At 40.7% G+C, this 144,179-nt stretch overlaps 2 protein-coding genes across 13 annotated transcripts; both read left to right on the top strand.

Moving 5' to 3' along the window:
* Positions 1 to 8,136: 8,136 nt before the first annotated feature.
* LOC128702091 (zinc finger protein 69 homolog) lies at positions 8,137 to 33,288 on the top strand. 3 transcript variants are annotated; one of them, XM_070102836.1, is made up of 9 exons: positions 8,564 to 8,703; positions 9,251 to 9,457; positions 9,718 to 10,655; positions 11,512 to 11,633; positions 11,764 to 11,913; positions 15,403 to 15,524; positions 28,592 to 28,837; positions 29,075 to 29,604; positions 32,758 to 33,288. In XM_070102836.1, exons 3-9 carry the CDS (start codon positions 9,736 to 9,738, stop codon positions 32,972 to 32,974), a joined length of 2,307 nt encoding a protein of 768 aa, XP_069958937.1. In that variant the 5' UTR covers positions 8,564 to 8,703; positions 9,251 to 9,457; positions 9,718 to 9,735; the 3' UTR covers positions 32,975 to 33,288. The 3 variants fall into 3 exon arrangements, with proteins under 3 accessions (XP_069958935.1, XP_069958936.1, XP_069958937.1); XM_070102834.1 differs by lacking the exon at positions 9,251 to 9,457 and having other exon boundaries at positions 8,137 to 8,703; XM_070102835.1 differs by lacking the exon at positions 9,251 to 9,457 and having other exon boundaries at positions 8,137 to 8,703; positions 29,075 to 32,901.
* Positions 33,289 to 74,618: 41,330 nt separating this feature from the next.
* Positions 74,619 to 140,321, top strand: LOC128702089 (cysteine protease ATG4B). Of its 10 annotated transcripts, none has more exons than XM_070102826.1 (12): positions 74,733 to 74,784; positions 81,582 to 81,688; positions 89,561 to 89,690; positions 90,222 to 90,320; positions 90,569 to 90,733; positions 98,439 to 98,616; positions 104,454 to 104,533; positions 108,758 to 108,867; positions 117,822 to 117,900; positions 121,292 to 121,446; positions 131,232 to 131,388; positions 136,757 to 140,321. In XM_070102826.1, exons 3-12 carry the CDS (start codon positions 89,564 to 89,566, stop codon positions 136,819 to 136,821), a joined length of 1,215 nt encoding a protein of 404 aa, XP_069958927.1. In that variant the 5' UTR covers positions 74,733 to 74,784; positions 81,582 to 81,688; positions 89,561 to 89,563; the 3' UTR covers positions 136,822 to 140,321. The 10 variants fall into 10 exon arrangements, with proteins under 10 accessions (XP_069958931.1, XP_069958926.1, XP_069958927.1 ...); XM_070102827.1 differs by lacking the exon at positions 74,733 to 74,784 and adding an exon at positions 74,836 to 74,885; XM_070102828.1 differs by lacking the exon at positions 74,733 to 74,784 and adding an exon at positions 74,856 to 74,873.
* Positions 140,322 to 144,179: the final 3,858 nt, after the last annotated feature.

The raw sequence follows: 144,179 nt of genomic DNA, 5'->3' as shown, positions 1-144,179 counted from the left end.
GTAAACACATACCTACGACCCAGCAGTAAACACATACCTAGGACCCAGCAGTAAACACATACCTAGGACCCAGCAGTAAACACATGCCTAGGACCAAGCAGTAAACACATGCCTAGGACCCAGCAGTAAACACATGCCTAGGACCCAGCAGTAAACACATACCTAGGACCAAGCAGTAAACACATGCCTAGGACCAAGCAGTAAACACATGCCTAGGACCCAGCAGTAAACACATGCCTAGGACCCAGCAGTAAACACATACCTAGGACCAAGCAGTAAACACATGCCTAGGACCAAGCAGTAAACACATGCCTAGGACCCAGCAGTAAACACATGCCTAGGACCCAGCAGTAAACACATACCTAGGACCCAGCAGTAAACACATGCCTAGGACCAAGCAGTAAACACATGCCTAGGACCCAACAGTAAACACATGCCTAGGACCCAGCAGTAAACACATACCTAGGACCCAGCAGTAAACACATGCCTAGGACCCAGCAGTAAACACATGCCTAGGACCCAGCAGTAAACACATACCTAGGACCCAGCAGTAAACACATACCTAGGACCCAGCAGTAAACACATACCTAGGACCCAGCAGTAAACACATGCCTAGGACCCAGCAGTAAACACATACCTAGGACCCAGCAGTAAACACATGCCTAGGACCCAGCAGTAAACACATGCCTAGGACCCAGCAGTAAACACATACCTAGGACCCAGCAGTAAACACATACCTAGGACCCAGCAGTAAACACATGCCTAGGACCCAGCAGTAAACACATGCCTAGGACCCAGCAGTAAACACATACCTAGGACCCAGCAGTAAACACATGCCTAGGACCCAGCAGTAAACACATGCCTAGGACCCAGCAGTAAACACATACCTAGGACCCAGCAGTAAACACATGCCTAGGACCCAGCAGTAAACACATGCCTAGGATGTTATAACCTTTATAAGTAATACAGACAAGTGGTCTAAGAATGACACGTGAGCAAAAACTAGGACATATCTATTGGAATACAGTAAGATCACAGTAAACAGGTGATATCACAATATGCAGAACAACCACTGTGAAAAAATAGTGAAATTCTAAGCGCTTTCGCGACTTCTCACATTATCAAGGAATTATAGTTCCGTGAGAAGTCACAAAAGCTCTTGGAATTTCACTATTTTTTCACAGTGGTTGTTCTGCATCTATTGGAATATTTAAATACTTATTAAGATATTACAGTATTAAAAAACGTCCTAGTAAGTGTTGTCCCCGGTATCTTTGTAAAGTAAACACCTAGAATTTTGGCGACTTGTTATGAGTTGCACCCTGGGGAAGGACTATGGTACCCAGCTGATTAAAATAACGTAGTTAATAATCGATGTAACTTATTAAGACATTTCGGTCCGACTTGGACCAGGTTATTTGCGTATTGTTCCAGTCACGGTATTGTCTATTATTCTTTAACGGCCTTTTTTTCCCTTGTCTCTTTCCTTGCTTCTCTCTCTATACATGCGTCATTACCTGTTTCTCTTTCTGTGTATGCTTCATTTCTTCCTTGTATTCCCGTATATCTCCCTCCAACCTTCACCTACTCATCACCATCTCCACCACTTTGGACTTTATCTCAATGGCACAAAGCACACACTCACATACACAGTGAAGAGGCGGGGCCAAGAGATATGAATCGACCCATGCAACCATAATTAGGTGAGTACACACACACGCATACGCACGCACACTTACCACAACTCACAATCACAACACAAAAAAACTTATCATTCTGTTTGCCGACCTTCTGCCTTTTCTCGGGGTAGAGGGAGCAGTTTAAAAATTATAATTGCATTCGCTCAGCCTTTGCAAAAAAAAAATTAATCGTTTTTTTTTTTGCGTCAGCAGTATAATGTTTTTGTTGTTACACCAGAGACTCCTTTTATCTAATTTTACAGTATTTTTTATATGGTATGATTTTTTTCATTCTCTTCTGCTGGTAATTAATTCTTGTTTTACTAACATTCTCTCTCTCTCTCTCTCTCTCTCTCTCTCTCTCTCTCTCTCTCTCTCTCTCTCTCTCTCTCTCTCTCTCTCTGTCTCTCTCTCTCCTCTCTCTGCTCTCTCTCTCTCTCTCTTTTTTTACACAGGGTTTGACAAGGTTAAGGATCCCTAGCTTTATTGACAAGCTATTTACAGGTTAAGGATTCCTAACTTTATTGGCAAGCTAAGAGCTGTTACCTACATCAGCTCATTTGAAAGCATTTTTATTGTTATGAGACATACAAGTAGGGAACAGGATGAAGTTGAGCCATCTGTGGGCCAGCATTTTCATTTGATCAACTGACTTTATCTCGTTGACATCATTATGCTGTACGAATGTGTTCCATACTCGAGTCATCCTGGGTATGTATGATCTCAGATGGAGTGATGTTCTGGAGAAGGGTACAGCCAGAGTGAAGTTGCTGCTTTCTGCCCGTCTTGTGGGATAAAAGCTTGTTTCACGCTGTCCTCGAAGTGGATCCAAGTGTGGTATTTTGACAATACTGGCCTTGTACATAACAGTAAGGCCACCCATATCCCCCCTATGTTGAAGGCTCTGCTGAAATGACAGATCTATCCAGGATGGGTGCAGGCGAGAGATGAGACGTCCTGCTCTGTTCTCTACTTTGTCAAGCAGTCGCAGATGAGAGGGGGGGGGCAGGCAAACCAAGAAAGTGGAGCATACTCAAGGTGTGAGCGTACTTGTGCCTCGTACAGGATCTTGCAACCCCTACTGTCAAGCAGATGCGAGATACGGCGAAGTGCTGTAAGCTTCCTGGCTGCCTTGTTTGCAAGATTTACAACATGGTTCTTCATGGTTAGTTTCTCTCTCTCTCTCTCTCTCTCTCTCTCTCTCTCTCTCTCTCTCCCTCTCTCCCTCTCTCCCTCTCTCTCTCTCTTCTCTCTTCTCTCTTTTCCTCTTCTCTTCTCTCTCTCTCTCTCTCTCTCTCTCTCTCTCTCTCTCTCTCTCTCTCTCTCTCTCTCTCTCTCTCTCTCTCACGCGCGCACAGAAGAAGAATTCACTCGATCGAAGACCAGGCAGAACTACAAAGGGATCTGGACAGGCTGCAGACCTGGTCCAGCAATTGGCTCCTGGAGTTCAATCCCACCAAGTGCAAAGTCATGAAGATTGGGGAGGGCAAAGAAGACCGCAGACGGAGTACAGTCTAGGGGGCCAGAGTCTACAAACCTCACTCAAGGAAAAAGATCTTGGGGTGAGTATAACACCAGGCACATCTCCTGAAGCGCACATCAACCAAATAACTCCTGCAGCATATGGGCGCCTAGCAAACCTCAGAACAGCATTCCGACATCTTAATAAGGAATCATTCAGGACCCTGTACACCGTGTACGTTAGGCCCATATTGGAGTATGCGGCACCAGTTTGGAACCCACACCTAGCCAAGCACGTAAAGAAACTAGAGAAAGTGCAAAGGTTTGCAACAAGACTAGTCCCAGAGCTAAGAGGTATGTCCTACGAGGAGAGGTTAAGGGAAATCAACCTGACGACACTGGAGGACAGGAGAGATAGGGGGGACATGATAACGACATACAAAATACTGAGAGGGATTGACAAGGTTTACAAAGACAGGATGTTCCAGAGATTGGACACAGTAACAAGGGGACACAGTTGGAAGCTGAAGACACAGATGAATCACAGGGATGTTAGGAAGTATTTCTTCAGCCACAGAGTAGTCAGTAAGTGGAATAGTTTGAGAAGCGATGTAGTGGAGGCAGGATCCATACATAGCTTTAAGCAGAGGTATGATAAAGCTCACGGCTCAGGAGAGTGACCTAGTAGCGATCAGTGAAGAGGCGGGGCCAGGAGCTCGGACTCGACCCCGCACCTCAACTAGGTGAGTACAACTAGGTGAGTTCACACACACACACACACACACACACACACACACACACACACACACACACACACACACACACACATACACACCTGGTCAAGCACGTCAAGAAATTAGAGAACGTGCAAAGGTTTGCGACAAGGTTAGGTGGGATACAGAAACAAGAGGTCACAATTGGAAGCTGAAGACTCAGATGAGTCAAGGGTATGTTAGGAAGTATTTCTTAAGTCATAGAGTAGTCAGGAAGTGGAATAGTCTAGCAAGTGATGTACTGGAGGCAGGAACCATACATAGCTTTAAGACGAGGTATGATAAAGCTCATGGAGCAGGGAGAGAGAGGACCTAGTAGCGTTCAGTGAAGAGGCGGGGCCAGAAACTGAGTCTCGACCCCTGCAACCACAATTAGGTGAGTGCACTTAGGTTAGTACACACACACACGCATGGTACGTGGCGAGGTGTCAGAGTGGGCACCTGTGACCAGCGGGGTCCCGCAGGGGTCAGTCCTAGGACCAGTGCTGTTTCTGGTATTTGTGAACGACATGACGGAAGGAATAGACTCTGAGGTGTCCCTGTTTGCAGATGACGTGAAGTTGATGAGAAGAATTCACTCGATCGAAGACCAGGCAGAACTACAAAGGGATCTGGACAGGCTGCAGACCTGGTCCAGCAATTGGCTCCTGGAGTTCAATCCCACCAAGTGCAAAGTCATGAAGATTGGGGAAGGGCAAAGAAGGCCGCAGACGGAGTACAGTCTAGGGGTCAGAGACTACAAACCTCACTCAAGGAAAAGATCTTGGGGTGAGTATAACACCAGGCACATCTCCTGAAGCGCACATCAACCAAATAACTGCTGCAGCATATGGGCGCCTAGCAAACCTCAGAACACCATTCCGACATCTTAATAAGGAATCATTCAGGACCCTGTACACCGTGTATGTTAGGCCCATATTGGAGTATGCGGCACCATTTTGGAACCCACACCTAGCCAAGCACGTGAAGAAACTAGAGAAAGTGCAAAGGTTTGCAACAAGACTAGTCCCAGAGCTAAGAGGTATGTCCTACGAGGAGAGGTTAAGGGAAATCAACCTGACGGCACTGGAGGACAGGAGAGATAGGGGACATGATAACGACATACAAAATACTGAGAGGAATTGACAAGGTGGACAAAGACAGGATGTTCCAGAGATTGGACACAGTAACAAGGGGACACAGTTGGAAGCTGAAGACACAGATGAATCACAGGGATATTAGGAAGTATTTCTTCAGCCACAGAGTAGTCAGTAAGTGGAATAGTTTGGGAAGCGATGTAGTGGAGGCAGGATCCATACATAGCTTTAAGCAGAGGTATGATAAAGCTCACGGCTCAGGGAGAGTGACCTAGTAGCGATCAGTGAAGAGGCGGGGCCAGGAGCTCGGACTCGACCCCCGCAACCTCAACTAGGTGAGTACAACTAGGTGAATACACACACACACAGTAGCGATTATTGAAGAGGCGGGGCCAGGAGCTGAGTCTCGACCCCTGCAACCACAATTAGGTGAGCAGTTAGGTGAGTACACACACACACACACACACACACACACACACACACACAAGGGAGAGTGACCTAGTAGTGACCAGTGAAGAGGCGGGGCCAGGAGCTTGGATTCGACCCCTGCAACCTCAACTAGGTGAGTACACACACACACACACACATACATGCACGTATATACAACAGGCCTAGTGTCTAATCGACATGTGCCTAGGACAGGCCCATACTGGAGTATGCAGCACCAGTTTGGAATCCACACCTAGTCAAGCACGTCAAGAAATTAGAGAAAGTGCAAAGGTTTGCAACAAGACTAGTCCCAGAGCTACGGGGATTGTCCTATGAAGAAAGGTTGAGGGAAATCGGCCTGACGACACTGGAGGCCAGGAGGGTCAGGGGAGACATGATAACGACATATAAAATACTGCGCGGAATAGACGAGGTGGACAAAGACGGGATGTTCCAGAGATGGGACACAGACACAAGAGGTCACAATTGGAAGTTGAAGACTCAGATGAATCAAAGGGATGTTAGGAAGTATTTCTTCAGTCATAGAGTAGTCAAGCCGTGGAATAGCCTAGAAAGTGAAGTAGTGGAGGCGGGAACCATACATAGTTTTAAGGCGAAGTATGATAGAGCTCATGGGGCAGGGAGAGAGAGGACCTAGTAGCAATCAGCGAAGAGGCGGGGCCAGGAGCTGTGAATCGACCCCTGCAACCACAAATAGGTGAGTACACGCACGCGCGCGCGCGCACGTGCGCAATCTGGAGAGTGAAGTAGTGGAGGCTGGATACAAACAGAGCTTTAAGAAGAGTTAACGCACTCAGCTCACACACTGAGGTCCGGAGTTCGAATCTCCGGTACGGCTGGAAAACATCAGGGGCGTGTTTCCATAAGACATCTGCTGTCCCTGTTCATCCATCAGTAAAATGGATACCTGGGTGTTAGTCGGCTGGTGTGGGTCGCATCCTGGGACATAAGTGACCTAATTTGCCCGAAATGCTCACCATAACAAGCGGCTTTCTATATAGTAGAATGTCATTAATATCAGCTAGGCCTGTATACCTTGTACATGTACAAATAAAGATATTATTATTATTACTATTTGTAGCAAGGCGAGAGTGAACTTAGTAGCGACTAGTGAAGAGGCGGGGCCAGGAGCTAAGACACAACCCCTGCCATCACAAATAGGTGGGTACACACACCAACGTCTTGTAATCTACTGACCTTGTTACTTCTGTAAACATTTTTGCTTGACACATTATCAAGGACTGTCTGTCTCATTTCCATTAGAGTCCTTTTAATCTTGTACCAGAAGATGCTGCCTACAGTAGTCTACTAACACCCAGGTACCTACTTGCTGTTAGGTAAACAGGGACAGCACGTGTAAGGAAACATGGCCAACGTTTCCACGCACGCCGGGGATTGAATCAGGGACACTGTGAGGCAAGAGCGTTGCCAAGTGACCCACGGGAGGATCCTTGTAGCCTGTGAGGGGCTTTTGATCAAATGAATGAAACCTGCTCTCCTCTTCCTTAGATCTAACCTAAGTGCTTGCTATTTCCCCTGGGTTTAGCGCTCCTCTCCTAAATATAATAATAAGTCGTCGACTTTATCATGCTCCCAAAGGCCTATGTGAGAGGGAATCCACAAGAAGCTTAACTCTGATCCCTTTTTTAATATGTATATATTTGTGTCTGGCTTCATCAGCAAGCATGTTACATTCAGATCTCAGGCTATTTGCAACGTGTAATAAAGACAGGGAGTCGGACACAAACTGTTTTATAAGCTCTGCAATCAACAACTATGGCAAACAATTCAGTTAGTAAGGTGGAAGGCCAGTTGTTAATTAATTCTAATGCATCTCTGCCTTATAGTACCATCAGGCTTATTTACGATAACAGCACTTCCCGCCCTCCCACTGTCACAGTTAAAGGAGCCATCTGCGTAGATGCTCTGTGTGATATTAAAGTCTGCAGGTTACGTAAGTGTTCCAGATCGCTGAGTTCAGAAATTTGTTGCACTGCTAGCTACCAACACGGGTGGGCTGTTGTCCGTCAGGCAAACTGTTAGAAGTGGCAAGAACAGCTGGCAGCTTCCTGGCTGTGTTAGACCTCTGGAATCATGGTCTTTTGCACTACCGCTCATAGGATGAGCTGCTGGTGCACAATAAACTAGCCGCTCACGTGGCACAAAGTTGAGGAAAGAGATGATGGACCAATCAGTGTCACTCAGTAAACCAGCCGCTAAGACGGCACCAAGTAGATCGAGGTAATAAGTTGTGGACCAGTCAGTCAGTCAGTCAGTAAACCAGCCGCTCAGACTGCACCAAGTAGGTCGAGGAGATAGATGATGGACCAGTCATTAAGTCGGTAAACCAGCCGCTCAGACGTCACCAGGTTGGTCGAGGAGATAGATGATGGACCACTTCTTGCTTCGCTGTCTTTGCTTCTGTATCCCTGGGACGCACCTACTTCATGTTCTCTTCTTTCTCAGTGTTAGATCGTTGCCCCCCCCCCTCTCTCTCTCTCTCTCCAGCTTAATGGAAAGAGCTTTGACCAGGAGGTTCGTCATATCATCTTAGAACATACGTTCACATTTCTGCACGCCATAGCCCGGGTGAGTGCAGTTTGACACGTACTAAAGAATCCGGCTCCGGAATCCCGGCTGGTAAAGTTGATGCGGCTCTCCCAAACTGTCACCACCCTTAAAACCCAACAACAACAGCCAGCTGATTTTGACAGCGTCACCAGGCTGCTCAGTCCCAGATCAGGCCTTCCGGTTGATCTGATCCACTAGGCTGTTGGTGCTAACCGCATACAGCCTAGCTTAGTAACTAACTTGAGGAACTCTAGTGACAACACACTAGAACTCGTGCAGTTACGGGAGAAAAAACCTTTAACAATGCACGTATTCTGAAAGAAATGCTGTGTTCACTGTGATGTTTATACATCATTGTGTATATACACTGAGTTTAGTTTAATCCCTGTCTTAGGGATATAGTGTACAGGCCCGAACTGCAGTCTTAATGACCTTCATGTAGTAGATAATCCCCAACAAATTATGGCCATTGTCTTGGTGAAGGATCAGGATATACATGATGACCATGGACCCAAAAATAAGGATGTACACACGGTGGAGGTGCAAGCTGGAGACATCCTGGAGGATTTGTGTCGACTTTGTGGTGCTCAAGATAGTAGATTGCTGCATCTGGCAGATACTTTCTCAATCCTTGGAGCTACCTCAAATATACTGCACTTGCTAGAGAGCATATCAGTCTTCCTTAAAGTTCAGGTATGACATTGATGTTAATTATATTGGTGGTTACAAGGAAATTTTCATTTAAAGGACATAACCCGATATTTATAGTTTTTGAGAAAAACTGTATGACCCTTGTAGGGTTAGAACTTCTTTTTTATTATAATAATTGAGGGGAAAATCACAAGACAGTTGTACAATAGTAAGAGCATAGGAATAAAGTAATATTTATTTGCTTTATTTCCAGGGCTCGGCGAGTTGAATAATGATCAATTTATAGGTTAGGTTAAAAAATGTATAAGCACACATAAGTAACATGAAAATGGGCAAATGCAGCATATCTGTCAATAAAGTTTAATCATTTTTACGTTTGGGCCCCTGGCTGCTGGTCACATACCTTCGGCATAAAAATAAAAATACAGAGATCCTGTTTGCCAGCATTTAAAGGACATGGATATCTAACTTTGCTTTAAGCATTGAGTCATAATTCCTCAGTATTTTTGAGGGATGTTAGTTCTCCCTTACATGTCAATTTGGCAGTCTGATTGGACCCCAAACACCATTTCCATTTTCCTTGTTACAGATTTTGTTTGGTACTTGGAAGAGCCTGCTCACTGGCCCTGATGAGTTTTAGGCATGTGACTCACCCCAGGTCCTTTACTTTCGGGAATGCTTGTTCCCTTATGTGCTGAGATTGGGCAGTACTTCAAACCCAGACTCTGCGAGGATGAGCTCAGTACTGCTCATGCTTTCATAGCCCTTAACTAAATCAAGAAAAAAAAACATTGCAGTAGGTTTTTGTTTATACCCAACAATTTTTATTTCTGTATTTTTATGAACCTGTTATAATATTTTTAGATCAGTAACTATTTTATGTGTTTCACTCATTTACGACAGTCTCCAAGACATTTCTTACCTATATCCTAGTTGAATTTAATTAATTCGTTTAATTATTTGCTTTTGATATCAATATTTTATATATACAGTACCTGTTATATTTAAAAAATCATAACTAATTAAAATATTTAAAGTTTTTTATACTTTTTCCAGGATGATTGTGAAGAGTTAATGCCCAAACACCTCTGCTTGTCCTGCTTTAATACTGCTATTGATATTCAAGCATTCATTGACTCCGGTGTTAACTTTCAGAAAACCACAATTAGTCAGTTGTTTCCTAATGCAACAGTAGAAGAGGTCTATGAGGTGCCATTTTCTGGACCTTATCAGAATTCACAAGCAACAAACAGAACTCTTTCAGAATGTGTCGAAAGTGGAGGATCAGTACAGGAAAGACCACATAATTTTTTTAGTTACAGTTCATATGAAACCTCAGGTGAACTCTCAAAGCAAAATTATGATCAAGGCCAAGAACTGACAATTGAACAGCATGTGAATAATCGTAGGCATATCATAGATAGTTACCAAGAGTCACAAGGAATATTTGAGTATAGTGAACCTGTAAACAGGCATAGTGTTCTTACCTATAAAGAAAGTAATATTGTTCCAAATGCTTCTAGTCATCTCTCAGGGACACCTCAAAAATTGTCCAAATCTTCAGAAGGAGAATCTCAGATTGATTACCAAAAATCTTCCCCAGGTAAAAATACCTCCTTAAAAAATAATGTACATGATAAAAAAATACAGGGTTTACTTTTACATAGTTCAAAACACACTAGCACCATTAGTACTGACAATGTTAGTACAAATATAAAGCATAATACAGAGACACATGTCTCAGTTTGCACTGATGCAGCATCAGTTGGTGATAATAAATTAAGAAAATGTCCTACTTGCAATAAAACATTTCCTAGGCAGAGTCAGTTAAAGAGTCACCTTGCTACTCATAGTGAACTTCGGCCATTTGAGTGTAACAGATGCTTTCTGAAGTTCAAGTACCGCAGAAATCTTGTGGAACATTTTAGTGTTCATGACGAAATTCCATCCTTCATCTGCTCAGTGTGTGGCCTGACATTTAAACAAAAAAGCAAGTAAGTGGTAATTCACCCGTAAGTTATTTGTTTTATAGTCATTCAGATTTTGATCTACACATTTTTGCAGTAATTTTAGATTTAACTTTTAATTCCTGTCAAATGGAATTATGGAAGTATACAGGTAACATGATATTTTTTTTTTTTTTTTTTTTTTTTTTTTTTGTGATCATTCAGATATTTCTGTGCATAAAGCTCCTGGCCAACTTCCATGCAAATCTGCTACATTTTTGTTTTTAAACTGGATAGGCTGTCTTTCACCAAGGCAATGTGACCAAAGGAAAAAAAATGAAACATTCACCATGATTTATTCAGTAGCTCTCTTGCCAGAAGTGCACAGATATCATAATTCAAATACCTCTCCAAACTGCAACATCCCTACCTCTGGCTAGTGTAGCAGTAATGTGAAGGACATGTAAGGTATGTACTAGTTATTGAAGTAGTGGTATGAACGATGTTCAGTGTTGAGACATGCACTTGCGATTGAAGAAATAGTAAGAGTGCTTGGCTCATAATTGAAGGAACCCATGTTTGATTCCTAGACAGAGACAAATGAGCAAGTCTCCTTACAAGTGCTTCTGTTCACCTAACAGAAAAAGGTAGCTGAACATAAGTCAACTTTTGTGGGTAACATCCTTCAGGGGTGGTAGAATACACTTAGATATGACCTGGCTTTGAAATGAACTGAGGTAGGATAACAGCTCTTAGTCTGTAAAATTAACTACTAAAAAAGCTACTCTGTGAAAGATATTCAAGTATAAAGCATTAATCAGATCCATAGGCTTATATGTAAATGACATTAAGAGTATAGGTTTCATTTTTACATATCTTTTAATAAAAAATTTTCCTACACAAGCTTGCTAAAGCATGAGCGAACCCATCGAGAAGCAAACAAGTTAAATTTCAAGTGCACTTTTTGCAGTAAGGAATACACACAATCTTCACATTTGAAGACACACATAAGAAATATCCATAAAGGTGAGTTAAGTGTGAAATTAAAAGTGATGATATTATATATAATAGTTTTTTATTTGCTGCACAAATATTGTCTTATTATTTTGTATTTTAAAAATTATACCACTTTTGATGCAAAACTTAACACTTCCAGATAACTGTGGTTTCACTTGTAGTGAGTGTAATGTAGTAGTACTAAGCCAGTCCTCTTTACGACGCCATATGTCCTCTGTCCATGCAACATCTGTTAAATTTACATGTCAGCACTGCAATAAAGGCTTTAATAACTACCAGAACTATCAAGGTAATACAATGTATATGCTTAATTTTTTAAACAATACTCATGTTTTCATGTACAGTACAATAGTAGTAGTAATAGTAATATTAATAATAATATTTTTCATATTTATGTACAAACATACACAATAATTTGAAAGCCCATTTTGCCACAGCATTTTTGGCAAACATGCTTTGCAGATTTAAATATCATTGTTCTCAAAAGATGGGATTACATAGGTGCTTAAAAGAATGTTACATCAGAAGCTTCTTGTATGCATGGCAGTTTGGGCAAGACTTCAATAAGGAGCTTAAGGTATACGATTGATACAGTTTAATTTAGATACTCTAGTAGCTGTGTAACTAATTTAATGAATGATTGCAAGTAAAACATTAGGGATAGCTATCACACAGCAAAAATCTTCCCTAAGAACCATGTCAAACTGCCTTTACACAAGACTTGCCTCTTATTTTTAAATTGCCAGTCCTTCTGAACATGCATGCCATTCACACTTACTGCTCTTCACACTGCAGCTACAGGACCCTGAATAGGAATGCTTATCTAGATTAATAACTACTGGAGAGTTGAAACAGATCCCACAGAACAAAAGAAATGTGCCAGTATATTTCATTCATATCCCACTTATTAGTCAGTCTAGGAAGAAAAATCATGTAAATGAAAGATACAAAATATGCAATAATCTTCCTGAAAGAACTAAAAGCCCTATTGTAATAATCAACATCAAAAAAAAAAAGTCATGAAGTATTGTTATAAGAAACTAAATCACACATTTTTCTACATGCCAAGAGACAAAAGTACATTATCATATCCTTTAGTTATTGCTCTATATGTGTCCAGTTATTTTTTAGAAATGCTGTCTATGTCAAACAGCAATATTTTTAGCAGTGTATGATACACATTATCCTATTCTAAAGTTTTGTAAACTTGGCAGTTAAATAATACAAATAAAAGGCCCCAAAATTTGGAACTCTCTGCCTAATATTGACACATGTTCTCCATCTGTCAGCATCTTTGCTTATATAGTTAAAAAATGCCTATTAAATTCCATATAAATGTTATATCCATGCTTTAGATTTAGATAAAGAGAAATTGGATATCAAATTGGGGAGGAGGAGTATGGAAGAAGTGAATGTTTTCAGATACTTGGGAGTTGACGTGTCGGCGGACGGATTTATGAAGGATGAGGTTAATCATAGAATTGATGAGGGAAAAAAGGTGAGTGCTGCGTTGAGGTATATGTGGAGTCAAAAAACGTTATCTATGGAGGCAAAGAAGGGAATGTATGAAAGTATAGTAGTACCAACACTCTTATATGGGTGTGAAGCTTGGGTTGTGAATGCAGCAGCGAGGAGGCGGTTGCAGGCAGTGGAGATGTCCTGTCTAAGGGCAATGTGTGGTGTAAATATTATGCAGAAAATTTGGAGTGTGGAGATTAGGAGAAAGTGTGGAGTTTATAAAAGTATTAGTCAGAGGGCTGAAGAGGGGTTGTTGAGGTGGTTTGGTCATTTAGAGAGAATGGATCAAAGTAGAATGACATGGAGAGCATTTAAATCTGTAGGAGAAGGAAGGAGGGGTAGGGGTCATCCTCGAAAAGGTTGGAAGGAAGGGGTAAGGGAGGTTTTGTGGGTGAGGGGCTTGGACTTCCAGGAGGCGTGCATGAGCGTGCTCGATAGGAGTGAATGGAGATGAATGGTATTTGGGACCTGATGATCTGTTGGAGTGTGAGCAGGGTAATATTTAGTGAAGGGATTCAGGGAAACTGGTTATTTTTATATAGCTGGACTTGAGTCCTGGAAATGGGAAGTACAATGCCTGCACTCTAAAGGAGGGGTTTTGGGATATTAGCAGTTTGGAGGGATATGTTGTGCATCTTTATATGTACATGCTTCTAAACTGTTGTGTTCTGAGTGCCTCTGCAAAGACAGTGATTGTGTGTGAGTAAAGTGAAAGTGTTGAATGATGATGGGAGTATTTGCTTTTTGGGGATTTTCTTTCTTTTTGGGTCACCCTGCCTCAATGGGAGACGGCCGACTTGTTAAAAAAAAAAAAAAAATCCATGCTTTAATATCTCCACCTTGTAATGAAACAAATCAGCCCCTCGAGTCATACCTATGTTAAAGTGTGATAAATATTAATTGTGAATATTTATCTTAACTGACTTTAATGTATATCTCTTACCTATATCTACCCTTATCCTTCCCTACTGAATATGTACATAGCTTTTTGTAACTTAGGTATAGAGAACACTCAGTATAGTGAAGGAATAAGAGCATTACGTCATACACCATCATTATTGAAATGTAATTCAGAACAGTTGCAAATGCTTCATTAATTGGTAAATTATTATTATTATTGTTATTATTATTATTATTATTATTATTGTCGTCGTCGTCGTCGTCATCATCGTCATCATCATCATCATCATCATCATCATCATCATCATCATCATCACTACTACTACTACTATTATTATGTATTTATTGAGTGTGAAATAATGAATATAAATTTTAACAGCTTGTACAGTACATATTTATATTACAGTGCTACCCTGAGTTTCGTACAGCTCCCAACTTGAACAATTATGTAAGTGTATTTTTGGGGGTCTGAAATGGACTCATCTAATTTACATTATTCCTTATGGGAACAAATTCGTTTGGTAACGACACTCGAACAGCCTTCTGGAACGAATTGCGGCCGAAACTCAGGGTACCACTGTATTGTAAAAGGTGTCAGTTAAACTTGTCTAAATATGCTAAACTATAACTTCTTAATTATTGTATTGTAACTAACTCATAACACACATGAACCTCATTGTAATGTTTTCATGGCTGAATTCATGACTATGTAAATAACCTCTTAATATTGCTAACAGTTTGTAAATTCATAAAGTATCATTTATTACATTGTTGTCTTATGTACTTTTGGTAATTAAAAGTTGGTGGGTAGACCTCTTGATGTATATGTGTAGAGAGTAGTAACCAATATTTTTTTATTATTAACACATCAGCCATTTCCCACCAAGGCAGGGTGGCCCTAAAAAGAAAAACTTTCATCATCATTCACTCCATCACTGTCTTGCCAGAGGTGTGCTTCCACTACAATTATAAAACTGCAACATTAACACCCTTCCTTCAGAGTGACTGATATGTCTGATAATATTTAGTGGTAGCAACAGTAAGATAAAGGCAAAGTACAAGGAGAATACTGTTAGTGAGTAAAATAAAAGTGAAAGGAAATGAATTAAAGAGAAATAATGAAGGATATAAGCACCTTTTTGGAAAAAAGTAGCCTACCATGCAAAATTATGATGAGGAAGACGGTGTGGATTTAATTACGCAGTGCTTGTGTAAAACAGATGTTTGGAATTTTAAGAAGGTGAGTGTGGGTGAAAAGAAAAATAATGAGATAAAAATAAATGATAGTGTCAGGCAATAGTTAAATTTTTCTCTGCCTGTTTGTGCACTGCAGCTAGTCTTCTAACACATTTTCATACAGGTCATATACGTCGGCACACTGGAGAGCGTCCTTACTGTTGTGAAACTTGCAATAAGACATTCACCACCACTAAGGCTCTTAGTAGGCACCGTCTCATTCATCAGGGCACCAAAACCCACAAAGTATGTAAGTTATTTCAGCCATTAGGTTTAAGACCAATTTTTAAAAGTATTTAATGATATTTGATTTAATTTTAGTTTCTCCATAACACCTATTTCATATATTTAAATACATCACCTTGTGTTTCTTTTGCTGGGGTCTCCCCACCTTGGTGGGAGACAGCCATTGTGTTAAGAAAAATTTAAATGCCTTGCATACTGAGTGATGTCAACTAAGATCCATTCCCATCCCTCCATAATCTTAGAAAGAAATAGAGTTCACCTGTGTCTTGCACACGCATCATTAAAACTTCTTTTTTTTTTTTTAACAAACTGGCCATATCCCACTATGGCTGTGTGACTTAAAAAAGGAAAACCGAATTTTTCCTTTTATTTTAATTTAGTAATTTATACAGGAGAAGGGGTTACTAGCCCCTTGCTCCCAGCATTTTAGTCGCCTCTTACAATACACATGGCTTACGGAGGAAGAGTTCTTTCCCACTTCCCCATGGAGATTAAAACTTAAGTATCATCTCAGATTTGAAGTTTTCACTTATACATGTCTGTTTCCAGGGAACAAAATTGGGTACTCATGTTTCTAACCGTGTCCTATGTTTATCGTTCAGTGCTGGTAGTCTTTGTGCTGTCTCATACCCCTTAATATTAATTGTAAAACGTTTGCTGTTCAATTCTTTCTGCTGAATTCTTATACCCCTGGTTATGCAGAGCATTTCAATGATAACCACAACATTTAGCTAACACCCAGGTACCTACTGACTGCTAGGTGAACATGGACCGCAGGTGTAAGGAAATATTCCCAACATTTCGGTCCTTAGACCCTCAGTTTGTGAGCTTGCATGTTGCCAGAACTCTTTCCTCCATAATTAAATATGCCATTTTTACAAACCTTGTTCCATCAATGCCAAGGAACCACTAAAGTCATTTTGACTTCTCTCTATACATTATCCCATCCAATTTTTTTGAACTTGGTGATCTTGTTAATTGGTACAGTAATATTTTCAGTTCACTATGCAATATTATTTTTATTTATTTTATTAGCACACTGGCCGATTCCCACCAAGGCAGGGTGGCCCGAAAAAGAAAAACTTTCACCATCATTCACTCCATCACTGTCTTGCCAGAAGGGTGCTTTTCACTACGGTTTTTAAACTGCAACATTAGCACCTCTCCTTCAGAATACAGGCACTGTACTTCCCATCTCCAGGACTCAAGTCCGGCCTGCCAGTTTCCCTGAATCCCTTCATAAATGTTACTTTGCTCACACTCCAACAGCACGTCAAGTATTAAAAACCATTTGTCTCCATTCACTCCTATCAAACATGCTCACGCATGCCCGCTGGAAGTCCAAGCCCCTCGCACACAAAACCTCCTTTACCCCCTCCCTCCAACCTTTCCTAGGCCGACCCCTACCCCGCCTTCCTTCCACTACAGACTGATACACTCATGAAGTCATTCTGTTTCGCTCCATTCTCTCTACATGTCCGAACCACCTCAACAACCCTTCCTCAGCCCTCTGGTCAACAGTTTTGGCAATCCCGCACCTCCTCCTAACTTCCAAACTACGAATTCTCTGCATTATATTCACACCACACATTGCCCTCAGACATGACATCTCCACTGCCTCCAACCTTCTCCTCGCTGCAACATTCATCACCCATGCGTCACACCCATATAAGAGCGTTGGTAAAACTATGCTCTCTTACATTCCCCTCTTTGCCTCCAAGGAAAAAGTTCTTTGTCTCCACAGACTCCTAAGTGCACCACTCACCCTTTCCCCCTCATCAATTCTGTGATTCACCTCATCTTTCATAGAACCATCCGCTGACACGTCCACTCCCAAATATCTGAATACATTCACCTCCTCCATACCCTCTCCCTCCAATCTGATATCCAATCTTTCATCACCTAATCTTTTTGTTATCCTCATAAACTTACTCTTTCCTGTATTCACTTTTAATTTTCTTCTTTTACATACCCTACCAAATTCATCCACCAACCTCTGCAGCTTCTCTTCAGAATCTCCCAAGATGAGTGTCATCAGCAAAGAGCAACTGTGACAACTCCCACTTTATGTGTGATTCTTTATCTTTTAACTCCACGCCTCTTGCCAAGACCCTCGCATTTACTTCTCTTACAATCCCATCTATAAATATATTAAACAACCACGGTGACATCACACATCCTTGCCTAAGGCCTACTTTTACTGGGAAATAATCTCCCTCTTTCCTACATACTCTAATTTGAGCCTCACTATCCTTGTAAGAGTATGTAGGGAAGAGGGAGATTATTTCCAATATTATATTCTTTCCAATACTTAATTGAGAAATTTTTGACTCCCATTCAATCCTATTCACAATAAATGAACTGCAAAAAATATGAATTACATAGCTCCTCTTAAAGACAGCAATTATTCCTTGATATAATGGAAGTATACCAGTGGTGTGCGTAGGCAAAAACACTTATCTTAGTGTTTGAGTTCAAATCACTGAGATCAAATTGGTGAGCAGGAATGTTGTTCACTGGGAGGAGGACTTTAACAAGCACCATCTTGGATTTTGGATACACATTGACTTGGGCATTATATGAGCACCACACATTTAGTGCCTTATGAAAATAATAATTTTCATACTGTACAAGGCATTTATTAAATCCTCTAGAAATGGCTTTTATGATCACTCACACCTTTTGTTGAGAAAGGTTGGTGGGCTGGACATGAAAAATGGCAATGGATATTTGGATCCCTAACAGTGATTCACAAGACTGCAGGAGCTTCACAAATTTCCCTTGCACTAAACATGGGTACAATGAATAATGTAAATCTAACATGTTTGACTCGTGACTTACCTTTGTGCAAGTAGTGGAGCAGTCCAAATGTAAGTCCAGCATATTTCATTGAGAATTAAACATAATATGATTGTATATCCTGAATATTGTGCCATGCAAATATTAATCTTTATTCAGGTATTTAATAGATCCATAATTTTGTTGGAATGAGAAATATTTTCAGCTCTTACGTCTATGTTCTATCACACCCCTCTACGGTAAACTACCAGGCTTTTACATATGGCCCACTTCAGGGCAAAAATATTGATAAAAAATATATATTGGTAAGCTAAAACATTTTTCTCATTCTGCTAGTCCCCAGTCTTACCTTTTCACAAAATATTTGTCCTTGCCTTTTACAAGGAAAAGCTTCAGAAGAGATAATTATTGTTATATTTAAATACAGTTGAATCCAGGATTTACATTTTACAATCCACATGATTTATTCATATTATGCAACATATTTTACCGGTTATTTAGCAGATATTTTCTACTATTCAATTTATTGTTTCTGCTTAGCGTACAACCATAAAATTGAAAAAATAACCATAGGATTTCATTAAAAATTGGCTCAGTCTTCTTTATAAATGTCAGTATTAAGTAGACTGGAGCACTATTTAAAGATAGTATATAGCAAAATCAACAGTTAAATAATTCAGATGTGTGAAATTTCCTATTATCTGTGGCTTCAAGGTAGCCTTCACCACCAGGAGCTTAATTCTCCCCACAAATTATGAGGTTCATCTGAATTGTATAACTGTATAGGGTACAGTACAGTGGACCCCCGCATAGCGACCTTAATCCGTGCAAGAGGGCTGGCTGTTATGCGAAATGTTCGCTATGCGAATGAATTTTCCCCATAAGAAATAATGGAAATAAAATTAATCCGTGCAAGACACCCAAAAGTATGAAAAAAAAATTTTTTTACCACAAAAAAATGTTAGTTTTAGTACACACAAACTGAAAAAGGCATGCACAATTACATGACACTTACTTTTATTGAAGATCTGGTGATGATTGATGGGATGGGAGGAGGGGAGAGAGAGTGTTAGTGTTTAGAAGGGGAATCCCCTTCCATTAGGACTTGAGGTAGCAAGTCCTTTTCTGGGGTTACTTCCCTTCTTCTTTTAATGCCACTAGGACCAGCTTCAGAGTCACTGGACTTCTTTCGCACAACATATCTGTCCATGTTGAAGAATTGAGACACTTATGCAACACATGGGAATCTTTATTGAAGAAACGTTTCGCCACACAGTGGCTTCATCAGTCCAATACAAAGTAGAAATGGGTAAGGAGAGTAGAAGTATGAGGTAATCAGTCCCTCAACCTGGATTCGATGTGTTCAGTCCATCACTCTTGTAGTAAGTGCAGCATAGGGCCAGAGAGGTGGCTTATATACTGCGGTGAGATGAGTTGAAGCAGGAGGAGGCGGGATCTTAGTGGGACCTGCCACTAATGTAAGTAGGTCATCGTCCAAAGGTTTGGGCAAGCGTTGAAGTCTTTGTACCAAGATTCCATGATGTTGCAGTGTCTGACAGATGTGATGAATGGTTTTGAAAACCGACAAGTTGAAGAATTGAGACACTTATGCAACACATGGGAATCTTTATTGAAGAAACGTTTCGCCACACAGTGGCTTCATCAGTCCAATACAAAGTAGAAATGGGTAAGGAGAGTAGAAGTATGAGGTAATCAGTCCCTCAACCTGGATTCGATGTGTTCAGTCCATCACTCTTGTAGTAAGTGCAGCATAGGGCCAGAGAGGTGGCTTATATACTGCGGTGAGATGAGTTGAAGCAGGAGGAGGCGGGATCTTAGTGGGACCTGCCACTAATGTAAGTAGGTCATCGTCCAAAGGTTTGGGCAAGCGTTGAAGTCTTTGTACCAAGATTCCATGATGTTGCAGTGTCTGACAGATGTGATGAATGGTTTTGAAAACCGACAAGTTGAAGAATTGAGACACTTATGCAACACATGGGAATCTTTATTGAAGAAACGTTTCGCCACACAGTGGCTTCATCAGTCCAATACAAAGTAGAAATGGGTAAGGAGAGTAGAAGTATGAGGTAATCAGTCCCTCAACCTGGATTCGATGTGTTCAGTCCATCACTCTTGTAGTAAGTGCAGCATAGGGCCAGAGAGGTGGCTTATATACTGCGGTGAGATGAGTTGAAGCAGGAGGAGGCGGGATCTTAGTGGGACCTGCCACTAATGTAAGTAGGTCATCGTCCAAAGGTTTGGGCAAGCGTTGAAGTCTTTGTACCAAGATTCCATGATGTTGCAGTGTCTGACAGATGTGATGAATGGTTTTGAAAACCGACAAGTTGAAGAATTGAGACACTTATGCAACACATGGGAATCTTTATTGAAGAAACGTTTCGCCACACAGTGGCTTCATCAGTCCAATACAAAGTAGAAATGGGTAAGGAGAGTAGAAGTATGAGGTAATCAGTCCCTCAACCTGGATTCGATGTGTTCAGTCCATCACTCTTGTAGTAAGTGCAGCATAGGGCCAGAGAGGTGGCTTATATACTGCGGTGAGATGAGTTGAAGCAGGAGGAGGCGGGATCTTAGTGGGACCTGCCACTAATGTAAGTAGGTCATCGTCCAAAGGTTTGGGCAAGCGTTGAAGTCTTTGTACCAAGATTCCATGATGTTGCAGTGTCTGACAGATGTGATGAATGGTTTTGAAAACCGACAAGTTGAAGAATTGAGACACTTATGCAACACATGGGAATCTTTATTGAAGAAACGTTTCGCCACACAGTGGCTTCATCAGTCCAATACAAAGTAGAAATGGGTAAGGAGAGTAGAAGTATGAGGTAATCAGTCCCTCAACCTGGATTCGATGTGTTCAGTCCATCACTCTTGTAGTAAGTGCAGCATAGGGCCAGAGAGGTGGCTTATATACTGCGGTGAGATGAGTTGAAGCAGGAGGAGGCGGGATCTTAGTGGGACCTGCCACTAATGTAAGTAGGTCATCGTCCAAAGGTTTGGGCAAGCGTTGAAGTCTTTGTACCAAGATTCCATGATGTTGCAGTGTCTGACAGATGTGATGAATGGTTTTGAAAACCGACAAGTTGAAGAATTGAGACACTTATGCAACACATGGGAATCTTTATTGAAGAAACGTTTCGCCACACAGTGGCTTCATCAGTCCAATACAAAGTAGAAATGGGTAAGGAGAGTAGAAGTATGAGGTAATCAGTCCCTCAACCTGGATTCGATGTGTTCAGTCCATCACTCTTGTAGTAAGTGCAGCACTAAGATCCCGCCTCCTCCTGCTTCAACTCATCTCACCGCAGTATATAAGCCACCTCTCTGGCCCTATGCTGCACTTCCTACAAGAGTGATGGACTGAACACATCGATTCCAGGTTGAGGGACTGATTACCTCAAACTTCTACTCTCCTTACCCATTTCTACTTTGTATTGGACTGATGAAGCCACTGTGTGGCGAAACGTTTCTTCAATAAAGATTCCCATGTGTTGCATAAGTGTCTCAATTCTTCAACTTGTCGGTTTTCTAAACCATTCATCACATCTGTCAGACACTGCAACATCATGGAATCTTGGTACAAAGACTTCAACGCTTGCCCAACCTTTGGACGACGACCTACTTACACTAGTGGCAGGTCCCACTGTGATCTCACCTCATCCTGCTTCAACTCATCTCACCGCAGTATATAAGCCACCTCTCTGGCCCTATGCTGCACTTCCTACAAGAGTGATGGACTGAACACATCGATTCCAGGTTGAGGGACTGATTACCTCAAACTTCTACTCTCCTTACCCATTTCTACTTTGTATTGGACTGATGAAGCCACTGTGTGGCGAAACGTTTCTTCAATAAAGATTCCCATGTGTTGCATAAGTGTCTCAATTCTTCAACTTGTCGGTTTTCTAAACCATTCATCACATCTGTCAGACACTGCAACATCATGGAATCTTGGTACAAAGACTTCAACGCTTGCCCAACCTTTGGACGACGACCTACTTACACTAGTGGCAGGTCCCACTGTGATCTCACCTCATCCTGCTTCAACTCATCTCACCGCAGTATATAAGCCACCTCTCTGGCCCTATGCTGCACTTCCTACAAGAGTGATGGACTGAACACATCGATTCCAGGTTGAGGGACTGATTACCTCAAACTTCTACTCTCCTTACCCATTTCTACTTTGTATTGGACTGATGAAGCCACTGTGTGGCGAAACGTTTCTTCAATAAAGATTCCCATGTGTTGCATAAGTGTCTCAATTCTTCAACTTGTCGGTTTTCTAAACCATTCATCACATCTGTCAGACACTGCAACATCATGGAATCTTGGTACAAAGACTTCAACGCTTGCCCAACCTTTGGACGACGACCTACTTACACTAGTGGCAGGTCCCACTGTGATCTCACCTCATCCTGCTTCAACTCATCTCACCGCAGTATATAAGCCACCTCTCTGGCCCTATGCTGCACTTCCTACAAGAGTGATGGACTGAACACATCGATTCCAGGTTGAGGGACTGATTACCTCAAACTTCTACTCTCCTTACCCATTTCTACTTTGTATTGGACTGATGAAGCCACTGTGTGGCGAAACGTTTCTTCAATAAAGATTCCCATGTGTTGCATAAGTGTCTCAATTCTTCAACTTGTCGGTTTTCTAAACCATTCATCACATCTGTCAGACACTGCAACATCATGGAATCTTGGTACAAAGACTTCAACGCTTGCCCAACCTTTGGACGACGACCTACTTACACTAGTGGCAGGTCCCACTGTGATCTCACCTCATCCTGCTTCAACTCATCTCACCGCAGTATATAAGCCACCTCTCTGGCCCTATGCTGCACTTCCTACAAGAGTGATGGACTGAACACATCGATTCCAGGTTGAGGGACTGATTACCTCAAACTTCTACTCTCCTTACCCATTTCTACTTTGTATTGGACTGATGAAGCCACTGTGTGGCGAAACGTTTCTTCAATAAAGATTCCCATGTGTTGCATAAGTGTCTCAATTCTTCAACTTGTCGGTTTTCTAAACCATTCATCACATCTGTCAGACACTGCAACATCATGGAATCTTGGTACAAAGACTTCAACGCTTGCCCAACCTTTGGACGACGACCTACTTACACTAGTGGCAGGTCCCACTGTGATCTCACCTCATCCTGCTTCAACTCATCTCACCGCAGTATATAAGCCACCTCTCTGGCCCTATGCTGCACTTCCTACAAGAGTGATGGACTGAACACATCGATTCCAGGTTGAGGGACTGATTACCTCAAACTTCTACTCTCCTTACCCATTTCTACTTTGTATTGGACTGATGAAGCCACTGTGTGGCGAAACGTTTCTTCAATAAAGATTCCCATGTGTTGCATAAGTGTCTCAATTCTTCAACTTGTCGGTTTTCTAAACCATTCATCACATCTGTCAGACACTGCAACATCATGGAATCTTGGTACAAAGACTTCAACGCTTGCCCAACCTTTGGACGACGACCTACTTACACTAGTGGCAGGTCCCACTGTGATCTCACCTCATCCTGCTTCAACTCATCTCACCGCAGTATATAAGCCACCTCTCTGGCCCTATGCTGCACTTCCTACAAGAGTGATGGACTGAACACATCGATTCCAGGTTGAGGGACTGATTACCTCAAACTTCTACTCTCCTTACCCATTTCTACTTTGTATTGGACTGATGAAGCCACTGTGTGGCGAAACGTTTCTTCAATAAAGATTCCCATGTGTTGCATAAGTGTCTCAATTCTTCAACTTGTCGGTTTTCTAAACCATTCATCACATCTGTCAGACACTGCAACATCATGGAATCTTGGTACAAAGACTTCAACGCTTGCCCAACCTTTGGACGACGACCTACTTACACTAGTGGCAGGTCCCACTGTGATCTCACCTCATCCTGCTTCAACTCATCTCACCGCAGTATATAAGCCACCTCTCTGGCCCTATGCTGCACTTCCTACAAGAGTGATGGACTGAACACATCGATTCCAGGTTGAGGGACTGATTACCTCAAACTTCTACTCTCCTTACCCATTTCTACTTTGTATTGGACTGATGAAGCCACTGTGTGGCGAAACGTTTCTTCAATAAAGATTCCCATGTGTTGCATAAGTGTCTCAATTCTTCAACTTGTCGGTTTTCTAAACCATTCATCACATTTCAAAGCACTTTTGAAACAGAGCTATTGTGTACAGTTTCTTGAAGTTGGAAATGACCTGCTGGTCCATGGGCTGCAGGAGAGGAGTGGTATTAGGAGGCAAAAACTTCACCTTAATGAAGCTCATGTCCCCATAAAGTCGCTCTGCCACGTCTGTAGGATGACCAGGGGCATTGTCTAACACCAGGAGGCACTTAAGGTCTAATTTCTTTTCAGTTAGGTAATCTTTCACATTGGGGGCAAATGCATGGTGTAACCAGTTATAGAAAAATTCCCTAGTGACCCATGCCTTACTGTTTGCCCTCCACAGCACACACAAATTATCCTTGAGGACATTCTTTTGCCTGAACGCTCTGGGAGTTTCAGAGTGATACACTAATAAAGGCTTAACTTTGCAATCACCACTAGCATTGGCACACATCAACAAAGTAAGCCTGTCTTTCATAGGCTTATGTCCTGGGAGTGCCTTTTCCTCCTGAGTAATGTAGGTCCTGCTTGGCATTTTCTTCCAGAACAGGCCTGTTTCATCACAATTAAACACTTGTTCAGGTTTCAGTCCTTCAGTTTCTATGTACTTCTTGAATTCATGCACATATTTTTCAGCCGCTTTGTGGTCCGAACTGGCAGCCTCACCATGCCGTATCACACTATGGATGCCACTACGCTTCTTAAATCTCTCAAACCAACCTTTGCTGGCCTTAAATTCACTCACATCATCACTAGTTGCAGGCATTTTTTTAATTAAATCGTCATGCAACTTCCTAGCATTTTCACATATGATCGCTTGAGAGACGCTATCTCCTGCTAGCTGTTTTTCATTTATCCACACCAATAAGAGTCTCTCAACATCTTCCATCACTTGCGATCTTTGTTTCGAAAACACAGTTAAACCTTTGGCAACAACAGCTTCCTTGATTGCCGTTTTCTTGCCCACAATAGAAGAGATGGTTGATTTTGGTTTCTTGTACAACCTGACCAGGTCGGTGATACGTACTCCACTTTCATACTTATCAATGATCTCTTTCTTTATTTCAATAGGAATCCTAACCCTTATTGCTGTAGGGTTGGAACTAGAAGCTTTCTTGGGGCCCATGGTCACTTATTTTCCAGAAACACCACCGAAAACACTGTAATAATACGAAATATTCCGAGTGTATGCTTGAATGTTACCGCGGAGGCTGGCTGGTAAACAATGGCACAGGCGGCACATGTGAGGCTGGCTGAGGGCGCACATTGGACGCATCTCGGACGAAGGCCGCTGAGCGGGTTTTTGTCCACTATGCGGGGCAAAATTTTAGCGAACAAAGCGTCCGCTATGCGGATTGTCCGCTATGCAAGGCGTCCGCTATGCGGGGGTCCACTGTACTGTATATCTAGAAGTATAAATGATAGAAGTCCTCAGGTTGTTCTTCAACTCTATATATCCTTGGTTAGGCCTCATTTAGGCCTCAGTTCTGGTCACCGTATTACAGAATGGATAGAAATGCTCTGGAAAACATACAGAGGAGGATGACAAAGATGATCCCATGTATCAGAAATTTTCTCTATGAGGATAGACTGATAGACTGCACTCTCTCAAAAGGCATAGAATTAGGGGGGATATGATCGAGGTGTATAAATGGAAAACAGGAATAAATAAAAGGGATGTAAATAGCGTGCTGAAAATTTCCAGCCAAGACAGGACTCGCAGCAATGGTTTCAAGTTGGAAAAATTCAGATTCAGGAAGGATATAGGAAAGCACTGGTTTGATAATAGAGTTGTGGATGAGTGAAACAAACTCCCGAGTACAGGTATTGAGGCTAAAACGTTATGTAGTTTTAAAAATAGGTTAGATAAATACATGAGAGGGTGTGGGTGAGTGCGAGTTGGACCTGACTAGCTTGTGCTGCTGGGTCTGGTGCCGTGCTCCTTTCTTGAGTGGAGGTGACCAGACTGGGTGGGTCATTGGGCTAATCCGGGGGGGAGACATGGACTTGCTCTGCATGGATCAGTAGGCCTGTTGCAGTGTTCATTATTTCTTATGTTCTTATAACAGTATAGGGTACAGTACTGTATAACAGTATAGGGTACAGTACTGTATAGCTGTATAGGGTACAGTACTATATAACAGTATAGGGTACAGTACTGTATAGCTGTATAGGGTACAGTACTATATAGCAGTATAGGGTACAGCACTATATAGCTGTATAGGGTACAATACAAGTAATCCTCTTTGTTGCTATTATTTCTAATGTTGCTTCAGCCATTTTATCCTCCAGTACCTACATTATTTTTTCACCACATTGAAATATACAGTATTAATGCGGATAAGATAAGATAAGATAAGATTTCGTTCGGATTTTTAACCCCGGAGGGTTAGCCACCCAGGATAACCCAAGAAAGTCAGTGCGTCATCGAGGACTGTCTAACTTATTTCCATTGGGGTCCTTAATCTTGTCCCCCAGGATGCGACCCACACCAGTCGACTAACACCCAGGTAAATATTTGCTGCTAGGTGAACAGGACAACAGGTGTAAGGAAACGTGTCGAAATGTTTCCACCCGCCGGGAATCGAACCCGGGCCCTCCGTGTGTGAAGCGGGAGCTTTAGCCACCAGGCCACCGGGCCACACGGAGATTGGTGGATGAATTTGGTAGGGTGTGCAAAAGAAGAAAATTAAAGGTGAATACAGGAAAGAGTAAGGTTATGAGGATAACAAAAAGATTAGGTGATGAAAGATTGGATATCAGATTGGAGGGAGAGAGTATGGAGGAGTTGAACGTATTCAGATATTTGGGAGTGGACGTGTCAGCGGATGGGTCTATGAAAGATGAGGTGAATCATAGAATTGATGAGGGAAAAAGAGTGAGTGGTGCACTTAGGAGTCTGTGGAGACAAAGAACTTTGTCCTTGGAGGCAAAGAGGGGAATGTATGAGAGTATAGTTTTACCAACGCTCTTATATGGGTGTGAAGCGTGGGTGATGAATGTTGCAGCGAGGAGAAGGCTGGAGGCAGTGGAGATGTCATGTCTGAGGGCAATGTGTGGTGTGAATATAATGCAGAGAATTCGTAGTTTGGAAGTTAGGAGGAGGTGCGGGATTACCAAAACTGTTGTCCAGAGGGCTGAGGAAGGGTTGTTGAGGTGGTTCGGACATGTAGAGAGAATGGAACGAAACAGAATGACTTCAAGAGTGTATCAGTCTGTAGTGGAAGGAAGGCGGGGTAGGGGTCGGCCTAGGAAAGGTTGGAGGGAGGGGGTAAAGGAGGTTTTGTGTGCGAGGGGCTTGGACTTCCAGCAGGCATGCATGAGCGTGTTTGATAGGAGTGAATGGAGACAAATGGTTTTTAATACTTGACGTGCTGTTGGAGTGTGAGCAAAGTAACATTTATGAAGGGATTCAGGGAAACTGGCATGCCGGACTTGAGTCCTGGAGATGGGAAGTACAGTGCCTGCACTCTGAAGGAGGGGTGTTAATGTTGCAGTTTAAAAACTGTAGTGTAAAGCACCCTTCTGGCAAGACAGTGATGGAGTGAATGATGGTGAAAGTTTTTCTTTTTCGGGCCACCCTGCCTTGGTGGGAATCGGCCAGTGTGATAATAAAATAAAATAATAAAATAATGCTCATTATTATCCAGTAACATCATTGTAAAACATTTTAATTCACATTGTAATTCATTGATAAAAGTATTTTAAGATTTTATTTTTTATATACAGTATGCTTGTATTATTGTATTGTAGATGACCATTCTTCTGACCTCCTTTGTCAAGATGGGAAAATCTTTTTAATTGTTTATGATTTGTTTGGGGAGCATAGTACATATGTTGATATTAAAACACTGAAGATACTGTCATCCTTGTTTAATTTGGGGGAGAAAGTTAAAACATAATTACTCAAATTTTTTTTTAATGTACTGTAGTTGTAGTTTCCTATCTGCAAAAACTTTGTTATTGGAAAACATTGAAAATCAGAGAATATTTAAAATATGCTCATTAAATTGTTAGGTAAAATTATTCCTTTAGTAATGATTATTCTAAATGCCAATCTTCCAAAGTAGAAAACTAACAGACCGTAAATATTTTGCAGTGCGCACAATGTGGCAAAACATTTTTGGAATTGTGTGATCTAAAGCGACATGTGAAACGCCATCTGTTGAAACGCGCAAAGAAAGACAACAAAATATCATTGATTAAGTGCCGGGAAAATGCAGTTAACCCTGCAGCTTCCGTGGATCCTGGCATGAATTCCATCAATCTTATGGTGCTCACTGATTCCCTACTTTTCACAGAGTCTCAGCAGATACTGGATAATACTGACTCTAGAGCTGCTAAGGTGCATATTGTATTTCTGTATCAATTTGTTTATTCGATTAAAAATTATTAGTTCCCCAGTTTATAAACCTTATGGCTATTTTTAAAAAACTAAAGGACAAAGTTTTAAATAGGTTTTAGTTTTAAATAATAAATAACTTGCAAATAAAATAAATCGAGTATAATAACTAAATATTAAGACATTTCATAGTGCTGGTATATAAGAACTTTCCATTCTAATTACACTTTCTTTTTACAGGTTATCATACCAAATGAAAAATTAAACACTTCAAAAGCTGTCAGTGGTGAGCCAGGGATGAGGCCTAATGTTATAGAATCTAATGGATCCAGTCTGCAGCAAACATCCATGGAAATGACAAAGGCCTCACATATGTTAAGGACAGAGGAAGAAGTTCTTTCTTCTTCTCAGCTCATGCCAGCTGAACCAGAGATGGATGCAGTTTCCCTCTTGGCCAATACTGCTGTCCTTCAGCCACCAGAAGTTATACATGGAATTACTACACCACTAGAGACTTCACAAGTTTTGCAGCCAACAAATATTGATGTGCAGGATGGAGTAGCTGCGAATGAAAGCAATCAAGTGACTCTCACATCACGTGAATCATCGGAATGTACTGCTTCAGATGCTCCTACTATGGTTATGCTGTCATCTGTTAGAACACCATCTGAATATTTGCCTGTGTCTGCTCCTGAGAGTAATACTGCTAACCCAGTTATTGATGGAGCAAGACATCAACAGAGTGAGAGAGTTCTCAGTCATGCCACTTGGTAATTAATTTGTCAGTGAATTTATTAGATAGTTTTAATGTAATCAGATTTGTATAATAAATACAGTACAATATTGGTAAATATTGAATATTTATTATAATGGAAAATATACCATTTGTTTTATGATACAAAGGTAAAGAAAATTTTTAATTTGGCTGGATGTTTTGTGTCATAATAGTGTCACACTGTCATGCTAAGGCTCTACACATTTTTTTTCTTGAATAGCAGTGTTTAGAAAATGTTAGCTATTCGCAGTCAACTACATAAATATTTTAGGTATACCGTACAGTAAAACAATATAAGATTTTTGCTTGGATCAACTGATACATAATACTTCAAATATATCATTTTTTCTCAGTAATTTTATAAATTTTATCTTTTAAATCTGCTTATTAATCTTGACAGGATTTAGGGAAGGAAAGGTATAAGAGGATTGAATGTATATTCTTATGAGTTAGAGAGTTATATTTGAGGAATTTATTTTGGCAGGTTATCTCTTCTTGCCAGATCTCTGATACAGAACCAGACAACAGGTTCATAACTACAGTATGCCACCAGTGGTAGGATTGAGGCTGTTGCACCTCAATGATCCTCAGGGTTGACATAAAGTGTGGAAAAAATAATTCTCTGTAATTATACTGGACTCCACTCCTATAATGCAATGTTGGTATTCAAATCACCTGCAGAAACCCAGTGTTGTTATACATCACCCTGTACCATGAGATACTCTCACACTCTTTGAAATTGATAAAAAAGTTCTCTCCTACTCACTGCCACCATCTCTTACAGAAGTCCTCATGATAGCCATCTTACTGGTAATCTCTCTTAAGAACATAAAGGAGAACAGCAGCAGGCCTACAAGCCCAAGCCAGTCAGATCAGTGGCCAATTATTTTTACACCAGCAAAGTGTTAATGAGGGCATATTAGATTACAGCATCTCCTCATTTAACGACGGAGTTCCGTTCCTAAGACCACATCTGTAAATGAATTCGTCACTAAGTGAAGAGCATACTGTAATGGTAGTGGGTTTGTGTCAACCATCTTTGATAGTGTTTTAATGTCACCTTTGCACCATTTATAACATTTCTGGTATATTTTTATATGTTTATACAGTAGTGTACTGTATATTGTAATAAACAGAATAGAGGAAATCAGCTCTAATATACATTATTTAGGTATGCATACTGGTTAGAGGGCCCGTTGTAAGTCTGAGGCTTCGGTAAATGAGTACGTCGCTAAGTGAGGAGAGGCTGTACACTGAAATGGTACTTATGCTCAATGCCACATTCCATACATTGTAAGTTATCTTTGTTCATGTGTAAACCATCTCACAAACACCCTGTTCAAGTCACAGGCTGTAGGTGACACCCTCAGGTGATAGTTGCTTATATTCTGAGTGACCAGGACTCTGTAGTCATGTAGGACTCATGATTTTTTAAATCACTGAGATGCAAATTGGGACCACTGGTTAACTTTTAGGAGAATTTTTTAATGTGGATTTATTTATTTTTTAATGGAGGGGCAGGTTCTTAAAGTATTAAGATGCCTGTATTTATTGTTTTAATTGAGTGAGAATGACTTTTTACTTTGTTTTTAAACTTCAAATGTGTTTTACCCTTAAACTGTGATATACCCAGAAATTAAAATTCCTGTGTGTTGCAGTATGTTAAAAAACATAAATTTCTTGCAGATTGGAAAAGCCTATTTTTCTAAATAGAAATATAAAAAGTAAACTGAAATTAAAGAAAACCTTAGTGTTTTGTGTATAGGCAAAACAAGATCCTATGTTGGCAGCATCACTGTAAATGAACATAACAGCATTTATGTTCACCATTTATTTATGCCAAATTATGTTTTTTTTTTTTCTTTAGTGAATAACATATGTATACTCTCTTATGATAACAGGTGTGTTTCAAGGTATTTTAGTACAGTGGACCCCCACCTTACGATATTAATCCGTTCCTGAGAGCTCATCGTAAGCTGAAATTATTGTTAGCCAAATTAATTTTCCCCATAAGAAATGATGGAAATCAAATTAATCCATTCCTGACATCTCAAAGTATGAAAAAAAAATTTTTTTTACCACACGAAATATTAATTTTAATACTCACAAACTGAAGACATGCCCAATTACTACTATACTAAGAATAGAATACATGACACTTACCTTTATTGAAGATCTGGTGATGATTGATGGGATGGGAGGAGGGGAGAGTGTGGAAGTTATTGTTTAGAAGGGGAATCCCCTTCCATTAGGACTTGAGGTAGCAAGTCCTTTTTCTGGGGTTACTTCCCTTCTTCTTTTAATGCCACTAGGACCAGCTTGAGAGTCATTGGACCTCTGTCGCACAACAGATCTGTCCATAGAGCTCTGTACCTCCCGTTCCTTTAAGACTTTCCTAAAATGGGCCATAACATTGTCATTGTACAGGTTGCCAACACAGCTTGCAGTAGCTGTGTCAGGGTGATTTTCATCCATAAAGGTTTGTAGTTCAACCCATTTGCACACATTTCCTTAATCTCTTTTTTCAATTCCATACTAATTCTCACCCTTTTTACCACAGGGATGGCACTAGAAGCTTTCTTGGGGTCCATGGTGACTTATTTTGCAGTTACAAGCACTAAAAACACTGGGATAATGTGAAATGTACCAAATGTATGCGTAGATGCGACCACACTGGCTGGCTTGTAAACACTGGTGCTGAGGCCACACGTGGGACGCATCCCGGAGAAATCATGCAAGGCGAGTTTTTTATTGTGAGGCGAGGCAGAATTTTTGCGTTCAAATGCTTCGTATGGCGGATTTAAAATAACACGATGCGTTCATAAGGCGGGGGTCCACTGTACTAGAAACATGCAAGAGATGCATAGTACATGTTTGCCCTAAATGCAGTATTCACTGTAAAATGATACAAATAATTGTTTTTGTTTTTTTTTGTATCGATTGTTATTGTGTTCTAACACTGTGTACAAGGAAATATGATATTACATTTGTGTAAAGGTGTATTACCCCTTGAAACATAGAAATAAGTCATACTAACTTTATTGAGTTATCTTATGTTAAATATGCATAGTGTGCTTTTTGGCCGAATTCCACTGTTAGTATTATGAAACTGTTTAAAATTGGACCTAATAAGGCATCTTCTTGCCAGTTCCACACATTCTCTGCTGGCAGAGTGGACACAGGATCCATGCATAGCTTTAAGAAGAGGTATGATAAAGCTCACAGAGCAGGAAGAGAGTGACCTAGTAGCAACTAGTGAAGAGGCAGGGCCAGGAGCTATGACTCGACCCCTACAACCACAATTAGGTGAGTACTTAAGTACAATTATCATACATAGTAACATATGTGTAAATTACCAAAGATAACCATGGGGAAGTGGAAAAGAATCTTTCCTCCGTAAGCCATGCGTGTCGTAAGAGGCGACTAAAATGCCGGGAGCAATGGGCTAGTAACCCCTTCTCCTGTATACAATTACTAAAAAAGAGAAGAAGAAAAACTTTATAAAACTGGGTTGCTTAAATGTGCGTGGATGTAGTGCGGATGACAAGAAACAGATGATTGCTGATGTTATGAATGAAAAGAAGTTGGATGTCCTGGCCCTAAGCGAAACAAAGCTGAAGGGGGTAGGAGAGTTTCAGTGGGGGGAAATAAATGGGATTAAATCTGGAGTATCTGAGAGAGTTTAGCAGTAATGTTAAATGATCAGTTATGGAAGGAGAAAAGAGAATATGAATGTGTAAATTCAAGAATTATGTGGATTAAAGTAAAGGTTGGATGCGAGAAGTGGGTCATAATAAGCGTGTATGCACCTTGCAGAGGAGAGAGAGAGATTTTGGGAGATGTTAAGTGAATGTATAGGAGCCTTTGAACCAAGTGAGAGAGTAATTGTGGTAGGGGACTTGAATGCTAAAGTAGGAGAAACTTTTAGGGTGTGGTAGGTGTTTGGGGTGCCAGGTGTAAATGATAAAGCCCTTTGATTGAACTTTGTATAGAAAGGGGTTTAGTTATGTACATATTTTAAGAAAAAGAGGATAAATAAGTATACACGATATGATGTAGGGCGAAATGACAGTAGTTTGTTGGATTATGTATTGGTAGATAAAAGACTGTTGAGTAGACTTCAGGATGTACATGTTTATAGAGGGGCCACAGATATATCAGATCACTTTCTAGTTGTAGCTACACTGAGAGTAAAAGGTAGATGGGATACAAGGAGAATAGAAGCATCAGGGAAGAGAGAGGTGAAGGTTTATAAACTAAAAGAGGAGGCAGTTAGGGTAAGATATAAACAGCTATTGGAGGATAGATGGGCTAATGAGAGCATAGGCAATGGGGTCGAAGAGGTATGGGGTAGGTTTAAAAATGTAGTGTTAGAGTGTTCAGCAGAATAGCATATGAGAAGTTTTTACAAAGTAGAAGTGATGCAAGGAGGGAAGAGTATATGGAGAAAAAGAGAGAAGTTAAGAGAGTGGTGAAGCAATGTAAAAAGAGAGCAAATGAGAGAGTGGGTGAGATGTTATCAACAAATTTTGTTGAAAATAAGAAAAAGTTTTGGAGTGAGATTAACAAGTTAAGAAAGCCTAGAGAACAAATGGATTTGTCAGTTAAAAATAGGAGAGGAGAGTTATTAAATGGAGAGTTAGAGGTATTGGGAAGATGGAAGGAATATTTTGAGGAATTGTTAAATGTTGATGAAGATAGGGAAGCTGTGATTTCGTGTATAGGGCAAGGAGGAATAACATCTTGTAGGAGTGAGGAAGAGTCAGTTGTGAGTGTGGGGGAAGTTCGTGAGGCAGTAGGTAAAATTAAGGCAGCCGGGATTGATGGGATAAAGATAGAAATGTTAAAAGCAGGTGGGGATATAGTTTTGGAGTGGTTGGTGCAATTATTTAATAAATGTATGGAAGAAGGTAAGGTACCTAGGGATTGGCAGAGAGCATGCATAGTTCCTTTGTATAAAGGCAAAGGGGATAAAAGAGAGTGCAAAAATTATAGGGGGAGAAGTCTGTTGAGTGTACCTGGTAAAGTGTATGGTAGAGTTATAATTGAAAGAATTAAGAGTAAGACGGAGAATAGGATAGCAGATGAACAAGGAGGCTTTAGGAAAGGTAGGGGGTGTGTGGACCAGGTGTTTACAGTGAAACATATAAATGAACAGTATTTAGATAAGGCTAAAGAGGTCTTTGTGGCATTTATGGATTTGGAAAAGGCGTATGACAGGGTGGATAGGGGGGCAATGTGGCAGATGTTGCAAGTGTATGGTGTAGGAGGTAGGTTACTGAAAGCAGTGAAGAGTTTTTACGAGGATAGTGAGGCTCAAGTTAGAGTATGTAGGAAAGAGGGAAATTTTTTCCCAGTAAAAGTTTAGACAAGGATGTTGATGTCACCGTGGTTGTTTAATATATTTATAGATGGGGTTGTAAGAGAAGTAAATGCAGGGTCTTGGCAAGAGGCGTGGAGTTAAAAGATAAAGAATCACACACAAAGTGGGAGTTGTCACAGCTGCTCTTTGCATGACACTTGCTCTTGGGAGATTCTGAAGAGAAGTTGCAGAGATTGGTGGATGAATTTGGTAGGGTGTGCTCTGCTGGCAGAGTGGACACAGGATCCATGCATAGCTTTAAGAAGAGGTATGATAAAGCTCACAGAGCAGGAAGAGAGTGACCTAGTAGCAACTAGTGAAGAGGCAGGGCCAGGAGCTATGACTCGACCCCTACAACCACAATTAGGTGAGTACTTAAGTACAATTATCATACATAGTAACATATGTGTAAATTACCAAAGATAACCTAAAAAATAAAATCAGAAAAAGTGACTTAATTTTATATGCTACTGGTCATGTTGCCCAGAGCATTATGCCCCAGGCCCACCCATGTGATGTGCAGTTTTTCCTTTGGTATCGTGAAATGGTAAAATTACCCAAACAGTTGAGCCTAAGCTTAAGATGGCAGCACATAACAAATCTGAAGGCACCCAAAAATTTGCATATGGTGTACATCAGACTCAGTCTGGCCCCATGATGTATGACATACATCAGTTTCAGGTTAAGTGTGCAAGCTGGTGTGCTTATATTTATTATATTGCTCAATGATATTCGCTTTTGACCCACATTCTTCAGTTAATACAATTTCCTCCTTTAACTGTGGTTAAGTAACCAAAGCCAGTTTTCAGTAGTTTAGATTTCACATCCCGGAACTTTATTGCAATGTGTTAAGTTTTTAATAAGCCATGATGGAATACACTTTTATGTTTGTATAACAAACATTTGCATATGCTAAAATCTAGTCAAATTGTTACCTGAGTTAATCCTTTACACTGTATATACATACTGTAACTTGATAGTGTAATAAATATTGCCTTTTATTCTAAGGAAAAATTTTAATCTGATCTCTCCTTACCTGAATTGACCTTGAATGTCTCCCATTTCCCCGGACACTGTAGGACCCCTACATGTTTAGCTTTTCCCTGTGAAAGAATAAATATACGAAAGAATAAATATATTTTCCCATGATGAAAATAATAAATTGACTTTATTGGGTCACCCAAGGTTAAATCCACATAGTAAAACATGTATGAGTGATAATATTTGTGCCTTCAGGACCATTGTACAAAAATCCAACTGATACTGGAGTTTGAGACACATTGACACCTTACTCAGTATATGACTCAATTCTCTTTTAGTGAGCTAACACACAGGTAAGGTATGATCAAGTCAGATGTGTTTTATGATTAAAAATCTACAAATGATTTTAGTATTTAGTATTTAGTCACTTAGTATTTAATCACTTAGTATTTAGTCAACTTACTCCACAATTTGTAATAATTTAGGGTTAAGAATTAATCTAAGTTTGCCCGAAATGCCTAGCCATGCTAGGTGTTCTAGTGGCCCCCTCTGTAATTAGTATTTTATTACATGTAAACCACACAATAACCAAAATCTGTGAACCCCACATTGTAATCCTTATAGAGAATAAACTTTGATTTGATTTGATTTGGTATTATAAATTTGTACCATGACTGGAATAGTTATGCAAATGTTATAGAGTCTAGACATTTCCTCTCAAGCCCTTTGAGGGAGATTCCTCAATGCTGGTCAGGGACTTTTCATCCAAGGAGTTGGACTTTATTGCCCCTTTGGATTGAACCTGATTGCTCCCAAGGGAGGTTCATTAATTTCAGTAAGGGGGGGCTCTTCATTCAAGAAATTGGATCTACCCTCCCCTCCCCTTTCTTGAATTGAACCTGTTTACTATCCATTCCCCAAATGCTGTATGACATCTACAGGTTAGTGTTTCCACTGCTGATAGCAATGCTGTATGATCCTTTTGAGTTTAATGCTTAACTTTTTTATATTATATTTATTATCACACTGGCCAATTCCCACCAAGGCAGGGTGGCTATATTATAATAATACCTCACTGATAATTATCCAAATGTCCTCCCCTCGAGGGATGCTGGTGAGGCACTCATGATCCAGGGAACTGGGCTTATCCTCCACTTCCTACGATTGAACCCTAATGCCTCCTGTTCCTGAGGTGCTATGTGTTGTCTCCTATGTATTAGGCATTTCCCATGTTACAAATAAAATGAGGGGCTCTTGATCCAAGAAATTGGATATGTTATCCCTTTCCTTGCATTGACCCCAATTACCTGTCATTCCCTATGCACTGCATCACCTCTGCGGGTTTAGTACCTCCCTTAATAATAATAATAATATGGCACATTTATCCCCATCCAATTTTACAGATCTTTAATAATAAATTCACAGAAAACAAAGTCAATATACCACTATTCCTATATAAGAAAGTTGCATATGTTATTAATGAGAAGTCCCACCAACTGTAAATATTCTTGAATTTGGAATGATTGATAGTTGATTCAAGGCATTTATTTTCATATTTCTCTTTTTTTCTCACAACATAAAAATAGGTCTATTGGGTCACGTTAGCCATGTCTAACTTACACTTAACCATGCTCTTCCTGGGCCGATAAGCAAGTTTATTTAGGTACAGGTTCACATAAGTACAATTATCATACATAGTAACATTGGGATCCAAGTAGTGTATTACACTGTGCTACATTTCCACACTAGTGAAACCTTTTTGATTGCAGGTGGTGTCTGGTATGAATGAAAGACAATAATTAAAGTCATTTTCTTGTTTCTGTCCTTTTGCTCTCTCGGGGTCAGTCCATGTGGTGTTGCATACAAAAGGCTGTAATCCTAAAGCATCAAATCTAGATTATAATAATATCCATGTGTGTTTTAAAGAAAATGAGATTATTAAAATTATAATAATCATTATTTATTATAATTATAATAATCTTTATGTATTATTATAATTTTAATAATCTTTATTTATAGACCAAGCTGATACTATATAGACTGGGTTCAATTCCCAGCAAGGGTAGAAGCATTGGGCATGTTTCCTTACACCAGTTGTCTGAATGACTCATCAGTAGTAGAGTTTACCTGGAGAGGGTTTCGGGGGTCAGTGCCCCTGTGACTCAGTGTCTGATCAACCAGGCTGTTACTGCTGGCTGCACACAAACTGACATACGAACCACAGCCCGGTTGGTCAGGTACTGACTATAATAAGTTGATTCAGGTACAGGTACACAAATTCACTTAAATAAATGATCATTAATAGCAGCATATGTGCAAATTACCCAGGATAACTCAAGAAAACTGGTTATAACTATCACCATAATTTTTAAAGGGGTGGAGGGGTAAGCCAGTGGAAGGCCTCAGTTAGATGACCAAAAGCTCCAACGGTGGGTCATCATATCAAATCGAATCAAATTTTATTTCTTTGCAAGAATACATTGAGGTTATGAAATTACAATAATGAGTTGCAGTGCAAAGGAGCCACTATCATGCCTAGGCATTATGGGCAGACTTAATTTAATGGCTTACAGACTACTTATTACTGATGAAATTGATCATAGTTTAAGTTGTACATCTGTTTTTATGTATAGTAGACAGTAATTTTATTCTACAATAGCTTCATTAATGAATATTGAAATTATATTATGGGAATATAACATTGTGAGCTGTTGAAAGTAGTTTACAGTATGAGAATGCTACAATTGGGTGCAAGGCAGTAGTATTGTTTTGGGTAGGTATTTATGGTATTTATTATACAATGTAGTAGTAGTAATAATGTATGAACTTTGGGCATCTAGATTTTAAGTTTTAAGATTTAGGTAATAGGGATATTTTTTGTAAAGTTAAATATTGAATATTTAGTATTTAGTTTAGGGTGAGTAGGTGGTTTTTGAAAAGAGCCTTAAACTGGTAATTTTAGTATTTACTGGTAATGAATTCCAAATTTTGGGGCCCTTTATATGCATAGAGTTTTTACACAGTGAGATATGGACACAGTACATCAAAAAGAGATATGTGTCTTGTGCTGTGGTCGTGTGTCCTGTTAAGGTTGGTGAGGAGAAGTTTGAGAGGAGGGCTTAGGTTTAAGACTCGCTTCAGGAAACAATTGTCCTGTTTCCTGGCAAATCTTGCCTAACCATAACCCAAGAAAGTTAAAGTGACATTTCCATTATCTTATTATTTCAACCTTAAAAGCAGAAACAGCTAAGTACAACTGTGTGAGAAGCAGTTGCAATACCATACCTCTTCTCTCACATTTTTATTATATTTAGCGAAAATAGTAAAAGTATAGAGATCATGCAGCACTTTTGGTAATTGGATGTAATAGTGTTTGATCCAAGGAAGGGAAGGGTAACTTCAGTAAAGTAGGCACATGGGTGTTAGTTGGCAGGTGTGGGTCACATCCTGGGGACAAAATTGACCTAATTTTCCAGAAATGCTCTGCATAACAAGGGACTTTCTATATAGCAGTATGTCACTGATGTCAGCTATGGCCTGTGTACCTTGTACATGTCTTTGTAGAAATTATTACACCAGCATGCAGGCACCCCTTCCCAACCCTTCCTTGACGGAAGCTCAGACTAGAACTTGTATATGTACTTTATGTATTTTTACATATTTTTTGCATTGGGGGGGGGGGGCAAGATTAAAGGACCACAGTGAAAGTAAGAGTCCTTGATGACACACTGACTTGGGTTATCATGGGCAATTAACCCTCCCCCAGGTTATCATGAATGGTTAATCCTCCCCTGGGTTATCCTGGGTGGGTAACCCTCTCGGGTTAAAAATCCCAACAAAATCTTATCTTAATACTTTGTTTTATACCCGTAAGCTAAAACAACTCGTCCATGTAGATTTTTTATTGGCATTTGTTTTAATTCTTGATTAAATCTGCCTAAAATGCTGTGCATTATTATCCATGGGGGAAGCGCTAAACCCCCAGGGGTCACAGCGCCTGGGAAAAATGGGTATTATATCACTTGTGCGCTTTTCTTTTCGACAATATCATGATTTACATACTTGTGTCCTCAAAATAATCACTTAAAACAGTAATATTAGGTAGCTCTTAACCCCACGGGTCATAAAGAGGCTGGGAAATGGGAGAATCAGGTTTAAGAGGGAAATTTATTCAATTCCTTGAATCAAGAGCCCTTCCCAGGCATCAAGGCACCCCTTGTTTGATGGGCAACATTACTTTATCAAAATAGCATCAATATTTAATGTAAATTTTGTACTCTGTACTGTGTTATAGCTCTCATTTATTAACTGTAACAGTATTAAACACTGATACTGTTTTCAGTTGAATTTTTGAGTTTGGATGAATGATAAACAGGTAACAGCCAAAGTTTATTCAATCTCCTGGTTAGTGAAGGATGACTTGTGGGGTCCAGGCTTTATCACTGGCTGGAACACTAGGCTGCATCGTTACCTGGAACACGGTATCATTAGTTGAAACACTGATTCAGTATTGAATGCAACATTCATCACATCAACCAACATTGTTTTTATGATAAAAATAAAATTTTACCACTAAATTATTTTAATGACATGTACTCTCAGCTCAGGCTAATAGACTTCAAAACCTATAGGGTAAGATTTGTTGGGATTTTTAACCCGGAGAGTTAGCCGCTCAGGATAACCCAAGTCAGTACGTCTGCGAGGGCTGGTTAAACAACAAGGCTTTGCTCGTAAACAAGGCATCACTGGCAAGAAACGAGGCATCGCTGGCAAGAAACAAGGCATCACTGGCATGAAACAAGGCATCGCTGGCAAGAAACAAGGCATCACTGGCATGAAACAAGGCATCACTGGCAAGAAACAAGGCATCGCTGGCTGGATGAGACATTTGCTCTGGGTTATTTTTGTTTATTATGGTTGTTAGTTTTAGTATTGTTAGTATTGGTATTGCTATAATTACTACTACTTTAATAAACTATCGATGACCAACCTCTTATACAGATTACATCAACATGTATAATTAATGATTATACTAACGTATTAAATATTAATCCACGATCAATATATTTGGTATTAGAGCATATATTATAGGTGGCCTAGGTAGGTTATGTGGACCATACTGAAGTCTGCCAGCCTCATCTGGCAGATGTCATTATCTGTAGGATGGAGTATTAAGGATGTGAAAATATGACAAACTATGAACATAGGAGCAGGTGTAGCTAGCAGGTACAGACATTGGTGGCAGGAACACAAGCATCTTCAGCTGGTGGTAGCATCCCTGGCTGGAAGAAATGTCACTTAGTTCAATAGCTTTGTCATGCACCCTCCACTCATCATGTGGGTTGTAGTCACAAGACTTTAAAGATACATAATAGGTCAGGAACTGGGCGAGAGGTAAACAGGTAAGTGGTAATGAATATTTTGCAAGTTAATCTGCTGAAAATAACATAAGTTTATATACACATGAATTAAGTCATGAAAAACATCACAATATAGCTTGTATATTGTCAGGAATTATTTCAAATACCCATTTTTTTAGCAAAGTATAGTTGAATTTTAACATGTTTAAGTAGTTAGGTTTTTATTTACAGTAGTAAAAGGTGGTACTGACCAGAGGGTATTGCTGGTTGGAGAGGGTAATCACTGGCAGGAACAGTCCCCACCAGCGTGAAGCGTAATCACTGGCTGGAAAAGGCATTGCTGTTAGTTTAATAACGTTGTTATGCACCGCATACCCACCCTATGGGCAGTAGTCAAAAGATTACACACCTAATGAGTTCGAAATCTTGGTCATAGTTAAGCAAGTTACTAGGGTAAAGAAGTACTTGAAAATTATTTGAAAACTGTAGAGAGTTATTTATACAGACTTAAGTGAGTTTAAAAATATATATAATGTGGATTATATACTGCTATGAGTTATTTAGGATAGCCAATATATTAGCCAAGTATGTTTGAATTAAAACAAATTTAAGTGCTTATCAGTTATTTACAATAGGCAGAGGCATCAATGGCTGGACAAAGAATTGCTGGCTGAAGAGGCATCAGAGGCAGGAACACTGCTGTTTACCTGAAACTCTTCTCTGCATTGCTAGGTATAGTACTTTTATTATGGTTAACCTTGCACTATTAGTAATTATTACAATTATATATTATCCATAATGAACCTATTACATTGATACAGTCATTAGTAAACTAAAATATAAAATAATTCAAGCTGGTTCATATACATCACCTGGTATTTGAGCATATAGGTGATAAGGTGGACCATACTCAAGCCTCACAGAGGAGTATGACACTTCTTCACCTGTTGGAGTACTGAAGGAAACCATCCTGTGGTGGAAGATAGGGAAAACCATCCTGTCATGGAGGATAGGGAAAAAACATCACGTGATGAAATGTCCCATTAAAACCATCATGATGGAATGTAACAGGGAAACCATAACATGATCAAATACAACAATACAACCATTCTGTGTCAGAAAAACCATAGTGTGATACGACATAATACCATCCTGTTAGATGGAATATGTAAAAACTATTGTTTACGATGGAGTAATACACAAACCCGTCCTGTTTAGATCATACAAAAATACCATCCCAATTATAAAATAGGATAAAAACAATTCCATGACCCTGGATGAACTGTGCTGCTGTGTACATACCTGGAACACTGAGGTGTTGACTGGAAATCTCTCACTGACCGAAACCCAAACACAAAACCGAGCAATATAGTAAGCCTAGTGGTCCATACCAGGCAAAATTAGCTGCGAAAAAGGAGTTGCTTGCTAGTCGGAGAAATGGCACCGATTGCTGAAAAAGGCACTGATATCTGGAAAAATAAACTAATGGCTAGAAAAAAAAATTAAGGGTATAATTATTTCTGTTAACTATGGATGACTAGCCTATTAAATAGAGTACATCACTACATATATATTAATGATTATACCTATATACTATACATCAATACATGATCAATATACTTGACATTTGTGATAATGAAAAACTGTACACACATGGTTGAGGCATCACTTTAAGAATAGGAACCACTGGCAAGGAGAGGCATCACTGGCAGGGATATCAAACTTTTCTGCATTACTTAGTATAGTATATAAATTATGTTTGTAATTGTTACTGTCAATATTGCTATAATTACTTTTATGATTATTATACATTGATAATGAACCAGTTACACTGATACACAACTATAATATAATTTTTAAACAGAAAATTAAAATAACGAATATTAGCTGATATACATTACATATAGGTGGTTCAGGTACTATACCTGGTCCATGGACCACATATCCAGGTACTATACCTGGCCCACGGACCACATATCCAGGTAGGATACCTGGTCCATGACCACATATCCAGGTAGGATATGTGGTCTATACTCGCGTCTCCCAGTTGAATCTGACACTTCTTCACCTGTTGGTTGGAGTATTGAGCAAAACCATCCTGTGTGATAAAACATTCAAGGGAAAACTATCTTGCATTACAAAAAAAAAAAAATGCAATGACAGGAAAACCATTCTATGATAGAAAATAACAGTGAAAAACCATCATTTAATGGACTATTCTGTTAAAACCATCACTTGTGATAGAATATATAATGGAATACATAACCATTCACAATATGGCAGTAAAACTATGGTACAACATAATACTATCCTGTGTGATGGTATATAACTATTGTGAATTATGAAGTACACAAGCCCATCCTGCATACAGAGTGATACAAAAACATCATTACCCTCCAACCGGAGGGCCCATAGCAGAAGAAAGAAGATGAACGACACCCCGCACCCGGGGGCCAACGCCGGGTCACCATCTGGAAAAGACCCAGCCGGGACAGGACAGGCGAACCCACATCATCCTGGTTATGAAATACGATGAAACTATCCTGTGACTAGACAAGTCACACCGCTGTGTCGGCTGAAACTCCACCCCTTCACTGAGCAGAACACAACATAGGAAAAATGAGCAATACAGTAGGCATACTGGCCCATACTAGGCATGCCAAACTCACACTCAGACACTGACACTCATGTTGAGCATCACTAGACATGAACATTACTAAGTGGATAGTGCACTTCTTCCTGGACTGTGCCCCTAACTGGAACCTGTGAAGCTGAAAAAAGGCATTATTGACTGAGAAACACATTGATATCACAAAGGTGTTGCTGGCTGGAAGGTATTACTGCCTGGAAAAAATGGAGAAATGACATTACAAGAAAAAAGGCATAGCTGGCTGCAAGGAATTGCTGGCAGGAGACAAAACACTGATGGCTGGAAAAACAGGAACTGATGGCTGGAAAAAAGACATAAGGGTTATTAAGGTTATATTTATTTCTATAGATGACTAACCTATTAAATAGATTACAACACAACATATATACATGTATTAATGTGCGAGATAAATGGTTTGAAAAACCGAGAATTTGAAGATTGACACATTTATGCAACATATGGGAATCTTTATTGAGGAAACATTTCGCCACACAGTGGCTTCATCAGTCAGTAATAGCTTTTATATCCTTTTACTCATGTACAAATTAATTGCTCTACCATATTGTATTACTATTACTACTACAACTTTTGCCACTACTACTATTACTACTACTACCACTAGTATTGCACCTCACTCTGAGCCTTTATATACCCTTTAGTGTCCATATACTGTTTGTATCGGCTTGACAAAGCTCCTGGAGAGCGAAATGTTGCCACAATAAAATGTCACATTAGTTGCACTTGTGGCATCACTGTTGCTGTTGTATCCATTTTGGCTCAGGACTCACGCAAAATAAGGAAAAAAATGGCACCACCGAGACGGACCTCATGCAGCGAAAGTCACAGGTCAACTGAGGTCAGTATCACTCGCTCAGTTTGAATATGCCCTTAGCTCCACCCACTTCCAGGTCTGCCAACTTTCCTCCTACACTTAAGGATTGGTTAGGAGTCTTGCTTTTAGGAATAACTAATTCTGTAAGTGGATGTATTTGACACAAGTGAGTAATTCCTTAGTTAATAATGTATAAATAATGTATTTTACATTTTATGTGTATATTTGGCGATGTTGGTACCCCTGCCATAGCAGGTGACGATTGCCATGTAAACTGCGCACTGAAATGTATTTTTATTTACGTTATGGATGCAAAACACAGTCCCAGAGGCAAAACCTGCGAAAAAATCAGCAAAACACAAGGGGTGCAACAAATAATAGTCCACCCTCCCAGGCACATAGGCAGTGCTCTCGCTGTCACCCGAAGGGGCACACCACCAACAACTGCCTGCGAGATACCAGGTGCAATTACTGCCACAAGAAAGGACATCAGGAGGACCAGTGTCGGAAGAAAAAGGAACTTGATAGACAGGACCACCTGTTTAGAGACCTGTTCTCAGAACAAACCAGCAGAATCTCTGAATTGATGAGCACACACGTCACCCACTCAACTACTCCTATCTCAGCCCAGCAGGTGGTACTGTGCCTTACACAAGACCACAGACCTACGTCCCTGCAGCTGCCTCAGTGCCCTACTTCTCTCGAGGACAGGCACCTTGCATGCCTTACACACCCACCACCTCAAGCTGACCACATCATGAGGACCCAGTCTATCAGCATCCTGTCGGCCAACATTAGAGGTTTCATTACTAATGTTGGAGAGCTCACACACGGTTTTGTGAACACTCGACGTCCTGCCATGATAGCTGTTGTTGAAACATTTTTGAATGACAGGACTCCAGAAAATTTGGCAAGAATTGCTGGCTACACCTCATGGATGAGAAGAGATAGGCAAGGGCAAGGAGGAGGTGTTGCTGTGTGCTTCCCTAAAAGTGTAAATCCCCAGCACATTGATGTTGCCACCCTTACTCATCTTGAAATGATGTTCTTCAAGCTATGCATAAACACTAGTACCTCTGTACTAGCATGAACATAAGAAAGAAGGATCACTGCAGCAGGCCTGTTGGCCCATACTAGGCAGGTCCTTTACAATCCATCCCACTAACAAAACATTTGCCCAACCTAATTTTCAATGCTACCCAAGAAATAAGCTCTGATAACTCTATCCATTCATTTGCAAGTCCCACTCAAATCCAACCCCTCTCACTCATATATTTATCCAACCTAAATTTGAAACTACCCAAAGTCCTAGCCTCAATAACCCAACTAGGTAGACTGTTCCACTCATCAACTACCCTATTTCCAAACCAATACGTTCCTATGTCCTTTCTAAATCTAAACTTGTCTAATTTAAATCCATTACTACAGGTTCTCTCTTGGAGAGATATTCTCAAGACCTTATTAATATCCCCTTTATTAATACCCATCTTCCACTTATACACTTCGATCATGTCTCCCCTCATTCTTCGTTTAACAAGTGAATGTAATTTAAGAGTCTTCAATCTTTCTTCATAAGGAAGATTTCTAATGCTATGTATCCTCTTCAAGGGGGGCTCCTTGGCTTGGTGAAGAGGCTCTTGGTCTGAGGAATTAGACCTGTCGGTCTCCTTCCTCAGACCGAACCTAATTACCCCCCAATCCCCCGTTCCCTATCCCATCCTTCCCATCCTCCCCTTTTTCCTTTCCTCCTCCTCCTCCCCACCCCTCCCTTTTGCCCTTCCTTTTTGGCCTTTGGCTTTTTTTTTTTTTTTTTTTCCACACAGGCACGCTAGTTCCTAGGTAGGGGAAAGGGTACCGGGGTCCATCCCATTCCGTTGAGGTTCTTGGTGGTGGCGTAGTTTGCCGTGGAATCTGGATTGCCTGGGGATGTCCTGATCCCTCTCCGGTATCCCGGAGGGTGGCTTTGGGTGTCTCTCGGGCGACGGGTGTATCTCTGGAAGCCACCTTTCGGATTCCGGGGGTGGTGGCCGAAGGAGGTATGCTTTGTGGCGGATTTCCGGCCGCCCTCTCTTTTGTCCACCGAGGTAGCTCGGCAGATGTGAGGTTGCTATCCCGGATTGCCGGTTTACTGGCATGATGGGTAGGGTATGGCACGGGTTCCATGCTGCATCTGCGCTACTTGTGGTGCTGAGGTCCTCTTGGGCGCGGAGGGAGATTTCTGGCCCTTTCATTCCTCCTAGGAACTATCCCTCCCCGGTCCCCCCTTTTTTTTATTCTTTTTTTTATTTTTATTTTCTTTTCTTCTTTCTTTTTTTTCTTAAAAACAAAAAGAAAGAAGTAACCTAACCATGGCAGCCCTAGTCCATGAACCTGCTACCCCCGGGCCCCTTCTTGATACCGCACCCCATTCTGACCCCGCCTCGTCTTTGGACCACTCTTCGGACACTCCTCATGCCTCTGTACCTCTTGCCGGTGCTGTTTCCTCACCCGCTTCAGGTACTGAGGCCTCGACTGACTCCTTCGATTTATCTGACCTTCGCTCTCCTCTGACTATGTTTCCGGCCTCTCCCTCTACGGTGCGGCAATTTTCGAATCGCCGACCTGTTCCATGTCGGACCAACTCTGGTCCCACGCCTAAACGCCAACGACAATTACCTGCTGATGATACTTCTCCACCTTCTCGTTCTTCTCAGAAAAGATCGACACGTCCTTCACTACCTTTCCACACTCAGTTTCAGACTGCACAATGGACTAAATTCTTCACTTTACGACCGACTTCCTCTACTGCCTATCTTTCTGACCACAGTATTGGCAAGGCACTCCTACGCCATGTTGGTAAAGATATTTCTTTTCATGCTCTTAAGAGCGGTACACGCATCATCACCGTACAGAATGCTACCCAGGCTCATGAGCTTTCTCGTCTTTCCCATATCGATACTGTTCCTGTCACTATTGAAAAACATCATTCCCTCAATTCTTGTAGTGGTACCGTCATTCTGCCCCATACCATAGTTCAACAAAATTTCCAGACATGTGGCACTGACATTCTTGAACAGCTGGAACTCCAAGATCTCCCAATCCTCAAGGTAGACACTTATGTTCTTCCTGCCCGCGGGCGGAGACGATACCCTAGCAATGTGGCTCGTTTAACTTTTGACAGCCGTGAACTCCCATCCTCAGTTTATGTAGCAGGACATCGGTTACAAGTTCGAAAGGTGATCCCTACACCGCAACAGTGTAGAAATTGCTGGCGATTTGGCCATCCAGCGAAATATTGCAGATCTATCGCCGAATGCCCAGTCTGTGGTGCCGATGACCATTCTAATACGTCTTGCAATCGACCTCCCTCTTGCCTTAATTGTCATGAGGCTCACCCTTCGTACTCTCGCCGTTGTCAAGTCTACTTAAACGAGCGGGAAATCCGTTACCTCAAAGAGGCAGAAGGTCTCCCTTATGCCATGGCAGTTTCTCATCTCCGCCTTCAAGGGAGACTACCTCGTGTTTCTTATTCCTGTGTTTCAAAACGTCCCCCCACTTCTGGTATCCCATCTTCTGCACCCACCTCTGTGGTTACCTCTCCCATAGTCACTCCTGTATCTAATTCTTTTGCTGTCCTCGGCTCAGACGTCCCTACTTCAACGCCTCAGTCTGATCTCGCTTCTTCGTGTTCTCTCTCACAAGCCTCAGTAGCGACGAGATCTCGTATGACACCTCCTCCCAATCGTCCCTCTACTTCTCAAAAGTCAAAAAAAGGTCCGTTAACACCTCCTACCCATCTTCCACCTCCTCATTTTACCTTCCCTGTCTCTGTACCTGGTTCTCCCCCTCTCACTGGCTCTGTTACAAGTGTAGAGGTTCACCCTCCTCCTCGTACTGTACCTTCCTCCCCTGTTCCCTCCCAAGTTTCTTCCTCTTCTGCCACCTCCCAGGTTTCTGCCTCTTCTGTCCCCTTCCACGCTTCTCCAGTTCCCTCCACCCTTTCACCCCCCCCCTACCTTGGTAGAGTCCAATACAGTTCCAATCTTTACTCATCCTCCCCCTACCATTTCCAATATTGTCTCCCATACGACGTCTCTGAATTCCGAAACACTTGAAGCAATCTCTGAATATATTGCAGAGACCAAACCATCAATGGACACTGATCCACCCTCCGCTCCTTCTCTCTCCTCTGCTCCATCTGCGCAACTCCTTTCTTCACAGCGCACCGTTCCTTCACTGCTTGAACGTTTTCCACTGCCTCCGCATGTGGACTTTTCTAACCCCTCTAGTCCGTAGGAACCCTTACCTGCGGATTTCAGGTATCTTTATCATTGCCAATCATGGCCTATTTACAGTGGAATATACGCGGCCTCAGGGGTAATCGGGGTGAGCTTCAGATGTTACTCTCCCAGTTTTCCCCTGTTGGTGTTTGCTTACAGGAACCAAAATTACACTCTGCTGTTATCTCTCCCATCTCAGGCTATAATTTATTGTATTCTTCAGATCCTTTTCCTGATGGGACCTTTAATGAAAGTGCCCTTCTTCTACGCACTGATATTCCGTACCATCAGCTATTTGTTCGTACTTCGCTGCATTACACAGCAGCCCGTATCCACTTGCATAGGTGGTATACGCTCTGTTCTTTATATCTCTCTCCTTCTCGGGCATTATCTATTCCGGATATTGCCTTTCTTGTTTCGTCATTACCGCCACCGATTCTGTTACTTGGTGATTTTAATGCCCACCATTTCCTCTGGGGGGGGGGTCTCACTGTGATTCCCGTGGCATTCAGTTAGAGGCTTTTCTTGCCACCCACCCCCTCCATGTTTTAAATACAGGTACTCACACCCATTTTGATCCTCGGACTCACACTCTCTCTTGCATCGATCTCTCAGTCTGCTCTTCCTCCGCCGCATTAGACTTCACTTGGTCTGTTCTCCCGGACTTACATGACAGCGATCATTTCCCAATCATTCTTACTTCCCCTTCATATTCACCACCTCTTCGCATCCCACGCTGGCAATTTGATCAGGCAAATTGGAACCTTTACTCACACCTAACTGTTTTTAGAGAGGTTCCTTCTTCGTCCTCCATCGATGAGCTTTTACACCTCTTCTCGTCCTCCGTTTTAACCGCAGCTTCTCATTCTATACCCCAAACTTCGGGCAGGCATTCTCAGAAATGCGTGCCTTGGTGGTCTCCTGCTTGTGCTCGTGCAGTACGTTTGAAACGCGCTGCATGGGGCAGGTACCGGTACAATAGAACCACAGAGAGACTTCTTGATTTTAAGCAGAAGCGTGCGATCGCTCGCCGTGTCATCCGTGACGCTAAACGCACTTGCTGGCGAGATTATGTCTCCACCATCACCTCTGCTTCCTCTATGAGTGCAGTCTGGAAAAAAGTACGAAAACTGAGTGGTAAATATTCTCCTGACCCGGCTCCTGTTCTGCGGGTTGCCGGTGTTGAAATAGCAAACCCACTAGATGTTGCCAATGAAATTGGCAATCATCTGGTCCGTATTTCTCAGGGACTCCATCTATGCCCCTCATTTCTTTCCTCAAAGTCTGCCAGAGAGTTAGCACCCTTGGACTTTTCTTCTCTCAGAGAAGAACAGTATAATGTGCCTTTTACACTTCAAGAACTGGAGGCAACACTCTCAGCTTGCCGATCATCGGCAGCTGGGCCCGACGACATTCATATTCGTATGCTACAACATTTACATCAGTCAGCCCTTGCAGTCCTATTACGCCTTTACAATCTTATTTGGTCACAAGGAGTTCTTCCACAGCTGTGGAAATCCGCCATTGTTCTCCCTTTCCGCAAACCAGGCACTACGGGACATGAAACCTCCCACTATCGTCCCATTGCTCTTACCAGTGCAGTTTGCAAAGTGATGGAACGCCTAGTAAATAGACGTTTAGTGTGGTATTTAGAGACACACAACAGTCTCTCCACTCGTCAATATGGCTTTCGTAAGGGACGTTCTACCATAGACCCCTTACTACGCTTGGATACGTATGTTCGTAATGCCTTTGCGAATAACCACTCAGTTATTGCCATATTTTTTGACCTTGAGAAGGCATATGACACAACTTGGAGGTATAATATTTTAGCCCAAGCCCACTCCTTAGGCCTTCGAGGCAATCTACCATCCTTCCTTAAGAACTTTTTAACTGACAGGCATTTCCGTGTTCGGGTTAATAATGTGCTCTCCCCGGACTTTATCCAAGCTGAAGGTGTCCCCCAGGGATGTGTTCTGAGCACAACACTTTTTCTCCTTGCTATTAATGATTTGGCCTCTAGTCTTCCATCAAATATTTGGTCATCACTCTATGTTGATGACTTCGCTATTGCCTGTGCAGGCACTGACTGTCACCTCATTACAGTTTCTCTCCAGCATGCAGTCGACCGTGTTTCCAATTGGGCCACCACACGTGGGTTTAAATTTTCCAGCACTAAAACCCACCAAATTACTTTCACTAGATGCTCTGTCATCTCCGATCATCCTTTGTACCTCTATGGCTCCCGTATCCCTGAACGTGATACAGTCAAGTTTCTGGGCCTCCTCTTTGATCGTAGGTTATCCTGGAAACCTCACATTACCTCTCTGAAGGCAACTTGTCACAGCCGGCTGAACCTTCTTAAAACCCTTGCTCATCTTTCATGGGGAGCTGATCGTCGAACCCTCCTTCGCCTACATTCCACCCTTATTTTATCGAAACTTGATTATGGTGACCAGATCTATTCAGCGGCATCTCCTGCTACTCTCTCTAGCCTTAACCCCATTCATCACCAAGGATTACGTTTATGCCTTGGTGCTTTTCGCTCTTCCCCTGTCGAGAGCCTCTATGCAGAAGCGAACGTTCCATCCTTATCCGATCGCCGTGATGCCCATTGCCTTCGCTACTATGTACGCTCTCATGATCTCCGCAATCCTTCCATTTATAGAATGGTCACTGATATTAGTAGACATTCTTTATTTGTTCGCCGCCCCTGTTTACTCCGTCCCTTCTCTCTTCGCCTTCATTCGCTCTTGTCTTCTCTTCAATTACCACCTTTCTATGTTCATGTAGCATCTCACTTTTCCCTACCCCCCTGGGAAGTTCCAGCTGTTCGAGTCTGTTCTTTCTCTCTCCCTTGCTCGAAAGCCCAACTGTCTACGGTCGCTTCCCGCTCTCTTTTTCTTGACCACTTTCACTCTCATTCTCATGCCATTGCTGTGTACACAGATGGCTCTAAGTCTTCTGACGGCGTAGGATTCGCAGCAGTGTTTCCGGACAGCGTCGTACGAGGGCATTTACTATCTTCGGCTAGTATTTTTACTGCTGAATTGTATGCCATCCTTGCAGCACTTATCCGTATTGCATCTATGCCTGTGTCATCATTTGTGGTTGTCTCAGACTCCCTTAGTGCTTTACAGGCTATACAGAAATTTGATACACCTCACCCCTTAGTCCTCCGTATCCAACTTTGGCTACGCCGCATCTTTACCAAGCATAAAGATATTGTTTTTTGTTGGGTCCCTGGTCATGTTGACGTACAGGGCAATGAACAGGCAGACACTGCTGCGCGGTCAGCAGTACATGACCTACCAGTTTCATATAGAGGTATTCCATTTACGGACTATTTTGCTGCAATATCTTCCCACCTTCACACCCGTTGGCAACACCGTTGGTCTACTATGCTCGGCAACAAACTTCAATCTATTAAACCAAGTATAGGTTACTGGCCGTCTTCTTATCACCAGTGTCGAGGTTGGGAGACTACTCTCTCCCGTCTTCGCATTGGCCATACTCGTCTTACTCATGGATATCTCATGGAGAGGCGCCCTGCTCCTCTCTGTGAGAATTGCCAAGCTCCATTATCAGTCAGCCACATTCTGTTGGACTGCCCACTTTATCAACGAGCACGCAGAATTTACCTCCGTCGTCGTCTTCGCTCCGCTGCTCTCTCTTTACCTTCCCTTCTCGCTGATGGACCCACCTTTCATCCGGACTCTCTCATTGACTTTTTGACAACATCTGACTTACTTCACAAATTCTGATACCTTCAGCCCTTTCTACTTCAATCTCTTGCTACCCTCTACCCCCGTACTATCCCCTGCCCCGCTGTTTTCTGTAACCTACTGATCATCCCTCCTCCCTTCTGCCATCCAATACCCTCGCTTCCTTCCCTACCCTGCAGCGCTGTATAGCCCTTGTGGCTTAGCGCTTCTTTTTGATTATAATAATAATAATAATAATAATAATGCTATGTGTTAATTTAGTCATTCTATGCTGAATGTTTTCTAACGAATTTGTCCATTCTGTAATATGGAGACCAGAACTGAGCTGCATAATCTAGGTGAGGCCTTAAGTAAGTAAGTAAGTAAGTAAATTTATTCAGGTATACACAAATACAGTTACATAGAATTATCATACATAGCAGCATATGTGTAGAGAACCTAGGATAACCCAAAAAAGTCAGACAGAGTGATGTATAAAGCTGCAGTATAACCTCTGGACTTCTGTTGCTTACACTTCTTGATATAAATCCAAATAATCCATTTGCCTTATTATGTACGCTTAGGCACTGCTGTCTTGGTTTAAAGTTGCTGCTCACCATAACCCCCAAGTCTTTTTCGCAATCTGTATGGCTTAGTTCTACATTATTTAACTTATAAGTGCTAGGGTTATGGACACTCCCAAGCTTCAGAACCTTGCATTTATCTACATTGAACTGCATCTGCCACTTTTCTGACCAAGAATAGAGATTGTCTAAATCCTCCTGAAGTTCCCTAACATCTATGTTTGAATCAATTATCCTACCTATCTTTGTGTCATAGGCGAATTTGCTCATTTCACTAGTAATACCCTCATCAAGGTCATTGATATATATTATAAACAACAACGGGCCCAAGACTGATCCCTGTGGAACCCCACTTATTACAGATCCCCACTCGGATTTAACCCCATTTATGGACACTCTCTGCTTCCTGTCTGTGAGCCATGACTCGATCCACGAGAGCACTTTTCCCCCAATGCCATGAGCTGCCACTTTCTTTAACAGTCTTTGGTGCAGAACTCTATCAAAAGCCTTACTAAAATCTAAGTAAATAATATCAAATTCTTTATCATGATCAACAGCCTCAAAAGCTTTACTGAAGAAAGTTAATAAATTAGACAAGAACAGCCTCTCGTGAATCCATGCTGAGTGTCATTAATCAAGCTATGCTTATCGAGATGGCAGACCAGCTAGCAGCACCTCTAACTCACATCTTTCAGCACTGCCTAGTACAGTGTAAATGGCCTTCTCTGTGGAAAGAGGCAAATGTAGTCCCTGTTCACAAAAAGATGAGCAGAGTAGAAATCAGCAACTACAGACCAGTGTCACTCCTGTCAATCACTGGCAAGCTCCTTGAGACAATAATCTCAAGACAAATGTGCATGTGCAATGTACAGACCTCAGTGGCAAAATACAGACCCCATCAACTTCCTAATGGAAAATGTGGACTCCCTTCTGCTACAACACAACTGTCAACATGTCATAATTGTTGGTGACCTCAACCAACACCTTATACAGAGGGCCTTTGATGACCTTCTTGCAGTATTTGACATGAGAAACTTTTGTTGATTTCCCTATTCACATCTCTGGCTCCTCCCTTGACCCAGTAGTGAGCGATCTAGCAGAAGGTATAGTCACTTGTCAACCCCTCGGCAACGTTGGATCATCTGACCACAAGACTGTTTTTACGACACTTAAGATCCCAACAGAACAAGGTGAAGAATACACACGCACAACCTGGCTATGGAAAAGAGGTAATTGGCCAGCCCTTTGCTCTGAGCTCGCCACCATTAATTGGAATGCTCTTCTCCAAGGGGATGTTGACAACAAAGTGAAAGTCTTCACTGGACACATCCTTAATCTACAACAAGAACACATTCCTCACCGGCAATATGTGACAAAGCCTACAGATCAGCCTTGGTTTGGCTTTCGTTGTAGAGAGGCTGTTACTGCTAAGTACAAGGCATGGTGAAGGTATAAGAGACATCCTACCACCTATAATAGGAACTTGCACAGACAAGCCTGTAAGCATATGGGTGTCGTTCAAAAGTGGACCATCGCTAAATGGGAGATGGACACAAGAAGAAAGCTAGCATCAGGTAGGATAGGCCCCAAAACCTGGTGGTCCCTGGTCAAGGACAGGCAAGGTTATCTGCCTGATGAACTCATTCCACCTCTAAATCGACAGGATGGGACCACCTCTACTAGCAGGCAAGAGTAAGCGGACCTCTTTGCCGAACACTTTGCTACCAAAATGCAAGTTCCTGATCCAGCAAGGGACCCTCCTTGGCTAGCTGCAAGAACTGTGTCAAAACTGTCAGTGGTGACAGTAAGGCAGGAAGAGGTGCACTTCCTTCTTAAATCGTTTGACCAAGAAAAGGCTGTGGGCCCAGACAAGTTGAGCCCAAGACTGCTGAGAAGATGTGCAGACCAGCTAGCAGCACCTCTAACTCGCATCTTTCAGCACTGCCTAGTACAGTGTAAATGGCCTTCTCTGTGGAAAGAGGCAAATGTAGTCCCTGTTCACAAAAAGAAGAGCAGAGCAGAAATCAGCAACTACAGACCAGTGTCACTCCTGTCAATCACTGGCAAGCTCCTTGAGACAATAATCTCAAGACAAATGACAGAGTTTTTTGACTACCACACACTACTTTGTGACCGTCAATATGGCTTTAGGAAAGGTTACTCTGCTGCTGATCTGTTGTTAAACCTCTCTACTAAGCGGCACCAGTCACTGGATGAATCCAAAGTCAGCTGTGTGGTAGCGCTGGACATTGTTGGTGCTTTAGACCGAGTGTGGCACCAGGGCCTCTTAGCAAAACTGCAAGCTCTGAGAATTGCAGGATCTACGCTATGTCTCCTCAGTGATTACCTTCATGGTAGATCTCTAAGGGTAGTTCTCAATGGAACAGAATCAGCAAGATATCCTATCGGGGCAAGTGTTCCACAAGGAAGTGTCCTGGGACCATTGTTATGGAATGTCTACTTCAATGACCTTCATCTCATCCCAGAATCCCATGCATATGCAGATGACTGTACACTGACATTCACTTATCCAAGAGAAGAAATGCCAGCTGCTCTAAGCTACATCAGTCACCAGCTCAGAGCTATATCAGCTTGGGGAAATAGATGGCAAGTAACATTTGCACCTGAGAAAACACAAATGATGATGATCTCTAGGCACCAAGATGGTAATGCTGGTGCAGTAGTAAGGACGAATGGGAGGGTGTTGGCACCTGGTGATGAAGTTGATGTCCTTGAGGTGAAATTTGACTCCAAACTGACCATGAAAAAACCACGTTGTAAATCTTGCAAACAAGGCAGCCAGGAAGCTTACAGCACTTCGCTGTATCTCGCATCTGCCTGACAGCAGGGGTTGCAAGATTTTGTACGAGGCACAAGTACGCTCACACTTTGATTATGCTCCACTTTCTTGGTTCGCCTGCCCCCCTTCTCTGCGACTACTTGAGAGAGTAGAGAACAGAGCAAGACGTCTCATCTCTCGCCTGGACCAATCCTGGATAGATCTGTCATTTCAGCAGAGCCTTCAACACAGGAGGGATGTGGGTGGCCTTACTGTTATGCACAAGGCCAATATTGTAAAAGTCCCACACTTGGATCCACTTCGAGGACAGCATGAAGCAAGTTTCTATACCACAAGACGGGCAGAAAGCAGCAACTTCACCCTGGCTGTTTACCTGGAGTTTACCTGGAGAGAGTTCTGGGGGTCAACGCCCCTACGGCCCAGTCTGTGACCAGGCCTCCTGGTGGATCAGAGCCTTATCAACCAGGCTGTTACTGCTGGCTGCACGCAATCCAACGTACGAGCCACAGCCCGGCTGGTCAGGTACCAACTTTAGGTGCTTGTCCAGTGCCTGCTTGAAGACAGCCAGGGGTCTATTGGTAATCCCCCTTATGTATGCTGCGAGGCAGTTGAACAGTCTTGGGCCCCTGACACTTATTGTATTGTCTCTTAACATGCTAGTGACACCCCTGCTTTTCATTGGGGGGATGTTGCATCGTCTGCCGAGTCTTTTGCTTTTGTTGTGAGTGATTTTCATGTGCAAGTTCGGTACTAGTCCCTCTAGAATTTTCCAGGTGTATATAATCATGTATCTCTCCCGCCTGAATTCCAGGGAGTACAGGTTCAGGAACTTCAAGCGCTCCCAGTAATTGAGGTGTTTTATCCCCGTTATGCGCGCCGTGAAGGTTCTCTGTACATTTTCTAGGTCAGCAATTACACCTGCCTTGAAAGGTGCTATTAGTGTGCAGCAATATTCCAGCCTAGATAGAACAAGCGACCTGAAGAGTGTCATCATGGGTTTGGCATCCCTAGTTTTGAAGGTTATCATTATCCATCCTGTCATTTTTCTAGCAGATGCGATTGATACAATTTTATGGTCCTCGAAGGTGAGATCCTCTGACATGATCACTCCCAGGTCTTTGACGTTGGTTTTTCGCTCTATTTTCTGGAAGGAATTTGTTTTGTACTCTGATGAAGTTTTAATTTCCTCATGTTTACCATATCGGAGTAATTTAAATTTCTCATCGTTGAACTAAAAGAGGTCAATATATCTGAAATGCGTAGGGAAACACTGGTCAGAGAAATAGCAAGCATCGAACTTAAGCTAAAGGAATCTTATAGGAGTCAGGAATCACGAGAAGAACTAAAAGCCATAAATGAAATCGAAAGAAACCCAAAGTATTTCTTCTCCTATGCCAAATCAAAGTCGAGAACAACGTCCAGTATTGGGCCCCTACTTAAACAAGATGGGTCCTATACAGATGACAGCAAGGAAATGAGTGAGCTACTCAAGTCCCAATATGACTCAGTTTTTAGCAAGCCGCTAACCAGACTGAGAGTCGAAGATCAAAATTAATTTTTTATGAGAGAGCCACAAAATTTGGTTAACACAAGTGTAGTGATACTGCTCCTGTGGGGAGCAGCAGCAGGATAATACTGCACCACCTCTCGGGGCCCTTAACAACAAGAACAGTTTGGTGTGAGTCATGGGCGCCAACACATGGTGTGTGAGTTTAAATATGTGGCCTGTAGTTATAACTTTCCTCTTGACATATGCAAGACATCACCATCCCTGTAGAAGCAGTTATTAGATGTACTAGTCATTATATTTTGTTGTTGCAGAAGTACTATGAAGATTCTATGTTCAATAAAGCCTAGAGATAAGGCCTGTGTTTCTATCACAACAATTTATTGAACATAGAATCCTGGGCTACCTGGTGGTGATCCTGAGCTAGACTACATCACAACATGGAGCGTTTACTGAAACCTGAGAGGCTAGACTGTGACCCCAGCTTATCAACGGCTGCTCAGGAATGGAAGCACTGGTTTAAGACTTTCGAAAACTTCTTGGGAGCCCTTCCTAAAACAGATCTAGATAAACTAAGTCTGCTCATCAATTTTGTGTCACCTAAGATATATGAGGCTATTTCTGAGTGTAATACCTACGAAGATGCTATCAAAACCCTCAAGTCTCAGTATATTAAACCTACAAATGAAATCTTTGCACGCTATCGCCTTGCAACTCGCCGCCAGCAGATTGATGAGTCCTTAGAGGAATACCTTCAAGCACTGAAAATTTTAGGTAAGGACTGTCACTTCCAAGCAGTGACAGCTGCTCAGTATTGTGAAGAGTCCATCAGGGATGCTTTTATCAGTGGCCTGCAATCACCAATAATAAGGCAGCGTTTATTGGAGAATAAAACTCTCGACTTAGCCGCTGCCTTTGACCAGGCAAGAGCTCTAGATTCAGCCCAGAAGAATTCTGAAGTATACAGTACCACTCAGCCTTCTCGAGTGGTAAGTGCTGCAATTCCTGACCAAGACTCTTGCAATGAAGTTACTGTGGAACCTGTCTCAGTGACAGCAGCAGCAGGTACGGTGTGTTTCTTTTGTGGTTTTTCAAGACATCCACGTCCAAAGTGTCCTGCTCGTGAAGCAATGTGCCATAAATGCCACAAGAAAGGTCACTTTGCTAAAGTATGTCGTGCTAATGCATCAACAAGAGCTAGTGCCTCCACACATTCCAGTGATCATGCGACTCTAGCAACAGTGACTTCTGCGGCTACTCCAAATTCACTGTCAAAGGCAGTTGTGAAAGTATTCATCAAAGGAACAGAAGTAGATGGTCTTATTGATAGTGGCAGCTCAGAGAGTTTCATCAACCTTGACTTAGTTAAACGCCACTCCTTGACTGTACATCACTCATCAGGTACCGTTTCCATGGCATCAACATCTCTCTCTATTCAGACCTTAGGGTTTTGTAAGGTAAATCTCAGAGTTAATGGAAAGGATTATCAAGATGTACATTTAGCTCTTCTGCCACAACTGTGCTCTGATGTTATCCTTGGTCAGGACTTTCAGAAGCTGCATGGTAGTGCCACCTTAACATATGGAGGTGAACTGCCTCCTCTTGTTGTCTGTGGACTTAGCACTTTAAGGGTAGACCCACCAAAGCTGTTTGCAAATCTTACCTCGGATTGCCATCCTATATCAGCTAAGTCACGCCGCTATTCTTATGAGGATCGGATGTTCATTGAGAAAGAAACTCAGAGGCTGCTGAAGGAGGGTATTATAGAACCAAGTAATTCCCCTTGGCGTGCACAGGTTGTTGTTGTTAAAGATGATTATAGGAAACGGAGACTGGCTATCGATTACTCTGAGACAATCAACAAATTTACACTTCTTGATGGGTACCCTCTACCTCGAATTGATGATACAGTGAACAAAATTGCTCAGTACTATGTGTTTAGCACAATTGATCTACAGAGTGCCTATCATCAAGTCCCTATAAGGAATGAAGATAAACCATACACAGCATTTCAGGCTAGTGATGGCCTGTATCAGTTTACCAAAGTCTCTTTCGGAGTCACCAATGGGGTAGCCTGCTTCCAACGAATTACGGATTCACTCATTCAGGAAGAGCAACTCATGGGAACTTATGCGTATTTAGATAATGTTACCATTTGTGGCAAGACCCAGGAGGAACATGATGCAAACCTTGATAAGTTTTTGGAAGCCGCCAAGAAGAAAAATATCAGTTACAATGAGGAAAAGTGCACTTTTTCAACTAAAAGGCTTAGCATCCTTGGTTATGTAGTGGAAGGAGGTTCAATATTCCCAGACCCTGAACGACTACGACCTCTACGGGAACTTCCAATGCCTCAAGACAAAAAGTCACTCCGAAGAACTCTTGGTCTCTTTGCTTATTACTCACAATGGATCTACAACTATTCAAGTAAAGTCCGCCCATTGAGTGCTACCGCATTTCCTGTGAGAAAGGAAGCAGAAGCCGCTTTCCATACTCTCAAACAGGACATTGAAAACTCAGTAGTTCAAGCCATTGATGAGTCCCTACCATTCGAAGTGGAAATGGATGCATCTGACATTGCCATTGCTGCAGTCTTATCTCAGGCAGGACGACCAGTAGCCTTCTTTTCGAGAACTTTTCAAGGATCAGAGAAATGTTATGCTGCTGTAGAAAAGGAAGCCCAGGCCATCATAGAAGCAGTTCGCCACTGGAGACATTATTTAACTGGTAGACATTTCACCATAAGGACTGACCAACGGTCCGTGATGTATATGTTCGACAAGAAGCACAAAAGTAGGATAAATAATGACAAGATATTACGCTGGAGGATGGAACTATCATGTTATGACTTTGATATTCTGTACCGACCGGGTCAAGAGAACATCTCACCTGATGCATTCTCTAGGTCCCACTGTGGAGCAGCATGTCATGATTTGCAATCACTCTCAGCTCTCCACAAGGCTTTGTGTCACCCAGGAGTTACACGCCTGTACCATTTTGTCAAAGCAAAGAACATGCCCTACTCAGTGGAAGATGTGCAACAAGTGATCAGAGCATGCAGAGTATGTGCAGAGTGCAAGCCAAACTTTCATCAGCCAGAGAAGACTCATCTCATAAAATCCACCCAGCCTTTCGAGAGACTGAATATAGATTTCAAAGGACCTCACCAAGCACAAATCAGAATAGGTATTTCCTTAATATAGTAGATGAATATTCAAGGTTTCCCTTTGTGTTCCCCTGTGCAAATATGACTGCTTCAACTGTTATTAGTTGTCTTTCACAGTTGTTCTCTATTTTTGGTATGCCAGCTTATATCCATTCAGACTGGGGATCCTCGTTCATGAGTAACGAACTTCAGGATTTTTTGGCTAGCAAAGGTATTGCCTGCAGCAGAACAACAAGCTACAACCCTCAAGGCAATGGTCAAGTGGAGCGGTTCAATGGTACTATATGGAAGGCAGTTACAATGACATTGAAGTCGCGCAACCTACCTGTTCAACACTGGCAAACTGTCCTACCTGATGCTCTTCACTCTATTAGATCATTGCTGTGCACAGCTACTAATGCAACCCCTCATGAAAGACTCCTCAACTATTCACGTCGTTCCTCTATGGGAGCCTCCGTGCCCACTTGGTTATGTCATCCTGGACCCGTTCTCCTGAAGAGTCACCGTAGGATGAACAAGACGGATCCTCTAGTGGAAGAGGTAGAGCTCCTGCAAGCTAATCCACATTACGCCCACATTCGCTACCAAAATGGTGAAGAGACTACAGTATCTACAAGACATTTAGCCCCAGTTGAAATCCCCATTAGTGTGGAATCTCAAGATACACCAATAGATGTGCAAGATGCTTCGTTTTCTCCTGGAAAGCCCCTTGAGACTACCCCTATGGAAATAGAGGATTCTGCTCCAGCAGTTAGTCAAACCCCGCTGGAAAATATTGAACCTGGTGAAGAGGCTCAAAGGCTACGAAGGTCGGGACGTGTACGTCGCCCACCTAACAGTTTGGGAGATTACTGTCTCTCATATTTTAGAAGGGGGAGATTGTAGTGATACTGCTCCTGTGGGGAGCAGCAGCAGGATAATATTGCACCACCTCTTGGGGCCCTTAACAACAACAACAGTTTGGTGTGAGTCATGGGCGCCAACACATGGTGTGTGAGTTTAAATATGTGGCCTGTAGTTATAACTTTCCTCTTGACATATGCAAGACATCACCATCCCTGTAGAAGCAGTTATTAGATGTACTAGTCATTATATTTTGTTGTTGCAGAAGTACTATGAAGATTCTATGTTCAATAAAGCCTAGAGATAAGGCCTGTGTTTCTATCACAACAACAAGCCTATCCGATGTTATCCTGACGCCAAATGACTTCGAACAGGCGATAAATGACATGCCCATGCACTCTGCCCCAGGGCCAGACTCATGGAACTCCGTGTTCATCAAGAACTGCAAGATGCCTCTATCACGAGCCTTTTCCATCCTATGGAGAGGGAGCATGGACACGGGGGTCGTCCCACAGTTACTAAAAACAACAGACATAGCCCCACTCCACAAAGGGGGCAGTAAAGCAACAGCAAAGAACTACAGACCGATAGCACTAACATCCCATATCATAAAAATCTTTGATAGGGTCCTAAGAAGCAAGATCACCACCCATCTAGAAACCCATCAGTTACACAACCCAGGGCAACATGGGTTTAGAACAGGTCGCTCCTGTCTGTCTCAACCATTGGATCACTACGACAAGGTCCTAAATGCACTAGAAGACAAAAAGAATGCAGATGTAATATATACAGACTTTGCAAAAGCCCTCGACAAGTGTGACCATGGCGTAATAGCGCACAAAATACGTGCTAAAGGAATAACAGGAAAAGTCGGTCGATGGATCTATAATTTCCTCACTAACAGAACACAGAGAGTAGTCATCAACAGAGTAAAGTCCGAGGCAGCTACGGTGAAAAGCTCTGTTCCACAAGGCACAGTACTCGCTCCCATCTTGTTCCTCATCCTCATATCCGACATAGACAAGGATGTCAGCCACAGCACCGTGTCTTCCTTTGCAGATGACACCCGAATCTGCATGACAGTGTCTTCCATTGCAGACACTGCAAGGCTCCAGGCGGACATCAACCAAATCTTTCAGTGGGCTGCAGAAAACAATATGAAGTTCAACGATGAGAAATTTCAATTACTCAGATATGGTAAACATGAGGAAATTAAATCTTCATCAGAGTACAAAACAAATTCTGGCCACAAAATAGAGCGAAACACCAACGTCAAAGACCTGGGAGTGATCATGTCGGAGGATCTCACCTTCAAGGACCATAACATTGTATCAATCGCATCTGCTTGAAAAATGACAGGATGGATAATGAGAACCTTCAAAACTAGGGAGGCCAAGCCCATGACACTCTTCAGGCCACTTGTTCTATCTAGGCTGGAATATTGCTGCACACTAACAGCACCTTTCAAGGCAGGTGAAATTGCTGACCTAGAAAATGTACAGAGAACCTTCACGGCACGCATAACGGAGATAAAACACCTCAATTACTGGGAGCGCTTGAGGTTCCTAAACCTGTATTCCCTGGAACGCAGGCGGAAGAGATACATGATTATATACACCTGGAAAATCCTAGAGGGACTAGTACCGAACTTGCACACGAAAATCACTCACTACGAAAGCAAAAGACATGGCAGACGATGCACCATCCCCCCAATGAAAAGCAGGGGTGTCACTAGCACGTTAAGAGACCATACAATAAGTGTCAGGGGCCCGAGACTGTTCAACTGCCTCCCAGCATACATAAGGGGGATTACCAACAGACCCCTGGCAGTCTTCAAGCAGGCACTGGACAAGCACCTAAAGTCGGTTCCTGACCAGCTGGGCTGTGGCTCGTACGTTGGTTTGTGTGCAGCCAGCAGTACAGCAGATACTAATGCCGGAAAAAAAATCCCCCCCCCCAGTACCAACAATACCACCAGTCCGATGACATTCTTCTTTGCAAATATACAGGGTCTAAAGCCAGCAACAAACAACAAAATACCTTTCATCTGTGGACTGCTTGCAGAGGCAAAGGCAATGTTCGCGGCTTTCACTGAGACCCAGTGTTCGCATCGCTATTGGGCCGTGCGGACGTGCTGCGCAGTAGCTCCTGATTGAGTTGGCATTTGCGCAGTGTTGACGTGTACTTGGCTCTGTGAAGACCTGTTTGCGCGCTCTCTAGAATTGAAGCAAGATGCCCTCCATCGAGCAACTTTACCAACAGCTTAAGGAAGAATTGAGGTTGGCGAATTTGGAAATTCGGCGATTGACCGAGGAAAACAAGAAGATTCGTAGTAGTCCTCCTGTGTTGAGTCCTCAGGTCAAGAAGGGAAACTGGTCAGTGGCTGGACAGCAGGGAAAGAAGTTGACGATCAAGAAGACGAATGGAAAGGTAGAAACGATGAAGAAGAAAGGGACTGCCTTGGAAACTGTTGTGGAAACATCCAATACATTCTCAGTGCTACCGGACGAATGTGAGTTGACTACTGGGAACGACACGACGAAAGACATTAAGGAAGGTAAGAATATTGTTGTTGTTGGGGATAGCCAAGTTAGGTATATGGATAGGGCGTTCTGCTTGAAGGACAGGAGTAGGAGACAGAGAGTTTGCTTTCCTGGGGCTGGGATGGAGGATATTGTTAGCCGTCTGGATGACATCATGAGAGGTAATGGGAGCAATCCTATTATCTGTCTCAGTGCTGGAGGCAACGATGTTGGCAGATGTAGGAGTGAGGACCTGATTAGCAGGTATAGGTCAGCAATAGAAATAATAAGAAGTAAGGGTGGGAACCCTCTCATATGTGGTATTTTGCCAAGGAGGGGAGTTGGAAGTGAATGGTTGTCCAGGGCAATTGGTGTCAATTGCTGGCTGGACAAATACTGTAAGGAAAATGCGGTAACATTCATTGACAACTGGGACCTCTTCTATGGCAGAAATGACATGTATGCTAGGGATGGGGTTCACTTATCTAGGTGTGGGGTGGGAGCACTGGCAACTGCAGTGGAGGGAGCAGTTAGGACTTTAAACTAGGAATAGTTAGTGGTATGGGTTTTGGCAGGAAAACAGTGAAGTCCCAGTGTAGTAATATTACGAGTTCTAGGGGAACTAGTAATAATAAGAACGAGATAGATATTGAAAAGCCAGGGACCTTGGGTGATAAGGACAGTAATAGGTTTAGTAGAAAAATAGAAATGAGCAGGAAGGGTAAAGAGAAAGGAGAGTCTTTCAATGTTTATTATGCTAATTGCCGTAGTGCTAGGAATAAGATGGACGAGTTGAGATTAGTTGCTAGTGTAGGTAACATTGATGTATTTGCCTTAACTGAGACGTGGTTTAATTCAAAAAGTCGGGACATGCCTGCGGAATGTCATATTCAGGGTTTTAAATTGTTCCAAGAAGATAGAAGTATTGGGAGGGGGGGTGGGGTGGCATTGTATGTCCGAGATCGCTTGAACTGTTGCATAAAAACGGGTATTAAGTCTGAAGTAACACATACAGAGTCTGTTTGGATAGAATTTTCAGAGGGGCATGAAAAACTAATTTTAGGAGTGATATACGGTCCCCCTAACTTAGATAGGGACCAAGGGAAACTACTATGGGAGGAAATTGTTAAGGCCACAAGGCACGATAATGTAGTAATTCTAGGAGACTTTAACTTTAGTCATGTTGATTGGAATTTCTTGACTGGGAATTTAGAATCGTACGACTTCTTAGAAGTATTTCAGGATTGTTTTTTGAAGCAGTTTGTGACAGAACCTACAAGGGGAAATAACCTGCTTGACTTAGTTATGGCAATCAATGAATCCCTTGTTAATAATTTAGAAATTTCAGAGGAACTGGGTGCTAGCGACCACAAATCAATTACATTTAGCATTGAATGGAAGTACGATAGTAGCGATAACTCAGTAACAGTCCCAGATTTTCGCTTAGCAGATTACGATGGGCTTAGAGAACACTTATCATCTGTTGACTGGGGTAACGAAGAGAGCTATCAATATGACAGTTTTCTGAACACTATACTTGCTGCTCAAAGAGCGTTTATCCCATATAAAGAAATTAGATCAAATAGAAATGACCCAAAATGGATGAATAATAGGCTCAAATATCTACTAGGGCATAAGAAAGGAATTTATAGGCGTATCAAAAGAGGTGAGGGTCATCTTATGAATCAGTATATTGACATTAAGAGGGACATTAAAAAGGGGATAAGAAAAGCTAAAAGGGACTATGAAATTAAAGTTGCTAGGGATTCTAAAACTAACCCAAAAAGTTTTTTCCAGGTCTATAGAACAAAAGTTAGAGATAAGATAGGTCCCCTTAAAAATAACTATGGGCACCTTACTGACAATGAGAATGAAATGTGCTTGATTTTGAATAATTATTTTCTCTCAGTTTTTACACAGGAAGACACTAACAATATTCCAGTAATTAATTTTTACAGTGGGCTAGAAGAAGATAAATTATGTAACATCACAGTCACTAGTGAGATGGTTGTGAGGCAGATAGACAGACTGAAGCAAAATAAGTCGCCGGGTCCTGATGAGGTTTTTTTCAAGAGTTCTTAAGGAATGCAAAATGGAACTCTGTGAACCATTAACTAATATTTTTAATTTATCTCTTCAAACAGGTGTAGTGTCTGATATGTGGAAGATGGCTAATGTAACTCCTATTTTTAAAACAGGGGACAAGTCGTTACCGTCAAATTACCGCCCAATAAGCCTGACCTCAATTGTAGGCAAATTACTAGAGTCAATTATAGCTGAGATTATAAAAAGCCATCTCGATAAGCATAGCTTGATAAATGATACTCAGCATGGATTCACAAGAGGCCGGTCTTGTCTAACTAATTTATTAACTTTCTTCAGTAAAGCTTTTGAGGCTGTTGACCACAATAAAGAATTTGATATTATTTACTTAGATTTTAGTAAGGCCTTTGATAGAGTTCCGCACCATAGACTGTTAAAGAAAGTGGCAGCTCATGGCATTGGGGGAAAAGTGCTCTCGTGGATCGAGTCATGGCTCACTGACAGGAAGCAGAGAGTGTCCATAAATGGGGTTAAATCCGAGTGGGGATCTGTAACAAGTGGCGTTCCACAGGGATCAGTCTTGGGCCCGTTGTTGTTTATAATATATATCAATGATCTTGATGAGGGAATTACTAGTGATATGAGCAAATTCGCCGATGACACAAAGATAGGTAGGATAATTGATTCAAACGTAGATGTTAGGGAACTTCAGGAGGATTTAAACAAACTCTATTCTTGGTCAGAAAAGTGGCAGATGCAGTTCAATGTAGATAAATGCAAGGTTCTGAAGCTTGGGAGTGCCCATAACCCTAGTACTTATAAATTAAATGATGTAGAACTTAGCCATACAGATTGCGAAAAGGACTTGGGGGTTATGGTGAGCAGCAACCTTAAACCAAGACAGCAATGCCTAAGCGTACGTAATAAGGCAAATAGATTACTGGGATTTATATCAAGAAGTGTAAGCAACAGAAGTCCAGAGGTCATACTGCAGCTTTATACATCATTAGTAAGGCCTCACCTTGATTATGCAGCTCAGTTCTGGTCTCCGTATTACAAAATGGACGTAAATTCGTTAGAAAACATTCAGCGTAGGATGACTAAATTAATACATAGCATTAGAAATCTTCCTTATGAAGAAAGATTGAAGACTCTTAAGTTACATTCACTTGTTAGACGAAGAATGAGGGGAGACCTGATCGAAGTGTATAAGTGGAAGATAGGTATTAATAAAGGGGATATTAATAAGGTCTTGAGGATGTCTCTCCAAGAGAGAACGCGCAGTAATGGATTTAAATTAGATAAGTTTAGATTTAGAAAGGACATAGGAAAGTATTGGTTTAGCAGTAAAGGTCGAGAACCAAAACCTAGTCATCGTGGTAGTCTACAAGCCTCCGGATACAACATCCCAGCAATTCCAGGAACAGCTGTTAAAAATTGACCACTGTCTGGAAAACCTTCCAGCTCCTGCACCCAACATCTTGCTCCTGGGGGATTTCAACTTAAGGCACCTAAAATGGAGGAATATAGCAAATAATATTGTTGCAGTAATAACACCAGGAGGCAGCTCTGATGAAAACTCACACTCACGCGAGCTTTTAAATCTCTGCACAAAATTCAATTTAAACCAGCAAATAATAGAGCCTACTAGACTGGAGAATACACTAGACCTCATCTTCACTAACAATGATGATCTGATAAGAAATGTCACCATATCAAAAACAATATACTCAGACCACAACATAATTGAGGTTCAGTCATGTATGCGCGGAGCCCCAGACCGACATAATGAGATTAGTCACGAGGGAGCATTCACCAAATTCAACTTCAATAACAAAAACATAAAGTGGGACCAAGTAAACCAAGTCCTAACCGATATAAGCTGGGAAGATATACTAAGCAACACAGACCCCAACTTATGCCTAGAACAGATTAACTCGGTGGCACTCGATGTATGCACAAGGCTTATTCCTCTAAGAAAAAGGAGGAGTAGATGTAAAACAGAAAGAGACAGGCGCTCCCTTTACAGGCGACGGAAAAGAATAACAGAGCGGCTAAAAGAGGTCAATATATCTGAAATGCGTAGGGAGACACTGGTCAGAGAAATAGCAAGCATCGAACTTAAGCTAAAAGAATCCTTTAGGAGTCAGGAATCGCGGGAAGAACTAAAAGCCATAAATGAAATCGAAAGAAACCCAAAGTATTTCTTCTCCTATGCCAAATCAAAATCGAGAACAACGTCCAGTATTGGGCCCCTTCTTAAACAAGATGGGTCCTACACAGATGACAGCAAGGAATTGAGTGAGCTACTCAAGTCCCAATATGACTCAGTTTTTAGCAAGCCGCTAACCAGACTGAGAGTCGAAGATCAAAATGAATTTTTTATGAGAGAGCCACAAAATTTGATTAACACAAGCCTATCCGATGTTATCCTGACGCCAAATGACTTCGAACAGGCGATAAATGACATGCCCATGCACTCTGCCCCAGGGCCAGACTCATGGAACTCTGTGTTCATCAAGAACTGCAAGAAGCCTCTATCACGAGCCTTTTCCATCCTATGGAGAGGGAGCATGGACACGGGGGTCGTCCCACAGTTACTAAAAACAACGGACATAGCCCCACTCCACAAAGGGGGCAGTAAAGCAACAGCAAAGAACTACAGGCCAATAGCACTAACATCCCATATCATAAAAATCTTTGAAAGGGTCCTAAGAAGCAAGATCACCACCCATCTAGAAACCCATCAGTTACACAACCCAGGGCAACATGGGTTTAGAACAGGTCGCTCCTGTCTGTCTCAACCATTGGATCACTATGACAAGGTCCTAAATGCACTAGAAGACAAAAAGAATGCAGATGTAATATATTCAGACTTTGCAAAAGCCTTCGACAAGTGTGACCATGGCGTAATAGCGCACAAAATGCGTGCTAAAGGAATAACAGGAAAAGTCGGTCGATGGATCTATAATTTCCTCACTAACAGAACACAGAGAGTAGTCGTCAACAGAGTAAAGTCTGAGGCAGCTACGGTGAAAAGCTCTGTTCCACAAGGCACAGTACTCGCTCCCATCTTGTTCCTCATCCTCATATCCGACATAGACAAGGATGTCAGCCACAGCACCGTGTCTTCCTTTGCAGATGACACCCGAATCTGCATGACAGTGTCTTCCATTTGTGACGCTGCAAAGCTCCTGGCGGACATCAACCAAATCTTTCAGTGGGCTGCAGAAAACAATATGAAGTTCAACGATGACAAATTTCAATTACTCAGATATGGTAAACATGAGGAAATTAAATCTTCATCAGAGTACAAAACAAATTCTGGCCACAAAATAGAGCGAAACACCAACGTCAAAGACCTGGGAGTGATCATGTTGGAGGATCTCACCTTCAAGGACCATAACATTGTATCAATCGCATCTGCTAGAAAAATGACAGGATGGATGAGAACTTTCAAAACTAGGGAGGCCAAGCCCATGATGACACTCTTCAGGTCACTTGTTCTATCTAGGCTGGAATATTGCTGCACACTAACAGCACCTTTCAAGGCAGGTGAAATTGCCGACCTAGAAAATGTACAGAGAACTTTCACGGCGCGCATAACGGAGATAAAACACCTCAATTATTGGGAGCGCTTGAGGTTCCTAAACCTGTATTCCCTGGAACGCAGGAGGGAGAGATACATGATTATATACACCTGGAAAATCCTAGAGGGACTAGTACCGAACTTGCACACGAAAATCACTCACTACGAAAGCAAAAGACTTGGCAGACGATGCACCATCCCCCCAATGAAAAGCAGGGGTGTCACTAGGACGTTAAGAGACCATACAATAAGTGTCAGGGGCCCAAGACTGTTCAACTGCCTCCCAGCACACATAAGGGGGATTACCAACAGACCCCTGGCAGTCTTCAAGCTGGCACTGGACAAGCACCTAAAGTCAGTTCCTGATCCACCAGGCTGTGGCTCGTACGTTGGTTTGCGTGCAGCCAGCAGCAAAAGCCTGGTTGATCAGGCTCTGATCCACCAGGAGGCCTGGTCACAGACCAGGCCGCGGGGGCGTTGACCCCCGGAACTCTCTCCAGGTAAACTCCAGGTAAACTCCAGGTAAGCAACACAGACCCCAACTTATGCCTAGAACAGATTAACTCGGTGGCACTCGATGTATGCACAAGGCTTATTCCTCTAAGAAAAAGGAGAAGTAGATGTAAAATAGAAAGAGACAGGCGCTCCCTTTACAGGCGACGGAAAAGAATAACAGAGCGGCTAAAAGAGGTCAATATATCTGAAATGCGTAGGGAGACACTGGTCAGAGAAATAGCAAGCATCGAACTTAAGCTAAAAGAATCCTTTAGGAGTCAGGAATCGCGGGAAGAACTAAAAGCCATAAATGAAATCGAAAGAAACCCAAAGTATTTCTTCTCCTATGCCAAATCAAAATCGAGAACAACGTCCAGTATTGGGCCCCTACTTAAACAAGATGGGTCCTACACAGATGACAGCAAGGAAATGAGTGAGCTACTCAAGTCCCAATATGACTCAGTTTTTAGCAAGCCGCTAACCAGACTGAGAGTCGAAGATCAAAATGAATTTTTTTATGAGAGAGCCACAAAATTTGATTAACACAAGCCTATCCGATGTTATCCTAATGCAAAATGACTTCGAACAGGCGATAAATGACATGCCCATGCACTCTGCCCCAGGGCCAGACTCATGGAACTCTGTGTTCATCAAGAACTGCAAGAAGCCCCTATCACGAGCCTTTTCCATCCTATGGAGAGGGAGCATGGACACGGGGGTCGTCCCTCAGTTACTAAAAACAACAGACATAGCCCCACTCCACAAAGGGGGCAGTAAAGCAACAGCAAAGAACTACAGACCAATAGCACTAACATCCCATATCATAAAAATCTTTGAAAGGGTCCTAAGAAGCAAGATCACCACCCATCTAGAAACCCATCAGTTACACAACCCAGGGCAACATGGGTTTAGAACAGGTCGCTCCTGTCTGTCTCAACTACTGGATCACTACGACAAGGTCCTAAATGCACTAGAAGACAAAAAGAATGCAGATGTAATATATACAGACTTTGCAAAAGCCTTCGACAAGTGTGACCATGGCGTAATAGCGCACAAAATGCGTGCTAAAGGAATAACAGGAAAAGTCGGTCGATGGATCTATAATTTCCTCACTAACAGAACACAGAGAGTAGCCGTCAACAGAGTAAAGTCCGAGGCAGCTACGGTGAAAAGCTCTGTTCCACAAGGCACAGTACTCGCTCCCATCTTGTTCCTCATCCGCATATCCGACATAGACAAGGATGTCAGCCACAGCACCGTGTCTTCCTTTGCAGATGACACCCGAATCTGCATGACAGTGTCTTCCATTGCAGACACTGCAAGGCTCCAGGCGGACATCAACAAATCTTTCAGTGGGCTGCAGAAAACAATATGAAGTTCAACGATGAGAAATTTCAATTACTCAGATATGGTAAACATGAGGAAATTAAAATCTTCATCAGAGTACAAAACAAATTCTGGCCACAAAATAGAGCGAAACACCAACGTCAAAGACCTGGGAGTGATTATGTCGGAGGATCTCACCTTCAAGGACCATAACATTGTATCAATCGCATCTGCTAGAAAAATGACAGGATGGATAATGAGAACCTTCAAAACTAGGGAGGCCAAGCCCATGATGACACTCTTCAGGTCACTTGTTCTATCCAAGCTGGAATATTGCTGCACTCTAACAGCACCTTTCAAGGCAGGTGAAATTGCCGACCTAGAAAATGTACAGAGAACTTTCACGGCACGCATAACGGAGATAAAACACCTCAATTACTGGGAGCGCTTGAGGTTTCTAAACCTGTATTCCCTGGAACGCTGGAGGGAGAGATACATGATTATATACACCTGGAAAATCCTAGAGGGACTAGTACCGAACTTGCACACGAAAATCACTCACCACGAAAGCAAAAGACTTGGCAGACGATGCACCATCCCCCCAATGAAAAGCAGGGGTGTCACTAGCACGTTAAGAGACCATACAGTAAGTGTCAGGGGCCCGAGACTGTTCAACTGCCTCCCAGCACACATAAGGGGGATTACCAACAGACCCCTGGCAGTCTTCAAGCTGGCACTGGACAAGCACCTAAAGTCAGTTCCTGATCAGCCGGGCTGTGGCTCGTACGTTGGTTTGCGTGCAGCCAGCAGCAACAGCCTTGTTGATCAGGCGTTGATCCACTAGGAGGCCTGGTCACAGACCGGGCCGCGGAGGCGTTGACCCCCGAATCTCTCTCCAGGTAAACTCCAGAGCTTGTCAATAAAGCTAGGGATCCTTAACCTAACCTTGTCAAACCCAGCATCCAGGACCGTCATAGTGGTCCAATAGCTGGGACAGGCAGGAGCGACCTGCTCTAAACCCGTATTGCCCTGGGTTGTGTAAATGATGGGTATTAAGGTGGTTGGCGATCTTGCTTCTTAGAACCCTCTCAAAGATTTTTATATGGGATGTTAGTGCTATCGGTCTGTAGTTCTTTGCCCTTGTGGCTTAGCGCTTCTTTTTGATTATAATAATAATAATGTAGTTCTTTGCGATTGCTTCACTGCCACCCTTATGGAATGGGGCTATGTCTGTTGTGTTTAGTGTGTGTGGGATGACCCCTGTGTCCATGCTTGCTCTCCAAAGAATGCTGAAGGCATGCGACAGGGGCTTCTCGCACTTCTTGATGAACACGGAGTTCCATGAGTCTGGGCCTGGGGGCAGAGTGCATGGGCATGTCATTTAACAACAGCCCCTCCCAGCAGACAGAGGTGACAGCTGCTGCACCTTCACCTTTACAAAGGGCCTGGGATCTTCAATCAAATTGGCGTCCACCTGGACGTTGACATTTCCCCAGGGCAGCTCTCCCTCGGGCTGCTAGCAGAGTCGCTGGCCTCTTGGACCTCATGGGGAGGGTCGTTGGTGCTCCTGCAAGCAGCAGATCCTGGCGCAACCTGCTGCTGTTTGCAATGGCTGTTTGGCTGTCCTGCCGAGGAGGGACAGGCACCTAGCAACATCTGTTGGGGCAATGCATGCATTCCCTAGAATGTTTTATAATTTCTCATTACTCTGTAATTTATTCATGATTGTAACCATGTATTAATGTGTTTATGATTCATTACCTTTGAAACTTGTCATGATTGTGACCAGATCTAGTTTATTACCTTTGTAACTTGTTCAGCTATCAAAACTTTGGAGTCCAGTCCCTGGACCAATTATGTGGCCCGGTGGCCTGGTGGCTAAAGCTCCCGCTTCACACACGGAGGGCCCGGGTTCGATTCCCGGCGGGTGGAAACATTTCGACACGTTTCCTTACACCTGTTGTCCTGTTCACCTAGCAGCAAATAGGTACCTGGGTGTTAGTCGACTGGTGTGGGTCGCATCCTGGGGGACAAGATTAAGGACCCCAATGGAAATAAGTTAGACAGTCCTCGATGACGCACTGACTTTCTTGGGTTATCCTGGGTGGCTAATCCTCCGGGGTTAAAAATCCGAACGAAATCTTATCTTATCTTACCTCTGTAATCTTTTGACTACCGCCCACAGGATGGGTAAATGGGGTGCATAATAAAGATATTAAACTAATTAAACTAACAAAGTCTTATGGAGTTTGGATAATATCTGAGATTTTTGAGATGACCAAATTTTGGGTTTCCTTCATAAAGAGTTCATTTGGATTGTCGACCCTTAGTCGTCCTAGAGACAAAATTTACCTAATTTACCCGAAAAGTTCTGCATAACAAGGGGCTTTCTGTATAGTATAACGTCAGATAGGCTTGTGTTTACCAAATTCTGTGGCTTTCTCATAAAAAATTAATTTAGATCTTCGACTCTCAGTCTCGTTAGCCACTTGTTAAAAACTGAGTCATATTGGGACCTGAGTAGCTCACTCATTTCCTTGCTGTCATCTGTGTAGGACCCATCTTGTTTAAGTAGGGGCCCAATACTGGACGTTGTTCTCGACTTTGATTTGGCATAAGAAAAGAAATACTTTGGGTTTCTTTCGATTTCATTTATGGCTTTTAGTTTTTCCCGCGATTCCTGATTCCTATAAGATTCCTTTAGCTTTAGTTCGATGTTTGCTATTTCTCTGACTAGTGTCTACCTACGCTATGCTTTACGCTACTCTATGCTTTACTTTACTGAGTTCCCCTAAGTTAATTTACACAATTTTACTATATATAAGATAACAGTAAATGGTTAAACCTGTGTATTGAACCTGAATAAAAACTGTCACATCGATCAAGCAGCTACCAGCTTGAACCTTACGAAGCTTTTGAACCTCCACTGGCGAAACCCTCTTAAATATTGCTTATAACTTTGCAGAAATTTAAAATAATTTACCAGTCGACTTTGATTTCGAGCAGAGCAGTTTAATATAAATCGTACTTTATCCAGGAGGTTTTTTATAAGGTATTAATGAAGGTATTGGTGAGTTTGAAGCATTGGTGTGAGAGATGTGACGTCACAATGATAACAAACCAGTGACTGACCATGGATGACATCATAGCAGGTGATTATTTTATTCTCTCTCATATCTTTATCTCCAGAAGTTTATTATGCACGGCGTCAAGGATATATTAGCTCCACTTCGGTATCCTCGTGTGTGAAGTTGTAAGTGCTTACTGGACAAGATGTTTTGCCGTAATGAAAATAATTACACTTCAAAATTTTTCAGGACAGGGGACAAATAGTATTTTGTTTGTGATGTATGTAGAGTACATCACTTAAATCGCCTTATAATTATTGCATTGTAATATGTAGAGCTAAACTTAAGTTAATTAAAACTTGGCCATTTTTTTTATCAATGTTAATTACAACCCATTGTGAGGCAGCGTTACCCAGGTCTATTAATGACATTTCACAAGGTTAGTAATAAGTTTGGTCAATATTGAATATAGCTGCTCGGTTGAATTTAGCCATTTATTCGTTTTTAACATTAAAGCTAAGTATCCAAACCCAGACAAGAAATATTTATATCTTGGGCAATTTGTTATTTTGGGAGATTTTAGTTATATAAATGATAATGAAGGAGCACTGCATTAGGCCAAACTAGTACTTCACTATATCCTTTTGAAATCTAAATTTTCTCAGCTTCAACATATTGCTGTGACTTCTGTCTTGGTTAAATACTTTTGTGGCTGAAATACGCCTCCCATTAATCAGCAGCTAGTATTTAGACATGTCATCCAGTAATGTATGTGGTTAAAGAACTACAAACTAATATTGACAGGTCAAAAACTAACTAGGTCATTTTTATGGAGCACAAGCAATATAATCTAACTTTACAAAGCCTCATGTAACCTAACTTTACCCATACTAGGTCGTTGTTGAATTTAGCACATTATTTGCACACTGTACCTAAATATTTGTGTTAATCCCTGATGGGCAAGTATTTTTCATCTCGGAAATATTTGTGTGACTAATAACTCCCAAAATAACAATTTGCACAGGAAGAAATAACTATTTTTGCCTGGGTGTGGATACCTTGCTTTTATGTGGAAGAACAGAAGATTTTGTGGACAAGATGACAGTGCTGTATGACCCATGTGGCCTCTTCAAGGGGGGGAGCTCCTTGATGTGGCAAAGAGGCACTTGGTCTAAGGAATTAGACCCTTTGGTCTCCTTCCTCAGACTGTACCTAATTACCCCCCAGTCTTCCCTTCCTTATCCCATCCTCCCCATCCCCACCTTTTTTTCCCTTTCCTCCCGGCTCCCAACCCTCCCTTTTCCCCGTCCCACTTGTAGCTTCTGGGGGCCCTCCCCTCTGGCATTACAGTTTCCAGGTAGGGGAACTATGGAAATAAATGGTATAAAATACCGACACAATGGAAATATAAACACAAATGCAGTATAATGTGATCCTTTATTGACTACGTTTCGCCCACACAGCGGGCTTTTTCAAGTCACAAACAGAACTACCTGGGGTGGAAGGAACGCGAGTATTTATAGACCGGTTCAGAATGCTGAGGTCAGGTGAAGAATGCTGCATCTGATGATGTACCGAGTGGGGTTATAGAGTCTAAAAACTTGGGTAGCTTGGAAAGGAGATTGGATAAGTTTGTGAGCAGACCTTCTACAGTTCACACTTGAAGAAGAAGTCGACAACACTCTTCCTTTCCTTGATGTCTTGCTCTGCAAAGCTGACCACGAACTTCGTTTTAAAGTCTATCGAAAACCCACCAACCAAAACGATCTTCTCCACTTCTACTCTCACCACGACACCAAAACCAAACGTGGTGTAATTATAGGCTTCTTCCTGCGTGCACTCAGAATCTGCAGCAACAAGTTCCTTGAGGAAGAATGCACTATAATTGAACAAATATTTTCTAAACTCCACTATCCTCGTCACTTCATCAGAGACTGCAGACGGCGGGCATTAAACATCTTCAACACACCCAGAGAAGACACTGCCGAGAAGAGATACATAGTCCTTCCCACCAACTCCATTGTCAAACATGTTTCCAACATCTTTGTCAAAACATCATTCCAAGTATCTACCTCCACAACCACGACCATCAAGGACATCACCAGTAGTAGACAGGACAAGCCTCCATCCTCTGCAGGGGTATACATAATCCCTTGTAATGACTGCAACAAGTTATACGTGGGCGAAACATCAAGGGACCTCCAAACACGTATTTCAGAACACCAATACGCAAGCAGGTCTGACGACACAAGGAATGCCTGCGTACAACACCGTAATTCACACAACCACTTGATAAACTACAGAAACTCAAGACTTATCGCCACAGAAGACAACACTCAATGCCGAAGAATCCTGGAATCATCACTTATTTCTATATCCGACAACTTCAACCAGAATAGTGGCTTCTATAACATAGCTGAACCACTTGCCAAGAAACTTCTTCATCGCTATCCCACATAAGAACACTGTAGAAGGTCTGCTCACAAACTTATCCAATCTCCTTTCCAAGCTACCCAAGTTTTTAGACTCTATAACCCCACTCGGTACATCATCAGATGCAGCATTCTTCACCTGACCTCAGCATTCTGAACTGGTCTATAAATACTCGCGTTCCTTCCACCCCAGGTAGTTCTGTTTGTGACTTGAAAAAGCCCACTGTGTGGGCGAAACGTAGTCAATAAAGGATCACATTACGTATACTGCATTTGTGTTTATATTTCCATAGGGGAACTATGCTGGGGTTTATCCTGCTCCGTGAGGTTCCTCGGGTGGTGTGGTGTTTGCCATGGAATCTGGATTATCTGGAGGCACCCTGCTCCCTTCCTGGATTTCTGAGAAGGGGGTGAGGTGTCCTGACGGGTGCATCTCCGGAGGCTGCCTGTCACTTCTGGGAGGTGGCAGCTGAAGGAGGTATGCTTTGTGGCAGGTTTCCCACCGTCCTCTCTTTTGTCCGCTGAGGTGGCCCAGTAAATGCGAGGTTGCTATCCCAGAATGCTGGTTTACTGGCGTGAAGGATAGGGTATGGCATGGGTTTCACACTGCATCTGCACTGCTTGCGGTCTCAAGGTCCTCTCAGACGAGAGGGAGAACTTACAGCCCTTTCAGGCCTTATAGTGATTGCCCCTCTGCTGTCCCTCTTTTTTTTTTTTCTTTCCTTCTCTATTTTTTTCATTAAAATAATAAGAAAGAGGTACCACTATCATGGAGACTTCATTCCGTGATAACCTTCATTCTTCCAGGCCCCTTTCTGTTACCGCATCCTGTTCTGACCCGGCTTTGTTATCGGACCATTCTCCAGATTCTTCCCATACCCCTGTACTTTCTGCTTCTGGTGCTTTGTCACCTACTCCAGATGCTGAGGCTCTGCCCTTTTCTGCTAGTGCCTCTATCTCTTTCACGCCTTTAACTTTGCATCCGGCTTCCTCGAATAGGGTGCGATGGTTTTTGAATCGCATACCTACTTCAGGTTGGGCTACCCACGGTACTATGCCTAAGCGTTCCAGATCATTTGCTGATGACAGTTCTTCAAAAATGACCTACGCGACACCCACTTTATGCACCTTGTTTACAAGTACACAGTGAACTAAATTGTTTTCCCTACACCCAACATCTCCAGCTGATAATCTTTCTTACCATAGTGTTGGTAAAGATATTTTACGACACATTGGCCAAAATATATTCTCTAACGCTCTTTGAAGCGGTGCACGCATCGTTAGAGTTCAGAATGCAGAACAAGCTCGTGATCTTTCCCATCTTACTTCCATTGATAACGTTCCAATCACAGTTCACAAGCACACTATGTACTCTTAATTCTTGCAGTGGTACGGTAGTTTTACTTCTTACCATTGTACTAAGTGATTTTCTGTCTTGCATTGATGATATTTTGGAGCAATTAGCCCTTCAGGAGCTTCCAATTCTCAAAGTGGATATATACAGTGGACCCCCGCTGAACGATCACCTCCAAATGAGACCAATTATGTAAGTGTATTTATGTAAGTGCGTTTGTACGTGTATGTTTGGGGGTCTGAAATGGACTAATCTACTTCACAATATTCCTTATGGGAAAAAATTCGGTCAGTACTGGCACCTGAACATACTACTGGAATGAAAAAAGTTCGTTAACCGGGGGTCCACTGTATGTCTTGCCTGCTCGCAGGTGGAAGCACTTTCCCAGTAAAATCGTCCGCTTAACCTTTGACTGCCGTGAGCTCCCATCCTTCTTTTATATCATGGGCCATCACCTAGAGGTCCGTAAAGTGGTCCTTACTCCCCAACAGTGTTGAAATTGCTGGCTCTTCAGACACCCCACTAAATACTGCAGATCTATGGCGGAGTGCCCGATCTGCAGTGCCACAGAGCATGCCAATACATTTTGTAGTCTTACCCCCCACTTGTCTCAATTGCAATGAACCTCATCCTTCTTTTTCCCACCGATGTCAGGTCTATCTTAACGAACGCCAAATCCATTGTCTTAAGGAGAGCGAAGGCCTTACTTATGCTATGGCCTTACTTATGCGAAGGCCTTACTTATGCTCTCGGCTCCCCCTTCAAGGGAATCTTCCTCGTGTCCCTTATTCTCGAGTAGCTAGGAGACCTCCAACCTTGGCGTCCTTCCTGCCTTACAGCTCCTCCAGTGTCATGTATTCCAGGGTCACCCCCGTCTCTTAATTCTTTTACGGTTTTACCCTCTGAAACCCCCACCTCCTTACCTATTCCTACCTCTGCTTCTTCTTCTCGCCTGCTAGTTTCTCAGTCTGCATGGCCTCGCATGCCTGCATCTTCTTTGCGCCTATCACCTGCGAAGTTGAACCTGTCTCATAAGCCCAAGTCTCTTCGCATTCCTCCGATGCATACAATTCCCCAACAGTTTTCCTTTTCGGCCTCAGTGCCTAGTTCTTACCCCCTCATGTGGTCCCTTCTTCTCCTGTTCCTCCCCAGACTCTTCCCTAGTTACCTTCCAGTCTCTTACCTCTCCTGTTCCACTGCAGGACTCTTCTGTCCCCGCCGGGGCATATCTCCAGGTTCATACGCCTCTTACCCCTCAGACCTCTTTGGTTCCTCCATAGTATCCTTGATCTCTACTTGCACTACCTCACCTGTCTCAGAAGTCATGGTATTGGCATCTTTCTTATCCACTGAGACACTTGACACTATCTCCAACTATATTGTGGAGACAAAACTCTTAATGGACACTGGCACACCTCCTCCTACTCCTCCTTATTTCTCACGACCCTCGCAGCAATCTTTTCCTTCACGTCATTCCGATTCCTCCTTGTTTACATGCTGTCTGTTGCCTCCACTAATCCTAATCGCTTCTTATTGTTGGCATACCTGTCTTAGTAAATAATGACTTATTTACAATGGGATATTCATGGCTTCAGGGGTAATCAGGGAGAGTTCCAGGTATTGCTCTCCCAATTTTCCCCAGTTTGTATCGGGTTACAAGAGCTTAAAATTCATTCAGGTGTTATTCATCCTGTTTTGGGCTATGTGCTGTTGCATTCTTCTGATCCCTTTCCTGATGAATCATTTAATGAGAGTGCACTTCTTGTGTGCGTTGGTATACCGTATCAACATTTCTTTGTTCATTTTCTGCTGCATTATACTGCAGCTCGTATTTATTTACACAGATAGTATACAGTTTGCTCTCTATATCTCTCCCCTTCCCATGTATTCTGTATCTTGGATATTGTGTTTTTGATCTCTTCTCTGCTCCCGCCCATCTTGTTGTCAGGTGATTTTAATGCTCACCATCATCTTTGGGGAAGGTCCCACTGTGGCACTCTTGGTGATTAGCTGGAGACTCTTCTCACTTCTCATCCTCTTCATGCTTTAAATATGGGTGCTCCCACCCATTTTGACTCTCACACTCAGTCTCTCTCTTGCATTGATCTTTCTGTCTGCTCCTCATCAATTGCACTTGATTATGCTTGATCTGTTCTCCCGGATTTGCACGACAGTGATCACTTTCCTGTTCTTCACACTTCTGCATATTCCTGACTGCCTCGCAGCCCCCGTTGGCATTTTGGGTGAGCAAATTGGGACTTACTTTCATCTTACCGCTTTTTGTGGGGACCCTTCGTCCTATGTTGATGAACTGGTGCACCAGTTTTCGAACTTAGTTTTGACTGCAATGTCACGTTTTATTCCTCAAACCTCCGGCAGGCATTCTCAGAGACATGATTGCCTTGGTGGTCTCCTGTGTGTGCCCGTGTAGTGTGTTGGAAACTTGCTGCATGGGGCAGTTATCGATATAATTGGACCTCAGATCATCATTTGGATTTTAAGCAGGCAAGGGCAGTCACTTGCCACATCATACGCGACACTAAACACACTTGTTGGTAAGACTACGTGTCTACCGTTACCTCGACTTCCACTATGTGTGCAGTTTGGAAGAAGGAACGGAAGTTGTGTGGCAAGTACACTCCAGACCCAGCTCCCGTTTTGCGAGTAGCTGGTGTTAGTGTTGTGGAACCTCCTGAAGTAACCATGGAAATCGGAAACTATTTTGTCCGTGTCTCCCAAATAATAATGTGCAGTTTTATTTATATATTTAAAGAGCCTTCAATACCCCCAAGGTTTTCATTTTTAGCCAATTTAGAGTAATTTACCCTGGTTCCCAAACCTCTGCAGTGTAAAGGTTCAAGAAGGCAGCTGATATATTTAAAGAAAGGGGTAGTGCACTTGTGGTATGGGTATTGTCAGGAAAGAGGGTAGATAATGAGTGGCTATCCAGGGTTATTAGGGTGAATAGCTGGATCATTAAGTACTCTTTTAAGTGTTCCAAGGTAAATTTTGACTGCCTGTATGGATTTTACAATAAAAGTTACCATATTTTGCAGCATATAAAACAAACTTTTTTTCAAAATCTGACCCCTCAGAATCACCCTGCATCCAGCACAGTGAAGGTCAGGCTTGGGGTCACGCTTGGGATCTATGAATTACCCAGCTATTCACTGGCTCTAGAAAATTTCTTGCTAAATTTAGGGTACGTACATCCTACATGCCAGTGCATTTTATGTGTCGCAAAATACAGTATTTATTTGTAAGAGATGACATTCATCTTTTGTGGTTGGTAGTTAAAGACTTAGCTGTGTCAGTAAAGAGGGCAGTCAGTGGTTGATCAAGGTGTTTAAACGAGTTTCTGACAGTGATCTGGGAAATTATTATGATTTAGAAACCATGGATGAGTTTTCTGCAAATATAATGACTGAAATAGAAAGTACTGGTAGTTAATTTTCAAGTTGAGATAATCTGTTAATAATAAATAATGTATTTGCAGTAATAGCAAATGTGAAGGTAATGATTAAAATTACTGTGTATCATTTACTGTATATGCAGTGTATAGAAAATCTTAACACAATGACATCAACATTTACAAGAGGTAACCCACTTCATAAGCTTTAGCAGTTACTCTACTTAATACAAATGAAGCTTGAGTTATCTGTTACTGAAATAGACTGAAAAAAAATATTGTCAAACGTTTCCTCTTCTAATTGTGAGTTAGTTAAAGTATTACGATTTTTTATTCTTCTATACTACATAACTATGGTGATAGCCTATCGGTCTTCTTCCTCAGACCGAACCTAATTACCCCCCAATCTCCCCTCCCCTATCCCATCCTCCCCATCCTCCCCTTTTTCCTTTCCTCCTCCTCCTCCCCACTCCTCCCTTTTGCCCTTCCTCTTTTTGTCCTTTGGGATTTCTCCCACAGGCGCGCTAGTTCCTGGGTAGGGGAAAGGACACCGGGGTCCATCCCATTCCGTTGAGGTTTCTTGGCGGTGGCGTAGTTTGCCGTGGAATCTGGATTGCCTAGGGATGTCCCGATCCCTCTCCGGTATCCCGGAGTAGCTTTGGGTGTCTTTTGGGCGACGGGTGTATCTCTGGAAGCCACCTTTCGGATTCCGGGGGTGGTGGCTGAAGGAGGTATGCTTTGTGGCGGATATCCGGGCGCCCTCTCTTTTGTCCACCGAGGTAGCTCGGCAGATGTGAGGTTGCTATCAAAGATTGCTGGTTTACTGGCATGAAGGGTAGGGTATGGCACGGGTTCCATGCTGCATCTGCGCTACTAGCGGTGTCGAGTCCTCTTGGGCGCGGAGGGAGATTTCTGGCCCTTTCATTCCTCCTAGGAACTATCCCTCCCCGGTCCCCCCTTTTTTTTTTTTTTTTTTTATTTTTATTTTCTTTTCTTTTTTTTTCTTAAAAACAAAAAGAAAGAAGTAACCTAACCATGGCAGCCCTAGTCCATGAACCTGGTACCCCCGGGCCCCTTCTTGATACCGCACCCCGTTCTGACCCCGCCTCGTCTTTGGACCACCCTTCAGACATTCCTCATGCCTCTGTACCTATTGCCGGTGCTGTTTCCTCACCCGCTTCAGGTACTGAGGCCTCGACTGACTCCTTCGATTTATCAGACCTTCGCTCTCCTCTGACTATGCTTCCGGCCTCTCCCTCTACGGTGCGGCAATTTTCAAATCGCCGACCCGTTCCACGTCGGACCAACTCTGGTCCCACGCCTAAACGTCAACGACAATTACCTGCTGATGATATTTCTCCACCTTCACCTTCTCGTTCTTCTCAGAAACGATCGACACGTCCTTCACTACCTTTCCACGCTCAGTTTCAGACTGAACAGTGGACTAAATTCTTCACTTTACGACCAACTTCCTCTACTGCCTATCTTTCTGACCATAGTATTGGCAAGGCACTCCTACGCCATGTTGGTAAAGATATTTCTTTTCATGCTCTTAAGAGCGGTACGCGCATCATTACCGTACAGAATGCTACCCAGGCTCGTGAGCTCTCTCGTCTTTCCCATATAGATACTGTTCCTGTCACCCTTGAAAAACATCATTCCCTCAATTCTTGTAGTGGTACCGTTATTCTGCCCCATACCATAGTTCAACAAAATTTCCAGACATGTGGCACCGACATTCTAGAACAGCTGGAACTCCAAGATCTCCCAATCCTTAAGGTAGACACTTACGTTCTTCCTGCCCGTGGGCGGAGACGATACCCTAGCAATGTGGCTCGTTTAACTTTTGACAGCCGAGAACTCCCATCCTCAGTTTATATAGCAGGACATCGGTTACAAGTTCGAAAGGTGATCCCTACACCACAACAGTGTAGAAATTGCTGGCGATTTGGCCATCCAGTGAAATATTGCAGATCTATCGCCGAATGCCCAGTCTGTGGTGCCGATGACCATTCTAATACGTCTTGCAATCGATCTCCCTCTTGCCTTAACTGTCATGAGGCTCACCCTTCGTACTCTCGCCGTTGTCAGGTCTATTTAAACGAGCGGGAAATCCGTTACCTCAAAGAGACAGAAGGTCTCCCTTATGCCATGGCAGTTTCTCATCTCCGCCTCCAAGGGAGACTCCCACGTGTTTCTTATTCCCGTGTTTCAAAACGTCCCCCCACTTCTGGTATCCCATCTTCTACACCCACCTCTGTGGTTACCTCTCCCATAATCACTCCTGTATCTAATCCTTTTGCTGTCCTCGGCTCAGACGTCCCTACTTCAACGCCTCAGTCTAATCTCGCTTCTTCGAGTTCTCTCTTACAAGCCTCTGTATCGACGAGACCTCGTACGACACCTCTTCCCAATCGTCCCTCTACTTCTCAAAAGTCAAAAAAAGGTCCGGTAACACCTCCTACCCATCTTCCACCTCCTCATTTTACCCTCCCTGTCTCTGTCCCTAGTTCTTCCCCTCTCACTGGCTCAGTTACAAGTGCAGAGGTTCACCCTCCTCCTCGTAATGTACCTTCCTCCCCTGTTCCCTCCCAAGTTTCTTCCTCTTCTGCCACCTCCCAGGTTCCTGTCTCTTCTGTCCCCTGCCACGCTTCTCCAGTTCCCTCCACCCTTTCGCCCCCCCCTACCTTGGTACAGTCCAATACAGTTCCAATCTTTACTCATCCTCCCCCTACCATTCCCAATATTGTCTCCCATACGACATCTCTGAATTCCGAAACACTTGAAGCAATCTCTGAATATATTGCAGAGACCAAACCATCAATGGACACTGATCCACCTTCCGCTCTTTCTCTCTCCTCTGCTCCATCTGCGCAACTCCTTTCTTCACAGCGCACCGTTCCTTCGCTGCTTGAACATTTTCCACTGCCTCCGCATGTGGACTTTTCTAACCCTTCTAGTCCGTAGGAACCCTTACCTGCGGATTTCAAGTATCTTTATCATTGCCAATCATGGCCTTTTTACAGTGGAATATACGCGGCCTCAGGGGTAATCGGGGTGAGCTTCAGATGTTACTCTCCCAGTTTGCCCCTGTTGGTGTTTGCTTACAGGAACCAAAATTACACTCTGCTGTTATTTCTCACATCTCAGGCTATAATTTATTGTATTCTTCAGATCCTTTTCCTGATGGGACCTTTAATGAAAGTGCCCTTCTTCTCCGCACTGATATTCCGTACCATCAGCTATTTGTTCATACTTCGCTGCATTACACAGCAGCCCGTATCCACTTACATAGGTGGTATACGCTCTGTTCTTTATATCTCTCTCCTTCTCGGGCATTATCTATTCCGGATTTTGCCTTCCTTGTTTCGTCATTACCGCCACCGATTCTGTTACTTGGTGATTTTAATGCCCACCATTTCCTCAGGGGAGGGTCTCACTGTGATTCCCGAGGAATTCAGTTAGAGGCTTTTCTTGCCACCCACCCCCTCCATGTTTTAAATACAGGTACTCACACCCATTTTGATCCTCGGACTCATACTCTCTCTTGCATCGATCTCTCAGTTTGCTCTTCCTCCGCCGCATTAGACTTTACTTGGTCTGTTCTCCCGGACTTACATGACAGTGATCATTTCCCAATCATTCTTACTTCCCCTTCATATTCGCCACCTCTTCGCACCCCACGCTGGCAATTTAATCGGGCAAATTGGAACCTTTACTCACACCTGACTGTTTTTAAAGAGGTTCCTTCTTCGTCCTCCATCGATGAGCTTTTACACCTCTTCTCGTCCTCCGTTCTCACCGCAGCTTCTCATTCTATACCCCAAACTTCGGGCAGGCATTCTCATAAATGCGTGCCTTGGTGGTCTCCTGCTTGTGCTCGTGCAGTACGTTTGAAACGGGCTGCATGGGGCAAGTACCGGTACAATAGAACCACAGAGCGACTCCTTGATTTTAAACAGAAGCGTGCGATCGCTCGCCGTGTCATCCGTGACGCTAAACGCACTTGCTGGCGAGATTATGTCTCCACCATCACCTCTGCTTCCTCTATGAGTGCAGTCTGGAAAAAAGTACGAAAACTGAGTGGTAAATATTCTCCTGACCCGGCTCCTGTTCTGCGGGTTGCCGGTGTTGATATAGCAAACCCACTAGATGTTGCCAATGAAATTGGCAATCATCTGGTCCGTATTTCTCAGGGACTCCATCTATGCCCCTCATTTCTTTCCTCAAAGTCTGCCAGAGAGTTAGCACCCTTGGACTTTTCTTGTCTCAGCGAAGAACAGTATAATGTGCCTTTTACACTTCAAGAACTGGAGGCAACACTCTCAGCTTGTCGATCATCGGCAGCTGGGCCCGACGACATTCATATTCGTATGCTACAACATTTACATCAGTCAGCCCTTGCAGTCCTATTACGCCTTTACAATCTTATTTGGTCACAAGGAGTTCTTCCACAGCTGTGGAAATCCGCCATTGTTCTTCCTTTCCGCAAACCAGGCACTACGGGACATGAAGCCTCCCACTATCGTCCCATTGCTCTTACCAGTGCAGTTTGCAAAGTAATGGAACGTCTAGTAAATAGACGTTTAGTGTGGTATTTAGAGACACACAACAGTCTCTCCACTCGTCAATATGGCTTTCGTAAGGGACGTTCTACCATAGACCCCTTACTGCGCTTGGATACGTATGTTCGTAATGCCTTTGCGAATAACCACTCAGTTATTGCCATATTTTTTGACCTTGAGAAGGCATATGACACAACTTGGAGGTATAATATTTTAGCCCAAGCCCACTCCTTAGGCCTTCGAGGCAATCTACCATCCTTCCTTAAGAACTTCTTAACTGACAGGCATTTCCCTGTTCGGGTTAATAATGTGCTCTCCCCGGACTTTATCCAAGCTGAAGGTGTCCCCCAGGGATGTGTTCTGAGCACAACACTTTTTCTCCTTGCTATTAATGATTTGGCCTCTAGTCTTCCATCAAATATTTGGTCATCACTCTATGTTGATGACTTCGCTATTGCCTGTGCAGGCGCTGACTGTCATCTCCTTACAGTTTCTCTCCAGCATGCAGTCGACCGTGTTTCCAATTGGGCCACCACACATGGGTTTAAATTTTCCAGCACTAAAACCCACCAAATCACTTTCACTAGATGCTCTGTCATCTCCGATCATCCTTTGTACCTCTATGGCTCACGTATCCCTGAACGTGATACAGTCAAGTTTCTGGGCCTCCTCTTTGATCGTAGGTTATCCTGGAAACCTCACATTACCTCTCTGAAGGCAACTTGTCACAGCCGGCTGAACCTTCTTAAAACCCTTGCTCATCTTTCGTGGGGAGCTGATCGTCGAACCCTCCTTCACCTACATTCCACCCTTATTTTATCGAAACTTGATTATGGTGACCAGATCTATTCAGCGGCATCTCCTGCTACTCTCTCTAGCCTTAACCCCATTCATCACCAAGGATTACGTTTATGCCTTGGTGCTTTTCGCTCTTCCCCTGTCGAAAGCCTCTATGCAGAAGCGAACGTTCCATCCTTATCCGATCGCCGTGATGCCCATTGCCTGCGCTACTATGTACGCTCTCATGATCTCCGCAATCCTTCCATTTATAGAATGGTCACTGATATTAGTAGACATTCTTTATTTGTTCACCGCCCCTGCTTACTCCGTCCCTTCTCTCTTCGCCTTCATTCGCTCTTGTCTTCTCTTCAACTACCACCTTTCTATGTACATGTAGCATCTCACTTTTCCCTACCCCTCTGGGAAGTTCCAGCTGTTCGAGTCTGTTCTTTCTCCCTCCCTTGCTCGAAAGCCCAACTGTCTACGGTCGCTTCCCGCTCTCTTTTTCTTGACCACTTTCACTCTCATTCTCATGCCATTGCTGTGTACACAGATGGCTCTAAGTCTTCTGACGGCGTAGGATTCGCAGCAGTGTTTCCGGACAGCGTCGTACAAGGGCATTTACTATCTTCAGCTAGTATTTTTACTGCTGAATTATATGCCATCCTTACAGCACTTATCCATATTGCATCTATGCCTGTGTCATCATTTGTGGTTATCTCAGACTCCCTTAGTGCTTTACAGGCTATACAAAAATTTGATACACCTCACCCCTTAGTCCTCCGTATCCAACTTTGGCTACGCCGCATCTTTACTAAGCATAAAGATATTGTTTTTTGTTGGGTCCCTGGTCATGTTGACGTACAGGGCAATGAACAGGCAGACACTGCTGCGCGGTCAGCAGTACATGACCTACCAGTTTCTTATAGAGGTATTCCATGTACGGACTATTTTGCTGTAATATCTTCCCACCTTCACACCCGTTGGCAACAACGTTGGTCTACTATGCTCGGCAACAAACTTCAGTCTATTAAACCGAGTATAGGTTACTGGCCGTCTTCTTATCACCAGTGTCGAGGTTGGGAGACTACTCTCTCCCGTCTTCGCATTGGCCATACTCGTCTTACTCATGGATATCTCATGGAGAGGCGTCTTGCTCCTCTCTGTGAGAATTGCCAAGCTCCATTATCAGTCAGCCACATTCTGTTGGACTGCCCACTTTATCAACGAGCACGCAGAATTTACCTCTGTCGTCGTCTTCGCCCCGCTGCTCTCTCTTTACCTTCCCTTCTCGCTGATGGACCCACCTTTCATCCGGACTCTCTCATTGACTTTTTGACAACGACTGACTTACTTCACAAATTCTGATACTTTCAGCCCTTTCTACTTGAATCTCTTGCTACCCTCTACCCCCGTACTATCCCCTGCCCCGCTGTTTTCTGTAACCTGCTGATCATCCCCCCTCCCTTCTGCCATCCAATTCCCTTGCTTCCTTCCCTGCCCTGCAGCGCTGTATAGCCCTTGTGGCTTAGCGCTTCTTTTTGATTATAATAATAATAATATGGTGATAGCACTATATTCACTCTTTAACCAGTCCTTAAGCATTTATGATTTAAAGAATTTTAAAGTGGTGATGTAGATTTAAAGATTAAAAGTGAAAACAAGGAACTAGCATACTAACATGTTATAATTTAAAGTTGGTGGAGGAAAATAATGGTGTAAATTTCTTAAAACTATGTATAGTAGATGAAAATAATATTGCAAAATATTACTCAAGCCCAGTGACATGAATGCCACATCATACAATCCATTCAAGTTTGTTAAACCACTTTGCATGTTGTATAAGAAAACTGAAGCAAGTTTTCAATTTGAAAAATCTCATGAAATTACTGGTTACTGTGCTCCATTTATCTATGATATATAAAACAGTAATATAAATATTTTGGACTTCATGATAAAGCTGCATTTTTTTTATTCAAGTCTAGAATACAAAGTGGCATTTTATTCTTCCTAAGCCATTACAGGTACTCAGTCCTGTATAAAGTTTAACTTTGAAAGGTATTTAACTACGACATTGCAAATGAATTATAAGATCTCATTTTATCAACAACATTGATCATAACAGTTGCACATCATAGCTTAAAATCTCTACACAATTTCTCTGATCTTCAGTGTAACATCTAGATGCTGTTTAATTATGTTTTATTAATGCCACTTTCATATTATATGGGTGATCAGTATTCTAAGGATTTTGTTAAAGAAATGCAAATGATGCACAAGTTAAAAGTTTTCGGTTGAACTCGTGTATTTTTCTTTATAGACCATGATTGGAAGATGGATCCATAGAATTCCATATTGGTGGCGCAGACACCTGCTTTGGATCTTACAAGCTCTCGATTCTTTCCTTTATAATAGTATCGGGCGACTTCATAAATTCTTTAAGATGATAGGTATGTTAGAGCTATAGAAAATGGTATTTGTGTTCTGTGAAGGTGTTGTGTAAAGAATGTATCCTGCTTTGTAAAATGTCAAGTGTGTAATGTAGGTTGCTGACTATTGATGGGCATGATTGTTCTCTCAATTTTTTATTTGCTGTATAACTAATTCTTGGGAACTTCATGTGTATACAGTAGTGATTTCAATAAATAGCCAGTACATAATATGTCATCTGGAGTGAATAAATGGATTAGTGTTAGGTCATCTGTTCACTTCTCTACCATCATTTTTATCCTGTTTAGCAATTTTTCATGACTATTTTTCCCAGTTTTTTGACTAGGTTATGAGCAGATTTTTTATAGTTTTGGTATTGTGTTAATTGTTTAGAAGGTTAGTAATTTGTGTAATTAGTCAACTTCCAGTAAAATAAATTTACATTTTTCCACTTAATATTGATGTCTTTTTCTTGTGATATGGTTCTGGTGTTATTGTACAGTGTGTCATACTATAGCATTAACTTTTATTTCTACATAATATATTTGCAGCTTGTATGACTTATGAAGGGGCACTGAGTGAACCAGAAGACTTTCCTAAGTCAGAAGAGCCAGTATGGATACTGGGAAAAAAATATTCAACTCAAACAGGTCAGTTGTCTTATCAGAAGGGAAAAAGGTAAGACTGATAATTTTCACAAGACAGCGAGAATAGATGGTAATGCTTGCAACTTTAAGGTGTAGTTGACAGGACACACATGAAATGAATCCAGAGATATTAAATGTACCATTTCTTTTATATATATTGAAATAATAATGTAATTAAATATATTATTCTAACATTTGACTTGAATTAATGTTATTTATGCACTTTGTTTCTTTATTTCCTCTTTGTTCAGAACTAGAACCACTTCGGAATGATGTACAGTCCAGGATATGGCTCACGTATCGAAGAAATTTTGCTCAGATTAGTGATACCACTTTCACGTCTGACAGAGGTTGGGGTTGTATGTTACGCTGTGGACAGATGGTGTTAGCTGAAGCTCTCCTCCGAAGACACTTGGGTATGTTGACTATTTTTAGTTTATTTTTAACCTTAAAATTTGTGTATTATATCAGCAAATTATCATGCTTGAAAAACTAAATTCATATTACTGTAATTATTTTCACATTTTCTTTTTATGTGCAGTGCTGTACTGTTCTTAAACATTTTTAAGTACACATATAATGTACTATACTAGAATGTTGACTACTCAACCAGCATTTTATCTGCATTCGTTTAGTCTGAGATGTTTATAAAGATAGTATTTTTTATTTAGTTAAAAGTTCATCCCAGGGATGTATTTGGACAGTGATATATGGATACCAAATATAATATGCATAGATGTGCAATCCTGTATTACTCCCTAAGTAGTTCAGTGCTTGATCATGTGTATAGAGATACAGTAACCAAATCTCAGAGAAAAGTAGGCCTGTATATATAAAATTCACTTTGCTGTTGAAATCTTCAAATGATTTAAAATTACTATGAATTTAAAGTAGAAAATCCTACACCAACTATTATCCTCACAGGAGATTTAAGCCTGCCAAATTTAAAGTGTAAAATAATAATTAGAATATTGTAACAAAAAATATATTTAAAGGTATCCTAGATCAACAAGTATATATCAGATCCTTGCAAACAGTGGGGAAGTAATCACATATATCACACATTACTAATAGTTACTGTACTTTTTTTTTTATTTACTTTGGTGGCCATCTCGCAGTAAAATAAAGAACTTTCCTGCTTTCAGCAAACCGGCCATATCCCTCAGAGGCAGGGTGGCCCATAAGGAAAAAGGAAAATTTCTCCTTTTAAATTTAGTAAAATATATAGGAGAATGGGTTACAAGCCACTTGATTCTGGCATTTTAGTCACCTCTTACGACACGCATGGCTTACGGAGGAAGAATTCTGTTAAGTAACGAACTGTCTTGTATATTTTAAAAATTATCCCAAGCTTGTTAGCTCTAAAACAGTGTCTGGAAACACAAAATACTTACACATGCATCTGGTCAGGTATACTTGTCACCTAGCATCTGTGCTTCACAGCAGTGTGCTCAGGCTCCCATTGCCAATCTTTCTTTCAACACACCGGCCGTATCCCACCAAGGTGGGGTGGCCCAAAAGGAAAAAGGAAAGTTTCTCCTTTTACATTTAGTAATATATACAGGAGAAGGGGTTACTAGCCCCTTGCTCCCAGCATTTTTGTCGCCTCTTACAACACGCATAGCTTACGGAGGAAGAATTCTGTTCCACTTCCCCATGGAGATAAGAGGAAATAAAAAGGAACAAGAACGAGAAAGAAAATAGAAGAATACCCAGAGGGGTGTGTATATATATGCTTGTACATGTATGTGTAGTGTGACCTAAGTGCAAGTAGAAGTAGCAAGACATACCTGAAATTGCATGTTTATGAGACAGACAAAAGACCCCAGCAATCCTACCATCATGTAAAACAATTACAGGTTTTTGTTGTACACTCACTTGGCAGGACGGTAGTACTTCCCTGGGTGGTTGCTGTCTACCAACCTACTACCTATATATATATATATATATATATATATATATATATATACAGGAAGGCCCCGCTTTACGGCGTTTCACTTTACGGCGTTCCGCTAATACGGACATTTCAAATTATGACCAAAACTCACTATACGGCTCCCCCCCACCTGACTTTCTAATACGGTCACCGTGCCCCACCCTGTTTGTTTACATTCTCCATGAGCTCAGTAAGCACTAAGTCTCTCCATTTTGTCTGGAAACTCCAAAATTTCAAATGTTTTTAAAAGTTATTTCATATTTTATATATACTCTGATAATTATACTTATGTATACCTGTACCTAAATAAACTTACATACATCGAGTCATTTAAATGTCGTATATTACGTTAATATACACATTTTCATTAATCCATCCATGATATTTTTTTCAAAATTATATAATAAACAAGATGCATAACATATAAATAAGATAAATACACCCCACAGTAGAATAAATAAACAAATGTGAGATGTGAGCAGACGACTTGCACAAGTGGTGATAATAACAATACTGAGTCTCATTAAATGTCGTATATTACGGTAATATACACATTTTCATTAATCCATCCATGATATTTTTTTCAAAATTATATAATAAACACGATGCATAACATATAAATAAGATAAATACACCCCACAGTAGAATAAATAAACAAATGTGAGATGTGAGCAGACGACTTGCACAAGTGGTGATAATAACAATACTGAGTCTCATTAAATGTTGTATATTACGGTAATATACACATTTTCATTAATCCAGCCATGATATTTTTTTCAAAATTATATAATAAACACGATGCATAACATATAAATAAGATAAATACACCCCACAGTAGAATAAATAAACATAAATGTGAGCTGTGGTAGCAGACGACTTCCACAAGTGGTGATAATAACAATAGTCACGGAGTCTCATTAAATGTCGTATATTACGGTAATATACACATTTTCATTAATCCAGCCATGATATTTTTTTCAAAATTATATAATAAACACGATACATAACATAAAAAGATGATAAATACACCCCACAATAGAATAAATAAACATAAATATAAGATGTGGGAGCCTGGTTTGTTTACATAACTCTGCTTCTGTTACCTCATGTACTCATTCTTTCTCTCTCTCATTTATTCGTTTTATCTCATTTACTTACTCCTGACCCTACATTAAGACTACAAATATTTTAAGGTAAGTAATGAGTGAACTGTATATACATTTTATCGCTCTGGGATGCTTAAATATCATAGAACAGTATGTGTGGGTGGGGTGGCCTGGTAAGATAGCCTGGCTATTACAATACATACCACACTTGATTTCTTACAATAAATACTACTTGTCTCACCCTAGATTAAGACTATAAATATTTTAAGGTAAGTAATGAGTGCACTATGTGTGTATTGTACCTTTTTATTGTTTTTTGATGCCTGGTTCTATTGCTAACTTAATATATGTTAGTGTAAACTTGTTATCTAGTGTTTGTATGCATTTATAAGTGGAAAAAAAGGGTGTTCCACTTTACGGCGATTTCCGCTTTACGGCGGTAGCCTGGAACCTAACCCGCCGTATAAGTGGGGCCTTCCTGTATATATATATATATTTTTTTTTTTTTTTTTTTTTTTTCAACAAGTCGGCCGTCTCCCACCGAGGCAGGGTGACCCAAAAAAAGAAAGAAAATCCCCAAAAAGAAAATACTTTCATCATCATTCAACACTTTCACCACACTCGCACATTATCACTGTTTTTGCAGAGGTGCTCAGAATACAACAGTCTAGAAGCATACACACATAAAGATACACAACATATCCCTCCAAACTGCCAATATCCCAAACCCCTCCTTTAAAGTGCAGGCATTGTACTTCCCATTTCCAGGACTCAAGTCCGACTATATGAAAATAACCGGTTTCCCTGAATCCCTTCACTAAATATTACCCTGCTCACACTCCAACAGATCGTCAGGTCCCAAGTACCATTCGTCTCCATTCACTCCTATCAAACACGCTCACGCACGCTTCCTGGAAGTCCAAGCCCCTTACCCACAAAACCTCCTTTACCCCCTCTCTCCAACCCTTTCGAGGACGACCCCTACCCCGCCTTCCTTCCCCTATAGATTTATATGCTTTCCATGTCATTCTACTTTGATCCATTCTCTCTAAATGACCAAACCACCTCAACAACCCCTCTTCTGTCCTCTGACTAATACTTTTATTAACTCCACACCTTCTCCTAATTTCCACACTCCGAATTTTCTGCATAATATTTACACCACACATTGCCCTTAAACAGGACATCTCCACTGCCTCCAACCGTCTCCTCGCTGCTGCATTTACCACCCAAGCTTCACACCCATATAAGAGTGTTGGTACTACTATACTTTCATACATTCCCTTCTTTGCCTCCATAGATAACGTTTTTTGACTCCACATATACCTCAACGCACCACTCACCTTTTTTCCCTCATCAATTCTTTGATTAACCTCATCCTTCATAAATCCATCCGCCGACACGTCAACTCCCAAGTATCTGAAAACATTCACTTCTTCCATACTCCTCCTCCCCAATTTGATATCCAATTTTTCTTTATCTAAATCATTTGACACCCTCATCACCTTACTCTTTTCTATGTTCACTTTCAACTTTCTACCTTTACACACATTCCCAAACTCATCCACTAACCTTTGCAATTTTTCTTTAGAATCTCCCATAAGCACAGTATCATCAGCAAAAAGTAACTGTGTCAATTCCCATTTTGAATTTGATTCCCCATAATTTAATCCCACCCCTCTCCCAAACACCCTAGCATTTACTTCCTTTACAACCCCATCTATAAATATATTAAACAACCATGGTGACATTACACAATCCTGTCTAAGACCTACTTTTACCGGGAAGTAGTCTCCCTCTCTTCTACACACCCTAACCTGAGCCTCACTATCCTCATAAAAACTCTTTACAGCATTTAATAACTTACCACCTATTCCATATACTTGCAACATCTGCCACATTGCTCCTCTATCCACTCTATCATATGCCTGTTCTAAATCCATAAATGCAATAAAAACTTCCCTATCTTTATCTAAATACTGTTCACATATATGCTTCAATGTAAACACCTGATCTACACATCCCCTACCCACTCTAAAACCTCCTTGCTCATCCGCAATCCTACATTCTGTCTTACCTCTAATTCTTTCAATTATAACCCTACCGTACACTTTTCCTGGTATACTCAGTAAGCTTATTCCTCTATAATTTTTACAGTCTCTTTTGTCCCCTTTCCCTTTATATAAAGGGACTATACATGCTCTCTGCCAATCCCTAGGTACCTTCCCCTCTTTCATACATTTATTAAACAAAAGTACCAACCACTCCAACACTATATCCCCCCCTGCTTTTAACATTTCTGTCATGATTCCATCAGTTCCAGCTGCTTTACCCCCTTTCATTTTACGTAATGCCTCACGTACCTCCCCCACACTTACATTCTGCTCTTCTTCACTCCTAAAAGATGGTATACCTCCCTGACCAGTGCATGAAATTACTGCCTCTGTTTCTTCCTTAACATTTAAAAGTTCCTCAAAATATTCTCGCCATCTACCCAATACCTCCATCTCCCCATCTACTAACTCCCCTACTCTGTTTTTAACTGACAAATCCATATTTTCCCTAGGCTTTCTTAACTTGTTAAACTCACTCCAAAATTTTTTCTTATTTTCATTAAAATTTCTTGACAGTGCCTCTCCCACTCTATCATCTGCTCTCCTTTTGCACTCTCTCACCACTCTCTACCTTTCTTTTACTCTCCATATACTCTGCTCTTCTTATAACACTTCTGCTTTGTAAAAACCTCTCATAAGCTACCTTTTTCTCTTTTATCACACCCTTTACTTCATCATTCCACCAATCACTCCTCTTTCCTCCTGCCCCCACCCTCCTATAACCACAAACTTCTGCCCCACATTCTAATACTGCATTTTTAAAACTATTCCAACCCTCTTCAACCCCCCCACTACTCATCTTTGCACTAGCCCACCTTTCTGCCAATAGTCGCTTATATCTCACCCGAACTTCCTCCTCCCTTAGTTTATACACTTTCACCTCCCTCTTACTTGTTGTTGCCACCTTCCTCTTTTCCCATCTACCTCTTACTCTAACTGTAGCTACAACTAAATAATGATCCGATATATCAGTTGCCCCTCTATAAACATGTACATCCTGGAGCCTACCCATCAACCTTTTATCCACCAATACATAATCTAATAAACTACTTTCATTACGTGCTACATCATACCTTGTATATTTATTTATCCTCTTTTTCATAAAATATGTATTACTTATTACCAAATTTCTTTCTACACATAGCTCAATTAAAGGCTCCCCATTTACATTTACCCCTGGCACCCCAAATTTACCTACTACTCCTTCCATAACATTTTTACCCACTTTAGCATTGAAATCCCCAACCACCATTACTCTCACACTTGATTCAAAACTCCCCATGCATTCACTCAACATTTCCCAAAATCTCTCTCTCTCCTCTACACTTCTCTCTTCTCCAGGTGCATACACGCTTACTATAACCCACTTTTCACATCCAATCTTTATTTTACTCCACATAATCCTTGAATTAATACATTTATAGTCCCTCTTTTCCTGCCATAGCTTATCCTTCAACATTATTGCTACTCCTTCTTTAGCTCTAACTCTATTTGAAACCCCTGACCTAATCCCATTTATTCCTCTCCATTGAAACTCTCCCACCCCCTTCAGCTTTGTTTCACTTAAAGCCAGGACATCCAGCTTCTTCTCATTCATAACATCCACAATCATCTCTTTCTTATCATCTGCACAGCATCCACGCACATTCAGACTTCCCACTTTGACAATTTTCTTCTTCTTATTCTTTTTAGTAATCTTTACAGGAAAAGGGGTTACTAGCCCATTGTTCCCGGCATTTTAGTTGACTTTTACAACACGCATGGCTTACGGAGGAAAGATTCTTATTCCACTTCCCCATGGATATAAAAGGAAAATTAATAAGACCAAGAACTATTAAGATAAAATCAAAGAAAACTCAGATGAGTGTGTATGAATAAATGTGTACATGTATGTGTAGTGTGACCTAAGTGTAAGTAGAAGTAGCAAGACATGCCTGTAATCTTGCATATTTATGAGACAGACAAAAGACATCAGCAATCCTACCATCATGTAAAACAATCACAGGCTTCGTTTTACACTCACTTGGCAGGACGGTAGTACCTCCCTGGGTGGTTGCTGTCTACCAACCTACTACCTATATATATATATATATATTATATATATATATATATATGTATATATAATTATATATATATATATATATATATGTATATATAATTATATATATATATATATAATTATATATATAGGTAGTAGGTTGGTAGACAGCAACCACCCAGGGAGGTACTACCGTCCTGCCAAGTGAGCGTAAAACGAAAGCCTGTAATTGTTTTACATGATGGTAGGATTGCTGGTGTCCTTTTTTCTGTCTCATGAACATGCAAGATTTCAGGTACGTCTTGCTACTTCTACTTACACTTAGGTCACACTACACATACATGTACATACACATATATACACCCCTCTGGGTTTTCTTCTATTTTCTTTCTAGTTCTTATTCTTGTTTATTTCCTCTTATCTCCATGGGGAAGTGGAACAGAATTCTTCCTCCGTAAGCCATGCGTGTTGTAAGAGGCGACTAAAATGCCGGGAGCAAGGGGCTAGTAACCTCTTCTCCTGTATATATTACTAAATGTAAAAGGAGAAACTTTCGTTTTTCCTTTTGGGCCACCCCGCCTCGGTGGGATACGGCTGGTGTGTTGAAAGAAAGACATATATATACATACATATACATACATATATATACATATATATATACATACATAAATATATATATATATATATATTTTTATTATTATTATCACACCGGCCGATTCCCACCAAGGCAGGGTGGCCCGAAAAAGAAAAACTTTCACCATCATTCACTCCATCACTGTCTTGCCAGAAGGGTGCTTTACACTACAGTTTTTAAACTGCAACATTAACACCCCTCCAAATAGTTAAGCTAAGAATGCAGTAGAGGGTATATCAACATACATTTCCATTTGGGTGATTCAGTGTCCCAATGATCATTTGATTTAACAGGTAGAGACTGGATTTGGACTCCTGCTGAATCCAGTGACACATACCTAAGGATTATGAGTATGTTTGAAGATCATAAGTGTGCCACCTTTTCACTTCACATCATATCACAACTTGGAGTGGACGAGGGCAAACCAATAGGAGAGTGGTATGGCCCAAATACAGTAGCTCAGGTTATGAGGTGAGCATTCAACACTATTAAGAGATGTCATATGTAATTTGTATAATAGAACACTTCATAGGAAAATAATATAAATATTTTACATATACATGTATAGTCTAAAATAAATTTTTATTTAACTCTGGTCAATGTAGTATGCTGTAAGTATTTTGCAGAGCATTTTCCTAAACATAGAACAAGGGTCATCTTAGAGGACATTTCTAACATAATTTGGAAACTTGCCACCACATATTCAGCATCATTAATCTCGTATGTAACCTGAGGAGAGGAGATGCAGATGCTTTTAATGATAATTCCTGGAGTGTGAAGGACAGAGATTGATAGGGTGGTGGGTGGGTGTGTAACACTCATCTTATTGTCTGTTTTTTAACTGAGAAAAAGAGTAATTTTAGAAGTTAGCTTTGTTTCTTCTTATCTTAAAATAAGGACTGTAGACTGTGGTGCTTCCTATCAATTCGGGTCAGAACTCTTTCTCTATATGTTAATAGTATTTTAGATAAGTTAAAATATTACTGGTGGTGGTATTTACAAATTACTGTACAGTGGACCCTCAGCTAACGATATTAATCCGTTCCTGAAAGCTCATCGTTAGCTGAAATTATCGTTAGCTGAATTAATTTTCTCCATAAGAAATAATGGAAATCAAATTAATCCGTGCAAGACACCCCAAAGTATGAAAAAAAAAAAATTTTACAGCATGAAATATTAATTTTAATACACACAAACTGACACTTACCTTTATTGAAGATCTGGTGATGATTGATGGGATGGGAGGAGGGGAGTGTGTGGAAGTTGTTAATGTTTAGAAGGGGAATCCCCTTCCATTAGGACTTGAGGTATCAAGTCCTTTTCCGGGGTTACTTCCCTTCTTCTTTTAATGCCACTAGGACCAGCTTCAGTCACTGGACCTCTGTCGTGCAACGAATCTGTCTATAGAGGTCTGTACCTCCCATTCCTTTAAGATTTGCATAAAATGGGCCACAACATTGTCATTGTAATAGTCACCAGCATGGCTTGCAATAGCTGTGTTAGGGTGATTTTCATCCATAAAGGTTTGCAGTTCAACCCACTTTGCACACATTTCCTTAATCTTTGAAGTAGGCACATTGGATTCCACAACTGGCATAGGCATCTCAGGGTTAGCCCCAAACCCTTCAAAATCTTTCTTAATTTCCATACTAATTCTCACCCTTTTTATCACAGGGTTGGCACTAGAAGCTTTCTTGGGGCCCATGGTGACATATTTTGCAGGTACAATCACTAAAAACGCTGTGATAATATGAAATGTTCCGATTGTATGCGTGGATGCGACCACACTGGCTGGCTTGTAAACACTGGCACCCACGGGACAACTGAGGCACGCTCAGGCCACACGTGGACGAGTCTTGAACGAATCGCGTTGGGCGAGTTTTTTAGCGTTAGCCGAGGCTTCCTGGTTTATTATCTGAGCACTAAACCTGACACACAACCTTGTTTTCTCAATCCACACATTGAGCTTTGCTGGGTTGTGTTATGAGAAGGTTTATTGCCTATCAGATTTATGTCTGGTAATTTTGTCATTGGCAGATGCTGTCGTTATTATATTCAATTTTCTTCACAGTTAAATCTGTTTAAAATGATAACCACATACTGTGTAGTGCATGTATTTCAGTACTTATGGAGAAAAGCTGCTAATTAATATTTTATGCTTAATGTAATACTGTACATTTTTTTGAGGCTTTGCTAGATTAGATAAAAATGCACACTGCAACAAAATACAAAGGCAACAAAGCATTGTTTTTCAGTTATCTTATGTAACTACATTCACTTTTAATGTTCTACCCACCCATGCACATTTTAAGGGTTAAATGTATATTAAGACATGTACTGTCATGGTGTTATTCTCAGAAGGAAAATAAAAAAGCCACAATTCTTAAGAATAATGAACCTTGACATATAGGTAGCACATAATGTTTGCACGTGTTATTAATGCATCAAGGTATTTGCTAGATGCAGTATGTGCTTTACTAAATGTATGCAATTAACTTCTTTGTAATGGCAAAATTAGATATAGCTGGTCAATAAAACTGGGACTATTTTGCAATGAGTCTGTATATGTAGGTGACTTTCCAAATATTTTGGTTGGTAGTTATTAAAATTATGATATTTTCTTCATATCACTTGCAATAGTTAAAATATTTGATTGAGATCTATGAAGCATTGAAGGGCTGCTGAGAGGATGACAGATTCAAAAGTAGTCAGACTAGTTTGTATATCAAAGAAAAAAAGAAATTGTTAATTAGGTAGGACAGGGGTTGGAGGGAAACCACATCCAAGTCATAAATCCTGGACATAGCTTTGGCTCTGGGTGTGAGTGACTCCTACCACTAAAAAATTCTGAAGCTGGGTAAGTATTCCTCATTTCATAAGGTCAACACTGGCAGATCATTTAGACAAACCAATGCTATGTTTAAATTTTTTTTTTTAATTTTCTGTAGTTCAGTATAGTAAGTTCCTGAAGTAAACTCATCCATCTTATGATCATCCTCACTTATGAACGACGTGGATTCGCTTTCCTGAATGGCAAAATTGCTTACTACCACGGAAATATAACCTTCATTGAGTGATACGTCATCGGTATTCAATGTAACTTCTGTATTGTATGCCATGAATCCACGAATCCATCGGAACCTGTTTTACCATAGAGACCTGTGTTATAGGCGATGTGTTTCTGAGCTATGTTTCAAAATTTTTTTTATTTACAATAGATTTTCATAAGTCACACAACCACAACTCACATTATCTATGACTTGATCTAAATTTTAATCCCAAGGCTTAGAGTTGCGTGTGAAATACTGCTTTGTCCTGTGGCAGGATATTTCCCTTTCATGCCTCGGGCTAGGTCATTGTCTTAGAGAACACAGGTATTTTTCTCATGTATTTCCTATCATTCACCACAAACAGAGTTATAGAATAATTGGGACACATTTCATTGTAGAAATAACAGGAATGTGTTATTACTCTAATGTGAAATTACGTTTGTAGATCGTAAGGCTTGACTAAGTTTTACCCAAAATGCTATGCATTCAATGGGTCTTCAGATTAGTGTGTATGCAGTAATCTTGAAATAAAGAATTGTATTGTATTATTGCTGTGATGAAACCTAGGTTAAGGTATCAATAAAAACCGTATTTCCTCTTCCTACTGCTTAGCTACAGGTTATTTTATAAATTTAAATATGCAGTAATAAGAGTAATTACCATTTCATATATAATTCAACCTATAAGCATGGAGAAACTATATTTCTGTTAAGATGTCCATTGTTGTTATTGGCATGCATCGTCTGCAGTTGCCTGACATTGGACACAGTATTTTCTCTTCCAACTGTTTCAGTATGGTATGGGATGGAAAAATTCATTGATGGAAATCACTAATTCAACTTTAAGTATTGGGATCTACACTTGTTATAATATATTCACTGAGATCATCAAGTACTGTATTATCTGCATTTGCCTAAGAATTTTTGTGCACTGTAAATCAATAACACTCAATTTTTTTTTTTTTTTTTTTTTAACACACCGGCCGTATCCCACCGAGGCGGGGTGGCCCAAAAGGAAAAACGAAAGTTTCTCCTTTTACATTTAGTAATATATACAGGAGAAGGGGTTACTAGCCCCTTGCTCCCGGCATTTTAGTCACCTCTTACAACACGCAGGGCTTACGGAGGAAGAATTCTGTTCCACTTCCCCATGGAAGTAAGAGGAAATAAACAAGAACAAGAACAAGGATGTGTGATGTCACCGTGGTTGTTTAATATATTTATAGATGGGGTTGTAAGAGAAGTAAATGCGAGGGTCTTGGCAAGAGGCGTGGAGTTAAAAGATAAAGAATCACACACAAAGTGGGAGTTGTCACAGCTGCTCTTTGCTGATGACACTGTGCTCTTGGGAGATTCTGAAGAGAAGTTGCAGAGATTGGTGGATGAATTTGGTAGGGTGTGCAAAAGAAGAAAATTAAAGGTGAATACAGGAAAGAGTAAGGTTATGAGGATAACAAAAAGATTAGGTGATGAAAGATTGAATATCAGATTGGAGGGAGAGAGTATGGAGGAGGTGAACGTATTCAGATATTTGGGAGTGGACGTGTCAGCGGATGGGTCTATGAAAGATGAGGTGAATCATAGAATTGATGAGGGAAAAAGAGTGAGTGGTGCACTTAGGAGTCTGTGGAGACAAAGAACTTTGTCCTTGGAGGCAAAGAGGGGAATGTATGAGAGTATAGTTTTACCAACGCTCTTATATGGGTGTGAAGCGTGGGTGATGAATGTTGCAGCGAGGAGAAGGCTGGAGGCAGTGGAGATGTCATGTCTGAGGGCAATGTGTGGTGTGAATATAATGCAGAGAATTCGTAGTTTGGAAGTTAGGAGGAGGTGCGGGATTACCAAAACTGTTGTCCAGAGGGCTGAGGAAGGGTTGTTGAGGTGGTTCGGACATGTAGAGAGAATGGAGCGAAACAGAATGACTTCAAGAGTGTATCAGTCTGTAGTGGAAGGAAGGCGGGGTAGGGGTCGGCCTAGGAAGGGTTGGAGGGAGGGGGTAAAGGAGGTTTTGTGTGCGAGGGGCTTGGACTTCCAGCAGGCATGCGTGAGCGTGTTTGATAGGAGTGAATGGAGACAAATGGTTTTTAATACTTGACGTGCTGTTGGAGTGTGAGCAAAGTAACATTTATGAAGGGATTCAGGGAAACCGGCAGGCCGGACTTGAGTCCTGGAGATGGGAAGTACAGTGCCTGCACTCTGAAGGAGGGGTGTTAATGTTGCAGTTTAAAAACTGTAGTGTAAAGCACCCTTCTGGCAAGACAGTGATGGAGTGAATGATGGTGAAAGTTTTTCTTTTTCGGGCCACCCTGCCTTGGTGGGAATCGGCCGGTGTGATAATAATAAAAAAAAGAACTAGTAAGAAAATAGAAGAAAACCCAGAGGGGTGTGTGTATGTATATGCTTGTACATGTATGTGTAGTGTGACCTAAGTGTAAATAGAAGTAGCAAGACATACCTGAAATCTTGCATGTTCATGAGACAGAAAAAAGGACACCAGCAATCCTACCATCATGTAAAACAATTACAGGCTTTCGTTTTACACTCACTTGGCAGGACGGTAGTACCTCCCTGGGCAGTTGCTGTCTACCAACCTACTACCTAGGAACACTCAGAAATCTTTTACAGAATTTAAATATTGTACTGCAAAGTAAAAAAAAAAATGATAGGGTCCATAACATTACCCGGATATCTTGTCCAAATAAAATATGGTGCTTGGGATTTGTCTTACAGAAAAAATATTTTTAATTTTTTTATTTTGTGAGATTAGCTAAGAGAGAAATTTATGGCCTCTACATTTTGAAGTGTTCACTCAGCATTATCAGAATTTTAGCCTAATAGAGTTCAAATTAATGAGATTCAGTTGTACCCTAAATATTGTATTTTATTCATATGAGCTGAATAGCATAGTGGTTAAGTGAAAGAAAAATGTGCAGATGTAGTATGTTTGCCGGGATTTCATTACTGAAAGTAATTTGAAGATACTTGGGACTGCTGACTGTACACTAAGTGTCACACCAAGATATTTTAAATGTTGCTTCTAATGTATCAATAAAATAAAGTGCATGTTTTATGTTATAGGCAAAATATTAATAATTATAATTAATTAAATAATAATAAAAATAATAGTAATAAAAAACATGGTATGGGCAGGGATTGAACTCGCTGCTAGTGAGTTCAGTCCCCGCCCGTACTGTGGTTTGTTTGCAGTCGTGTCATTACAATTTCGTGAGTCATAAAAATAATAGTATTTTTTTTCCAGGAAGTTGACACCATTTGATGAGTGGAACAACTTTAGTGTGAATGTTGCTATGGATAATGTAGTCATTATGGATGAAATTAGTAAGTTTTGCACATTTTTCTTTACTTACATCCTAAATGTTATACAATTATGGTTTTCATTTATCTGTAAAACAGTTCTATATATAATAGTGATACCTCTCAGAATCCTCGTAAATTCAGACAATACATACCACGGGCGGGATTTGAACCTGCGGTCAGAGAGTCTCAAAACTCCAGACTGTCGCGTTAGCCACTGGACCAGCTAGCCACAATAAGATTCGTCCAACTAGGTATATTTCTACACCATAGGAAGGTTAGCATAGGCACCACTGTGACCACAAATACAAGTTTTTACAGACGAATTTCCAGCTAGCGTGGCCGTGATGAACTCTAGCTCAAGTCCCCTCACTGCCGTCAACATGGTTTGTTTGCATTCGTGTCATTACGATTTCGTGAGTCATGTTGACGGCAGTGAGGGGACTTGAGCTAGAGTTTGTCACGGCCACGCTAGCTGGAGATTCGTCTGTAAAAACTTGCATTTGTGGTCACAGTGGTGCCTATGCTAACCTTCCTATGGTGTAGAAATATACCTAGTTGGACGAATCTTATTGTGGCTAGCTGGTCCAGTGGCTAACGCGACGGTCTGGAGTTTTGAGACTCTCTGACCGCGGGTTCAAATCCCCCCCGTGGTATGGTTTGTTTGCAATCGTGTCATTACGATTTAGTGAGTCACACTAACCTAATTGGTGTGTGATTACAGTCCTCTTATGTTTTCTCAGTTTGTCCTCATGGTTTGTTAGCAGTGAATATATCTGATGTGCATAACATCTCTAAATGCGTAAAAAAAATTTGAGAGATCCTCCACCCAAAAACAATTTGAAGGTTGGGCTAAAGGGCCCACAAACAAACAGCAAATGTTCATAGTAAATGTCAGTTTGTAATGGGTGTATAACATGATTCGTTCTCTCTTCTACCTGTTATCCTTTCTGTTTTTCTTACTCATTTTCTTGGTTTCTTCCTTTCTTTAGTAATCTTCATCTTTCTACATGTTCTTCTTTTTTATTTAATAATAAATTGAAGTAAGCATTATATAGAAATTATTTAAAACCATTGAAAATTAGCAGCCTTGTAACCTGATTTTTCCCCATGCGTATAGTGGAACCTCGAGTTTCGTACTAGCTCCATTCCAGGAGCTAGTACTAAAGTTGAAATGTACTAAAGTCGAAGCAATATTTCCCATAAAAATTAATGTAAATTCAATTAATCTGTTCCCTGTTCCAGACCCAGAAAAATATTTTGCAAAAACAGTGATTATGTGTGAGTGAGGTGAAAGTGTTGAATGATGATGAAAGTATTTTATTTTTGGGGATTTTCTTTCTTTTTGGGTCACCCTGCCTCGGTGGGAGACGGCTGACATGTTAAAAAAAACAAAATACAGTGGACCCCCGGTTCGCGATGTTAATCCGTTCCTGAGAGCTCATCGTAAACCAAAATTATCGGAAAACGAATCAATTTTCCCCATTAGAAATAATGGAAATCAAATTAATCTGTGCAAGACACCCAAAAGTATGAAAAAAAAACTTTTACCACATGAAATATTAAGTTTAATGCAATAGAATAATTACAGTAACAACAATAACAATAGAATAATTGACACTTACCTTTAATGAAGATCTGGTGATGATTGATGGGATGGGAGGAGGGGAGAGTGTTGAACCTATTGTTTAGAAGGGGAATCCCCTTCCATTAGGACTTGAGGTAGCAAGTCCTTTTCCGGGGTTACTTCCCTTCTTTTAATCCCACTAGGACCTGCTTGAGAGTCACTGGACTTCTGTCGCACAACATATCTGTCCATAGAGGCCTGTACCTCTCGTTCCTTTATGACTTTCCTAAAGTGGTTCACAACATTGTCAGTGTAATAGTCACCAGCACGGCTTGCAATAGCTGTGTTAGGGTGATTTTCATCCATAAAGGTTTGCAGTTCAACCCACTGTGCACACATTTCCTTAATTTTTGAAGTAGGCACAATGGATTCCACACCTGGCATAGGCTTCTCAGAGTTAGCCCCAAACCCTTCAAAATCTTTCTTAATTTCCATACTAGATGCGCGCACACTGGCTGGCTTGTAAACACTGGCACAAACGGGGCAGCTCAGGCCACACGTGGACACATCTCGTACGAATCGTGTCGCATACCGGGTTTTGTAACGGGAACCAAGGCAAATTTTTTGCAATATAATGCATCGGATACCAGATTTATCGGATACCGATTGCATCGCAAACCGGGGGTCCACTGTACATATTTTTTTTTTCAACAAGTTGGCCATCTCCCACCAATGCAGGGTGACCCAAAAAGAAAGAAAATCCCCAGAAAGAAAATACTTTCATCATCATTCAACACTTTCACCTCACACACATAATTACTGTTTTTGCAGAGGTGCCCAGAATACAACAGTTTAGAAGTATATACGTATAAAAATACACAATATATCTTTCCAAACTGCCAATGTCCCAAACCCCTCCTTTAGAGTGCAGGCATTGTACTTCCCATTTCCAGGACTCAAGTCCGGTTATATAAAATAACCGATTTCCCTGAATCCCTTCACTAAATATTACCCTGCTCACACTCTAACAGATAGTCAGGTCCCAAATACCATTTGTCTCCATTCACTCCTATCTAACACGCTCAAGCACGCTTGCTGGAAGTCCAAACCCCTCGCCCACAACACCTCCTTTACCCTCTCCCTCCAACCTTTTCGAGGACGACCCCTACCCTGCCTTCCTTCCCCTACAGATTTATACGCTCTCCATGTTATTCTGCTTTGATCCATTCTCTCTAAATGACCAGACCACCTCAACAAACCCTCTTCAGCCCTCTGACTAATACTTTTATTAACTCCACACCTCCTAATTTCCACACTCTGAATTTTCTGCATAATGTTTACACCACACATTGCTCTTAGACAGGATATCTCCACTGCCTCCAACTGCCTCCTTGCTGCAGCACTTACAACCCAAGCTTCACACCCTTATAAGGGTGTTGGTACTACTATACTTTCATACATTCCCTTCTTTGCCTCCATAGATAACATTGTTTGCCTCCACATATACCTCAATGCACCACTCACCTTTTTTCCCTCATCAATTCTATGATTAACCTCATCCTTCATAAATCCATCTGCTGACACGTCAACTCCCAAATATCTGAAAACATTCACTTCTTCCATACTCCTCCTCCCCAATTTGATATCCAATTTTTCTTTATCTAAATCATTTGATACTCTCATCACCTTACTCTTTTCTATGTTCACTTTCAACTTTCTACCTTTACACACATTCCCAAACTCGTCCACTAACCTTTGCAATTTTTCTTTAGAATCTCCCATAAGCACAGTATCATCAGCAAAGAGCAACTGTGTCAATTCCCATTTTGTATTTGATTCCCCATATATATATATTACTTAAATTAGTAATACAATAGATAATTTAACATTTAAAATAACATTTACTTACCTTTATTGAAGACTGTGACTGGCACTGGACCCTTGTCTCACAAAATAACTGTCTACAGTTCTCTGTCTCTGGTGCCTCTTTAAAATTTCCCTAAAATGGGACATGGTTCTGTCACTGAACTTGTTGTAGAGTTGTCTTGTTTCAGCTTGCTCAGGGTGATTTTTTCAGAAAATACCTGCACCTATTCCACATTGCACAGATCTCATTAACCTCTGAAGAGGGCACCATCCACCAATACCATCCACTACCACCACCACCATCCACCAGTACCATTCACCAATACCATCCACCACCAATACCATCTACCACCATCCACCAATACCATCCACCACCACCACCATCCACCACCACCACCATCCACCATGGTAGCTTATTTCACAGTTGCACTTAATAAACAAGCACCAAACACAATTAATTAATTGTGAAATGTTTAAATGAGCATGCAGGTTAGTGTTCACTCAAGCATAAACAAAGCCAGACTGGCTCGTGACACCTGTGTGGGGGATGTGGGCAGGTGCGAGCAGGCGAACAGGTCTGGTATGCAGTATGAAACATGGGACACAGTGCAAAATGCAGGATCAAATTTAGCTGAAAAAACGGTTCGAAACTAAAAAAGTATGATAGGGCGTACGAAACTCGGGGTTGCACTGTGGTATTTGAAAAATAATCTTAGGCATTGTTGGTAATTCTTGTTATTAATGATGCAAAATTGAAATATTAAATAAAAATTTAAGTGAAACTATAAGTTATTAAAAACCTATTTTGTGCACAGGATGTAGTTGTCAAATTGAAGGAGAACGGATATGGCGGCCACTACTACTATTTATTCCTCTACGCTTAGGACTGTCTGAAATGAATCCTATCTATTTCTCAGGCCTTAAGGTAATATGCAGGTGTTTCTTGACAAAAAGCATTGAGAATTATTGTGTGTGCATTCTATATCCATTGGTTCAAGTGGCATATGCTATACTAAATTTGGTCACATTTTTCTCTAAGTTTCCTCTGTCCATTCTTTCTATTTATCATCTATGTGGTTAACAATTTCCTATTTTTGCTAAGCTTGTTTATAGTTTTTCTACTAATACCTGATGGTACTCTCAGTAACCATCACTCTTTTACTATCAAAACTATTTATTCATATATGACATTATATTTTTTCTTAGAAATATTGGTTTTCTTAGTGCCCCTTATTCCCTTGCATGCCACTAAGACATTGTATATTTAAAAATTTTACCATGAGTGCTTTTTTTTTTTTAAGTTCCTCACACTTTTAATTTTTCATTCTTCTTCTTCCTCTTCTTCCTCTTCTTCCTCTTCTTCCTCTTCTTCTTCTTCTTTTTCTTTTTCTTTTTCTTTTTCTTTTTCCATGTTGGCAAAGACTTATCATAATTCAGTTTTCCCACACAATCACAAGATTCTTAAAAGAAATGCAAATTGGTGTCAAATCTGAAATGTTTTGGCTATTCTTCAAATGCTTTTTAACACATGCAGCTAATTGAACACTACTTCCATAGTGCAAAACTTCAGGGTTTCAAATTCTTTGCTAAACTACTACTACTATGCCACCATATACAATATTCCACAGTCTATGATGCACATTTTAAAGAAACAGCCCTTCTGTACATATAGTACAGTATATCACTGATTATCCAAGGATCAATTATTAGGCATCCAACATTATCTGGCAATGAAAAGACCATATAAAATGTGATCATTTGGTGAAGTTGAAAATGCAGCACACACTCATTCCACGTGGGCACTAGATAATCAAGGTATGTTCCCTTCTTTGCTCCATATGTGTACTTCACTCTTTATTTAACATACAACTTGAGTATTGTAAGTACATTTTGGGTAGCTTATATCATTTATAAAATTAGTTGCATTTCTTTTCAGACTTAAAAATTAATTTAATTACAGTACTACACCTTCATCATATATTAAGTTGTTTAAACATTCATTTTTTTATCTAACCAGTATACAGCCTGACATATTTTTGTGTCTTATTCCCATAATCTGTTGGTATTAACATTCCTGTGCTTGTACTATGTGCATTTTTTGGATGGAGGGTAGAAGGTCGGAGAGGAAGGAGGAGAAGAGAAATGAATACAGGGAGAAAGAAAGGCATGAATGGATAGATGATTGGGGGTAGGAAGTAAAGGATGAATATACATACATACACCCTCTCTTGCTGTACTGGACTTGTATTAGATAAGCTCTGCCCCTAAAACTGGTTTTCTCTTTTTTTTATTATTAGTGAGTTAATGTATTTGTAATACCAATTTTTTTTTTTACCACAGATCAATTTTACAGGCTAAGAGCTGTTATCCTACCTCAGCTCATTTCAAAGCCCAGCCCTGTTTAAGGTATACAATGGACCCCTGTATCTGCGGGGCATGCATTCCAAGACCTACCGTGGATAGTAGCAAACCCTATATACATGTATGTCGTTTTTTATTTACATACGTACCTGTGATAAAGTTTAATTGTTAAACTATGCACAATAAGTTGAGACTTCTCTTAAGCTTTGAAGAACTACCATCATCACTACTTTTGTGCTTTGTGATCATTATTAAGCAAAATTAAGTGTTTTTTTGGGCCACGGTACACCGTGGATAACCAAAACCACAGATACAGGGGTCCCATTGTATTACTGCCCCACATGATGCAACCCAAAACAGTCAACTAACACCCAGGTACCTATTTACTGCTTGGTGAACAATGGCAGCAGGTGTAAGGAAACATGCCTAACATTTCCACCCATCCTGGAGATCAAACCACATACATACAGCCTCTCCCCATTTAGCGATGTACTCGTTTATTGACGACTCAGACATACGACGGGCTGTCTGACCAGGATGCTTACATAAACAGGTTGTTCTTCAACTCTATATATCCTTGGTTAGGCCTCATTTAGATTATAAGAACATAAGAATGTAGGAACACTGCAGAAGGCCTACTGGCCCATACGAGGCAGGTCCTTATCAAAACGATCTCTACCTAAAGCTACTCAAGAAACAACTCCCGCACCCCCCAACACCAATCAAACCCAGCCCCTCCCACTCATATATTTGTCCAGTCTCTTCTTAAAGCTACCCAAGGTCCTAGCCTCTATCACCCCACTGGGAAGACTGTTCCATGCATCTACAACTCTGTTAGAAAACCAGTACTTACCTATGTCCTTTCTAAATCTAAATTTATCCAACTTAAATCCATTATGCTGCACAGTTCTGGTCACCGTATTACAGAATGGACATAATGCACTGAAAAATGTACAGAGGAGGATGACAAAGCTGTTCTTATGTATCAGAAATTTTCCCTATGAGGATAGACTGAGGGCCTTGAATCTGCACTCTCTAGAAAAGCATAGAATTAGGGGGGATATGATCGAGGTGTATTAATGGTAAACAGGAATAAATAAAGGGGATGTAAATAGCGTGCTGAAATTTGCAGCCAAGACAAGACTTGCAGCAATGGTTTCAAGTTGGAAAAATTCAGATTCAGGAAGGATGTAAGAAAGCACTGGTTTTGTAATACGTAGTTGTGGATGAGCGGAACAAACTTCTGAGTACAGTTATAGAGGCTAAAACGTTGTGTAGTTTTAAAAATAGCTTGGATAAATATATGAGTTGGTGTGGGTGGGTGTGAGTTGGACTTGACTAGCTTGTGCTACTAGGTCTGATGCCATGCTCCTTCCTTAAGCAGAAGTGACTAGGTGGGTCATTGGGCTAAGCCGAAGGGTGACATGGACCTGCTTCACATGGGTCAGTAGGCCTGCTGCAGTGTTCCTTCTTTTGTATGTTCTTAACATTGAAACAATATCAAAGGTGGTTGACACAAACCCACTACCATTATAGTATGCTCCTTGCTTAGTGACAAATTTGTTCACCAACATGGTCTTGGGAACGGAATTCCATCGTTAAGCGAGGAGAAGCTGTACTCGGTAATTAAGTCGAGTGCACTGCCAACCGAGCCACAGGATGTGCCTTTAAGAGAATAGTTTAATCAGAATATTTACACTAAGTAAACCCTCAGTTTAACAGGCTAATGGAGAGTAGATGGCCAATAATGGCAATCTGGCTGATGGAGAAGAGATTGTTTTTCTGTCAACGTAACAGCAACGTAATGTCACCATGGTTGTTTAATACATGTATAGATGGGGTTGTAAAAGAAGTAAATGCTAAGGTGTTCAGGAGAGGGGCGGGATTAAATTATGGGGAATTAAATACAAAATGGGAATTGACACAGTTACTTTTTGCTGATGATACTATGCTTATGGGAGATTCTAAAGAAAAATTGCAAAGGTTAGTGGATGAGTTTGGGAGTGTGTGTAAAGGTAGAGGGTTGAAAGTGAACATAGAAAAGAGTAAGATGATGGGGGTATCAAATGATTTAGATAAAAAAAAATTGGATATTAAATTGGGGAGGAGGAGTATGGAAGAAGTGAATGTTTTCAGATATACTTGGGAGTTGACGTGTCAGCGGATGGATTTATGAAGGATGAGGTTAATCATAGAATTGATGAGGGAAAAAAGGTGAGTGGTGCGTTGAGGTATGTGTGGAGACAAAAAACGTTATCTATGGAGGCAAAGAAAGGAATGTATGAAAGTATAGTAGTACCAACACTCTTATATGGGTGTGAAGCTTGGGTTGTGAATGCAACAGCGAGGAGACGGTTGGAGGCAGTGGAGATGTCCTGTCTAAGGGCAGTGTGTGGTGTAAATATTATGCAGAAAATTCAGTGTGGAAATTAGGAGAAGGTGTGGAGTTAATAAAAGTATTAGTCAGAGGGCTGAAGAGGGTTTGTTGAGGTGGTTTGGTCATTTAGAGAGAATGGATCAAAGTAGAATGACATGGAAAGGGTATAAATCTGTAGGGGAAGGAAGGCGGGGTAGGGGTCGTCCTCGAAAACGTTGGAAGGAAGGGGTAAGAGAGGTTTTGTGGGCGAGGGGCTTGGACTTCCAGTGGGCGTGCATGAGCGTGTTCGATAGGAGTGAATGGAGACGAATGGTATTTGGGACCTGACGATCTGTTGGAATGTGAGCAGGGTAATATTTAGTGAAGGGATTCAGGGAAACTGATTATTTTTGTATAGCTGGACTTGAGTCCTGGAAATGGGAAGTGCAATGCCTGCACTCTAAAGGAGAGGTTCAGGATATTAGCAGTTTGGAGGGATATGTTGTGTATCTTTATATGTATATGCTTCTAAACTGTTGTGTTCTGAGCACCTCTGCAAAAACAGTGATTATGTGTGAGTGAGGTGAAAGTGTTGAATGATGATGAAAGTGTTTTCTTTTTGGGGATTTTCTTTCATTTTGGGTCATCCTGCCTCGGTGGGAGATGGCCGACTTGTTAAAAAAAAAAAAAGTAACAGTAGTGGACAATTCTGTAACCAGTGAACTTCATCTGTTTGTTTCTGAATCAGTTGACCCGCTGGAGTTTGACCTGTATTTCCAAAGTTCGTTAAATCTAAGACTTAGTATATACAGTAGGGCCCCACTTATATGGCGGGTTAGGTTCCAGGCTGTCGCCGGAAAGCAGACATTGCCGGAAGGCAGAACGCCATTTTTTCCATTTATAAATGCATATAAATGCCAGACAACAAGTTTACACTAAATTATATTAAGTTAGTAATAAAACCAGGCATTAAAAACACACGGAGTAAAATACATTTGCAGTAAATTCATTACTTATCTTAAAGTATTTGCAATCTTAACCCTTTCAGGGTCGACAGGCCCTCTCCGAAACTCGTTCTCAGGGTCGGCCAAATTTAAAAAAAAAAAAAATTATTTTTTCTTATGAAAAGATAGAGAATCTTTTCCCGATCATAAAGACACCAAAAGTTTGAAATTTGATAGAAAACTTACGGAATTATGCTCTCGCAAAGTTAGCGGTCTCGGCGATGTTTACGCATCGGCAATTTTGCCCACTTTGAGCTCATTTTCGGCCAATTTCACTGTACTAGTCGACAAAAAACATGAATATTTCGCTAGAACTCCATTTTTTCTATCGAATGGGTGCAAGAAACCACTCATTTATGAAATTCAACTATCCAGTACAGTGGTCAGAATTTAGCAATTTTGCCAATTTCACACAAATTTCAAAAGATGCCAATTTCCGAATAGGGTCCAGAATAAACAAGAAAGACATTCCTGGCACTAAAATGACATTTCCTCTAGTCATTATTCACGTCTCAAGGCCCCTCTTATATTCTTTTGCTTTCCACTTTGAATTTTTATTTTCACAAAAAATATAAGATTTACTGTTATGCAGACTACTGCATTAGTGTAAAAAATGGTATAAATATTATTGGTGCACTTGTGAAAGAATATTAGACTCACCAGTTGACGTGTATTGCACGCTTGGCACGATTTGTTTACTTTTGAAGTTTGGTAAAAATCGAACATTTCTGCTACTTTGAGCTCAATTTCAAGGCACCTTTCTTTGTAAAACCAGTCAAAATCATCTCTATTTCTGTAATATGTCTTCCATTCTATAAAATGAGACCAAGAAAACTAGAATACAACAATAAATACCATACGAAAATACACTGCAAAGTCGCTGATTTATTCAAAAAAAATGGTCAAAGTTTTTTTTTTCTCATTATGCACTGTGTGCTGCAGGATTTTTTTTAGACTGTGCACACTGACCACATAGACCCATTCTTTCATATGAAGGCCTACCAGCTTTCTCCCACTAGATTTGAGGCCGCTAGAATTTATGAGTACTAGTACGTCAAAAACCCCTACGCGTAAGACGTACTAGTACGACGAAAACCCTCAAAGGGTTAATGTAGGGAAAGAGGTGAGTAGTACTTATTTGTAGGAAGTCAGGTGCAGGTAGCCCAGGTGTAGGTAGCCCAGGCTCCCCGTCTCATACTTAATATACGATATTTAAAACATCCCAGAGAGGTAAAATACACATACAGTACACTCATTATTTACCTTAAAATATGTGTAGTCTTAATATAGGAAGAGAGGTGAGTATTTATTTGTAGGAAGTCAGTGTAAGTAGCCGGTAGGTGTAGCCCGCCTGGGCTACACCTACCGGCTACCTACACTGTGGCTTAGAGCCATATTATTAACATCGACATGTCTTATTCACTGAATTTAATCATTTCTAACAACTACCTTTAGATGCCATCATAAACGAAGGTAGAAGTAATGAATAATTCATGCCGAAAATTGTAAACAAAAGCGGAGTGAGGGAGTGGCTGGGTCAAACGCAGATTCATACACGTTTTCTCTGATGGCTGAGCAGAGAAAACGTAATGTTGTCCCTCCACCCGGCTACCACACAGCTCCACAAGTATTATTATCAGAGCACACACAAAATATGCAATAGATGCCAGACAACAAGTTTACACTAACTTATATTAAGTTAGCAATAGAAATAGACATTAAAAACACAATAAAAGGTAAGATACACACAGAGTACACTTATTACTTACCTTTATTGAATAAAATCAGAATGGCACACCATCATCCTCTAACTTGGCACTTAAAGCAAGAGGCTTACGACTTCTCTTTTTATCACAGCTAACCTTAGACGCCATCGTCAATGAGAGCCAACTAGTTAACCCTTAAACAGTCCAAACGTATATATACGTTCACTCGCTTAGCGCCCCAAATTTTTTGAGGAAAAAAAAAATCTTCTCTTTTAAAAGGAAAAAAAAGCATATGGTACCCAGGCATCCCCAATTACTTTAATATGGAACACACTGAGTGCACACACCCATTCTCTCATGTCTAGGTGACTCAGGCTTATTGTGGCAATGTTGAATGAATGACAAAGAAAACGTATATATACGTTTGGGGCGCTACGCGTGCGAACGTATATATACGTTTGGACCGTTTAAGGGTTAACAAAAGAGTAAATGAGAGAGAGAACGAGATACAGAGTTGAGACAAGGTAAGAACACAAACTGAACAGGTAGTGGACGATCACTTGGTCAGGCGAAATAAATGTGTATTAATGTGTGTCTACTTTTAGTTCATTCATGTCCATTTGTAAGAGTTTGTAAAACAGTTACCTCAATATTTTTTTATTAAAATAATAATTACCCCACAATACAAATACTCTTACATTGTGTACAAGTTGTACAAGTTAGTTCAGAATAAACAAACAGCAACACACCATTTTTAGAGTGAATGAAGATAATAATATTAATAATAATAATAATATTATTATTATTATTAATAATAATAATAATAATAATATTAATTATAAAAAGCACTAAACCCACAAGGGTCATGAATTGCTATATATATAGAGTAAAGGCATAGGAAAAGAATATTTTTCTACAGGTATCCCCCAGTTTGACTAGAGAAAACGTAATTCTTCCAACACTACCTACACAGCTGCTTTGTAAACAAATCTCATATTTACGTCAGTTTTTATTCTGTGAGTGTATGTATCATATTTATATGCTATGTAATGGGTTTCATATATAATTTTGAGGAAAATATTATAGATGGATTAATGAAAATGCCTATATTGATGTGAAATAAGACATTTAGTGTGCCCAAGAGTGATTATTATTACGTAGTATTGGCGTCATGAGTAGAGAGAGACTTAGCGATTTTAATGTGTACCTGCACACCAGCACAGTGTGTAAGTATATTTAGGTACAGGTACACTTAAGAATAATTATCAGAGTACATATAAAATATGCAGTAACTTTAAAACACTTGAAATTTTTTAAAGTTTCCTGACATAATAGATGAGGTCACGGAAAATGTAAACAAATTCTGGTGGGGGTGCCATATTTGAAAGACCACTTGCCGTATAGCAAATTTTGGTCATAATTTGACATTGCCGTATTAGCGGAACGCCGTAAGGCAAAACGCCGTAAAGCGGGGCCTTACTGTATATTTGAATGGAGGATCAGGAATGGATGGATGGAGGGAGGGCGGAATGTAGGAAGGATGTGAGTGAGAGAAGGATCATGCATCATCACACCCTCCATTTCATTTCATATTAAATGCACCAATCTTCCACCACTCTTGACAACAACACACACTACTTCTTGCAGTGTTGCTGCTGTGCTACCATGCATAATATGAATGAGTATTTAACTATGGGATGATGATTTACTCATGCTATTATTTGGCATTGAAAAGGCACAATGTCTTAGTAATTTACTAGTAAATATGCTTTTCTGGGCTAAGATTTTTAACCAAATAGGTTCTGAGTACCAACCCCTAGTTATAAAAAATGTTTAGGTATGCATTTTGGTCATTAATTAGACTTCTCATATTGTATTTATCATCGCCTCTCATAATCTGTCTGTAAAAGAAATCTAAACTTAGAAAATCTACAGTGACCTTATATAAGACAGGATTATGATAGACTTCTTGTTCAAGATGCATATTTTCCCATGACCTATGCTTAAGTAAATTATGTAATTTCACCTTTTATTGTGACCTATGCAACTAATCCCTTCAGTTTATTACAAAAGGCAATCTAGTGATACAGTACTTGAAAGATGACCTATAAAATGCAGCCATAAAATTTGCTCATGTGAAAAGGTCAGGAGTGGTATCATTTATATAAGAGGTCTGCTGCTTGCTTGGGTTGGATAGATGGGAAAGAGGGAACTGTGGGCTTGATAACTCATGAATAATAAAAGTTGACAAGTCACAAATGTGGAATTAGCATAGTGTACATCATTTGCCAAATTGTAAATATTAAGATTATCAAAACAACAAACTCATGAATACAGAAGGTTTAGTGTACAAAAACAACTGTACATTCAATACAGCTTTTATTATATGTAATGTTATAGGAACTACAAGATTATTACTTTATAGTTTTTGATAATTTATAATTTTCTACAGAATTGTTTCAAGATGCCACAATCCTTGGGACTCATAGGTGGGAAGCCTAACCATGCATCATATTTTATTGGTTTTATGGGTAAGTTATTAATTATCAGGGGTACTTCAATTTATTTTTAGGTATTTGTCAACAGTAGATGAAGATGGGTTTATATAACTGCTGTAAGCGTGTTTGTTCTTTTCACTGTCAAATTACTAGTTATCAAAAAAATTCATGTTAGTCTTCAGAAAAGAAAATTGTCTTGGTTAACAGTGATCCTTGAAACCCCAGCAGTGTGGTTACTATTAATGGTTAGTAACAGAAAATGTTACCTACCTAGAAAGATTTAAGTTATTTTGGGACTATAATAATTAACACAGTTCCTCTCACTTGCAAGAGGGCCCCTATGATTTTACAACAGATTAGGTTTTGGGCTACGGCTGTAAAGCAGAAATTGCTGTAAAGTGAAACATGGCCTTTTTTTCACTTTCAAATGCATATACAAGCCTGATAACATGTTTACACTATTATATATTAAGTGAGCAATAAAGCCAGGCTTAAAAAAATGCATATATCATGCACACATTACTTACCTTAAAATATTTTCATCCTTAGCTTATAGTGAGTGGTGAAAATACATATTGTAGGAAGTCTGAATAAATGAAGAATGGGTATAATTGAAAACCTCTGCATTAGCAAAACTCTGCAAAGTGGGACCCTTATGTACTCATATACTGCATTAATTTGTACCATGTGCAACATGCAGAACTTACCATACCCCGGCCGGGATTGAACCCACGGTCAGAGAGTCTCAAAACTCCAGACCGTCGCGTTAGCCACTAGACCAGCTAGCCACAATAAGATTCGTCCAACTAGGTATATTTCTACACCATAGGAAGGTTAGCACAGGCACCACTGTGACCACAAATGCAAGTTTTTACAGACGAATCTCCAGCTAGCGTGGCTGTGACGAACTCTAGCTCAAGTCCCCTCACTGCCGTCAACATGACTCACGAAATCGTAATGACACGATTGCAAACAAACCATACCCCGGCCGGGATTGAACCCGCGGTCAGAGAGTCTCAAAACTCCAGACCTTCGCGTTAGCCACTAGACCAGCTAGCCACAAAAAGATTCATCCAACTAGGTATATTTCTACACCATAGGAAGGATAGCACAGGCACCACTGTGACCACAAATGCAAGTGTAGAAATATACCTAGTTGGACGAATCTTATTGTGGCTAGCTGGTCTAGTGGCTAACGCGACGGTCTGGAGTTTTGAGACTCTCTGACCACGGGTTCAATCCCGGCCAGGGTATGGTTTGTTTGCAATCGTGTCATTACGATTTCATGAGTCATGTTGAAGGCAGTGAGGGGACTTGAGCTAGAGTTCGTCATGGCCACGCTAGCTGGAGATTCGTCTGTAAAAACTTGCATTTGTGGTCACAGTGGTGCCTGTGCTAACCTTCCTATGGTGTAGAAATATACCTAGTTGGATGAATCTTATTGTGGCTAGCTGGTCTAGTGGCTAACGCGACGGTCTGGAGTTTTGAGACTCTCTGACCGCGGGTTCAATCCCGGCCGGGGTATGGTTTGTTTGCAATCGTGTCATTACGATTTCGTGAGTCATGCAGAACTTAATAGAATTACTCTTTGTTTTACTGCAGTAGACAGTCTGCTAATCACAAAAACTAAAATTAAATTTCTCCAACTTGAAATATTGATACAAAACTCTTTTGCAGGAGGTGTAACTTAAGTGTGGGTTGCTAAAAATTATTTGCAGATATAGTCCTTTATGAACTGATCAGATATGAACTTTGCAAATAAAAATTAAGCAGGGTGCCTTGATGGCAGTGAAGGAGTGATCTGAGGAAGTGGACATATCCTCCCCTTCCTTGGATGAAACCTGATTGCCTCCAGTTTCTCATGTGCTGCACAACCTTGATCGATTTACTGTTTCTTCCTGTAACAATAATAATATAGAATTTAACTAAAGACAGTAATGGATTTGACTGCTTATAATGTAAATAAAAACAAAGGTACAATACCGTGACTGGAACAATACACAAATAACCCACACATAGAAGAGAGGAGCTTACAACGACATTCCGGTCTGACTTGGACCATTTACAGAGTCACACTGAGGTTATGTCATCATAAGCCCCTCTCATCTATGTGTGGGTTATTTGTGTACTTATAATGCAGTTAGTTGACTGTAACTACTGGCACACTGATGATAGTCCTAGAACTTTTCAGGGTAACTGCTTCACCATGGACCACTTAAGGTACAGTATTTAGTGGCAGCCAGAGTGATGGCAGTGGTGGTAGTAATGACATTATTGAAAGCCATAGTCTATACATCAAATGGTAGATGCAGTACTGTGGGCATGACTCCCAACAATTGTTCTGCAACTTCACAGGGTGACAGGTTGACATTGGACTACCCAGGGTAAAATATTTATGATAGAAATAATGGTAATGTAGATACAAAGATAATCTTTATGGTTATAGATCTGTGTAATACTGCAAAGAATGTAAGTGATATTATTGTGATTGGACCAGTTCACAAAGAACCAACAATTCAAAGAGGAAACTTTTAAAGTTTTTATCTGACCTGGACACACAAGTATTGCCAAAGTGTTCTTTTCTATGTGTGGGTTGTGTACAGTACTATACTGTATATAAAAACCTGTAAGATAATTCTGTCCATTTTGCAAGTAATTGTGGCATACTTACATATCAAGATTCAGATGTTTTGATAATGGGAAATTTAAAAATTACAAGTCTTTCTTTCAACAAACCGGCCATATCCCATGGAAGCAGGGTGGCCCAAAAAGAAAAACAAAAATTTCTCTTTTCAGCTTTAGTAATGTATACAGGATAAGGGGCTACTAGCCCCTTGCTCCTTGCATTTTAGTTGCCTCTTATGACACGCACGGTTTACAGAGGAGATGAGAGGAAATAAACAAGAACAAGAACTAGTAAGAAAATAAAAGACAACCTAGAGGGGTGTGTATATATACGCTTGTACATGCATGTGTAGTGTGATATGAGTGTAAATAGAAATAACAAGATGTACCTGAAATCTTGCATGTTTATGAGACAAAAAAAAGACACCAGCAATCCTACCATCATGTAAAGCAATTACAGGCTTTAAAAATTACAAGTATGTTCTGATTTTTATGCACAGTCAAGCAAGTTGAACTGTCCTTCAAAAAGGATTTTTTAAAATTTCTTTTGTGCATTGACAAATATTTTTATGAATGTTATGTAATGCTATATTATATAACACTCATATTTCACCAAAACTAACTTAGTGGCCTTGCTAAAAATCAACATAAATCACTGTAGCTGGGTGGTACAGTGTACAGGTTGTCAATCAAAAGACTTCATTTCTGTTCCCAGTTCATTTCTCTCCCTATCCATATGCATACATTGTAAGTATATGCATGTACTTTTCAGTCTTCAATATATTGTACTTTGTTATAGGTGATGAGCTGGTGTACCTTGACCCCCATACAACACAAGAGGCTGGAAGTATAGCCAAGAAATTGACAGAGGAAGAAGTTGAATTAGATAAGTCTTACCACATCTCTTGTGCTCAGCGTATGCCTTTTGAGCACCTGGATCCTTCCTTAGCTTTGGTAAATAACTATATAAACAGTTTTAAGAAAGATACACTTAGATATCTTTTTATTTTTATGATGGCCTTTGCACTGTACTTGGGTCTAATATATGGCAATAGGAAATGTATAATGATTTGAAAGTTGAATTATCAAATATTAGGTTAGCATTCATCATTACTACTCCATTACTGAGTGGACTAATATTACTGTGAGAAACTTGTGCAACATATGGGAATCTTTATTGAAGAAATCTTTCGCCACACAATCTTCAACTTGACAATTTTAAACCATTTATCACATAGTTCTGTATTACTATATTGAGGTTTTGCATGTGATTGCATTGACATTTATGTACACAGACACACACACCTTGTGATTTAATAATCAGAAAGTTGATAAGTTACATGTAGCATTCAATAGGTTCTCCAAGAATTTTCAAAAATAAAAAAGAACTTCCCAGTATAAAATAAAAAAGAATTTCCCAGTATTTCTGCCCTAAGGCAGAAATACTGGGAATCAACAGAAAGATTTTCTTGGTGTCCGTGAAGGGTTCTTGACCCAAGGATTTGGATCTAGCCTCCTTGTCCTATGATCAAACATGATTACCTCCATTCCCCAGATACTGTATGACCCCTGTGGGTTATGCACTTCCCCATAACTTTAATAATAATGACAATACAATTGTCATGTACAGTAAACATGTAATATTCAACAGTTATATTCACCCTGCCTTTGGGAGATAGCTGGTGTGTTAAAAAATATATAAATTTGTTTAAAGTGGTTTTTCATTTATTAAATATTTCTATAATTATGTTGTAAATTCACAACATTTCAAGTTGGTTAAAAGAGTAGCTTAAGATGAGCAATAAATGAGGAATCAAATCTTCACATCACTTGACAGATGGCTAGATAATTATTTATAGGATATTTACTGTTGGGTACTTGACTTTACATATACAGTGGTACCTTGACTTACGAGTGCCCCAACTTACAAGCTTTCCGAGTTACGATCCTTTGCTCACTCGATTTTTTTATTTGAGTTGCAAGCCAGAATCTGAGTTACGAGCGAGCCTCAGATGCGCCGCCACTAATTGGCAGCATATCTGAAGTCAAATCCAACTCTGTGCCCAGAGGAATGTCAGGTACTTCGCTCCATCCCACATGCTCTTCGAAGACGTAACTGGAAGGATAATACTCCCACACTAATCCCAGATTGTAGTGAGGCACCTCGTCCCTTGTTTGGTTCTCGTATAAATCCGGGGAAGAAGTAACCTCCATTTCAACACTCAGAGTTTCTTCAGAAACATTAAGGCCTCTGTGATATTTACCTGTCTCACGGAGGTTCCTTCAGTGGGTGGAGTAGTGAGAGTGGTGGGTGGAGTAGTGATAGTGGTGGGTGGAGTAGTGAGGGTGATGGATGGAGTAGTGATAATGGTGAGTGGAGTAGATATGGTGGTTGGTGTAGTAGTGAGGGTGGTGGGTGTAGTAGAGATGGTGGTAGGTGGAATAGTGAAGGTGGTTCTTATTTAAAAACCTGTAACAAAAAAATTGGGGTGTTTTTTGGGGGGCTGGAACAGATTAACGGTATTTCAATTAACCCCTTGACTATCGCAACCCCCAATCCTGAGGCGTTTCCTGGTGTCGCAAAATTTAAAAAAAAAATTATTTCTTCTTAGGAAATGAGAGAATCTTTTCCCGATTGTAATGACACCAAAAAATGAAATTTGATGGAAAACTGATGGAATTACCCTCTCGCGAAGTTAGCGACCCCGGAGATATTTACAAATCGTCGATTTTGCCCAATTTGAGCCCTATTTTTGGCTAACTCCATTGTTCCATTCGACCAAACTCATAGCTATTTCTTTAGAACCCCATTTTTTCTATCGATTGAGTACAAGAAACTGCCCATTTACCGATTTCAACTACCCAATAACATGGTCAGAAATTTGCAATTTGGCCCATTTCACAAAAATTAAAAAATATGACAATGTCAAAATAAGGTCCAGAATGAACAATGCAGACATTCCTGGCTCTAAAATAACATTTTCTTTGTTCATCAGTCACATCTCCAGGCCCCTCTGATATTACTCTTGCTTTCTATTTTGAATTTTTATTCAAACAAAAATAGAAGATTTACTCTTATGCAGACTACTGCAATACTGTAATAATTGTACAAATAATGTCAACCCATTCATGGCTGCATATTAGAATGGCTAGTTGGATATTTATTGGACAATAACATCATTTGTTTACTTTTGAACATTGACAAAAATCAAACATTTCTCCTACTTTGAGCTCCATTTTAAGGTTATTTTTATAGTAAAACCAATCAAAATCACCTCTATTTCTATAATATGTTTTCCATTCTATCAAATGAGACCAAAAAACGAGAATACAACCATAAATACTGTATGAAAATAGACCACAAAGTTGGCATTTTAATTAAAAAAACGGTCGTAGTTGTTTTTTCTCATTATGCACTGCATGCTCCAGGATTTTTTTTATGTGGTGCACACTGACCACACAGACCCATTCTCTCACATGTGGGCCTACCAGCTTTCTCCTGCTTGATTTGAAGCCGCTAGAATTTACGAGTATATATACGTCAAACACGGTACCTCGTAAGATGTATATATACAACGAAAACAGTCAAAGGGTTAATTTCAACAAGGAAAATTGATTTGACATACAAGCAAATTGAGTTACGAGCTCTGTCACAGAATGAATTAAACTCATAAGTCAAGGTACCACTGTACAGTGGACCCCCGCATAGCGATATTAATCCGTGCAAGAGAGCTCATTGTTATGCGAAATTATCGTTATGCGAATGAATTTTCCCCATAAGAAATAATGGAAATCAAATTAATCCGTGCAAGACACCCCAAAGTATGAAAAAAAAAAATTTTACCACATGAAATATTAATTTTAATACACACAAACTGAAAAAGGCATGCACAGTTACATGACACTTACTTTTATTGAAGATCTGGTGATGATTGATGGGATGGGAGGAGGAGAGAGTGTTAGTGTTTAGAAGGGGAATCCCCTTCCATTAAGACTTGAGGTGTCAAGTCCTTTTCTGGGGTTACTTCCCTTCTTCTTTTAATGCCACTAGGACCAGCTTCAGAGTCACTGGAGTTCTGTCGCACAACATATCTGTCCATAGTGGCCTGTACCTCTCGTTCCTTTATGACTTCCCTAAGGTGTTTCACAACATTGTCAGTGTAATAGTCACCAGCACGGCTTGCAATAGCTGTGTGAGGGTGATTTTCATCCATGAAGGTTTGCACTTCAAGCCACTTTGCACAGATTTCCTTAATCTTTGTAGTAGGCAATTTCTTCAATTTCTCTCTCCCCTCCTTCGAACCAGTTTCCTCAGGTCTGGCCTCTTGCTGTTGAAGTTGATCTATCAGCTCATCAGTGGTTAGTTCTTCATTGTCCTCCTCCACCAACTCTTCCACATCATCCCCACTAACCTCCAACCCCAAGGACTTTCCCAATGCCATAATGGATTCTTCAACTGGCATAGGATTCTCAGGGTTAGCCTGAAACCCTTCAAAATCCCTTTGGTCTACACATTCTGGCCACAGTTTCTTCCAAGCAGAGTTCAAGGTCCTCTTAGTCACTCCCTCCCAAGCCTTACCTATAAGGTTTACACAATTGAGGATATTAAAGTGATCTCTCCAAAAGTCTCTTAGAGTCAGTTGAGTTTCTGAGGTCACTACAAAGCACCTTTCAAACAGAGCTTTTGTGTACAGTTTTTTGAAGTTTGCAATAACCTGCTGGCCCATGGGCTGCAGGAGAGGAGTGGTATTAGGAGGCAAAAACTTCACCTTAATGAATTTCATGTCCCCATAAAGTCGCTCTGCCATGTCTGTAGGATGACCAGGGGCATTTTCTAACACCAGGAGGCACTTCAGTTCTAATTTCTTTTCAGTTAGGTAATCTTTCACATTGGGGGCAAATGCATGGTGTAACCAGTCATAGAAAAAGTCCCTAGTGACCCATGCCTTACTGTTTGCCCTCCACAGCACACACAAATTTTCCTTGAGGACATTCTTTTGCCTGAACGGTCTGGGAGTTTCAGAGTGATACACTAATAAAGGCTTCACTTTGCAATCACCAGTAGCATTGGAACACATCAACAGAGTAAGCCTGTCTTTCATAGGCTTATGTCCTGGGAGTGCCTTTTCCTCCTGAGTAATGTAGGTCCTGCTTGGCATTTTCTTCCAAAACAGGCCTGTTTCATCACAATTAAACACTTGTTCAGGTTTCAGTCCTTCAGTTTCTATGTACTCCCTGAATTCCTCCTCCTATAGGTAGTAGGTTGGTAGACAGCAACCACCCAGGGAAGTACTACCGTCCTGCCAGATGACTGTGAAACAAAAACCTGTAACTGTTTTGCATGATGGTAGGATTGCTGGTTTCTTTTTCTGTCTCATAAACACGCTAAGATAACAGGGATATCTTGCTACTCCTACTTACACTTTGGTCACACTTCACAGACACGCACATGCATATATATATATACATACATCTAGGTTTTTCTCTTTTTTCTAAATAGCTCTTGTTCTTTTTTATTTCTTCTATTGTCCATGGGGAAGTGGAAAAGAATCTTTCCTCCGTAAGCCATGCGTGTCGTATGAGGCGACTAAAATGCCGGGAGCAATGGGCTAGTAACCCCTTCTCCTGTATACAATTACTAAAAAAGAGAAGAAGAAAAACTTTATAAAACTGGGTTGCTTAAATGTGCGTGGATGTAGTGCGGATGACAAGAAACAGATGATTGCTGATGTTATGAATGAAAAGAAGTTGGATGTCCTGGCCCTAAGCGAAACAAAGCTGAAGGGGGTAGGAGAGTTTCAGTGGGGGGAAATAAATGGGATTAAATCTGGAGTATCTGAGAGAGTTAGAGCAAAGGAAGGGGTAGCAGTAATGTTAAATGATCAGTTATGGAAGGAGAAAAGAGAATATGAATGTGTAAATTCAAGAATTATGTGGATTAAAGTAAAGGTTGGATGCGAGAAGTGGGTCATAATAAGCGTGTATGCACCTGGAGAAGAGAGGAATGCAGAGGAGAGAGAGAGATTTTGGGAGATGTTAAGTGAATGTATAGGAGCCTTTGAACCAAGTGAGAGAGTAATTGTGGTAGGGGACTTGAATGCTAAAGTAGGAGAAACTTTTAGAGAGGGTGTGGTAGGTAAGTTTGGGGTGCCAGGTGTAAATGATAATGGGAGCCCTTTGATTGAACTTTGTATAGAAAGGGGTTTAGTTATAGGTAATACATATTTTAAGAAAAAGAGGATAAATAAGTATACACGATATGATGTAGGGCGAAATGACAGTGGTTTGTTGGATTATGTATTGGTAGATAAAAGACTGTTGAGTAGACTTCAGGATGTACATGTTTATAGAGGGGCCACAGATATATCAGATCACTTTCTAGTTGTAGCTATACTGAGAGTAAAAGGTAGATGGGATACAAGGAGAATAGAAGCATCAGGGAAGAGAGAGGTGAAGGTTTATAAACTAAAAGAGGAGGCAGTTAGGGTAAGATATAAACAGCTATTGGAGGATAGATGGGCTAATGAGAGCATAGGCAATGGGGTCGAAGAGGTATGGGGTAGGTTTAAAAATGTAGTGTTAGAGTGTTCAGCAGAAGTTTGTGGTTACAGGAAAGTGGGTGCAGGAGGGAAGAGGAGCGATTGGTGGAATGATGATGTAAAGAGAGTAGTAAGGGAGAAAAAGTTAGCATATGAGAAGTTTTTACAAAGTAGAAGTGATGAAAGGAGGGAAGAGTATATGGAGAAAAAGAGAGAAGTTAAGAGAGTGGTGAAGCAATGTAAAAAGAGAGCAAATGAGAGAGTGGGTGAGATGTTATCAACAAATTTTGTTGAAAATAAGAAAAAGTTTTGGAGTGAGATTAACAAGTTAAGAAAGCCTAGAGAACAAATGGATTTGTCAGTTAAAAATAGGAGAGGAGAGTTATTAAATGGAGAGTTAGAGGTATTGGGAAGATGGAAGGAATATTTTGAGGAATTGTTAAATGTTGATGAAGATAGGGAAGCTGTGATTTCGTGTATAGGGCAAGGAGGAATAACATCTTGTAGGAGTGAGGAAGAGCCAGTTGTGAGTGTGGGGGAAGTTCGTGAGGCAGTAGGTAAAATGAAAGGGGGTAAGGCAGCCGGGATTGATGGGATAAAGATAGAAATGTTAAAAGCAGGTGGGGATATAGTTTTGGAGTGGTTGGTGCAATTATTTAATAAATGTATGGAAGAGGGTAAGGTACCTAGGGATTGGCAGAGAGCATGCATAGTTCCTTTGTATAAAGGCAAAGGGGATAAAAGAGAGTGCAAAAATTATAGGGGGATAAGTCTGTTGAGTGTACCTGGTAAAGTGTATGGTAGAGTTATAATTGAAAGAATTAAGAGTAAGACGGAGAATAGGATAGCAGATGAACAAGGAGGCTTTAGGAAAGGTAGGGGGTGTGTGGACCAGGTGTTTACAGTGAAACATATAAGTGAACAGTATTTAGATAAGGCTAAAGAGGTCTTTGTGGCATTTATGGATTTGGAAAAGGCGTATGACAGGGTGGATAGGGGGGCAATGTGGCAGATGTTGCAAGTGTATGGTGTAGGAGGTAGGTTACTGAAAGCAGTGAAGAGTTTTTACGAGGATAGTGAGGCTCAAGTTAGAGTATGTAGGAAAGAGGGAAATTTTTTCCCAGTAAAAGTAGGCCTTAGACAAGGATGTGTGATGTCACCGTGGTTGTTTAATATATTTATAGATGGGGTTGTAAGAGAAGTAAATGCGAGGGTTTTGGCAAGAGGCGTGGAGTTAAAAGATAAAGAATCACACACAAAGTGGGAGTTGTCACAGCTGCTCTTTGCTGATGACACTGTGCTCTTGGGAGATTCTGAAGAGAAGTTGCAGAGATTGGTGGATGAATTTGGTAGGGTGTGCAAAAGAAGAAAATTAAAGGTGAATACAGGAAAGAGTAAGGTTATGAGGATAACAAAAAGATTAGGTGATGAAAGATTGAATATCAGATTGGAGGGAGAGAGTATGGAGGAGGTGAACGTATTCAGATATTTGGGAGTGGACGTGTCAGCGGATGGGTCTATGAAAGATGAGGTGAATCATAGAATTGATGAGGGAAAAAGAGTGAGTGGTGCACTTAGGAGTCTGTGGAAACAAAGAACTTTGTCCTTGGAGGCAAAGAGGGGAATGTATGAGAGTATAGTTTTACCAACGCTCTTATATGGGTGTGAAGCGTGGGTGATGAATGTTGCAGCGAGGAGAAGGCTGGAGGCAGTGGAGATGTCATGTCTGAGGGCAATGTGTGGTGTGAATATAATGCAGAGAATTCGTAGTTTGGAAGTTAGGAGGAGGTGCGGGATTACCAAAACTGTTGTCCAGAGGGCTGAGGAAGGGTTGTTGAGGTGGTTCGGACATGTAGAGAGAATGGAGCGAAACAGAATGACTTCAAGAGTGTATCAGTCTGTAGTGGAAGGAAGGTGGGGTAGGGGTCGGCCTAGGAAGGGTTGGAGGGAGGGGGTAAAGGAGGTTTTGTGTGCGAGGGGCTTGGACTTCCAGCAGGCATGCGTGAGCGTGTTTGATAGGAGTGAATGGAGACAAATGGTTTTTAATACTTGACGTGCTGTTGGAGTGTGAGCAAAGTAACATTTATGAAGGGATTCAGGGAAACCGGCAGGCCGGACTTGAGTCCTGGAGATGGGAAGTACAGTGCCTGCACTCTGAAGGAGGGGTGTTAATGTTGCAGTTTAAAAACTGTAGTGTAAAGCACCCTTCTGGCAAGACAGTGATGGAGTGAATGATGGTGAAAGTTTTTCTTTTTCGGGCCACCCTGCCTTGGTGGGAATCGGCCGGTGTGATAATAAAAAAAAATATTTTTCAGCTGCTTTGTGGTCCAAACTGGCAGCCTCACCATGCCTTATCACACTATGTATGCCACTACGCCTCTTAAATCTCTCAAACCAACCTTTGCTGGCCTTAAATTCACTCACATCATCACTAGTTGCAGGCATTTTTTTAATTAAATCCTCATGCAACTTCCTAGCCTTTTCACTTATGATCACTTGAGAGACGCTATCTCCTGCTAGCTGTTTTTCATTTATCCACACCAATAAGAGTCTCTCAACATCTTCCATCACTTGCGATCTTTGTTTCGAAAACACAGTTAAACCTTTGGCAAGAACAGCTTCCTTGATTGTCTTTCTGGTGCCCACAATAGTAGCGATGGTTGATTGGGTTGATTACCAGTAGCAGAAATGTTTGATTCTTTGCTGTGTTCAAGAGTAAACACATGATGCCACTGTCCAATACCTGTCTGAATAGCCATTCCAATATGCAGTCATGAATGGGTTTACATTATTTATACTGTAGTTTAATAGCAAATAATGAACAAACAAAACACTGGCCACACTGGTGGGAGGGCTGGCTGCCAGTTGCAGGGGTCGGAGGGAGGGTAGTAGGGACATCCAGTGGTTGAGGAAGTGGAGGCATGGTGGAGACAGTGGTATTTAATAACATACATGTTATTAAACCATAACATGTATGTATTTAGTACAGTTTATGACATCTTCATGTATTTTATGATTGTTCATGGTTCAACAAGCTAAGGAAGAGGTATTGTATTATATTTCCCTACAATATATTGGGGCACCAAACATTCGCGATTTTTCAACATTCACGAGGCTCTTGATCCCCTAACCCTCGCGAATGTTAAGGGAGACCTGTACTTTCTATTTTCCCAGATGCTGTATGACCCTTATTAGTTTAGCATACCCCCCCCCCCTATACATGTAATAATTAATATGATGTTTCACCTACAAGAGGCATTATCAAAAATTTGATAAAGCCTCTTGTAGGCAAAGTGTCATATTTAATAGAAAGTATCCTTTTGTTATACAGGAAACCCTCGATATAATGGGCTATTGAAATTATGGTTGAAATCCACCGGTTAAATTGTACTTTTAACAACGTTATTTTCAATCTTTATCACAGTATATCTGTAAATTGTGTGTGCAGTATTGGGTATACAGTTGAGTACTTTAATGCACTTGTTTTGTTATTTTGTTACCATTCTGATTTAACGGACTCTCAGATGATTCCACCTTATTAGTCTATTTTAGCGAGAGTTTACTGTACATACCTTTTTTCACCAGCCAGCTGTAGATGAGTAGAAATAAACTACTCATCAATATTTGGTAAAAAGAATTACAGTGTGCTGTTCATTGTTATAAATTTGCCAGCACACAATAATAATGTGTGTCCTTTCATTAAAATCAAGTCAAAGATTTATTTTCACGTGATAGTTTGTAGAGAGATGGGTGACAATTGGTTGTTCATGCAGAAAGTCCATGGTTATGCAGAGCATTTTGGTGTAGACCCATACTCTGGATTTTAGTAGGTCACTTTTTATTTTACTTTCTGAAGACTTTATCCAACAGACATTGGTGGGAATTACCATCAAAATAATCCTTGAATTAATTATTTTTGTTATTCAAGTGACTTTTACAGTGAAGAAAAGCATACAATTTTTTTTGTTTAATAATTTGATATGCAGGAATATACAATGAATGCATTAGAATATTTGTGTTCAATTATTTTTATAGATTTTTTATCTACGTATTGATTTTTTCTTACTTTGAGGAGCGAATTTATGTACAATGCACCTTGCCTATGGTAGTTGAAAATATGGTCTTCTATTTGTTAGCCTGTTGTGCAATAAAAATATTTAGTAGATTTTCAGGTTATTATTTATTACTGTTTCTTTTCAGTGCTTTTTCTGTGGCTCGGAGAAAGAATTTGATGACTTGTGTAATCGAATGAGGCAGGAGCTCATAGATGCAGAGAAGACTCCCCTCTTTGAATTAGTTCCCACTAGACCGGACTACATGAAGGATGACTCAAGTTTTGAGGGAGCTTCTGGAATTAGTATGACTAACTAGAATAATTTTTTGTAACTCTTAAAAATTTATTATGTGAATACAGTAGGTCTCCCACCTATGGTGTTAATGCATTACTGAAAATTGTTCACAAGTCCATTGTTTGGAACTTAGAATCTACATTCTCATAAACATCCATGTTATAATTGGAGATGAATTACCAAGCAGTAACAATCTGTTACTAATTTTATCTGTTGGAGTATGAGCAGGGTAATAATTTGTAGAGAAATTCAGTGAAACTGATAGACCAGACTTGAGCCCTGGAGGTGGGAAGTACAGTCTCTGCACTCCGAAGGAGTATCAGCATGCTTCTGGCAAGACAATGATGGAGCGAGTGATGGTGACAGTGTTTCTTTTTCAAGACACCCTATCTCAGTGGGGTGCTAGACCCATAAATGCCATACAACACTTGAGGCCTGGGGACAGTTAGGTTTGATCCAAGGAAGGAGCACCTCCCTTGAGGGGGAGCAGTATTATAGCACAGTATAGTATATATAGGTACTGTACTCTATGTTCATTGATAATGCATCTTACAGATTTCTTGATGCTGGTGAGGGGCTCTTGAGCTAAGGAATTAAACCTACCCCTACCTACTCCCCTTGCTTGGATCACACCTGATTATTTCTTATTCTCCCCGGCTCTCATGCATTTAAATTTTGTTGAAGTACATCAGATTACTTAAGGGTACGACTCCCAATTTTGGCCAACTCTTTTATTTTTCAACCAATTTTTTTTATTTTTGGTGTACATTTAGAGGTTCATATGTAGAAGAATGTGACAAAGTTTCAGTATGATTGGCCAACAAACAACAGATAAAAAAATATTTAATGACTTTTCATATATGGCAGCAAGGTATGACAAAATGGCACTTCGAGTGGCACTTCCGACAATCCCAACCGTTAGAATACATCTGACACTAATTTGGGAGGCACATGTTTCATCTAATATATCTTATTATCATGGAAAAAAAATACTTTTGATAGACTTTTTGGCATTCACCAAAATATCTGCCTTTTACCTCCCACAAAATCAAAAATATTTGATATATTCCAAAAAAAGAATCCTCACATTTTCAAACACACTTTGTTTTATATTGTCAGTGAAAATCATTTCAAGACAATAATTAACAATGGTGTACATTAGCGAAATATGTGAAAAAGTTACTTCCGAGATATAGGCCTAGAACGCCGGCAGGCCTACCGTCTCAAAAAAAAATTTTTTTTTTGCGCGGAAATCGCGTTTTTTCGGTGTATTTCTTAGTAAACTGATGTTCTAGTGCAGTTATCCTCTTCAAAATACCGTTTTCTATTACTCACATACCAAACAATAGAACAAGGAGACGAGGAGTAACACATTTATATCGAAATATTGCTGGTGGACTCTCGCTATATTATGGCCTATTTTATTCAGTCTTAGAGTATATAACATGTTTGTTTGTTATTTATAGTGTTTATTATATCATATTAGATCAATTCTGATAGACAAATAAGCCGTATAGTTGATATATAAGCTGATATAAACGTAATGAAGTGATTTCACCTGGCACCATCTGGAGGGAGAGTACTGCCGAGTGTTCTCAGATGGCTCCCGATTGGCTGGCACTCTACTGATAAGCTCCACCTACTCTTACATGATGCCAAATAATCAATTATTATATTAGAAAGAATAATGCAAAGAAAAAGCAATAAAAAACAAGGAAAAAATTCCAAAAAATACATGGGTTGAGAACAGACGCGCTACCTACATCGCCGTTACCATACCTGATATAAATGACTATAATTTCTTGTAGAAACATCTTAGAACATTGATTCTTGTACCATTGTGTTGCCAAAGAGTTAAGCTATTTTTCGGTATATATAAATCAATTTCCATAATTTTTTTATTTTTGGTTGAGCGCACGCGGAAAATTGCCCTAGCGCTGTCACTGATACAGTTTTTTACCTGTATGGTTCCCATATCCATGAATGGATATGATTGCTGAATGTCCTGGAAGCCTCGCATAACCTTCCCAAAAGCTGCTTGTCATAGCCACCTGAACGTCCTTAAAACCCTAGCCCATCTTTCTTGGGGAAGCTGATAGACAAACCCTTATTCATCTTCATCAAAGACAAATAAGGGTTTATTGTGCCTTAATCTAAACTGGACTACAGGGACGAACTGTATTCTTCAGCCTTCCTCATTTGTGTCTCGAGGCTTTTTGTTCTCTATCAGTTGGATGATCTTTGCAAGATCAAATGATCTCGCAAAGATCATCCTGTATGTGGAAGGATTACCATGAGCCTTCCACATACAGGACAGTAACGGATGTTAGAAGGGATCCTTTGTTTAATTATCACCCCTGTTTACTATGCCTATTTCCTCCCCATATTCACTATTGGCTTCCTTATTTTACCTCCTCTTTACATTCACATTTTACTTTTTCCTACCTCCTTTGGAAGTCCCAACAATTCATGTTTATTCTTCCCCACTTCCATGTGCAAAAGCTCACTTGGTATAAACCTTGGTAATAAATACCGACAAGTTGGTTTAGAAAGACATGTCAGCAAACACTATAACATATTTATTAGAAAACGTTTCGGTCCTGGGACCGTGATCAGAAGTGATCAAGGTCCCAGGACCGAAACGTTTTCTAATAAATATGTTATAGTGTTTGCTTACGTGTCTTTCTAAACCAAAAGCTCACTTACCTTCATTATAATTTTTTTTTTATTATCACACTGGCCGATTCCCACCAAGGCAGGGTGGCCCAAAAAAAAACAAAAAACTTTCACCATCATTCACTCCATTACTGTCTTGCCAGAAGGGTGCTTTACACTACAGTTTTTAAACTGCAACATTAACACCCCTCCTTTAGAGTGCAGGCACTGTACTTCCCATCTCCAGGACTCAAGTCCGGCCTGCCGGTTTCCGTGAACCCCTTCATAAATGTTACTTTGCTCACACTCCAACAGCACGTCAAGTATTAAAAACCATTTGTCTCCATTCACTCCTATCAAACATGCTCACGCATGCCTGCTGGAAGTCCAAGCCCCTCGCACACAAAACCTCCTTTACCCCCTCCCTCCAACCTTTCCTAGGCCGACCCCTACCCCGCCTTCCTTCCACTACAGACTGATACACTCTTGAAGTCATTCTGTTTCGCTCCATTCTCTCTACATGTCCGAACCACCTCAACAACCCTTCCTCAGCCCTCTGGACAACAGTTTTGGAATCCCGCACCTCTTAACTTCCAAACTACGAATTCTCTGCATTATATTCACACCACACATTGCCCTCAGACATGACATCTCCACTGCCTCCAGCCTTCTCCTCGCTGCAACATTCATCACCCATGCTTCACACCCATATAAGATCGTTGGTAAAACTACACTCTCATACATTCCCCTCTTTGCCTCCAAGGTCAAAGTTCTTTGTCTCCACAGACTCCTAAGTGCACCACTCACCCTTTTCCCCTCATCAATTCTATGATTCACCTCATCTTTCATAGACCCATCCGCTGACACGTCCACTCCCAAATATCTGAATACATTCACCTCCTCCATACCCTCTCCTTCCAATCTGATATCCAATCTTTCATCACTTAATCTTTTTGTTATCCTCATAACCTTACTATTTCCTGTATTCACTTTTAATTTTCTTCTTTTGCATACCCTACCAAATTCATCCACCAATCTCTGCAACTTCTCTTCAGAATCTCCAAAGAGCACAGTGTCATCAGCAAAGAGCAACTGTGACAACTCCCACTTTATGTGTGATTCTTTATCTTTTAACTCCACGCCTCTTGCCAAGACCCTCGCATTTACTTCTCTTACAACCCCATCTATAAATATATTAAACAACCACGATGACATCACACATCCTTGTCTAAGGCCTACTTTTACTGGGAAATAATTTCCCTCTTTCCTACATACTCTAACTTGAGCCTCACTATCCTTGTAAAAACTCTTCACTGCTTTCAGTAACCTACCTCCTACACCATACACCTGCAACATCTGCCACATTGCCCCCCTATCCACCCTGTCATACGCCTTTTCCAAATCCATAAATGCCACAAAGACCTCTTTAGCCTTATCTAAATACTGTTCACTTATGTGTTTCACTGTAAACACCTGGTCCACACACCGCCTACCTTTCCTAAAGCCTCCTTGTTCATCTGCTATCCTATTCTCCGTCTTACTCTTAATTCTTTCAATAATAACTCTACCATACACTTTACCAGGTACACTCAACAAACTTATCCCCCTATAATTTTTGCACTCTCTTTTGTCCCCTTTGCCTTTATACAAAGGAACTATGCATGCTCTCTGCCAATCCCTAGGTACCTTACCCTCTTCCATACATTTATTAACTTTGCACTTATTCTTCCTCATTCTCATGCTGTTGCAGTGAACACCAGTGGATCCAAATCCCCTGGTGCTGGATATGCAGCAGTTTTTTTTCTGACAAAACGATTCACGGTCACTTACTAAACTCAACTAGTGTTTTTACAGCAGAGTTTTATGCAGTTCTTGTGGGCATCATACACATTGCATAGCTATCCATCTTGTCATTCATAGTTTCAAACTCCTACAGTGATTTACAGGATATCCAAAAATTTTACTCATCTCATCCCAACATTGTATACAGCTTTATTTATGCTGCATTTCTAGTAAACACACACAATTTTTTGCTTGGTTCATGGATGTGATATTTTGGATAATGAACAAGTAAACTCAACTGCTTGGTCAGCTATTCATGACCTAATTTCACACAAGGGTATTCTTTTCTTTGATTATTTTTTCAATGACTTTTCAACTCCAAAACTATTGGCAACAATGGTGGTCTGAGTTGAACCACAGTATAGTTTCTTGTCAAACCACATTTAGGTTATTGACTGTCTTCCCACCACTGTTGTGTTCAGCCACACATGCCTCACAGATACCTCATGGAAAAAATGCCCAGCACTGCTTTATGAGGACTGTCAGTTTGCCATACCTTAATAGATTGGCCTGTCTATCAGCAAGCATGCAGAATTCACTTCCACCATCACCCCAACACACACTAACCAACTTTACTGAAAATCCCAACTTGCAGTCAGACTTTTTAACAAACTACCTTATTGCACTAACCTTGATTTTAATTTACAATTTGCACTCGCCCATACCCACACTAACCCTTACCCTTGTGTAGTCCTGCCCCTGTTGCACATCCCTCCCTGCAGCCCTGTACTTTTTGAATTTAGCACTTAATTTCATTATATTTTTATTCCCCAGGTACAGTATGACCCCCTTACTCCATGAAAGAATTAATAATAATAGGTTGATAGAGCTCATTTTATAGTTCAAGTTTAATAATAATGTTGTATTCTTATTTTTCAGATGTGGAGTTTGAAGATCACCAACTTGATTCTGATGATGACGAAGAGTTTGAAGTTCTTCAGTAAAACCAGAAGAGATAATGAGATGATCTGTTGACATAGGCTATAATTGATACGAGGTTGTTTTACCAAAGTACTGTCTATGTTGTTACAGAACTGTGGAAACTGTTATATTTTGGCAATGTATTTATTTGTAGAACAAGTGAATTCAGTATTTTACTGTATATTTTATTTGCTTATCTCTTACAGATGTTGATGTTTTATCATAGGTTCAGAATGTTTTGTAATTGATACAATCCACATTATTGGAATGTAATGCTTAAAAACCACTTCTCAGAGGATAAAAATTGTGCAAACACACTTTTTTTTTTTCTTATAATCCGCTGCATCTGTTAACCTTTTGGGAGAGAGCTTTCTTGAGTAGGATCAAGTTAAGGTTGTATATGATGTACACTTGGTCAGGTGTCCTCTAACTGTATTATGCATGGGGGAAAAGTGCTGAACCCATAGGGATCATAAGCACCTGGATGAATGGGAGGTAATCAGGTTTAATCCAAGGAAGGGGAGGGCAGGTCCAATTCCTTGGATCGCAGGTCCCTCACCAGCACCAGAGAATCCCCACTTAAGGAAAGACTAGCTTTGCAGTAACAAATAGATGTGGGTGAGCACACACAGCCCCAGCATGGTGCTCACACCTGAAAAAAGCATGTTTAGAAGCTCAAGAAGATCCAAAGGTTTGCAGCCAGACTAGTACCTGAGCTGAAAGTTATGTACCATGAGGAGAGGTTAAAGGGATTAAATCTGACAATTCTGATAAATATGACAAAGGAAACTGTAAAAACAAAATCTTAAGAGGAATAAATAGGGGAGACAGGGATAGACTGAATTAAGGGACTAGAATCAAAGGGGCACAGGCAGAAGCTGAAAAAAACAGATTAGCCACAGTTAAGTAAGTTTTTTTTTTTTTTTTTTTTATGTTGGTTGAAAATTGAAGTAATTTGAATGAGGCAGCAGTGGAAACAAACTCAGTACACAGTTTTAAGAGGATATGATAAGGCCAGAAATCAGTGGTGTAGTAGTACTACCACTGCTGCTGTTCTATGACCTCCACTAATACCACTATTGCTATCTCTTCTTCCACAATAATTACCACTCCCTTTTTCCCCTTGTATATATTTTGGCCTACCCTTCTTGCTTCAGTTTGACTTGTTAATGGTCCAGGTTATGCCAAAATAATATAAGTTTCCCTGTTCTAAATGCAGGATGTGTGATGTGGTGTAGTTATTGAATTTTCATGACAAGCCTCACAGCAATGAGGGGTTATTGCAGCTGGATGAAATTGCATACTGAGAAAAAACCAGCAAGTAGAGTTACACTTAACATCCTCAGATTACTGTGAGAAACTGGCTTAAAGGATTCACATGGCTGTAGAGGAAAAACTTCAAGCCAGATAGCCATCAATTGAAAGTTTTGAGGGGTGTAATCCCTTTACATCCAATATACATTCAGTTGAGAATGGAGCACTCTATACGCTATGCATGATGTAGCAAGAAATCAACATTGTCCTATATCCTCCAGAAATATTCTTGGATCATCAAATTATTCTGATAAGGGAGTCAGTGATCCTTTCCTTTCCACTAATTCATTCCTTTATTCATTCATTCATGCAATCACAGATTATTCTGATAAGGGAGTCAATGATCCTTTCCTTTCCACTAATTCATTCCTTTATTCATTCATTCATGCAATCACTCATTTTCTTATTAAGTCTTACCTAACTCCCTCCCTGCTCCAATGTGTTGATGGTGGCTTCAATGAACACTGCTTCTAATCTCAACAACAGATCAATCATTGGTGAGTACAATACAGTATATATTTTTTAAATTCCCTATTTATATTTCCATTGTTTATAGTGTTATGTATTCATAAAATGGTTAACACCAGTATGCCTATAGTAAGCAGTGCACCTATCTCTGATGAGCACATATTTTTTTTAAATTTCAGCACTGGAAAATAAAGATAGAAAAATTATCTTACTAGTCTGTATCTTGTGTTAAAAATGCAGACACTTGTGAGAAAATTATTTGCTTAACAAACCAATCTTAAAATACTTAAGTAGGTCGTTAAGTGAGAGACCACTATATTTTCTTGACGAATTTCTGCCCTAATTTAAAGAAAAAAAAAAGGTAAATACTGTTTTGTCTTACCTAGTTATGTATAAAGGTTCTGTAAACAAACATACAAATGTGGTGAGGCAGTTGTGCCAGAGCCTCTGCAGTCAGGATCCCTCCACTACACAGTTTTCTCATTAACGTACATTCTCAGTTTATTATCAGGTACCATTATGTACTATTTTAGAACTGCAACCAGAGTAGATGCATCACCAGAAAGCATGGGGATGTGCAGGTACAGTGTAATTGTATGAAACATTTTTTTTTTTTTTGATGCTTGATTTTAATGCAGATTGAATATTCTTTTGTAACTATCTATATAGGTGTTTTATGTAAATTAAGCATCATATGAGCATTATAAGTTTTAGAAAACATTAGTTAGATGAAAAGGATAATAATAAACAAAACTAAGCATTAAACCCACAAGGGTCACACAGCACTGCTAGATAAGGTAGTAAAACTCACTAGCTCAGCAGGAAGGGTGGCAGGTGGGGCCACCACTCGTAGACACCAGGTGTACAGCAAGAAGATTGAAAAAATCCATGGTATTTCTTTTTGCTTAATTTTTTGGAGATTGATGGTGAGTAATACCAAGTTTTCCATTGCTACTTAATTTTTTTTGGTTGCCTTTTTTGAAACATCACTGTATAACAAAATCATATTATAAATGGGATTGCTCCTGTTTGGATTAAATGTGAAGCAAAGGTATTGCATGCTATTGCAATGTGTCCAAAGTAAATGTATATCCCTTCTTTCTTCATTTGGGAAAATTATGATAAGTTTATCTTACATTTCCTAACAAAATAGGTTTAGTTTTTTATTATTATTATTATTATTATTATTATTATAGGGGAGCACTGTATTCACAGGGATTATAGAGCACCTGTTTTTGAGGGAGGGTGAAAGGCATTCAGGCTCAATTCAGGGAACTGGAGCACAGATCCAGTTCCCTAGATCAGGAGCCCAAGGAACATTGTTTTGTTAATTGCACTGATTCAGAATCTTAGATTTATGTAACAGATATAAACAATGAAGTGTGCACTCTCAACATAGTTTGTGCAGAACCAAATAGTAAATTAATGGTAACACTGTTTAATGGGACCCTGACTTTTTTTACAAGATATTTTCAGTGGCAGCTCATGGTAATGCAGTTCCTTAGTCTTGCAATAGCTTCAAACTAAGAGACAGATCAAATAAATATGTTAAAAATACGTATTCGTAGTGGGGAAATTCATGTTTTTTATCTCTATCCCATTATTTCTCATATGGCTGAAGAATTACTTTTACATTTTCTAATTAAGATCTATATAATTTAAAATATATATAGTAGAATGTATATATTTTTTATTTGTAACTAATATCTATGTGTGATTTTAAATATATAATAAATATATATTTTTAAATTTTATTCACCATTATCTACTTTGCCTGATACGAGTATGTATAGTATAGTAATTACATACAATAAGAGGTGGTAGGCTGGTAGACAGCAACCCACCCAGGGAGGCACTTAGTATACTTGCCATACAGATGTGAAATGGTGTTAAAGCTTTGCACCCTACATAGATTACTAGTCCTAGTTTTTTGCTTCGTGAAGAGACAGAAATGAGTTAAATTTTCCATTCAGCATGCGAATATAAGAAAATGTTCATTTACATATACATATTTTTTTTAACACTGGCCATCTCCCACTGAGGCAGAGTGACCCCAAAAAAAAAAAAAAAACTTTCACCATCATTCACACAATCAGTCTTGCCAGAGGCACGCAAATACGGAAGTTTAGATGATTCTCCAAACAGGGAATATCCCCACCCCCTTCTTTAGAGTGCTTTCTTCTGTATTTCTTCAATTTTATCTTCAGAAATGACAGGAGCAAAGGGGCTAGTAATTTTTGTTAGGCATCAATTACTAAAAATTTTGAGGCTGAGCTTCTAAAATGAATACCTGGAGTATACCTGTAGAGGGTTCTGAGAGTCGATACCCCCACGGCCCAGTCTGTGACCAGGCCTCGTGGTGGATCAGGGCCTGATCAACCAGGCTGGTAATGTTGGCTGCATGCAACCCGACGTACAAACCACAGCCCGGCTGGTCAGGTACTGACTTTAGGTGCCAGTCCAGTGCCTGCTTGAAGACAGCCAGAGATCTATTGGTAATCCCCCTTATGTATGCTGGAAGGCAGCTGAACAGTCTTGGGCCCCTGACACTTATTGTGTTGTCTCTTATCATGTTAGTAGCACCCATGCTTTACATTGGAGGAATGTTGCATCATCTGCTGAGATGCAGCACAGATGGCAAGAGAGAATTGCCTGTTAATATGAAAAATGAAAGCTGGATGTCATAGCAATTAGCAAAACAAAGGTAAAAGTTATGGGAGAGTTTGAATTGAGAGTAAATGGGACTAAGTTGTGTGTAACTGAGAGAACAAGGAGCTAAGTAGTAGTGATAATGTTAAATATGGTACGGCCCTACTTATATGGCAGGTTAGGTTCCAGGCTACTGCCGGAAAGCGGGCATCGCCGGAAAGCAGAACGCCATATTTTCCTCTTATACGTAAATGCATGCAAATGCCAGACAACAAGTTTACACCAACTTAAGTTAGTAATAGAACAAGGCATTACAAAATACAATTAAAAGTAAAATACATACATTCATTACTTACCTTAAAATATTTGTAGTCTTAATGTAGGGCGAGAGGTGAGTAGTACTTATTTGTAGGAAGTCAGGTGTAGGTAGCCCTGGCTCCCCGTCCCAAACTTAATATACGGTAGACCATTATGTTACACGGTTTTATTTGGCATGTTTTGGTTATTGCACTACTGAAAAATTGCTGCACAATCTTATACAACACTTCGTAAAATTAACATGGTTCAGTTTGCTGAGGGGAAAAAATTTGGAGCGTCGCCCATGGAATATTTCTCCAACTCAGGCCTCTGCCTGGCTGTGGGTTAGACCATTTGGTCAATGGGGGAGACCTACCACCATCCATACACAATATTGAGTTTTCTGGTGAAAATGCTTAAGCTAATCATACAGCAGCAAGTAATTTCCCTGCTGAATTGCAGGAAATTATTTCTGAGGGTGGCTATGAGCCACAACAAGTGTTTAATGCTGATGAAACAAGTGTTTTTTGGAAGAAAATGCCAACAAGAACTTCTTATCAGTCAGCAAGAGAAAAGTGCGTTGGGCTTCAAGATGGCAAAGGATCGCTTCACTTTGCTCCTTTGTGGTACTGTGTCAGGTGATTTAAGTGTAAGTCCATGGTTATTTACCGCTCTTAAGAATCCTCATGCTTTGAAAGGTGTAGATAAAAACACCTTACCAGTAATTTGGAGGTCAAACTAGTCAGCATGGATGACAGAGGAAATATTTATTGACTGGTTTAAGCATGACTTTATTCTCGAAGTCAAGTTTTACATGCACAGCAACAACCTTGCATTCAAGGCTCTCTTCATTCTTGATAATTCTCATACCAATCCACAAGCTTTGCTGGATGTGACCCCACATATAAAAGTTGTATTTTTACCTCCAAATACAACATCTTTAATACAACCACTGGATCAGAGAGTTATTAAGTCATTCAAGTGTAACTACACAAAAAATGTTATGGAAAAACTAGTTGTATCAATGGACTCTTGACTCCAAACTGGCAGTACCAAGTTTCTGGAATAAATTTAACATTGCAGATGCCATCAGCTGTGCTAAAGTGCATGGAATGAAGTGCCCCAATCAACATTAAATGCAGGCTGGTGAAAGTTATGGCCTTCTGTAGTTAATTCTTGGACTGGTTTTCCCTTGCTTGAGAGTCAGGTTCAAGAAATTGCTCAGCTGGCAAGGATACTACCAGGTGATGGTTTTGAAGATATGGATGAAGATGTGAATGAGTTCTTAGAAGACGTGAAGACAGGAGTCCAGAGGAAATGTTGGCAGAGCTCGATGCACAGACACAAGAGAGCCACATAACAGAAGAATAATTGAAGAAGAACCAGCAGCAGTTTTGTGAGCAGTTCCATGTTGCTGCTAAACTAGCAGACTTTTTCACTGAAGAGGACCCTGACAAATCTAGAAGCAGTACTTTGAAATGGGGTCTAGACCAGCTGATGATGCCTTACTGTCAGCTGTATAATGTACTGCAGGGTAAAAGAGCCCAGAGATCCATTACAGAATTTATGCACACTCCAATCAACCATCGATTTTAGTACCAGAACCTCTACCATCCACTTCTGCTGACAACTAACAGCCATTCACCTCAGCCCAGTAGGGCCAAACCATGCATCTCCACTCTCTTCACAAACACCCACAATTTAATGTAAGGAATACTATTATTTCTGTTGCATTTTTAGTTTTAAGCAGTAAAAACATAATATATCATAACAATGAACTACAGTTACACATTCACTTTTATTTTTGTAGGATCTGTTGGTCTAAAAAAGAGTTGTTTGGCTTTTTGGGGGCTCCCAGGAATGTAACCTTATTTTTCCTATAAGTTCTTCAGTTTATCTAACACGGCATTTTCAGGAACCTAACTGCCGTGTAATATAACAGTCTACTATATGACATTTAAAGCAGCCCAGAGAGATAAAATACACATAGAGTACACTCATTATTTACCTTAAAATATGTGTACTCTTAATGTAAGATGAGAGGTATGTAGTATTTATTTGTATACAATATTTAATACAGCCTAGAGCCATATTATTACCATCAACATACCCTGCTCGCTGAGTTTAATTGTTTCTAACAACTACCTTTAGATGCCATCGTAAACGAAGGAAGAAGTAATAATAATTCATTTGAGAATTGTAAACAAAAGCGGTGTGTGTTAAGGGAAGTGACTGGGCCAAACGTAGATTCACGTTTTCTCTGGTGCTGGGCCAGAAAAACTTAATGTTTTCCCTCTGCCCAGCTACCACACCTCTATAGCATATAAACATAGCATGTTTATATGCTATGTAACATGTTTCTTATATAATTTTGAAAAGAGTATCATAGATGAATTAGTGAAAATGTCTATATTAACGTAAAATAAGACATTTAATGTGCCCAAGAGTGATTATTATTACGTATTAGTATTATTACTATGGCATTAAGACTAGAGGGGCACTCTTAGTGGTTTTAATGTGTACCTGCATGCCAGTACAGTGTGTAAGTATATTTAGGTACAGGTACACATAAGTATAATTATCAGAGTACATATAAAATATGCAATAACCTTAAAGTTTCCAAACAACAGAGAGATGTGCTCAGGAAAAATGT

This window comes from Cherax quadricarinatus, chromosome 83 (assembly GCF_038502225.1).
Source record: "Cherax quadricarinatus isolate ZL_2023a chromosome 83, ASM3850222v1, whole genome shotgun sequence".
In the NCBI taxonomy this organism is placed as follows: domain Eukaryota; kingdom Metazoa; phylum Arthropoda; class Malacostraca; order Decapoda; family Parastacidae; genus Cherax; species Cherax quadricarinatus.
This window is presented reverse-complemented; position numbering and strand designations above follow the sequence as displayed.

Bases quoted from the DNA above. Each gene is read 5' to 3' on its own strand.
- LOC128702091 (XM_070102834.1), top strand. From the start codon at position 8,473: ATGGCCATTGTCTTGGTGAAGGATCAGGATATACATGATGACCATGGA. The intron at 10,656-11,511 runs GTAAGTGGTAAT...TTCCTACACAAG, and splicing joins ACATTTAAACAAAAAAGCAA to CTTGCTAAAGCATGAGCGAA. The intron at 11,914-15,402 runs GTAATACAATGT...ATTTTCATACAG, and splicing joins TAACTACCAGAACTATCAAG to GTCATATACGTCGGCACACT.
- LOC128702089 (XM_070102824.1), top strand. The intron at 89,691-90,221 runs GTATGTTAGAGC...ATATATTTGCAG, and splicing joins TAAATTCTTTAAGATGATAG to CTTGTATGACTTATGAAGGG. The intron at 90,734-98,438 runs GTATGTTGACTA...TTGATTTAACAG, and splicing joins TCTCCTCCGAAGACACTTGG to GTAGAGACTGGATTTGGACT.